The sequence below is a fragment of the Vanessa cardui genome, chromosome 23, assembly GCF_905220365.1.
Source record: "Vanessa cardui chromosome 23, ilVanCard2.1, whole genome shotgun sequence".
NCBI classification, from domain to species: domain Eukaryota; kingdom Metazoa; phylum Arthropoda; class Insecta; order Lepidoptera; family Nymphalidae; genus Vanessa; species Vanessa cardui.
The window spans coordinates 5,576,812-5,720,990 of NC_061145.1; the positions used below are offsets into that span (position 1 = coordinate 5,576,812).

Consider the following 144,179-nt stretch of genomic DNA (forward strand, 5'->3'; position numbering starts at 1 on the left):
AATATTATAAAGTAAATAAATATAATATTGCTGTAGATATTTTTACTTAAGTAGTCATCTCAAGTACACCAAGACATGTTGTACTAGTAAGTAGGAGCGTCACTAATACTAATGATCACCAAAAAATTATCGTAGATAGGCGCACCTTCATAAGTGATGTATATTCTATTAATTAAAATACATACACATATAATACAGAGAATATATAAAACAAAGGGTAATTAAGACTGCATAGAATCAAACCATCAAAAAACGAGAAATTGTATTTCTTTTTAATTAATGTTTTCCAAGATGATATTTAGGCTAACGAGAAATTTAATTCTTATCAGAACTTGACGTCGAATTAAAAACATGCTTTAAATTATTTAAGCCAGATTGCCGTAGAGTAAAGTATTTTAAATTTATAAAATCAATGTACCATGAAGTCGTAAAGCGGTTCTTTTCCATCGCATAGTATTGTTTCAGGAAAAATGAAGTTATTTAATTGCTATGGACTAACTTTTTGTACATTTTTATTCGGACAATCTTTCTTTGTTCTAGGTACGTCTTATTTTTTTAAGTTCACTCTAAACAAATGTTTTATTATAAAATATTTGTGTAGGTAATTTTTTTTATAGTATTTCCCACTGCTGGGCCTCCTCTCCCTTTGAGGAGAAAGTTTGAAACATATTCCACCACGCTGCTTTAATTCGGATTGGTAAATTCACATGTGGCAGAATTTTGTTGAAATAAGACACATGCAGGTTTCCTCACGATGTTTGCCTTTACCACCGAGCAAGAGATTAATTAAAAAGAAAAAGAGTCGATAAAAATTTAGTGGTGCTTGCTGGGTTTGAATCCGCAATCATCGGTTAAGATGGATGCCTACTAACCACTGTGCCAACTCGACTCATCTGTTTGGCAAATTTAGATATTAATGTTATTTTATGTGTTTGTATTTAGTTGTTAGATCAATTAGTGTAGCTACGACAGTACCAACGAAGATTAACAAAATTCTTCAAAGGGCAAACATAAGTGAAGTTAATTCATTTATAAATGAATCCAGAAGAATCTTAAATGGAAAAGAATCAGGAGATAATCGACCGTATATGGTAATTATTATAAAACGATATAATATCTATATACTCAGTGGCGGATTTACAAATTTGCCTCTAGTAGGCTAGTAGGCTATTCAATTTTTGCCGCCCCTGCTGACTTTTGAAATTCGATACGTTAGTTTAGTTCACAATCATATTAATTACATTTATTCTGAAATTGCAACTTTATGATTTGTGATCTATCGTCCTCATTACATCGGCTTTTTCCCGTTATTAGTATGATTATAATCTTGGTGATACGATATGATTTTATTTTATTTCTGTAAGATAATAACAAATTTGGGCTAAATTTGCCGAGACAATTTTCACTTGGCTTTGTGCAAGTCCGTCTGGGTAGATACCACCCACTCATCAGTTATTCTACCGCCAAATAACAGTACTCAGTATTGTTGTGTTCCGGTTTGAAGGGTGAGTCAGCCAATGTAACTACAGACACAAGGGACATAACATCTTAGTTCCCAAGGTTGGTGGCACATTGACGATGTAGGGAATAGTTAATATTTCTTACAGCGTCATTGTCTATGGGTGATGATGACCACTTACCATCAGGTGGCCTATATGCTCGTCCTCCAACCTACACCATAAAAAAAGTTCTAACACGAGCTCGAGAAAAAAATAATCCTAGTCTTAGAATTGCTCGTGTTTAATATGTAACAGGTGGACCGGTATGGTAGGGATGTCACTACTTATAATTATGTTATTATAGTCAATGTCATCAGAAATACATCCTGACATTTCTCGCTCGAAATCTGCGGTGAGCTTCGAATTTCTCGTTACAGAATAGCCCTATTTGTAGATATATATAACATCCCAACAAAAACAATTAATATATATTCTTAGGAATGTTGTATGCCTTTTTTAAATCAAGTAAATACTAATGATACTTTTTAGGTGTATTTAAAACTTCCATCGAGCAATAAAAAGTATCAAAATTATCAGCACTGGCTCTGCGGCGGCGTGATCATCCACGAATCGTATATTCTCACTTCGGCCGCCTGTATCGAAGATGCGAAACATTTCTACGTCGTATCTGGGACTTACAGGTACTAGTTAAAATAAAAAAGGGGGAAACATCAATAGAATCTAAAATATATGAACTATAAGACGAACTCCGTGGTTGAGTTGTGTGTACACCGGTCTTCACGGGTACATTCCCGGTCGCGTTGATGTAGATTACCATTACTTTTATATGTTTTCTTGGGTCTGGGTGTTTGTGGTACCGTCGTTACATCTGATTTTCCATAACACAAGTGCTTTAGCTACTTACATTGGGATCAGAGTAATGTCTGTGATGTTGTCTCATAATAAACGATTTCGCGTAAAATGTAAATGAAAACATGATAACTTCAGTTAGGTGTACGGTTACTCGGGTTAAATAAGTATATGTATAAAATGTTTATATAGTAATAGATACATAGAAATGTAATATGTGTAATGTAAATGGCTCCCTTTCAGCATGCTATTTTTCTGACAATTTTACGATTGTCTAAAGATCATATTATTGATAATTTGGGATAGTGTAAGTACTTATGTTGGCTGTGTCCGGTTTTACGAATTTTGCCGATGCTACATCTAAGTTGTGTTGTACTATACTTGTGTGTAGTGATATAATTTATTCGGGTAGTACTTTATTTGTACATGAACGGTTTTTGATGATTGTATTACGTTGGGCTTAACAAAGATCTAAGTCTTGTTACATTCTAATTTTATTTTTATTGAACAAAATTAAAATTTTATGTAGAAAATTCCGGTAAATTTTTGAAACAAGTATTTTGTTATAAAAGAATTAAACCTACCGAATCTATTTCAGACATAACCAAGAAGACGATCGTCTTACCAACGCTTGTATAAAAAACGGGGCGAAGAAGGCAGTTTGGAAATGTATTCCACGAAGTAAGCATCGTAGTATACTATTCAAGATATTGTAACCACTGTGGGTGATAAGTACTAGAATTTTTGGTACTTATCTTGTTACCTGCGCTGTGAAAACCTACTCTGTAAACATCTTGTAACCCAAAGTTATACCGCCATGGAGTTTGGATCAAATATCATACCTACCTACATTGTAAATTTCAATCAGCAATAATTAAATGCTCTGGCCGAATAGCTTCTTCTCTAACGATAGCAAAAAAAAAAAACAAATGAAATTAAACCTTACAGATTACGTATTCGATGGTCACGAGAATGACAACATCCGATGGATGAACAACGACATAGCTATCGTGAAGGTTGAGGACGAATTCGATTTCACGAGACGAATAAGAGGATGCGACTTTATACCAAAACCCATTTGTTATAATAACCAAAGCAAAACTTACGAAAACCCTGGCACCAGGGCCATAATCGCTGGATGGGGTTCGACTGAGAAGTATAATGATGTATAAATTTATTTATTTTAACACTAATTTTACACCCAGAACTCCTCTTGGCTTTTATTTAAATAGTCTTATAGTCATTTGTATTTTTTAGAAAACGATCCCATTTACACATAGGTTAAAGCCATTTTTTTTATGGAATGACATCTTTTTTTAGATTTTTAGTTATCACTGTTAATTAAATAATTTTAATTTTAAAACATTGCATATTATATAACGAAGTCACCCGCGTGGTATCATGTCATCATCTATGGTTATCACTAATAGATGTATCACGAGGAAGGTTTTCCTCAACGTTTTGTATAAATTGGGTGAAATATGACAAAAGTTGGTAAATATGTGGGATGCTTTATCCCGTGCCTCAAAAATATCCCGTACCAGAAATCTTTTCGGTCTTGTCAAATTTGACATCCCACTAATACTAATATAGGGTGCATGTATGTTTGCACACAGACATATGCACAGTATGTTCTGCGTTAGCTAGTCTCCTTTGAGATTGCACGTCGTGACTATAAAATCAGTCAGGACATCATTATTTGTATGATATGATCACATCCACTAAAGTTTTACTTAATTTCATCAGTGGGTCAATCGCCGTAGTGATTCAACAAATCAGCAACTCATGGAAACAAATGTGGCATTGATTTCAAAGGGTCGTTGCAAGCAACGTTGGGGGCCTCGCTACCATAATATTATCGACAATTATATGATATGTTCCAAAGACATTTATTCAAAACTAAGTGACGTTTGCAGTGTAAGAATATTTTGAATATTTTTATAACGATTGTTTTTTTTTAATTTAAAATAAATAGATTGGTAATGATTCCACAGAATGGTAAATGCTCACAGCCGCTAATAGATCAATATCTATGTATATGGCACTATAAAAATTACCCAAACGTTAAATTGCCGTTGCACAACCTTGGAACTTTAAACTAAAATAATATAATATAGTTAAATCAAAAGCGAAAATCAAAATATTCCTTATTCTTCTAATCATAAAAGACAAGAAACTCAGTAGTTACTCTTTTTTTATTATTCTAGTAACAGAAATTATATTTAAACAGCTCTATATAGAAAGTTCACCCTCTAAAGCCGTTTTAGGATAAATACGTCGAATGCACAGACATAATGTACTCGGAGGAAGAAGATGGAAGACGACGAGTGCTTGATCCTGAAAAATTAGTTCTACATTCAGCCTACCACAACGAATCTGGGAGTGGACGAAGATCTGGTGGCTTCTGTGAGGTTAGTATGATATAGCATTTAATATTATCTACTTAGAATCTAATTCTGTGGAGCATTATATTAGATCCGAGATCGCTTTCTTTACCAATGTACCTTCAACCTCGCAACTGAAATGTTATGCCTCTTGTGCCTGTAGTTACATTGACACCCACTCACTCCTCAAACCGAATCACAACAATAGAAAGTATTGTTATTGCTGGCTATATATTTGGCACACTAATTTGAAAGATTGGTTGAAAAATCGTTGCCTCTTTTACCAAACTCAAATTACATTATTCAACATAGAAGCATTACACTTTCTTATTGATGGTCAAATTAAACACTACCACCGGTTCGGATAAGGAACGCCCTGACCTGAGAAGAACCGGCGAAAGAAAGTCAGCTCAAATATCAAAACAATTATGTCAATAGTAGTAGTAGTAGTCTCATTCTGTAGTTTGTTCCTTTTTTTATTAATGCATTATTTTAAATTTAGAACGACCATGGAGGTCCGTTAATTTATGAAGACGGTTCAAACGCCCTTGTCATCGGGATTATATCAGCTTGTCTCGTTAAGGAGCGCACGAATAGGTGCTACGGGCCGTTCCTGTACACGAGTGTCTATAAGAACAGAGTCTTCATCAACTGTGCCATTTACAAAGATGTCGGGTATGATTTCATCATCAACATTTAATACATAAATTATTATCATTTCTACTTTGTAGGAAATAGGTATTAGTTTAGATTATTAAGTCGTTATGTTTCGTTTTGTAGTTATATTTACTTTCAGCGATAGCAGTGGAATTCGTTTTCATGCAATTGTATACGTAGCGCAAAGTTACGCAGAAAAGATTTATTAATGAGAAGTTATTTTCACAATCCTTAGCTGACGCAACTACTAAACCTATACACGTAAAACTTAAACCAGAAGTCAAATTCGTAACTGTTTATAAGTAGCTGCTTTTTGCTGTTCTCGGTTTAAAATTATCCAAGTTTAAGAGGAACTAGCGCGCACTGGTAACTTTTGTCACGGTGACTTTAAAGTGTTTGTCACTGTCACGTCACGTTTTCAAAGCGTAGTGCGCTCATTAATAGACACAGTGGCAACACATTTTCGAAATCGAAGTGTCATTTGCCACTATGGAGATCGAAGAGGCGGTGGTTGTCTGTGAACTCGTGAGACTCGGCAGAAAAAGGAAGCGAAGAGAATACTGGGTACTAATTTCTTCCCACGCTCTAATTTTCACGTGAATATCTGAATACGCTTTCAATTTTTTATCATAAAGAGCTGGTCTCTTTTCCACTTCTTCTATTAGAACATCATTATCAGTATTGTCTTCACGAATGTTTACGTTTTGAATAGATGGTGACGCCATTTCGCTCGCCAAAGTCGGCAGTCAAAGTGCAGATACCGAAAGACTGACGATGAGAGTGACAAATTTGTCACTAGTGCGCGCATTGCTATGATAGAACATAAAGACACTGACAGTTTCGTCACTTGCTTGTTCGCCGGTCGGCGGACACAAATGTCACCCAATTGTCGTGAGTGACGAAACAATCACCGTGACAAAAGTTACCAGTGAGCGCTAGTTCTTAATGTTGATCCTTGTAATAAAAATAATAATTACAGTAATTCAGCTAAAACATTTCGTTTATTTCAGGAACGATTGTTCTAAATTGTTTCGATCCGGTGATTCATACAGAGAAGTACATATGAACTGGTCAGATCATCCAGATGGGTACGTAGTTAATATTAAGATAACAAGGCTGATAGATTCATAGCTTTTACTTTCTCGATTAATAGTTATCACATTCCTGGAATCATTGATATTCTGATACATAGCTCACCAAGATGTGGATTTATGCCGTTGACTATGTCAACTGGACTGTACTGGTGGAAATACTTCGATCAGATCATGCAACATCTATGCCTACACCTACATTCACGGAGAAAAGTGTAACAAATCTGTTCAATAGAACGTCACATTCACACGGATGTATAAGTTACATTACAGATTGCAATTAAAATATAAAAGTGTATATTAACGTAAAAGATATAATCATCCATATAATATTTAAGATGTTTAATGAACCATTTTGATACAATTCAGTAATATTTTAGATGTCTTATTAACTTTTTTAAATTGCTAATTTCACATATTATATTATTTATATTATTTATTTAACTGTAAATGATAATATTGTGGATAACTTATTTAGACCAGCTTTACACGAGAAGGCCAAAATGAGAAGAATAGAAGAAAATTCAAGAACTGAAGTTGTAGACACAATGACACAAGGAAACAGAACTCTGCGAACATTTGTCGATCATGCGGAAATGAGATTAGACAATACAAATATAACTAAGAAATAAATTGACACAATCATTTATTTCCGTCTTTTTTCTTTCAAATGTAACCTACCTACCAATATTGATATAATGAAACCAAAGAATGCATAATATCAAACAAATTTAATATTTATTTTGAAACAAACTTTCTACCTTGACAATAAAAAACACTTTAAATTTATCCGTCTAAGAATAAGAAAATGTTATTTAGTAAATTGACCTGAAACAATATCACCATATATAGTAGAATCTGTTTCTTTGTACTTCTTGATAGTATAGTAATCTTGTCTATCAAAAGCTTTTTTAGGTTAATTACTAAATAACATTAAATTAGATATGTCATTTTCGGATTAAAAACAAGAAGCTTAAATAAATTTCAATTTACAATCAAAATTGTTACGCATAAATGTTTCATACTCATTACATAACTGATATAAAACCATGAAAGTAATACCCTAAAAGTATTTAATTTTTTGTATTACATGTCCCATTAAAGGCATAGTCAAGTAATCTGGTGAAATGCTGCCATACCCGTTGGGTACACAAGGCAGGATGGAAGGTGTGTATGAATCGTCCAATAGATGGATGGAAATATTCTTTCCCGTTGCCTCTCATCTCCTCAGATACAGCCTCAGTCCAGCACTGGGACGTTTACTAAATGTAAGAGAATATTAAGCAACAACGAAATAGGTCCGTCTAAATAAAAGAGCTCAGGTGACAAAGTAGCAGAGTGCTACACGTTGGGAATACTTGAAGGATAAAAAAAGTCTGAAACCGTCATTGAGCGGCCCAGAAGGGCTCTTGAAAATATTGTAGAGGAGGAGAGATCGCCAGAACACTGCTTGCATCTAGGCACTTCTAGTGCTTAAGAAAGAGGCTGGAACCACCCTTTGTTCCCTATACTATCTAGTCTACGATATCTATTTAACGGAGAGGTATTTAAGATAATTTAAAAATAACTGACGTCATCATATTTCATTTCTTCATTTCATTCATTAAAATTCTTGATACGATTACTTGAGCCAGTAAAATCATTGAAATTCAAATGCATAGCGTGTAATTGAAAATCAATTTCGTTTTCCTCTTCCACTGAATATTCTCGAAGAAAATGAAGGCTTTTTGCTTTATTCACTTTTTTATTTATATTATACTTTGTAAGTTTATATAATGTCCCGTACATGCCAATTGACTAAACATTATATGTTAGTGATTTTATCTTGAAAGATAATGTTATATTGAACAGTTATACAATTACTCAAGTTTCTTGAATCATTGGCAACCATAATACCATAACCATAAATCATGACTAATACTTTTTACAATCTAGTCCAATGGAAAATAGCTTTTTTTATATTACTTTTGTTACAGATGTTCACGCTATTGACATAGGAACTAATATACCGCAAGAAGTGAAAAAAGTTCTAAACGAAACTCGTAGAATTATAAACGGCCAAGAAGTTAGAGAAGGCAGATCTTACATGGTAAGACTAAATACAGAAACGTATAACGTATACAACAACTTTAATGGTATCTTCATTACATAGTATAAAATAAGGTCGTTAACCGCTGTCTGCTAATCCCTATGTATGATAAGATCTTTAAAATTACGCAACGGATTTTAATACGTTTTATTTTATAAATAGATTGATTCGAGCTTTTTGTATATAATACATGGACAATATAGTAAATAAACACTGATAATTTTAGAAAATTCTAATGTGATGTCGTAAATAAACAAATTCTGTAGGTATATTTAGTATTAGCATTGCACCCGTGCGAAGCCGGGTCGGGTCACTAATTAAATTATATATTAGAGAAGAAGCTTGTTCATTGGCTCATTGGAAATAATTATGTCCTCAGGTGTACCTCAAATTACCACGCAACGATAAGAAAACACCAAATTACCGTTCATGGTTATGTGGAGGAGTTATAGTCCACGAAGAGTACATACTAACATCAGCAGCTTGTATTGAAGATGCTGAACACTTCTATGTTGTGTCTGGAACGTATAAGTGAGTATTATGTGCACATTGTAGAATTCAAGATACTTTTACCACGTTACAAAATCTCAAGGATTAATGAAACTCTAATTAATGTTATATTTAGAAATAATTTATTTATTTATGTTATAAAAAACCTCACACAATATGTTAATATGTTATAAAAAGGCTCACAGCAACACTCGTCTTAAAAGACGACTAATTTATAAAACATTTGCCAATTTGAGCCAGCATGTAAAAACAGTAAAGCATGTAATAACATTTAAAGACACTGCAATAGACAATACGACTACTATTACGACTTCTACTACGAGATAACTATTAGAAAATGTAATAAAATGTTAGGTCAAAGTTATGTTTCGATATTCATTAATAAAAATGCTTCATAGGTACTCTGACGAAGACGATAGGTATAACAATCCATGCATCAAAAACGGTGCTAAGAAAGCGATATGGAAGTGTGTTCCGAAAAGTAAGTATTTTTGTACTGTTTTAAATATCTCTTACATATAACTGATTGATCAGAAAAGAATGTAATTTACATGACTTACAGATTACGTATTCGACGGTCATGAAAACGATAATATCAGGTGGATGAATAATGATATCGCTGTCGTTAAAATCGAAGACGGTTTCGACTTCAACCGACGGATTAGAGGATGCGACTTTGTTCCGAAACCAATTTCCTATAACAACCAAACTCAAACTTTAGAAAATCCCGGCAGTGTCGTCAGTATCGCTGGTTGGGGTACCACATCTAGATACAATGATGTAAGTTCCATAATGGTATATGTTTATGATTTTCATAATAACTATTTTCTACGACAGGACAAAAATGTCTTATCTTGATCAGTCCGATCCATCTAGATTTGTAGTAATGACTATTCCTTATAAATCTTAATAACTAACTGTGCAAGATTTCTATTCGATTGCCTATATAGTATAGCAGCTTTTGACCACAATGTCGTTCTCATATACAAAAACCTAAAACCCACGAAAGATCCATCACTAATCAAACCATGGTTAATTCCACCTCAGTTTTACCTTTCGTCTAAATCGATTCAGCGGTTAAAGCGTTAATAGATACATGTGTGCCGTGCACTCAATCTGGATCAATACAAATAAAATAAATGAGAAATATTATACTACTTACTAATAAATATTATAAATGTGAAAGTAACACTGTCTGTCTGTCTGTCTGTCTTTCGCTCTTTCACGACAAAACCGCTGAACCGAATTTGTAGAAATTTGGTGTGGAGCAAACTTGAACTCCATGAAAGGACATAGGTTACTATTTTGCCTGATACATGACAACCAACGCCCTAAAATGCGAACAAAGCTACGGTTAACTACTAGTGTTTAATATAAAAGTATATACATATGCTGTACGTTTTTGTGATAAATTGTTGTAGTGGGTGAGCAGGCGAAAAGAAAACCAGCAGAATCTTCTAGAAGCGAACGTGGAGATTATACCAAAGAGTAGATGCAAACGTCGCTGGGGCGCGAGATATCACAATATCATCGACAACTATATGATATGCACTAAGGACATAGGACAGACTATGTCTGAGATTTGTAACGTATGCTTAAAAATAATTAATGTTTATTATTTGTTATTCATTACTTGTTATTTGAATTATTAAATAACGAATTGATTTCAAGTATAACTCTTTTACTAAAACATAAAGCTATTAATGTACTTGTATACAATCAGTACCATTTCATTAATTGGTTTAAATAAAATTCTACTGATTAGTATCGAATTACAACATTATGGTTTCTTCGATTCTGTTACACAGTCATCTAAAATAATTTGTACCCTTTTAATCTCATAGATAAGACAGAGATGACATAATTTTAAGTGTTGCAGTTATAATTCACACTTAAAAAAATGGTAGGCCTTTGTAGTTTAAACAGTTTCATACCCGATGACTTATCTAATTACAGGAGAAATACGTTGATTGTCAAGATATTAGTTATTCTGATGAAGACGATGCGAGACGAGTAATCAAATCAGTAAAATCAGAAAAAGTACCGACTAATCTCGTTATGCATTCAGCCTATAATGAGTCCAGACGATACAATTCTCAAGCTGATGGAGGATTTTGTGAAGTATATTAAAAGATTATTGTATAAGATAAAATATTGTCAGTGAAAAGAAGGCTCTAGCTGACAGCGTCAAAATTTACGGTTTTCATAAATGGACTTTCCATTGACGATATAGTTTAAACAATTCTGATATTTAAACGACTTTTTTTAAAGTCATGAATTTATTTGTCACGTGGTAAACAAAACACGCATAAAACAAATAGAAATATTAAAGTTTATAAGCATTTTATATACGATTTTAAAATTTAAGACTTGCCAAGATATTTAATCAAAAAAGTACCCAAATACTTTTTAGCTACTATTTCATCTAATCTTCGCTTCTATACATATGGTCAATTTCAGTATCACATTTAAAATATTTATTTTCAGAATGATCACGGTGGCCCGCTCGTGTACGGTGACGGAATGAACACAATCATTATTGGTATCATATCCGCCTGTCTCGTTAAAGAACGCTCAAACAAATGTTATGGACCTTTCCTCTACACCAGCGTGTATAAAAACCGACAATTTATTTCGTGTGCTATTTATAAAGATGTGGAGTAAGTATGTGGCAGTATTTCGAATGGCCCATAAATGGAGGGTTATATTTTATATCATATTTAACTAAGTACTTATCTGATTGAAATAAGTATTTCGATCTATTTAACAAGAGCGGTCTCTGCCATAAGCTCTTAGACTAAATGAAAGTCTTTTATTCTTATTTGCCAGTTGATCCTCTCTAAAAATTTTTCTCAATAAAGTTTATTGTCGACTTAACAACCACCCAGAAATACTTACATATCCGTATATTGTCCATTTTTAAATTATTTTCAATTCGATGTATTCGATTGTGGGGCATTCGTGGTTCATAAAACCCGCACTTATATTTATTACTTCTTCCATTTTTAATAATTTGAAACAATTTTTCAGACCAAAATGCAGACGACAATTTAGATCAGGGATCACCCACGTGGAAAAAATATTGTCTTGGAAAAATCATCCTGACGGGTAAAATAATAATCTTTGTATTTTTTAATTGTTATATCATAATAAAGTTCAGCCGAATAAAAAAAATATATGGAAACGAAAATTCCAGCGGTATGGCCAAAATGCAGTTGTAATTGGTCAAATGTTAAACAATTTTCTTAATACATAAATATTGGTGCATTTTCAGTGGATATTATTTCCAAAATGTAATATTTTGATTATTCCAAAAATATAATATTCCTCATTTGTTTTGTATTGCTCAGAGTTACAATTTGAGATAATTTTGAACTAAGTAGAAACGAGAAACATGAAGAAGATATAGTACTTAATTCACGTTCATCAAACAAATATTTTTCAGACCAGCAAAAAATGAAATAGATGCAACATCACCAGCACAAGTTCTACAAAGAGCACATGAAGATACAAATGTTGACACAGACAAAGTATTTTCCGAAAGAGGTTACATTCAGCGAGCTGAAAAGAATTTGAAAAATAATCCAAACATCAGCGCAACTATAAAATTTGTATAAATGCTTATAATCTGTCAAATAAATACTTTTTAATGCTGTCGATTTTGTTTTTATTTTATAACGATAAGAAAAAATAATTGCAAACAATATAATAGTTCAAATGCTGGAACTAAGGCCTCCGATTGATTTGAAGAGTATGTGTCTTCCAAAAATCAAAGTGTAGCTTCTAACTTGCATCGATAACTAGCTATGCATTGTTAATAGATTGTGATTTGCTACTGCTACTTATATGGTAAAATTTGCATTAGGTTAGTAATTTCTGATATACTTTAACAATTAAAATGAATTCATGGAAAAAGAAAATACTTTATTATATACACAATGGAAGGTAGGAGAAAGGAAAAACAATAACAAATTTAAACTATACTTAATTTTAAAACATAGCTAAAAATGAAATGAATAATATGCATAATTGCAATAAAATCAATAACTCCATATCAATTCTATTTACAACCGGATGGTAATTTATTGAAATCAATGAAGCGAAAAGTCTTTTTTTATTAACCATTATATTTGCTCAGACTTAATTATAATTTTCTATTATAAACATTTTTGGGTTTGCTGAAATGACGACTGGACTTTTCTTTGTCACTATTTTTATAGTTTTAGGTAATCAAGGAAATGGTAAATCTTGATCATGATAAAAAAGATAAAAGTTAATCTATAACAACAATTTACTTTCAGGTATAGGTATTGCAACAAATCATACCCATGAATTGAAGCAAACATCTCCGAATCCTGAAAAGGTTAACAGAACTATCGAAGAAGAAACTGAAATCGCAGACGAAGGATGGGAGTACGAGAATCAGACCATCATTGACTCAAGAAGGATATTATACAGTAAAAGGGTTGGGATAGGGAGAAGACCTTACATGGTAAGATAAAAAAGAAGCTGCGGAATCATTAAGTCTTAAATTAACTTATAAATACAGATATTTGATATTGGTGAATTTTATTAGGTATATCTTCAATTAACAAAAGAATCCGCTAAAGCACACAAATATCGCGGTTGGCTTTGTGGTGGAGTCATACTTGATCCTTACTACGTCCTAACATCTGCCGCTTGTGTTGAAGATGCAGATAAGTTTTATATAGTATCCGGAACGACAAGATTCGTGGATAGTTTTGACTACAAATCTGACGACTGCGTTTGTAGACACAGACGTAAAGTTGTTTGGAAATGTATACCTAAAAGTAAGTACATGTTAACTAAAATGAAATTAAGATTTTAAGGATCATATGAAGAAACATAAGATTCATAAAATTATTTTACCAACTTCGATAATTACAAGTTTCTGTATACAAATGAATTATTATAAAATACTATAATTATTTTTTAGACTACAAATTTGACTTCCAAGACAGCATAAAATGGTCTTCCAACGACATAGCCATTGTTAAAGTAAACAAACCTTTCAAACTCGGCGTATTAGAAAAAGGATGCGAATTTGCTACCGATCTTGTTTGTTACAACAACGTTAGTAGAGATCTCGAAAAAGCTGGAACTAAAGGGTATATCGCTGGATGGGGAAGCGGCAGTAACTTTAGAGAGGTAACGAGACAAAATTGCAAAGTCGTTTTTTACCAAATAGAAATAACTATATACATTATTAAGTAGAAAATATAGGGTGAAACGAAATTTATATGTGTTATAAATTTACTTAATTAGGGTGTATATCGTCGCCAAAAAGTACACATACCGGAAAATGCTAAATGTCTACAAGAAGCGAAGGTTTGCATAATGGACAACGAGCAATGCGCTAAGAAGTGGGCTCAGCGATTCAGAAACATCATAACTACGTACATGATTTGCACCAAGGACGTGATGAAACGGCTTAGTGAAATATGTGATGTAAGAAGTATTTTTAAGGAATTTAAAGTACACATTCTTAATATTGCTGGAAGGAGGTAGCAATCTTTCTAATTATTTTTAATGTTATAGAAAAGATACGCCAATTGCACAGATGTGGAGAGTCGACGATTAGATCAGAAAAGTGATGATCAATCTCAGTTCCGTCTTGATTTAGGAAGGCACCTTCGCGATCCTGATGATTATACCGCGCGACGATCTACTAAGCAAGGCGGTTTTTGTGAGGTATATAATATGAGGATAAATTATTTTGATTCATATAAACGGATATTGATTTTAGCATGTTCTAGTGAACCACCCACTCGTCAGTTATTCTACCGCCAAACAACAGAGCTCAGTATAGTTGTGTGCCGGTTTGAAGGGTGAGTCAGTCATACAGGCACAAGGGACTTAACAACTTAGTTCCCAAGGTTGGTGGCGCATTGACGATGTAAGGAATAGTTAATATTTTTTACAGCGTCATTGTTTATGGGTGATAGTGACCACTTACCATCAGGTGGCCCATATGCTCGTCCGCCAACTTATACCATAAAAATTGTTCAAAACAAGAACAATTATTTACTAAAAGTGTACTTTTTAGAAAAAAAAACACTTGTACTTAGGCTCAAATTTCATCACAGTACATTCATAGATTGAGAGCCAGGGATCGGCAGACTTACTTTATAGTAGCAAGTTCCATATTACTGACTTATACCATACCACTTATAACTTATACCATAAAAAAAAAAAACTTTATTAACATGTGTAACCAAATACTAGTCATTCAACAACGTGATCAATTTTCGTATGTGTGTGAAAATAAAATTAAGCCTAGGAGAAGCACCATTTCGCTCAAACAAATGAAGAATGAAACAAAGAATGTTTATATATTTACATATTTGGTACAACACTTTTTCTAAGGTCTACCGCCAAACTGTAATTTGGAACAGTTATGAGGACATTGACGGAAATGACCTACCTACTTTTTTACTAATCATCTTGGTCGTCAATTTACTCGTCTTATTATTTCAAATTGAATTGATGTTATAGAACGATCATGGTGGTCCTCTTATAGTCAAGTATCAAGGAAAGGAGCGGGTTGTTGGGGTCATATCTGCGTGTAAAATTGATCCAAAGAGTCACAGCTGTCATGGACCATTCCTCTATACTAGCGTCTTTAAGAATCGACAGTTCATATCTTGTGCTATTAATAAGGACGTTGAGTGAGTTTTATCATATTTCTCAAGAAATTATAGCGGCTTTATCATTTTCACTTGATATTAACAAAATAATTAACAACATTAAATGCTTAAATATATATATGAACTAAAACTAGTTACTGTATAAATCTTGACCGCGTGGAATGGTGGCAAAAATGCTAGCAGCATTTCCCCTTTGAATCGCAATTCCGATCCTCTGAGCAAAAAACGAACCAGCCTTCCTGTCACCAGTGGAGGCAATGAGGCGAGGTGTTATACTTTTGATGAAGCTTTTTGCACCACTACTCCAACGGCCAAGCGTATTATATTATATAGTCCTTAATTTTCCAAAAATAAACTTAAATTGAATAACAGAGCACAATTTTGCCATTCCATCTCAATTTGTTGGTAACTTAATTCAAGTCTAAAGTCTAAAGTCTAACTAAAGTCCAAAAATATTAAAAGCAAATAGCACTTGGAACGTCAACAGGCCTTACCCATAATCACGGTAAATGTTACTAAAAAATATTTCCACATATTCAATATTACAGAATATGAAAAACATTTGGTGCATTTTATATAAATATTTTTGTTAAATTTCCATCACGTATATATAGTTTTTTTTTTTCATTTATAAACAGTTAAATCAAAATCATAATATATATCGTATGTATGATTTTATAATAAAGTACAAATATAAACTACACGTTTATTTTTACAGAGAAAACTGTCGAAGAGTGTTCCGTACTGGTATAACACACGAAGAATGGTCTGTGGAATGGAATAAAGAAGACGAGTAATATGTTGTTTTGTCATTGTTATGTTTACAGCCTAAAATAAATCCCTATGATTGCATATTTTGGTCGCATTTCCATTCATATTTTTCACTCATCCATTTGAGTGATTACAATTTACTTCTTCTTCTTCTGCCTGGCTATTTCTAATCCCAGCTATTGCTAAGTTCTGTCTTCCGATTAAGTCTACTTCACTTTGCACGGTCTTTAGTGATCACAATTCACTGTTATATTAGAACTAGCGCGCACTGGTAACTTTTGTCACGGTGACTTTAAAGTGTTTGTCACTGTCACGTCACGTTTTCAAAGCGGAGTGCGCTCATTAATAGACAGTGACAAAACATTTTCGAAATCGAAGTTTCATTTGCCACTATGGTTTTCGAAGGGACGGTGGTTCTCTGTGAACTCGTGAGACTCGACAGAAAAAGACTTTAATTTTTACGTGAATATCTGAATACTCTTTCAATTTTTTATCACAAAGAGCTGATATCTTTTCCACTTCTTCTATTAGAACATCATTATCAGTATCATCTTCACGAGTGTTTACGTTTTGAATAGATGGTGACGCCATTTGCGCGCGCCAAAGTCGGCAGTCAAAGTGCAGATAGCGCAAGACTGACGACGAGAGTGACAAATTTGTCGCTAGCGGACACAAATGTCACCCAATTGACACGTCGTAACGTGCGCGCACCTCCATACATATTCATGGACTCGACAAGAGTGACGAAACAGTCACCGTGACAAAAGCTACCAGTGCGCACTAGTTCATATATATATTAATTTGTCAGACAGATTTAATTTTTTTTTTTCAGTGACGTTAATGACCGGGATGATGACAGGTAATTTGTATTATATATTAATTTCATAAATCCTTTCTAAATTAAGATTTATATTGTATTATGACGATTATTTACTTGATAACTATTCACAGTGACGATGAACCTCAAGAGATTTTAAGAGCAGTGTAAGTGTATATTCATGAATAAGTAAGAAGCTTAACAACAACAACAACATCAGCCTGTAAATTCCCACTGCTGGGCTAAAGGCCTCCTCTCCCGTTGAAGAGAAGGTTTGGAACATATTCCACCACGCTGTTCCAATGCGGGTTGGTGGAATACACATGTGGCAGAATTTCTATGAAATTTGTCACATGCAGGTTTCCTCACGATGTTTTCCTTCACCGCTGAGCACGAGATGAATTATAAAGACAAATTAAGCACATGAGTCAGCGGTGCTTGCCTGGGTTTGAACCCGCAATCATCGGTTAAGATGCACGCGTTCTAACCACTGGGCCATCTCGACTCTCAGTAGAGTAAGAAGCTTAATATGTATAATTCAGTTTATAGAGAAGTAGTAAGAATTTTATTTTTAATAAAAATAATCAGGTCAATGAACTTGTTCTTAAAATAAATCAAGGGTACGATTTTTGTTTCCAATTGATTTATATAGGAAGAAAGATGAAGACAAACAAGATAGCTCGATCAGCGCCAGCAAAGAAGATGCTACCAATACAGGCAAAATACTTAAAGTGGAATATAAAGCAAAAACAAAAACTAAAAGGCATGTAAAAGATACTGATAAGAAAGACAAAAAACTATCCAAAAAACATGGCCTAAGAGTACGCGACGAAGTATTCTACGAATCCAGTCGTGATGAAAACGTCAATGAACCGGATGACGAATAAAATTACGCTGTAATAAATAATATTTCATCCTTGACAATTTTTATTTGAATACCATCATGAAAAATGCATTCATTCTATATGCCATTTTTGTAAAGTTGCGTTCTGATCAGAGCGTATAGCGTTGTTGTAATTACAAGCACAAGATGTATTATGACGTCTTAGGAAAATACACTAATAATAAATTATGAGGGTACTTTGCATATTTTTATTAGTTTTAGGTCTTTTTTGAAGAGGAAATGCTATTATGAAATTAGGTAATAACCCATATATATAACATTTAAGTATTTCCGGTAATTTTTGATAAGAAAAATGGTAACAAAGTACAAACTCAAATTAATCCTTTTCACGTATAATGCTACAAAGATGAGAAAACATGTTACCACAGCTTTTAAGGTGTTATTTATAACTGATCAGCTGTCAGTGTAGGTAAACAAAAATAGGAACACATAGCAGTTGAAAGTAACGATAGCCTTTTCTGACAGCCTTTCAAACAGTGTCCAAAGCCATCTAATTGCGAATCGATATTGGTGGGTGTAAATCCTAAGTCTGTGGTTAATAAAATAACATTCACATTTAGCTTTAGTACTTTAAAACTAGTAATGGATCAAATGTAGTTTGAACCAAAATGAAATTCAGCCGAATATCCGGCGAAGTTCAGCCGTACTTTTTAGAAAAAATCGCCTGGATTTAGGCGCAACATCAAGCGTTACATCACAGGACGCTAATTATTGTATAAAACAGCATTGTAAATATTTTTATTTGAATAGAGCAGTTGCTCTATTTATTATTTATAAATTCTTCTCGTTGGAGGCTGCTTTCCGAAACGGTGATGGTATTTAAATATGGACACTTCAAAAACATTTTATTTTGAAGTTTACTTGAATATTGATTTGAATTGATTTGACGTGGCGTCTTGTTCACACTCTTATTTCACTTATTACTAAATGTGTGACTGCAATTAATTTTATATTTACAACATGTCTCGATGTTTATTTGATTAAACAAAGATTTATATTTCAAATTGGTAAATTAAGAGGAACAGATTAATTTCGCCTTAACGCGTACAAGTTATTACATGTTGTTAATTAAAATAAATGACCATGAACAGATGAAAGACTTACTTCATTTTTATTACAGATTTGTTTAATGATTTTATTCAACATAATGCAATAAGATAGTGCATTCGGAATATAAATTTAATTTTGGCTGAAAGCGAAAATTTGGGCACCGCAGTTTGGTTTAATTGAATGTAAATATAATTTTGACACATTAGGTTTGACAAAAACAACAAGTTCCAAATCTTCTCCTCAAGTGGTGAGGTCTTAGCCCAGCAGGGAAATTTACAGGCTATTGTTGCTGTGTGATAAAAAACACGAAAATAGATCTATTTGTATATTTTATTTGGAACAATTATTTACACCGGTTCGATAATGAAATCGAGTTTAAGGCATGCGATAAAATCCTTGTCGTTTAAACAGTTGCCCCCTTCGGTTTTGAGTAAGTTCATCGTGACCTGATATCGGCCAGCCGTTGCACTGTTAATCGGTAAATCCTTCGTATTTGCCACAAAATCTTTTATGGCGAATTTATCCTGAAAGCATTAAATAACTACTTACATTAAAAAAAATGTCAATTTCTTTTATATCATTGTAAATTTTATACATTTTTTAGGAAGTGAATGTTTACGCTGTTCGGCTCTCAGCGTTATAATTTATTGAAATACACTTTTTGAATTTATATCGATTTAGATTACACAATATTTTACTTCGGACTTGAAGATTTATTTAAAGATATATATCTATTCTAAAGTTCAAAATTTCAAAAAGTGATACATTAAATTAACGGTAGTATTAATTTTAAAATTTAAAAGGTACATGCATCAAAACCATGTAGATAATTATAACTGTGAAAATGAATATAAAATGTGAAATATGAAGTGAGTAGGTTTTTACAGAACACAGCGCAATATAGGTTCATTACTTACCGGTGAAAATGGACATTGACCAGGGAACCCAAAGTATTTCAAATAATCGTCATAGGGACTGTCTTCATCTCCCAATTCTTTACACAAGTCGCATATTTCGTGCGAAGCAAACATTTCGAAACTACCTCCAATATCCTTTTCTATTAACACTTCTACCTGTAATATTAAAAAAATTACGATGAGAAGAAAATATAAAGCTAATTCTACCACGTTTCTCCAATCTAGATTGTTAGAAACTCATAGATTTTCATTCAAAATACACATGTGATTTGTGCGTTCACTGCCTAACAGGATTCAATTATTTTTGAATATGCTAATGTATTATTAAGAATAGAGCAGAGTCAGATGTTTGCAATAATAATTCTAATGCTTTTCGAAGCAATGGCTATCGGTTTGCCTGTCGAAGAGTTGAACGAAGATATAATATTATTTATAATTTTACGAATAATATATTCATCTCAAATTTAAGTAAAAAATTAGCAACAATAAAAAGAGACCCTACAGCTCGAGAGCGCAAGTCATTATTGGCAGTCAGCGGCTAAACCTATTTTGGGTTCACAACTTTCGAATATCCGTTAACCGACATCTCCCTAGGGTAGATAGATTTGGTTACATCCAGAATAAGAACTGTATAACAGTTCCTTTTCCAAAAATAATTTATCATGTTAATATGAGTTTCACATAACAAATGTTAATGTTATTAAGACATTAGTTATGTTTTGAAATATTATTCAAATGGTTAGGCCCTCCAAAAGTTGAGTTAGAACTAGCGCGCAGTGGTAACTTTTGTCACGGTGTCTGTTTCGTCACTCTTGTCGAGTCCATGAATATGTACGGAGGTGCGCCCACTTTACGACGTGACAATTGGGTGACATTTGTGTCTGCATCTGTACATATTAATCTCAAATTACGCGCACTGACTGAAGCGCACGTTACGTACTCTCAATGCGATAGCAGACAGAGTTGATTTGTTTTGTTGCAGTATGAGTGAACTCACAATAATTGCTGCTTGGAATATATCATATACAAATTAGATTATTATAACATGGATAGATGTATTAAATTTGTTTTTTAAAGTGCTGTAATATCGAATTGGGGCACAATCCTGTAATGATATGTATACAGTGTGGCATTAAATAAATAAATAAATATTCACAGACTTGACAAGAGCGACGAAACAGTCACCGTGACAAAAGTTACCAGTGGGCGCTAGTGCTTACTGATACATTTTCTGTTATTCGATGAATCTGGCTTCCAAGATTGCTTTCAATTCGAATACGAAACGAGATAAGACATATAACAGTGATATATATGACGGCGCCCGCCAAATGCGGCGCTATCTATTTGATTAATGTTGAATTAAATTGTAAAATTTGATTATTAGACGGGGGTGAGTTAAGCTTGCTCTGGTGAAACGTTTGACGTGCAGCGCCGCTATACTCCAGCCAAATTCGATGTGGAATGTTTAATAACAAAGCGTTGCTTAGCAACCAACGTCAGGCAGATGCTCAAAACATTTTTAGAAATATGTACAACATTTATTTTTGATGTTAATAAAAATGAAATTTGATGATTAATAATAAAATATTTAAGACAAAGGACTAAGCGCATTCTTGGTTATAATTATTATACTTATGATCATCTGGAATGTAGATCTCAAAAATAATACCTCCAATTTTAAAATGATATCAGAAATTACCTCGTAGTTATATAATTCGCTTTATTAACTTTATCTATCGCCTCCCAAACGACAGGAATCATTAAGATTAATTTGAAACAGTGATTTTAGTGCTATATTTATGCTAGCCAAAACAAGATGTCTTTTTTTTAATCTATGTGTAATGAAACGTTGTGTGTATTGTTAACATTCTTAACCTGTTGTGGTTATACTACCATTATAATACTAAAAATATACACCACCAATTACGAAGATGCTGTATCGCTATTATATACCTTCCTAAATCTGCCAATTGCTTAAAAACACTCCAAATGTTACAAACCTGCGATTTCTTTACGTCAGTATTAAAATATAGGGTTGTTAGTTTTGTAGTAATATTATAGTGGTAATTAAAAAATTTTAAACTTTTATTTTAAGCTAATTTTCATATAAATTATGTATTGATCGGCTAAATAAAATTTTTGGATTCTGTATTAAATTATTTTTTTTGTGTTTAAACAGGAAATTGTGTTATAATGAATATAGTTGTAATTATAATAACAATTATTTTTTATTAAGAGTGTATCAACCCTAATTATGATGACACATGGTTTGTTTACTAAAATTCCAGATCGAATGTGGCTGGAGTATAGATGGCTAATATTGCTAAGGCAACGAATAACGGCCGGAAAAAGCAGTAGGTATATGTTAAGAAACGGACCGCCGACGTCTATAATTGTAATCCCAGCTCATTATTTGATTTAACTGTTGGAAATAATTGTACGAACGCATGTAAAGCATTACAACATTGTAATCTAACGATACCAACTTTTTTTTTCTGGAATCCATAACAACATTCCCACGCCCTTATGATGAGTGATACAAATCCTATATTAAGAGACAAAGATGATAATAATGGTGCTCCAGTGCCGTTACATATAAAATTTATTAATGTTTACCATTCAATAATATCTTTACCATAGTTGCAGGTTCAATGCCCTTTATGAACTTTATAAACCCAGTCAAATAAGCTGTTGTTTCGTTGTATCGCTTCACTTCAGCTTCTGACGTGTCCACGAAGGCTTTGCTCTCTTCGTCTTGACAAACGTAAATCGGCGAATCAAAATTTAAAATGTAACCGTCGTCTGCAATCTATAAAGTAATATGTACTTATTATGTCCATCTATTTAAATACGAATATTGAAAACACAATATATGTCAATTTCAAATAATTAATAGTATATTAATTTGCGTTTAATTTAAATTAAATTATTACCTTAAATATAAAATCCATGTCTCTTAAAAATTGTGTGTATTAAAATTATGTTTGTTTAAGAAAACTTCTAAAGAAATTCAAAGGAGATGCAGTTACGTTTAACACGGGTGAAAATTAATAAATAACAATCTAGGCATGTTTATAGAAAATAATGATACAAATATTTCACTAATTAACATAATCAACTAATTAAAATTTTGAAAAACAGTAACTAATTACATTATTGTCGGTTCTTCTCGGAAGAATTTACATTGGTGGTAGTATAATCAAAATATACTTGAATAAAGTATATTTATTTATATACATGTACATATTTCCCAATGCGCTGCAGACTACCAAAAACCACATCTAAGTATTTCTCAATTTTATGTCATTATAGTAAATATACATACAACAAAACAACAACAACAGCCTGGAAATTCCCACTGCTGGGCTAAAAGCCGTCTCTCCCTTTGAGGAGAAGGTTTGGAACATATTCCACCACGCTGTTCCAATGCGGTTTGGTGGAATACACATGTGGCAGAATTTTTATGAGATATGTCAAATGCAGGTTTCCTCAAGATGTTTTCCTTCATCGCTGAGCACGAGATAAATTATAATGACAAATTAAGCACATGAATCAGCGGTGCTTGCCTGGGTTTGAACCCGCAATCATCGGTTAAGATGCACGCGTTCGAACCACTGTGCCATCTCGACTCTTACAGTATTTTAAATTATCTAATAACTTTTAATTTAATTGATATTTTTTTTAACTTGGTTTTATTGCATTTACCACATACTGTTAATAAATAAATGTCTACTAGAATTATGAAAGAGGTAGTTGAATTATGCGTGTAAACTAGGCTTAATCCTAAAACTATTCGTTCCCAGAAGCAGATTTAATATATGTTATATGTGTCGTTGTTACCCAGTTACGTCGTGTAAGCATTACATAAATAATATGCTCTAATTTTATTACATTTATATATTACCTCTGCACTTGTAAGTCCATATTTATACAGCCCTAATAACAACACTGAAGCGAATACCATCTTGAAATGGATAAATGAATCAGGATGAAAAACTATTCTATAATATAAGCAAAATATCGTGTTACATCTGATAGAAAAGCTATGTAATTACACTTAATAAGTGATAAGTATCAAAATTATTACGTTACACTACACATGTTAAATATAAATGAGCTTTAATGAATGGCGGTTTATCACGCAATCGAATTTTAAAATGCTATTTTTATAGTTCCGTAATAAAAAAATGTTGGTAACATTTACTGTTATTTGTTTCACCCAGGAAGAATGAGTTTTTTTTCATTCAATTAGTATAATACTAGACGGGGCAAGCGCAGTAGAGATAGAACTTATTTTTTAAATATACAACAAATGCTACCTATCAAGTGTTAAACTGGCCATTATTGGTTATAAAAATAAATTTATTGTTTACTAGCCGTGTTCGCGAATTCGTGCGCGTTCGAATGTAACAAACAAGTTATTGTTGTAGCCTAAGGCATTCCTTATTATATCCGCTATTTGCCAGTGAAAGACCCTTCAAAATTGTTCCAGACGTTCCAGAGTTGAGTAAAAAATGGTAATTTAATATTACAGACACCACAAATTGATTATATGTATAGAGAGTAAATAGTCAAACAGGCATATTGGCTACTTGATAGTAAGTGGTCACCACCAACCATAGACATTCTATGAACGCTGTTGTCTATGCAACGAAAACCATAGATGTCATGCACTAACTTTGGCTCATATAAACTATATAAGGGAGGAACTGATAAGGCGATGGTATCTCTCATAGAACAACCATACTTTGATTTCCTTATGTATTTATTAAATACTATATGAACATTCCTCGGAGGAACATATTGTGAGAAAAGCCTTGAGCATGGATGTGGACGGATATAGAGGTAGAGGACGACCAAGGAAACGATGGATGGATTGTGTGAAAGAGGATATGGTTAGAAAGAATGTTACTTGTGAGATTACGTCTGACAGAGAAGTATGGAAGGATCCCAAATAATATTGGGATAAGAGCAGGAGGATGATGGTAATGATGATAAACATTCCTCGTATTTTCTCCAACAACAAAGCAAACGGAGTAATCGCAATATCTATGAACGAAAACGTTACGGAATACTCAAATATTTTTTTGACAAAGACTTATAATGGCATCTCGCACATGACACGTGACGAAATAATCTGTGCCTACTCGACACAAACGAAAGCCCAAATATAAAAAAAAAAATTATTAACAACTTACCACTTAAGACTATTCTTATTTTAAGAAAGGTTAAAATAAACAGGAAAGGGCATAATCATAGACGTCATGGATATTATTTTTTTGTTTCGATAGTATATTTTAAAATTTTCTTTCTCTCCTTAATTCTTAAGATTTTAGGTTTTTTTTTAAAATATATATCTAAAAATAATACAAGATCACACATTCAGATAGGAATACAGTTGACACAATTTCAAATACAATCTAGCATACTTTAAGACGGTAAGAGACACTTCTATATTCTAAAACTTTGCCCAAACAAAGCATATATGTACTTATGATAGATTTATAAACACTATACACTTTAGACATACCAATAAAACACCGATTCTCTAGAAAAATAGAATATAATTTGACTTTCAACTATCTGTTTTACATCACAACATTCAGTTTCAAATATCAAGATTAATTAATATCTCTAACTTCAAAAAAGGTCAACGAAAAAAAAAAGAACAAAGTGTTAAATAAATTTATTAAAAAAAAAATACAAAACAAAAAAAAATCATGCTCGCTACTCAACGTTATAGAATTACAAAAAAAAAAGTTACACAGCAGTGTTAACAATAAGCCATAGATATTATGCTTAGTGACGACATAATTTGAAAACTTAATAAAGCAATGTGTGCGTTTTTCAAGGCGCCATTTAAAACAGATAACATATTGTTTCAAATATTTAAATAGAAAACAGTTCTAATAAATCAGCAGAGATATGTAAATATGTGTATTTGCATTTCATAAAATATTCTACGATAAAAACAAAACAAAAATACCAAGTTGACGGTCTACATCTAAATGAGAAAAATGCATTTTTGTTTTTCGTATACGAAGCTACGTACCTACTCTGTCAGAGTGTAACGAAAATTTTCGAAAAATACATCAATACAAATCCCAAATTCCTATACAAAATATGTATTTTTTTTTTCAATCTAAGAGACCACAGGACTTGCGAAGTTAATTTTCGCGTAAATAATTTAAATATATTATTATGACGTATATATTAACTCTGTGAGTCATAAATAACTCGATACCTAATACTGAAAAAAAGTAAAGTTTAGTTAAAAAAATATTTATACCAACCTTTCACATCGATATGTAAGTTACATCAATTCACATCACTAACATGTAAGAGAAATATGTATATATACATATATATACTTTAAACTCTATTAAAAATATCGCGTTTGCAAGTTGGCACAAATATACAAGACTAAAACGGGAGTCCGAACGCTTGAAGACTTTCAAAATAAATATTCTTAAAACTAATCAAATCCTTTTTAAACTAATTTAATAAAACACGTTCGGAGTCCCGTTTACGAAAGCACCTTAATATTTTCTTTAATAAAATCTTCAATGAAACTTCTCTATACTAAAATATAGCATCTTTTACAATTATGGAAGAATGCTTAAAGTATTTGCATTGAAAACGAGGAGTCGTAAACATATTTATATATAATCTAACATTAAGACTAGAGAAACAACTAAAACATTCATAAAGATATATTTTCGTATTCTTTGTAAATATAGCTCACTCTCTCTAACCAATGTGTCGTGCCACGCGAATGAGAAAAACAAAAAACATCGAAGCGCACGAACGTTGAGGTTTGATGAAGGATTCCGATACAACAATAAAAAAAATCATCTTTGATAACAATTAAATTCAATAGAAACTTCAACAAAACTTAACGGAAATAATGTAATTTAAAACCATGTCACAGTGAATTCACTGTTTAACTCTATGTATATATAACTATATATTTCAGTAGATGCTTGACAAATCTTGATATACTAAATATTTATATTAACTTAGCGAGAAATGGTCCTACATTACATACCCATTCATCCGGCTTCGCTTATAGCTACGCAAACGTCGCAGAGCGGCACGACACAAACAAAAATCACCCTTAAAGCTAAAACAATTAGTATCGGAATGCGACAGGAGCCCGTCCGATGTGCAAATAAAGCGAGCAACGTTCATATGCGTGTTTAGAAATTATTATAATGCTGGGACTCCGCGTCGATCGCTTCGGCTCGCAGGGATTAGTGCACCTGAAAATTTATTTGTTGCCATTAAATTATATACAAAAAGTATTTCCCATAGATCTACCTTCTAGTGTGGTTGGTATATCTATAATGCCGTTATCTAATCTATCTAAAGTAACTTCGATTACGAGCTATGAGCAAATTACGCGGCATGAAAGTAAAACGTATGTAATTTATCGACAGTTAGACCATAGAACTATTTTCGAAACTAATCCAGATATAAAAAACCAACATCACATACAATACTCTGATCCGAATGTAAGTAGCTACAGGACTAGAGTTATGAAAAACCAGAAGTAACGACAGTGCTACAAACACCCAGACCCAAGATGACATAGAAAACTAATTAACTTTTTCTACATCGATTAGACCGGGAATCGAACCCGGAACCAACGGAATGGTGAACCTTGAAAACCGGCGTTCACACTATCCGAACACGGACAAAGACATTTTTATTATTTATTCTTATTACAACAACAACAACAACAGCCAGTAAATTGCCCCACCCCTCCCTTTGAGGAGAAGATTTAGAACATATTCCACCACACCGTTCTAAAGTGAAATACCCATGTGGCTGAATTTCAATGAAATTAGACACATGCAAATTTCCTCATGACGTTTTCCTATGTGAGCGTGCACGTGCTTCGGGCGCGGGCTCGACGCAGAGCAGGCGCGGCTTGTCGTCGCGCGCGCCGTCCGACCCGCCCACCGACATATATTTGTTTATATTTATTCTTATTACAACAACAACAACAGCCAGTAAATTCCCCCACCCCTCCCTTTGAGGAGAAGATTTAGAACATAATCCACCACGCTGTTCCAAAGTGAAATACACATGTGTCTAAATTCAATGAAATTAGACACATGACGTTTTCCCATGTGAGCGTGCACGTGCCTCGGGCGCGGCGGGCGCGGGCGCGGCGCGCGGGGGGGCGGGCTCGACGCAGAGCAGGCGCGGCTTGTCGTCGCGCGGCTCGTCGGGCGCGCCGCCCGAGCCGCCCACCGACATCTGCGCCAGCGCGGCCAACACGCTCTCCATGCTCGCCGCCGGCACGCTGTCGCCCTCGCCCTGCGAACAACACACACACACACAACTGTCACACTAACGGAAACGCGATCAGCTGTACCAGCGACCTTTTTTTTAATGGTATAGGTTGGCGAACGAGCATATGGGCTACCTGATGGTAAGTGGTCACCATCGCCCATAGACATTAACGCTGAAAGAATTATTAACTATTCCATACATCGTCAATGTGCCACCAACCTTGGGAACTAAGATGTTATGTCCCTTGTGCCTGTAGTTACACAGGCTCATTCACCCTTCAGACCGGAACACAACAATACTGAGTACTGTTGTTTGGCGGTAGAATAACTGATGAGTGGGTGGTACCTACCCAGACGGGCTTGCACAAAGCCCTACCACCAAGACCTTGTACGAGTTTGAGTTTAACAAAATAAATTTTATAGATAATATGTTTTTAGTAAATAAAATAATAATTCGTAATTTTATAACGCATTTTATTCCATATATACATACGTTACATACGTTAATACGTAACATACGTTGCTAAGGAACTATATTCTATATTCTAAAGGATATGACAGTAGCCTAAGTTACTCGTTATTATATCAGTTATCTGCCGGTGAAAGTTCGTCAAAATCAGTCCAGCCGTTCCAGAGATTAGCCGGAACAAACAGACAGACAAAAATTGTAAAAAATGTTATTTTGATATATGTACCGTGTACACATACATATGCATTGCGTAAAAAAGGGTTATTTTAATGTTACAAACAGACACGCCAATTTTATTATATGTATAGATTATAATATTATTTATGAAGAAACATTGTACAGTCTTAAATACCTTTTGTGGTCCTGGCTTGAAGAAATGTAAATAACAGAATCCACGGAAGCCCTGTGAAAGAATTAAGTATTTTTATAACGGGTTTTTTTAATGTAATAAAGAGAAAAGGTAAAATTGTCACAAGAAAATAATTTACCTTCCAGATCATAACTTGTGGTTTCACGCCACGTTCGGACAACGCCTGCTTCAAATCGCGCACCCGAGTGTTGGGACTGATATTCGATATCTGAAAAAATAATACGTATCATAAGAAATAAGAAGAATAAACACAATATAAGTTAAAACTACAATGATACAATTCGGCTTATTTGTAAGTACGTGCTTGTTTATTATATGTATATACAGAGTCGAGATGGCCCAGTGGTTACGCGTGCATCTTAACCGATGATTGCGGGTTCAAACTCAGGCAAGCACCGCTGATACATGTGCTTAATTTGTCTTTATAATTCATCTCGTGCTCATCAGTGAAGGAAAACATCGTGAGGAAACCTGCATGTGACAAATTTCATAGAAATTCTGCCACATGTGTATTCCACCAACACGCATTTGAACAGCGTGGTGCAATATGTTCCAAACCTTCTCCTTAAAGGGAGAGGAGGCCTTTAGCCCAGCAGTGGGAATTTACAGGCTGTTGTTGTTGCTTGTTTATTGCACTCATACTCATCAATCAACTCAAAGCACTATTCCTGTATCTTCTGGAGGAAGTCATTTATTTCACATATCAATTACACAATGTAATAAGTTTATTGATCACATGAATATCAGATAAACTATCGGATTTGTCTCGTACCTTGACAGAGAAGTCGATCACGGGCTTCGGGCGCCTCGGACGCCTCGGTTTGTCCTCTTTACCCTCCTTGCCTTCCTTACCGTCCTTGCTGACCGACTTGTTGCTGTTGCGACGGCGTTGGGAGCGACGGGATTTGAACAACTTGCCTTCCTCGCCCTCCGTGGTATTGCCCTGGGAGCAAGGTTTAATTAAAATATAACTTTTATCCATTTTATATTATTAAGTAGAGGTTAAGGAACACAGTAAAAGTAAATATTTTTATTTCTAGTACATTTTTGCCGAAAAATCTTCATAATAAAAATTCCATATTTAAATAACGCGCGAAAACGCTGCTTGGACAATATGGCGCTGCAATGGTGACGGTGACGTCACTTTGCTGTATTTCAATCTGTGGTACATATAGTAGAAAAGCAAGGTCTACAAGAAAGTGACTGAATCTTAAGGCCAATCAGGAGCGTTTTGTGTCACGTGATAAACGTTTGAAAAAATGCATTTTTATTTATTGATTTTTGAATAAATTAAGTATTACTTTCAAGTTTCGTTAGTAAATAACCATTTTAAACTCATAATGCGCCTATAGTTACACTGACCCAGTCGACCTTCAAACGGGAACTCAACAAAACCAAGTAAACAACAATGTTTATGTAATACTAGCTTTTGCCCGCGACTTCGTTCGCGTGGACTTCAGGTTCGTCCCGTCTATTCTAGTAATCGCTTAAAATCGCTTCGTAAATAAGACATTATTTCTCGTACAAAGTAAACGATAAAAAATTGTTATTGTGGGTTATTCCTAAGAGATAAACATATACCATCACGGACTTTTTTGTAGACCTTTTTAAGTTGTACAATACTGTAGTACATCGTTTTGATCTATCTTGTAGGATTCAGTCAGCGTTTGCAATGTAAGCGCAAAAAATGTGTTTTTTTACGACCTCACATTAGAAACCTCAAAAATTGTAGCCTATGTGTTATTCTGATGTATAAGCTATATTGTGGTAAAGTTTCATTCAAATCCATTCAGTAGTTTTTACGTTAAAGAGTAACAAACATCCATACATACAAACTTTCGCCTTTATAATAGTAGTAGGATTTGTACCATACAAAATCACAGAGTATAATTGTTCAATGTATTAAATTATACAGCTCTTTGTTTCTACTATGGAGGCGGTTCGTACCTCCCCCTCGCGGAACTCAACAAAACCAAGTAAACAACAATGTTTATGTAATATTTGTACCATACAAAATCACAGAGCATCATTGTTCAACGTATTAAATTATACAGGTCTTTGTTTCTACTATGGAGGCGGTTCGTACCTCCCCCTCGCGGAACTCAACAAAACCAAGTAAACAACAATGTTAATGTAATATTTGTACCATACAAAATCACAGAGTATAATTGTTCAATGTATTTATTTATTTATTTATTTATTAAGATCCTCCAGGAGTAAATACATTAACACAATATTAGTAACAATAACAACATAAAGCTTAAAACTAAATGCATTACCTATAAAGGAGAATACCTCATGCAATGTGGATATGAAAGGAGCTTACACGATAAAAATATGTACATTTACAAGTTTAAAAATATTATGCTAATTGAAAAGTTACAAAAAAAAAATATACTTAACAAAAAGATTTGCAAAAAAAAAAGAGATTTTAAAAAAAAAATGATAACGAAACAATAACAATCAAATGGCTAATAATTCTAACATTTTCTTACGGAACTTAGATAAAGAGTCACCAAATGGATCAAGGGAGGCACTGTGCTCGTTTAAGATTTTACAAAAACGTGCCACAGGTGAGTTACTTCCTAAGACGGTTTTACGAAAAGGTCTTACTAATGGCGCTATCGGTTTTCGTGGGTATCTAGCAGGAACATTTAAATTTATTCTAGAAACTAGAAAAGAATTATCATATAAACTATTTAGAGATTTGTATAAAAACGTTAAATCTAGCATGTCACGCCGTTATAATTATTAAATTATATAGCTCTTTCTATTTTCGCGATTATTACACATTTAAATAAAACTAATTATAACGGATGAATCGCGTATATTAATTATTTTTAAACATCCCGACGTTTCGAGCACTTTGCAGTGTTCGTTCAGTCACAGAGTATAATTGTTCAATGTAATAAATTATACAGCTCATTGTTCTACTATGGAGTCGCTACGTACCTCCCCCTCGCTGTGGCTCTTGTGCGAGCGCGTGCGTCGGCGCGTGCGTCGTCGCGCCGCGCCCGCGCGCTCCTCAACGTCCGTGTCGTCCTCCTTCAGCGTGCACACGCGCCCCGCGCTGACACGACACATTAATATTACTACCGGACACATTGCTACTACGGGTACCACATTATCTTAGGTCGATACCGTAACGTCGGTAAGTTACTACCGGACACATTGCTACTACGGGTACCACATTATCTTAGGTCGATACCGTAACGTCGGTAAGTTACTACCGGACACATTGCTACTACGGGTACCACATTATCTTAGGTCGATACCGTAACGTCGGTAAGTTACTACCGGACACATTGCTACTACGGGTACCACATTATCTTAGGTCGATACCGTAACGTCGGTAAGTTACTACCGGACACATTGCTACTACGATTGCCTATTCTCTTAGGTCGATACCGTAAGATCAGTAAGTTACTCTCTATAGGCCTACAACATGGGTTTGCTTTTTTTCTATATAATTTAGTAATAGTTTAATTTCATTTATTCGAGCATTATTGCATCATTAACAAGATGTAAACTGTAAACTGCGATAGTATTTAATTTATTCAAGGTCATATTGCATCATTAACGAGATGTGAACGGCAAATTGCAATAGTGTAAAACTGTAGTGCATTTATGCAGTGTAACAAAGCGACATTGCTCTATTACTCAAACACATTTAAATTTCAAAAATTGGTAAATTACATAATAAAAAAAAATACAATAAAATTAAGAATTAACAGATTATAAACTAAAACATGACTAAAAAATAGTAATATCATCATATAAAAACAAACAAACGACACTCACAGCATTTCGATATCCCTCAGCTGTCCGAGCACGGGCATGAGTTGTATGCGGCGGTTCGACAGGAGATGCCACAGGATGCCCACTGGCCTCTGGCTCATGCGCTGAGTTTCAATCACCTGAAAATTTACAGTTGAATAATCAATTCCATGCCTGACCGATTTCAGCTAATAAAATAAACACATAGGGTATAGGAAACTTGTAAGAGTATAATAAATGTGTAAGTATATAAATCTAAATTGTATGTATGTATGTAGGTCTATGTGTGTGTGTGTGTGTGTGTGTGTGTGTGTGTGTGTGTGTGTGTGTGTGTGTGTGTGTGTGTGTGTGTGTGTGTGTGTGTGTGTGTGTGTGTGTGTGTGTGTGTGTGTGTTTGTTTGTGTGCGTGTGTTTGTTTGTGTGTGTGTGTTTGTTTGTGTGCGTGTGTGTGTTTGTTTGTTTGTGTGTTTGTTTGTGTGCGTATGTGTGTTTGTGTGCGTGTGTGTGTTTGTGTGTGTGTGTGTGTGTGTGTGTGTGTGTGTGTGTGTGTGTGTGTGTGTGTGTGTGCGCGTGTGTGCGTGTGCGTGTGCGTGTGCGTGTGTGTGTGCGTGCGTGTGTTTGTGTGTGTGTGTGTGTGTGTGTGTGTGTGTGTGTGTGTGTGTGTGTGTGTGTGTGTGTGTGCGCGTGCGCGCGTATAATAGTATTGTATAGTCTATTGGTTATTACCTGGGTTGGTGTGATGATAAGATCTATGGGGACATCATGAGGCCCGAACAATTCAGCTGGTAGAGTATCGAATACCTAAAAATAAATTAAGACACTATTTATAATTCTTATATTACGATTAAGATATTTAAAAATTAATTAATATATGGTTTTTTTTTTCGAATAGATTGGCGGACGAGCATATGGACCACCTGATGGTAGTGATCACCATCACCCATAGACAATGACGCTGTAAGAAATATTAACTATTCCTTACATCGTCAATGTGCCACCAACCTTGGGAACTAAGATGTTACGTCCCTTCTGCCTGTAGTTACACTGGCTCACTCACCCTTCAAACCGGAACACAACAATACTGAGTACTGTTATTTGGCGGTAGAATAACTGACGAGTGGGTGGTACCTACCCAGACGGGCTTGCACAAAGCCCTACCACCAAGTGATATTTAAAAAAATATTAATATGTGGTAAAATGTAAACACATATATATTAACTATCTTTATATTACAAACTAAAATTGAAATAAAAGCCAAAAGAAAATAGATAATAGTCTAATTTGTGTACCTGACAATCGTGTACGGTTGTCGCGACCAGCGTGTTCGGTTTGATTGCTTTCATGTGCATCATCAGTCCAAACTCCAAGTCGCCATAACCTGATTATATATAAAAAAATATATAACATATATATACAAAACACATATAAGATTTTCAGTCTCGTGAACAAGACATTCGTAGATAATTTCAATTAATAGATAAGTTTCTTGTGATGTTTTTCTTTTTGTGTAATATGTTTTTTTTTTTACTCACGGATAAGGGCGTTTTAGTTTTTTGTTCTTATAATTTCATTTATTTATTTTATCGTGTGCGCGCATGTGTTTATGTTTACCCAATAGTCAGGGGCCATCTGAAAATCAGTGCTGTGCATTGCACAGATTATACTGAGATTAACCCCTTGCTACCTACACTGTGTTCTATAAATTTAATTATTTTCTTGTGTATAATCTATGTAATGTATGTGTGTAGCAAAATAAATGGTCCTTTAAAAATTGTCTATCTCTTATAAAATGAAGCTCAAACCGAAAAAAAAAAGTAAGTAAGTGTACTACTAGAATCTAGTATCTCTAATCTATGACATTTTTAATGGATTACAAATTATTAGTAATAGTTTCTTACCTTTTCCTTTGCCGATACGATAACCCTCCTTCGATACCGCGACCGACCCCATCACTACAAGATCTAAAGAGACGGAGTCTTCGATACCTGTAAAATCACGATTTGATTTCCGTGTTAATTATGTACGTACCTAATTTATTTAAATATAAATACCCAAACTGGCAGGCTTATATAAGATGGATCGATCCATCGCCTCAATGAATATTTTGGGATACTTGAATAAGTAAGTTTTAATTGCGTATATTCAATTCTTCTATTGATACCTCCAAAAATATGCTTTTCTGTCAGTTTGATCAAAAATGCTTGTCTCGTATACTCGTCACTAATTTAATTTTATGAAACAATATAATAATTTAGGATGATTGCGGGTTCAAACCCAGGCAAGCACCATATATATATATATATTCATAAAATTAAATTAGTGAACATCGTGAGGAAAGCTGCATGAGTCTAACTTCATCGAATATGTTCCAAACCCTCTCCTTAATGGAAGAGGAGGCCTTATCCTAGCAGTGGGAAAATTACAGCAAGCAAGCAACAGTACTTTACTTTACTTTTATAGATCAAACATCCAAGCAATTTACAAAGTATTGTACTTAAGTCCTTTCTACAAGATAAAAAAAAAACAATCACCTAAACATGTAAGACATAACTCTTATTACTATTGAGTCAACTTACTCAATGGCTGTCCAAAAGTCTCCATGCCGTTACGAGACACCGCCTTTCTGATCGCCGCCGGCCTGGTCTCTCCTTCGGGCAACACCAAGCGGTTGAGGAAACCATTCTGCAAACGCGGCACCGGGACATACAAGGTCTTGTGTTTCTCTAGGCAAATGACCCTGAAACATAAGAGTACATAATTGTCAGAGAAATCCAGTAACGAGTTTTTACTTTAAAAATCCTTAACGAATTTATAGCCAGTATCACTCGGAATAGGCTATTTGACAATGCGAAAAATAAATTGTGAATTAATGTAATCAGTGTATATTATGAGTTTAAAAATGTTTATTTACTAACGAAAGTCGAAAATAATACTTAATTTATTAAAAAATCCATAAATAAAAATGCAGTTTCTCAAATGTTTGTCACGTGACACAAAACGCTCCTGATTGGCCGGGCTTATGATGAAGTCACTTTCTTGTAAACTTTGCTTTTCTACTATATGTACCACAGATTGAAATACAGGAAAGTGACGTCACCGACCCCATTGCAGCGCCATATTGTGCAAGTAGCGTTTTTGCGCGCTATTTAAATATGGAATTTTTAATATGATATTTTTCGGCAAATATGTACTAGAAATAAAAAACACAACTATTACTGGGTTCCTTAACTTCTACTTAATAATATAAAATTGATTTTAAAAAACAATCAAATAGCCTATACATCCAAATCGGCTAGGACATGAAAGGTGGATGGAAGCAATTCACATACATACATAAATTCAAGAACCTTAAAAATATTCCGTGTAAAAATTCCTCAGTATTGTATTGTGCCAGTCGATACACTGGTTTAAGTATTAGATTTATTTACAAAATCAATATAAATCACTAATTAATCATATCTTGAGAGGTTATTAAGATATAAGAAGATATTAATTAAAGTGAAACAAAATACGAATTAGACAATATTTACATACTAATTTTAGTGATGGCGTCAAATAAATGCAAACATACTTTTATCTATGTAACCAATTAACGTTGGACAGAAAATATAAAATAGACGTTCGTATCAATTAAATATATAACACGTGTCAGTTTTTACCTACTCGTCATTATAAAGTAACACTGATTGGTTTTTAATCTGCGAAGTGTAATTAATTACTCTCTAGCCGAGATGGCCCGGTTGTTAGAACATGTGAATCTTAATCGAACCACTGGGTAAACATGTGCTTAATTTGTGTTACAGTGTGTCTTACGAGCGAGGGAAAATTTCGTAAGGTAACCTGCATGTGTCATGTGGAATGTTTTTGAACCATGTCAGGACGACTAGGTAAACCCGTCTAGAGTCCTCTTAACTCTTTTCTAGCTTCCTAAAATACTTTACATATATACATTATATCTACCAGAGCGCAATTTTATTCATATTTACGATTGTGTAATCTAATACAAGATAAATATATTGTCAAAAATTTCATTAAAAAATATTTTTCTTTACCATTATACTCCAGTTTATGGTCTGCCTAGGGACCAATAATGGATAATCTAGCCATGTTCCTATTATTGTCCAGCAGTCGTACATATAAATACATTACTCTTTTAATTTATTTTAAAATTTTATATATTTTATTTAGGGCGTTTCAACAACGACTGATGTATTCTTCGTGTATTTGAACAACTAATATCAATTAAACAAGGAGCCACTTCTGAGTAAAGATAAGAAACTATAAATATATATATTTATTTATAATATATAGGACTAATGCAAAGATGACAAAAGTAATTTGAAAACTACTGTAAATGTGTGTTTTGTGTTGTTGTAGTAGAACCTCGAAATACGTAGCCTCCAAAGCGCTAAAGCAACAAAGCACATATATAAAATATGTTTCTGATGTCGCCGCGCCGAATATTCTGTACACTTCTGAACATTTACAAATCATGCAGATATTGTTTTTATATACCTACGACATAGCATAATCCGACTACATTGTCTACTTCAACGGAAATTACATAGCCCATGTAAGTCACGAAGCTATAAACTATTCCCATTAATATTCATTCCCATAAATAAAATCATATCAAGCGGACTAATAGTATTTACGTGCATGGGGAAAAATAAACAAAAGTTACCATTTTATAAACATTAATATCCGATTGGTCCAATCATCCTACGCAACTATAAGATATAACATCATTTTATTGTATTAAACAGAGTCGCTTACCGCTGTCAGTATCCTATGTACGCTTATACCTTACCTTGCTTAAAGAACGCAACGGATTTTTTACGCATTTTTTTTTATCAGACTAAGTGATTCAAAACGAAGGTTTCTGCATATAATACATGGACAATATAGTAAAAGAAACACAGATAATTTTACAACTTTCTTACGTGATGTCGTAAATAAATAAATTCCTCAGTTTATTTAGTATCAGTCTTGCACCAGTGCGAAGCTGAGGCGGGTCGTTTGTGTATTTATAAAATGATATAAGCAAGTATGATCGCAGTAAAGGGTGGGTGTTAGAGAACGCTAAATAAGTTTAAAAGGCCGAGCGAGAAAGTCGCATTAATTATAGCTTTTAAAAGACCTTGCCATTTTACATTTTAGGCGACATTTCGTAAACCGCCTGAACGATATTGTTTGGATAGGTGAATTTACTTTTGAACAATAGTCACTGTGTATAAATATGTATAGTTAAAGATCATTAAACACGATTAAACAAATATATATCATCGATGTATCGACGTAAGAATAGAAAATAAGTATTAAAATGACAATCATATTTAAGTAAGTGTATAAACTATTCTTCATAAAAAACACATATTTTTTTAATATACAACGGATATTTGCTATACATATATATTTTGTGTATTTTCGTCGATATCGTTAATGATTCTGAAGTGAGGATCATCACCAAAAAAATCGGATAGACAAGCACGCAATCGGATCAACAAAACAAACAATTAGGTAGTTTTTAATCTATAATAATATTATAAATTCGAAAGTAACCGTCTGATACGCTTTCTCGACTTTTCGACCACTGAACCGAAATAGATTAAATGTGGTATTTAGCAAGCCAGAACCCAAAGGAGCCTAATTTTTACATAACTAAAATGTAACACACCTCTCCTCTCCAGAACTAAACGCAACAAAAAGTAACATCAACCTCTCCATTTGAGGAGAAGGTTTGGAACATATTCAACCACGCTGTTCTTGTTCAAATGCGGGTTTGGTGGAACACACATGTGGTCGAATTTCTATGAAAATTAATTCATGCAGCTTTGCTCACGATGTTTTCCTTCACCGCCGAGCAAGGGATGAATTATAAACACAAATTAGGCACATATATATTCGATTAAGGTGCACGCGTTCTAATCACCGGGACATCTCGGCTCAAAAAGTAAATATCCTCAAAATTTATTTAATAGATATTTTACTAATAAAACAGCTACAAAGACATAAAAGCAGGTCACGCAGGGCAAAGGGATGACTATAACTGAATATATATGTTACTATAGCATCATATAAGATTCCAATGGCTCTATGACGAGCATAGTATTTGTCCTTACATTGTCTTCCTGCCTCGAGGTCGACAGCATTGTGTCAAAGCAAACATTTGTTATCTAATGTTTGGTGTTATATTAAATAATATGAACACGAGGTCTCCGGGTTATCTATTTGATTACTAGGTCATAATACATGCACCTTCAACAAAATCTGTTATTTACTTCATTATATATTTAAATATAGTCTCGACTTTATATACTTCAACATCACATACATTACTCTGATCTCAATGTTAGTAGCTAAAGCAATTGTGTTATGGATAATCAGAAGTAACGACGGCACCACAAACGCCAAGACCCAAGACAAGATAGAAAATTAATGGACTTATTCTACATCGACTCGGCCGGGAATCGAACCCGGGACTTCGTAATGGCGTACCCATGAAAACACACTACTCGACCACGGAGGTCGTTTTCTAATAATATGAATAAAATTATTCGAAACAAATATAAAATTAAATTGTTGAACGAAGGTGAAATTTATTGCATTTAAATAGAGGAAGTAAAGGAGAAACTCAAATACAAAACAGTTACATAATGAGTTTTATGTAAACAGACTTTTCCAGACCTTTCCTACCGGATGTATCCAACTCAATCATTAAGTAATTATCAAACTAAGCATTAAAAAGAGCATACTACATTATTAAAGAAAATCTAATGTAATTTAACATTTCATTTTTTTATTTACGTATTATGTATATTTATATTTTCTAGTAAAGAGTTCTTACATATGCTATTTTTTGCAATCTACTACCGCGACATACCCATAGTATTTTCAGTATCCACATACCTTACTAACATTTTCCTATGCACAAAAATTCAAATCAAGTTTTTATATGAATCTAATATAGATTAATATTATAAGTGTGAAAGTAACTGTCTGTCTGTTTGTCGCTCTTTCACGGCCATATCGCTGAACCGAATTTGATGAAATTTGATATGAAGCAAACTTGGTACTTGATGGTAGGGCTTTGTGCAAGCCCTTCTGGGTAGGTACCACCCACTCATCAGTTATTCTACCGCCAACTAACAGTATTGTTGTGTTCCGGTCTGAAGGATGAGTGAGTCAGTGTAACTACAGGCACAAGGGACATAACATCTTAGTTCCCAAGGTTGGTCGCACATTGACGATGTAAGGAATAGTTGATATTTCTTACAGCGTCATTGTCAATGGGCGATGGTGGCCACTTACCATCAGGTGGCCCATATGCTCGTCGGCCAACATATACCATAAAAAAAAAACTTGAACTCCAGGAAGGGACAGAGGCTACTTTTTGCCTAACACATGACAACAAACACTCTAAAACGCGAGCAAAGCCGCAGGCAACTAGTACTATATCATATTTAAAGTATAGATCGTGTAATAAATTCATATAGCATGTACATTGTACGTTTCGCGTTATATAAGTTAGGCAGTTATAAAAGGCAGGATATAAAATAAATTACCCAAGATATTGGTTGCGTTTTGCGTAACAGTCATTATAACTAACGCAAACCGTTACATTGACTGGATATAACGGTGTTTAATTATTTATACTTCTATTATTGATAAAATAAATCAAAGACTTTTTAATAATTAGTCAAGTCAACAAATACCTATATCATAAACGAAGTATATCATTTAATGTTATTACATATTTGAGAAAAATATACTTATATGAAAATTGGTTGTTTCGAACATTTTTTATTCCCTTCACTTGGTGGGAGGGCTATATGCAAACCGGCAGGGTAGCTAACACCCCACTCAACAAACATTCTATCACAAAAAAGCAAGAAGCAATCAACAACAGGATGTAAATTCCCGCTGCTGGGCTAAAGACCTCCTCTCCCTTTGAGGATAAGGGTTTTGGAACATATTCCACCACGCTGTTCCAATGCGGGTTGATGGAATACACAAGTGGCAGAATTTCTATGAAATTTGTCACATGCAGGTTTCCTCACGATGTTTTCCTTCACCGCTGAGCACGAGATGAATTATAAAGACAAATTAAGCACATGAATCATCGGTGCTTGCCTGGGTTTGAACCCGCAATCATCGGTTAAGTTACGCGCGTTCTTACCACTGGGCCATCTCGACTCTGTACTTTGTAATATTTTTTTCCGGTTTTGAAGGGTGTGCACTGTGCGTGTCAATGTAACTACTCACAGACATAACATCTTAGTTAAGTAAGAAATGGATACCACCATTAGGTAGCTCAGTTGAACTGAATCCTACCGATACCATAAAAATATCCAATATTTATACACCAACACTCAGCAATAGCTAACAAAATAAAAAAAAAGAAAATCGGTTGACAAACAGAAGAGGAAAGTTACTGGACTGTTTTGCCTTTGTCTATTTATACATAACGTTGTTTTGTTTTACCTATTTATATATAGATACCTACTTCATACTAAATTGAGAGTCGAACGACGCTTTAACTCTGGCTTCGACCAAGAATATGTATTTATTGTTTGGATACTATATGTGTATGTAGGTATTTTTAGTATTAATTTAATTAAATCCAAGCAAATTACTAATTACCGCCGTAATGGTTTTCGGTTTGACCCAAAGTTTGACTGGCAGATAATATCTTCAAGCATTAAGTCCGCCTTTTGTCCAATTTACTTGTTGGTGGTCGATAAAGTATTTAGATAAATAAATAAAATAAGAATGAATTGACATTAGACGGGTGACAAAACTTTTTCTAAAGCATTCGTATTTAAAATATATATATTACATTTTCCATCAAAAATAGATTAGTCAGTTCACTGTCTCGCTTCGAACATTCGCACCATAAAAAATCTGTAGACGAATAGATAGAGACATAGACCAAAATAGATGGAACGAACCAATCTAAACTAGACTAAGGGTTCGAATCACACATTTCAACGACTAGTCTATTATCTTTTAAAGTATATCTTATTTTCGATGTATATGTAATGTTACAGACAGTATACTGGCAACATACGTCTAATTTCGATTAAATTTAAGCTTTATAGCGTTTTTTTTTTTAAATAATACAATCAATTTCTTTTGAATCCGTAGGCGTTGGAAGAGTCATCGTTCCATTAATGGGAACAGCGCTTTAATGATGGAGGGAATTTAGTAGGAAAAGCATCCACATAGTCTAATGTTAATCGCTGCGTATAGACCCAAGTATAACGGGTACTGTAATTGTCATAAAATATTTATTATTTTATTTTTGTTTCAAATATATTCATTTTAAATGAAACTATTTTCATCATAGTAAATAGATCGACGCTAAACGATACACACCATCGAGACAGAAATAATCCGTCCAAATCCAGGGTCATCGTACTTTTTATCGTGACATACATAAGAAACACAGCTGACTAACCAAATTAACGAAAAATTTCTCACTAAACTATTAATACTCACATCACACTAAATTTCTTTCAATTATCTGTTATAGAAGACACTAAACTATTTAAAACACAACTATTTAATCGTAAAAGATAAATATATCTACACTGGTACTATAAGGGTTAAATACACAACTCTTTTAGATTGTAGAAAGATAGAAATAAATGGTTATTTTCGCCAGCTACGAAAGTTGAAATACGAGGCTTTTATCTGCTGTAATATGCATTAATTATACTTACAAAAACCTTCCCCATTCTGCATTAAATCCCATTAATCTCTTTCATAGTTTAAAAGACAGAGGGCGACTTTGGTTCGCGCTATTTAACTACATATTTATAAATAGTATATAACATATATAATATATGCAATTACAAAACGGTTAAGCACCTTTTCTCCTCTAGTCAACATCTTTTCTTTTTTTTTGTTTTCATTAAACGAATAGCAATAAAAGTTAAAGAAAATGTTAAAAACAAACAAATCCATATTAAATGTCTGTAGTTTTCAATAAACGTCGAATTAAAAATCAAATCGAACAATAATACGAGGCGTAAAATTTCTATTGAATGACATTAAACATACTTTCATAAACTCCAAAAAATATTATATATTCATATAATATATCATGAAAATGTGTATCTGACGGAAGGAGGGATATTAGTTTTTCTATAGTTTCCTTATTACGGTATGTACGGAAAATTTCATGTATCAAGTTTTCCGTACATACGACACAGTTATTGTATGTAACGAAAAATAAATTAGATTGTGTGAAACCAAATACAAAGTTCCATTTAACTACGATATTCGCCTTCTGTAATCATTATGCAATTGTACGTGGGACGAAATTAGTCACTTGTACTTAAAATGTGTCATTCATACGAACATATGTGTTTATACATACATACAAACACATATTTGAACACATACGTCCTTTTAAAACTGTGAAGAGTTGAAAAACCGGGAGTTCCAGCAATCAGACTCATTACAAAAGTATCTATAAGCAAAACTACAAGTTTAAAACTGACCTGACTGGCTCTTGGGGTTTATCAGGGTTGACCTTGATAATGTTCGCGTTTTTGAAAACATCAAGCTCGGCGAGCTTTGCTGCTGCCTCGGCGGCGCCTTTGAAATTCGGTATACGATTGTACACGGGCCGAGGGAACATCGCCAGGCCGTTGGTCTCCAAGTGACGCCATATCTTGAGCCGGAACGACTGCTTTGTGATTTCCTCTGGCAGCGTCGGCGCTGTAAATAGGAATATAATAGACGGATAATGATGATGTCCTTCAGACCGATGTCGGTCACGGTGGTCATTTTCAATAAGACTGCCTACTGCGCAGGTGGCATTATAGTGCGCCAACACAAGTGCCCACATAAACCAATGGTACAACATCATGAGCAAGACCAATAGTTTTAGCATTAAGCATCCAAATAAAGTGTAGTTACTGAAATAATCTTTACAACAAAACGAAGTACTCCTAAGACTCAGGATTTGTACTCTGAATCTCGGGATCCGCAGTCGTAGGATCTGGGTAGATCCTAGACGAACTAACGATACCGTTATATATAGATCCTAGACGAACTAACGATAACGTTATATATAGATAATAATAATAGTAACAATATAAGTTCAAATAGAAAATTGTTGTAATATAAACGAGTACTAAATTAGATTCAAACATTCATATTTAATATTGGAAAATGAAGGTAATTGACATAACAGAAAAACACTAAAAAAAAATAACAATTTTATAATCTATGAATAAATCAATCAATACTGGCAAGCAATTCTACATCATCAATCATAAATTCGTTGCAGATACGATTGTGAATTCTATTTAACCGAGAAGAAACTCTTAATTAACTCAAAAGCAAATCTTTTTTGAAAGCACAGATTACGTATATTTATTATTTACAATTAAACAATGCAATGCCCTATATGCCTTTTTTAAGAGATATAAAATAATAAATAAGACGCCTCATTTTATGTTTGTGATTGGCTAATACATGTATTTAAAAAATAAAGGTAAATAAAATTTTGAAAGTGCTTTGATTAAAATTAACTACTGTATTGTTTAAATTTTGTTTTTAAATTCAATACAATATTTACCTGCATAATAATTTCATTTGTGAAAAAATGTAGTAATAATAATTGATTTTAGTAAGGTAACCTATTTATTAGTTATATGATATTATTTGGTTATATGAGAAGTGTTGCATAGTTTCTATCAGATTATTTATTTAAGTTAGTAATTTGAATGAAGCATTTTTATAGCGATAAAGTGATAGCGCATAAAGTGGATGTCCAGAATATGTAACTTCCGATTAAGATAATAATTGTGACTGACTACAATTATAAAGTAATGATTGCGCAATTATAAAAATGATTATTAATACTTCATAAAATGATTCATATACTTTTTTATATTTTATTAGAAAAATTGTTACCCTGTAGTTAGAAATTCGTGTACTTGAGTTTAAGATCAAACTACTAACTTTTCACCTGCGTTATTTATGTTCGTAATTCATATCGTATTCGATAATTTATACTCCAGAACATTATTATAAGATAAGGACTAAATCAAGCAATGGTATACTAACATATTAAAAGGCATTTTATTCGATACAAGATTTTGTAGATGATAAAAAAGCGTCGAATTAATACCTGTTGACTTCTAGGCAGGATATATTAATTTAAATAATTGTATTAACTAACATGACTTTGTATTTTTTAAATGTTGAAAAAGAGTAACTACTAAAGTTTAAGTCGGTCGTTCTCGGTAGAATCTACTTTCCGAACCGGTGGTAGCTTCACTTAATTGTTAAATGACGATTCAAAAGTGCCTGTAAAAGCCCACTTGAATAAAGTTTATTTTGATTTTTGACAGACAGTTACTTTAAAGGAGTATTAATTACCTTTTGTATAGGTAAAGAAAAATTAGGAATAAATATATTTTTTAAAGCTAAACGTATATGGGTCGATTGTTTCAACTTCGCGCACCTAACCCAAGGACATAACATCACAGTGTAATTTTACACTTGTATACATAATTCTATTGTATAGAACTGGTATTCTCTGTATTTACATTATGTTTACGTACATTTGTTAATAATCATAAGTATTATTAACAATAGTTGTTTGAGGGTAGAATGAAATATTGGTCTCTCTAGAAACTTATAGTATCATCATTTCAATTTATTATTTTATTGAAATTATACTATTTAATTATGTTTCTATACTAACATATTTCTTTTACTCCAATATGTATTTTTACATCAGTATTACAAGTGATAATTCTTTGAATTTCTAGAACTTGGATAAACAAATTGGAAAAATAATATCTTTAAATCAGAAATATATCTTGATATTTCAGAAAAATCTTTAAAACAAGTATCAAGAGAAAATTTTAAAAACTTATACTAGGTGTTTAATATAATTGCTAACATAAAATAAAAGAAAAATAAGCATTTGCAGAATTAATATTTCCCATTTTTATCTTTTATTGTTTTATCTATAAAGATAATCATTTATAATTAATGATCATATTTTGACAAGTTTATCCAGATTACATTTTACCATTACTATAAAACATTAACTACTGCAAGTTCAGACTCGATCATTCCAGAATACTAAAACAAAAACTTTATTAAAGAAAATATATAAATAATACTAAATATTTGGTCATTGCATACAATAATATAACCAATATAATTCTTGAATTACAATAACAAAGATTGAATATGCATGAACGACAACATTCCACAATGTAAAGTTAAATTACTAATTAGTAATTACCTATTTCCCAATGCTTATATTTGAAAATGTAAATATACCCTACGTATGTGACAGTAATAATAGCTTACTTGTATTTTAAAAAGATAATTTACAATAATCAGTGAAAATTTTTCTTTTGAATCATGTTTATAAAAATAAAAAAGATAGTGATCGATTGATACATGTTTACTTATCAGTTATCTGAGTACCTTTTTTTGTTTATTAAATTTAATAATTGATTTATTATCTTTCAAGATCAATATGATATCCAACTATTTAAGTTGTGTGGTGGAGTAAGCCTGTTCCCCAAGAGGCCACTTTAACCCAGCGGTATAACATCATGATTCACCGAGTTCTACATAATTGTTATGGTTATTAATTTGCTTGTGGTGTTCATTCAAACGCTCTTGTTAGTTTTGATAAAATTATATTGTTATTAGATTATGAGTTTTAAAATAAGCTGTGGATTACTGAGATTCCAGGTTTAAGTCTGACTGCAGTGTACGGAGCAGGTTGTTACACAGAAATTATTGCTAGCTTTAAGAAATTTGCCGTATATATGTAAGCAGAATATAAGAAAACATTAAATGGAGAGCCTCATTGATTCCATCAATATTAGAGTAAGATAAAAAGAGTCTACATATGTTTTGTGCAATATAAAATGTCTATGAAAAATAATCTTTGTGATTAGCTATGGTAGCCAAAACTTGAGACATTACTAGTATTATGTCTAATTATGGCATTTTTATTGCTGAATGTATCTTTTTTTATGATATTATAAATTATATGGAACTTTGAAAAGTTTCTATAACATATTATTTTTTTTTAAATATTCAATAAGATCATGTTAGTTTTTTTTGAACTACCTTCATACAAATAACATTTTTGTACATCAAATTTAATTTGTGTTGTAATATGTTTTTATATACCATTTTGATATATGATTTTATTTTGAAATTAACTTAAACAATATCTCATAATACCATATCAATCATTTTATCTATCAGATTTTAAAAGCAAACCAATTAAACAAATATCATCAACAGGAGGTAGTTTCAAATATTTGTTTAATTAGTATCATAGATCATATTTTTTGTATATACAATTAAGTGAAAGAAATACAAGTTAGTCGAACATAAATTAACAGGTTAATAAATCAGAAACATTTTTACAATAGGTGGGCAGCACACAGGAATGTGAGTCATATTTCACACTCCAATTAAGCTACAAACAGTACCAATAATTATAAGCGAAGAAACCACCCAAATAGTGGTAAATCAAAGCACGAAACAAACGCAAGTGAAATTACAATTATACCGCGTAATTATAATTATAAAACTACAACAATTTTGATCTGCATATTGCACGCGATTTCAACAAAAAAAATATGTGGGTATTAACAAATACATGCGTGAAGTAGAAATCTATATGGTTTTACACATATTCTAGCAATTTACTAATCGTTTTTACATGTACCTAATGGAAAAATAAAATGATTCCTACTGTTGTTGTATTATTTACGACAACAAATAATAAACTCACCTGTTTCTGCGGCTGCCGGTGTTTCTTCTCCGTTCTGCATTTTAGTTAGTTTCGCAATCGGGAGGAAATTTTCAGATGACTCTCGATCTACACGAATATCATCAATTTTTTTGCAAAATAATATCCTTTTAACCCGACAGGACCGTCACACACAAAAATAGAACGCGAATAAAAAACAAATGCAACCAACTTCGTAACGCATAACGCAATGATGCAAACATTATAATAGTACATTGACATCGTTCCTTTATACGCTTATTGTACAAGTTGCAATGAAAATATTTTTTTAAAATAAAATGATATACATTTTTCTTTGTTATTAAAATTTATATGTACAATTTAAATTATCGTATAATATGTTATTTTTTCATAGATAGTATTGAGTCAATTGGAAAAAGTAATAATACTAATTTGCTTACGATTAAAGGCATTAAAAATTATTATTTTTCTACAACTCTATAGTCAAAATTAATTTAACCGTTATTTTTTACTGGAATACAAGATATTGTTTCTATTTTATTGAAACTGAATATGCCTTTTCATTAGATGAACGGAATGGAATCATATTTGCATTGACCGACAGTACAGTTAGCAAGAAAAATCTCAAGCATTTAGACAGTATTCATATAATTTTAATGACTGTAATGTAAAAAAATATGCAACAAAACTTCTTTGCTAAAAAGAAATTCAATGTTATTGTAATATATGCTGATTACAATTAGATCATTCTTCGTTGGCACATATACGCACCATATTAATATTATATTATCCTACAAAATTGTGTGTTAATAAAGACGCAATTAATGTATGAGTAAGAGCAAGATAAATTCACCACAAAATGTATATTATAACTTTCTTGTGCATTGTAGATGAACTCATCAAAATTAAAACAATATTTATTCTTGATAGTACTATATTGTAAGTATAGGATTAAGTGTGTGTGTGAAATTACTGAAACTGGGATTTGCAAATGCAAATCTCAGTTACAGTGAAATAAAAACAACGTTTTTTTTAGTATTAATAAAAGAAAGGATAAATAAAAATTAATACATTTAATTAATAATACTTTATAACTTAAGTAGATAACAAAACAAGTAAATCTCACCAATTTATATAAAGAATAACATAGTAAATAATTTATCGAATAGTTTGAGACATGTGTAAAGGAGTTAACATAAGTTCAAAAGCCGCGTCTTTTAAATTTGCTCCTCGTAAATTTGCTTCATGTAGATCACTACCCGACAGGTCACAACACTGAAAAATGGCAATGCGTAAGTATGTATTTATTAATTTTCTATGGGTTTACTTTATAAAATGAGGTCCTTTTCTCAAACAGAGAGGTCAAAACTGAAGCGTAAAATTTCAAAATGTAATTGAGAATGTAACACTTGTTTTTATAAACATTCATATTCACTTACTATTTAAGTGGCTTGAAGTTTATACAGTAAAACGATCAAAATACAAAATTTAGCACAGGTCATGCAAAATTATATGCTTCAGAATCTCTTTCGAAATTCTTATTTGTAACTTGAAAATGAGCCATTAATTATGTATACTAATTTACCTCTAAGTCTGCACCAGCTAATACAGCGGCTCTGAGATCACAGTTTTGGAGATTGGCATTTTTTAATGTTGCCACACGCAAATTAACACCCGCCATATTGCTCCCATCTAAATTTGCACCTTGATAAAGAATAATATGTATAAACATTATGGATTTCAAATAGTATATTTTAATAATTGAAAAATATTTATTCAAGGACACCTTTTAAATTAACTCCTTCCATCACTGCTCTTGATCCTACTGGATCTTCCATGTTACAACCTTTTAAAATAGCACCTGAAAATATATGCACTCATTAATTACATTTGAAAGCTATTTATAATATATATTTCAAATAATTCCTCCTGAAATTGTAGTTAACATTATTATATATGTATTTAAAATTGTACACCTCTTTAATTGAAGCTGGATCCATGTTGAATTTATTTATTTCTTTTATGTAGTGTACAACAAAGAATAAAGTAAGATTGTTCAGATTATAAAAAAAAGAAAAGGCAGATAGACAGCTCAGAACATTATAGGAAATCAAAATTTTCAGAATTATGGTGCAGTAATTAAAATAGTTAATCCATGAATAGTTCATAATTAAAGTGTCAGCACTTTTGATATATTAAAAAAAAACTGCATCATTTTATAATATACGGAATTTGTATTCACTTGATTTACTATTATTAATTTTGTTGTGTCACTATTATGTTATGCTTGGTCCACCTGCCTTTTTAGAATATGGAGTATGTCTTATTATTATAATATTTTTTTTTATATGTATTTTAGTTACTTAATTCTGAAAGTAATTTTTACCTTCCATATTTGCACACAATGCTTTTACACCAAGCAATTGAGCCCCCTCCAGATTTGCATGTGACAAATCAGCTCTTTCTAAACAGCAGTGGGATAGGTTTGCCCCACTTAAATTACATCTTGAAAGGCAGGCATACTGTAACGAAATGAATAATAATTAGGATTTTAGTGAGAGAAATTAGTATTATATTATATAGACAGCAACATCAGGAATAACAACCAAAATTTGAATTGAGGCAAATATAGGAATAGAAAGGACATTTTTTCTAGAGTTAAATATTTACAAAATTGGTGCAATGAGCTTCAAATAATATTGCTAATAATTATGTAAAGACATTATATATTAGATTAGTCAATAGAATTGACTAATAATAAAAAAATACTGTATATTTCCTTGGAGTAATAGTCCAAAAAACTTTCATTAAAAGTATAAAACTTCATGTTAAAGATCTTATATCTACACAATATGCTACTAGTTGTATTATCTGTTGTGCATTGTTGGTTACGTCAATTGTTTTTAAAAATAAAAAAAAAATAGTCTGTTCCACTTGTCAATGCAAATTTATTTTACTTAATGTTATTTCCTCCACAGGTGACAGAAGGTGTGGTAAATTTTGTGCCTAAAGGCCTAAAGCCTATTGAATTTCAATACCAATGAATTGAAATTCAATAGATAAATGCTGCTACCTTTTCACAGTCACAATTTGATTGGTAGCTAATTTTTATTTTTCATTCAAAATATACTTAATAATTGTTAATTAGATATATATATCAACAGTTTAATTTTATTAATAAGAATAGAAGGATACCTTAAAATTGATATGTCTCAAGTCTAATCTATTTAGATCTGCACCAGCTAGATTGACTCCTTGAAACCTGAGCTCTGATGTAGTCGGTGTCATAATTACAAGTCGGATCACATCCATTCTTGTGAGAGACTGGTTGTTGCCGGACTGACTCATGGATTCTTCAATCAAGTGGTTCAATTGTGGTATCATCGAATCAAGACCTGGAATTTTTGTTGCATCAACATTATTATCTATATAAATTCAGATCTTGTATTAGCTTAATATTTATAGTTATTATTTAATTTAAGAGTGCTTTAGTTATGTTTGTATTTGTCTCTGTTTAGTAATTAGATCAACCAAAGGTCAGGCCAACTATTAGAGTACAGCCTGTATATACATCACCATACTTCATAAAAATGTAGTTTCTTGTCATTAAGTGCTAAAATCATTTTTTATTTACAAAAACTGAAATGATAATTTAAGTTGGTTACATATGTATGTTAAGTATTCAAACTATTATAAGTATAACTTATTATTTACCATAAAACACAGCCTCTTCTAATACACCCTTGGGATTGACATTTTTATTTAATATAACTTCTCCATGTCTTAAATAGTTTAAAATAGGCTCGAAATACTCTGGACTTCTATCGATAAGGTATGCTCCAGTCTCATCAGTAGCGCTCGGATTCATTAAGTACATGTTATTATTGTCTGCGAACATTCGAGCTAGCATTGACAATGGTTCCTTTGCAAGAAGCGTAGCACGAGAAGTTACGAAGTGTTTTCCACCAACATTCAGCTTAATCCAGTCTGATACTTCTCTATCTTTATCATCCGATACAGAAATTTTCTCAATAGATTGATTAATTTTATCACAGTCTGTTAACGTTTTATCACACTCAGAAGATAAATACACTTTCTCATTGTCTCTTATAACCCTCACGTCGTTAATTTCACAACCATTTCCGGTGTAAAGCTTGAGGTTTTGCTCCGGTACAAGGAACTGTAAAGATATTTCTTTTTTAAAGTCTTTAATCGTGTTTTCCACGGCCATAAGTTTTCCATCTTCTTCGGATTTGTTTCTATAGACGTATGCACGTTTCATAATTATTTTCAAACTTTCTTAGAATCAAGGTGTTTTATGTGGTTTATTCGAATTTACAATAACATATACATTTATCGATACCTAAACAATCATCAAATACAAAGGTACACTGACAGTGAGTTAGAAGGAAAACGTCAATGTCAAATTACTGTCAGTTTGTACTTTGTGACTCACTGTACCAACCAACTATCAAATTTGTAATGGCTTACAACCAAAGAGAATGACGTAATAAATATATTAGCTTCAAACCTTAAATGTTTTTTTGCAATTCATACAAATTCTAACTCATTGTTTATTCCTTTTTAATTGGTTATGTAGTTATTTATTTATATTTTCTTCTAACTTCTAAAGTCACGAGATATTAAAGTACAACTTGAATTAAGGAATGCGTTATTCAATCTATACTTCTATACTATAATAATACATATTATGAATGCAAAAATAACTTTGTTTATCTTTCTGTTATTTTTCTTAGGCTAAACCAATGAATGAACTAACTTTAATTACATTTGGTACAAATAAAGTTCGAACCGCTATTTTTTTTAAATTATACTTCAAAGAGATAAAATTAATGGTAAAGTTTGAAATGAAAATAATAATTAATAATATAAAATTTAAAGTTCCTTATTTTTATACGTTCCGAGTAGGCATATGATTCCACTCCACCTGATAGTAAGTGGAAGTGGAGTCCAAACGCGATGACGATCAGTACAGTCATTAAGAATTTGCTGCACTAATTGCCCTCGCCATGCCGTCCCGCAAGACGCCTCTTCCCGTTTTCATTTGAACCCAAGTTATAACCCAGGTTATAAGAGAAGGGGAACACGTGTGCTGGTAAAGAGTTCCATTTTTTGGCGCTGCAACAAAGAAAAGAGTTATCTACCAAATTTGTTCGTGCGCTATGGGATCGAAGTCATGGTAAGGCAGTGACATCGCGAGCCAGCACACCTAGATTTGTGGAGGAAATCGAAAGCAGAAATTAGAGAGATTAATTCCTCTGAGCACTCACCGTGTTAGATCGATAGAAAAAGCTCAGTGCCGATATTTGTCAATAAAAGCGTAAAAGTTCTAGGATGTTTGTGACATTTACGTCGCCAAGGCTTCCATTAAGTACTTAGCGGAGCAATCCCAGAGGTGCGAGCAATAATCCTTTGTTAATTCAATGTTAATTTGAACTGCTATTTATAACCATTGCTTAAATAAATTAAAATAGTTAAATGTATCTGTAATGTTGAGTAGGGGCCGCTCTTTATATTATAAAAGCGAGGCCATCCACCATTAGCCTCTTATTGGTTGGTGGCGAGTACATCAGTTTGGAAATAAGCTTAAGCTTTAAAATAGTGCGATGGCAATGGATTTTTGTGACAAGCTGAATTCTACGAGGGTTCAGCCTCGGGTACCGCTAAGTAAATTGGATTATAATAAAATTAATTGAAACATTTCAAATCATTGCATATTACGAAAAAAATGCATGAATATGTAAAAAAAATTACATATTCATGCATTTTTTTCGTAATTTAAATAAACATAATATTGAAGTTCTATCGTCACACATAAATTGACGCTTTATATATCTCAATTTATTATGTATAAAAAAATATAAAGGCTTTGTGCAAGCCCAGCTAGCCTTCATATTATTTTGTCATTATCTGTTTACCTAGATGAGTAACCACCCCCACTCTTAGTATTGTCGTGTTTCAGTTTGAAGGTGAGTAAGCCAATGAAACTAGAGGTGTAAGGGAAATGACAATATCTTATTGTATAAGGTTGGTGGAGCATTTAATAGACTGATGATTGATATTCTTCTTCTTAATTCTTTGAAGTGCTGAATTAAAACAGCTGTTGAAATTCATTGCAATCAAAACTCCTTTATAGCCCTAAGGCACTGGCAAAAGGCACACGTAAATTGAAATGTTTGTAATGATGGGTAATAAACGCCATTAACCCACTTGAGTCCACCTAAATGTCTGTTAAGATAAATGTTCCTACATTTTAAAATACGATAACGAAGGAGAGACTTTTGAAATATTGATAACCTCAAACGACAGAGTATTATAGTACGACACAACTTAGATGTAGCATTGGCAAATTCAATAAAACCGATTACTGGCGATTCATACAACCAATAGAAATAGCCCATGCAAATCGACGAGTCAAATTGACGAATATATTCGGTCATATGATATTGCAAGTTGTTAAGTTTGTGTAATGATCATATTCGTCGGATGTGATCGGTTTTACGAATTATGCCGATGCTGCATCTAAGTTGTGTAGTACTTACATAAATTTGACATTAAATGTCAAAATTGAAAATGATTGCTCTTAGCACGTATTCACGTGCACAGTTGGCACAAATAAAAGCTATAAAAATGATAACACTATTCCGTTAAACAACACTATAGCCCATTCCAATCGAAGAACGAATGAAAATAAACAAACGCTAGATTTACGTATTCCATTCAATTTGCTAATTGCTTAGCCGTATTGTACACTAACAGGTCTCGATTAATATATCTTTATTTACAATACAACACTATTCCACTCAACTACTTACTGTGTATACTTGGCTCTGAAAAGATTTTCCTAAAATGACACTTGCTATCCTTTTATCACACTTACGTGAAACAGATAGCGTCTTACTGTATGTAATTCTAATATGTATATTACTTGGTGGTAGGGCTTTGGGGTGTGTAGGGTCTGGGTAGGTACCATTCATCAGTTATTACCTCCAAATAACAGTACTCAGTATTGTTGTGTTCCGGTTTGGAGGGTGAGTGAGCCAGTGTAACAACAGGCATAAGGGACATAACATCTTAGTTCTCAAGGTTGGTGACACATTGACGATGTAAGGAATAGTTAATATCTCTTACGTCATTGTCTATGAGTGATGGTGACCACTTACCATCAGGTGGCCCATATGCTCGTCCGCCTATACCATAAAAAAAAGAATTATCACATTTGGCAATAAGAAATAGGAGTAGACGTATTATTGCATCGTAAAGATGTTAATCTGCATTTAGATCGATAAATTACAGATGGCCGTCATAAAATCTGTCCCCTCTGATGTTTCTGTAAACGTTAGTTTACGTCGCTGACATAATTTAAATGGTCTTCTTGTTGTATGTATTAATGAAGGCAGAAACAAACTAAACGTTAATCGAATTTTGATATCAAAATATAAATCACTTTAAGCAGTTATAAACAATAAGTTAAAACCTTAATTATACTGTTTAAATAATGATAACGCCACTAGTAGAGGCAATGGGATGAGATATACCTAATAATTACAATAAAGGTTTTGATTTTGTAAGATATTATTCGAATTAGTCAGAGTAAAATCGAGGAGCTATTTACAAAAACAACTTATATGTAAAATTTAAATTAAGTTTATAGTTGTAGTCACTATTTCAGGTAGTATCTTCAATGATATTATTGTGTGAAATAAATCTGCCCTGTGATATTAGGCTGAGCAGCGATGGAATTCTGCCTTACAAATTTTATTTATTTAAAAAATAATTAATCGTCTTGCATTTTACATCTAATTGTTACAGCAGCTAGCCTAAAGTTACTACAGCATAATTCCTTTTTAAGAATATTACATAATATAAGATAAATACCCATGTTCATATCACAGACTTTAAGCTTAGTAACTAAATTATGTTAATCAAATCAAATTAAATCAATTTTATTAAAGTAAACTTCACAATGAAGTGTTTTTTAATCGTCAATAACTAAATACTACCACCGTTTCGGAAAGTACCTTCTAGCGAGAAGAAACGGCAAGAAATTCGCATAGTTGCTCTTTTAAAATAAACAGATTTACAGTGCTGTTATTTACCATAATTAGTGTCCTATGATGGAACCCGAGCCTAACTCCAGGCGTTTCTTTCAAAATGAATTGCACCAAATCTGATAATCGTCATGAATATTCACGATCCAATCCAAATTTAAAATTTCGTCTTAAAATATCTAAGGCTCTGGAATCTGAGAATAAAACAATTGTGGTTTAAATATTTATTTTATTTAATCATTAAGTACTAGTAAATAAAGTTAATTAATTTGAAGTTACTTTTAATATTTAATAAACAGGGTAAAGACAAGAATCTGTAGACCTATTCCGTCAGACTCGAAACTCAAAACTCACTACGACTATAAACAATTTAGGAGTGAAACATGTCAAACTGTGTTATGTGACACTGGACTACAATAATTATAAACTTCAAACATCATCAAAAAAACTTCCAGTGCTCAGCAAGTCAGGACGGTACTGTACGTCGGCCCGTCGCTAAAACTATACCTATAGAGATTTGTCCGTATTCAGCGCATAATGGTTCGAATTAACGACAATCAAGCCTTTTCAGATCTGTTTGTTCCATTTGATATCCAAAAAGATGTTGGAACTCTCTTTAGGTACCTCATGTTTCAGGAATTTCGAGAAATCACATTAATACGGCTGCTGATTTCAACTTTCGGCATAATAACAAGTTTTACCCGCATCACCTAGATGTTCGAAAATCCACTACCTCCAAGCCTCCTGCTTGATTGCCACCTATATCATTATAATAATAATAGTAATGGCACACAACTGTATATCAGTTGTTGACATTTCATGAGGGAGATGCTAATTCTTGCAGAGTAGTTTTTCTGTAGTACTATTCTGTAAAATCTGTTTAGTAATAATTGCTGTATAAGTAATAACTGTTTACTTTAAGTTTTGTTTAAAATAAAAAAAAGGATGATTTGACTTGTTTCAATAATAATACTTGGTGGTAGGGCTTTGTGCAAGCCCGTCTGGGTAGGTACCACCCACTCATCAGTTATTCTACCGCCAAATAACAGTACTCAGTATTGTTGTGGTCCGGTTTGAAGTGTGAGTGAGCCAGTGTAACTAAAGGCACGTAATAAGGCACAAAACATAATAAGGCACAAGGGACATAACATTTTAGTTCCCAAGGCTGGTGGCACATTGACGATGTAAGGTATAGTTAATATTTCTTACAGCTTCATTGTCTATGGGTGATGGTGACCACTTACCATCATGTGGCCTATATGCTCGTCCGCCAACCTATACCATAAAAAAAAGTATTTAGGTGATAGATAGCAAAAGTAAGAACTGTTTTGGTTTTAATCGTAATAGCATTTAATTATACAAAGCGAGATGATGACCCCTAATGGCAACACTTTTGTAATTTTTTTTATTTAAATTATTTTGAAAATAGAACACATAAATTTTAAAATCTCCAGGAAAAATAAGTGTTAAATTCAACTTACGACTAGTGTTATGTAGATTTAATAAAAGAAGGAAGTGAGATACATTTGTTATTCTCACACCTGACCTGGTTGCACGTAAACAATTGATTAAACTGCCAAATTTAAAAGCACCTAAGTGTTCCAAGAAAACAACTTTGCAGTAATATAAATTATGTTTAAATGTAAGTGCTTTTAATTTGCCACCATAGTCATATGAATAAAATTTAATCTAGTAATTTTATCTACTTGGTGGTAGGGCTTTGTGCAAGCCCGTCTGGGTAAGTACCACCCACTCATCAGTTATTCTACCGCCAAATAACAGTACGCAGTAGTGTTGTGTTCCCGTCTGAAGGGTGAGTGAGCCAGTGTAGTGTAGTGTAGTGTTATGTACTGTTATATCTAACATCGTAGTTCCCAAGGTGGTGGTGGTTGGTGGCATATTGACGATGTAAGGAATAGTTAATATTTCTTACAGCGTCATTGTGGGTGATGGTGACCACTTACCATCAGGTGGACCGTATGCTCGTTCGCCAACCTATACCATAAAAAAAAATAGTAACAAAAGAGTACCTATGTGTTTTTATACAATCTTCTTTTATTTGTAAGTTGACTGCCTCGTTGATCGTCGGAAGATCACGATCTTGAGTTCAATCAGGATTGGACCAATAAAAAGCAATTGGGTTTTTTTGTTAGGAAGTTTACAGTATCAGTTCGTAGTTTCGAAGTTGGCATTGCTTACATTCTCGAAGTGCACTTAAAGTTGATTTTCGTGCACTTGAACTTCTTCCAGTTGTGTCTCATCGAATTATGGAAGAGTCTTACTTTTATCACTGAGAAAAAGAATAATTTAAAACTGCCAGTATTTTATCTTTACCTTACAAAAAAGTTTTTTTTAAGTTATTGGCTTAAAAGGGTACTTGGAATTAAAGGTTCGTCTTTACTAACAAAATTAGTTCAATGTTCTATTAAAAAAATACATCCATAGTTTTCTTCCAACGATTCTTAGATTAACACTGTTATCTTACAGACTGCTCGTAGAGCTTGAACAATCTTTCATCAGATCTACAAATTTAAACGCAGTTTGCGCAATAAGCTTACACGTTTCAGAAATTCGAACATAATATGAAATTGAAAGTAAATATTTTTCGTTGATCTGATCTTACTTTAATATATTTCTGTTAGTTCTTATTATTAATGACATAAATTATGTTGTTTATTATAATTAAGTAATTGTTGTAAGTTGATAGTCCATTCGAAACTTTGTAAAGATCTGAAGTTCAATATCAACTTATAATTAAACTATAAATAAAAGTGGCAAATAATTGCAAATAGTGGCAAATCGCTGAACCAAATTCGATGAAATATATTATGATAAGATACATAGGCTACTTTTTTGCCTAACACATTACAAACCCCTAAAACGCGAACGAAGAAGATGGCGACAACTAATGTAAAAATAAGTCATTATTTAGTCCAGAGTTAATATGCCTTCTTCTTAAACATCATTTTCTTATTCTTAAATATATATCCCACCATAAGATAAAGACAAGGAGCTTTCAGGTCTTTAGCCTATATATAATTATATAGGTATCTGTTTTTAATAGACAATACTCTTAGTACTAACTAACTAGTATGAGTATCATTGTTAAATCCTTTTTTTCCAAATTTTCATATTGCTTTTTGTAATATTAATCTTAATAATTAATCATGATACTTTGAACCTATGAGTTCAGAGTATGAATATTTTTTGCTATGGCATAAAACCTCATTTCAGTAGCAATTTGATTCGAAATATCAAACACGTTGAATATGAAAGGTTGATAAACGTAACTATTCACATATCCCCTTACCTATATCCGAGAAAGAGTTGACTCATAGCATTATAAGCGCCACAGTTTGATACATTACCAGAATTTGTGGTATTTTGATGGGATGACGAAACTGAATACGAGAAATGTCCCCGAATGATCACACAGTCATCTCGGTATATTTTCACGGCCCAATTGCCTTTGAAATAAATATGAAAGAAGATATACGTCAAAGTATAATCAAGTGCACAAGTGCTTTAAATTAGTCGATGTAGAGTCAGCATAATAGTAATAAATATATATTTTTTATTTTTCATAATCTTATTGATCTCTATATTATTGATTTTTCGGTGATAATAGTTCTACTTGAAGCCCTTTCTTTCCACGTATAATAAATAATTGGAAAATGTAATTTGAATACATTTGCGGCTGTAAGTCATATATAAATTTTCCCCAGTTTTATTACATAACTAATATTAACATTTAGTTTTTTGATTTAATATAAAATTACCAAAACACAATTAAACTTAACTAAATTAACAAACCGAAATTACAAGTAAAGTGAAATTGCTTCTATTTAATTATATTATTAATACTAATTATCAATTTAAATTTTATGTTAAAATACATACTATTAATTTTCTTTGAGACTGTACGTGACGAAAATACATATAGCTTTTGGTTAGCGAATACGGACATACGCGGAAAAATCTTGATACCGAGAAGAGCTTTACTTATGTATATTTTCTCTTAATAATATGTTAATAAGTAATACTGAAACGTAACAGATAGATAGTTGATGACACACGGAAAGCTTGCTAAACCCGATTTTATTTATAATCACAGTGTCCAGCCACCTCGAGCACTCGCGGACGTCTACGGAGAACATATTTATATTCGCGTCTAACGTAAAAATATATATTGTTGTGATTGTGGAAACTGGAACGGTTGCAATTCAAGCGCCGGCGCCAAACGCTCATTGTCCCCAAACAGATACGTTTTATCTATCGAAAATGGATACTTTAGACGTGCCACCAAGTCGTCCGCCTCCACCACCCCCGAAAAAACTAGAAAAACCGAAGATAACCCTTCAAATACCGACACCAATTCAGACCCGAGGACCCACTACACCGTCATCAGTATATTGGGGTCCGACGAATACGAAATATATAGGAAAGATCCCCCCGACCCCCGCCTCACACATATCTGATCCGCATGGTCACCTCTATAACCCTTTCTTGCACATGTACTCAAATAAGGCTTCAGACTTTATGTTCAAACAGTTCGAAGGTTTTAAGGATTTTACGATGAACACAGCGAAGAGTGGGTTAAGTGCTGGTGAAAAAAGTGCCTTCTGGTTTTACAATAAGTTGAAATTGTGGTCTAAGAAATGGTTCACGCATTTCTTTTTGACTTTGTGTTTGGTGTTATACAGTATCATGGGTGCAGCTATCTTCATGGCGTTGGAAGGTAAGTCTGTGAAAGTTTTGAAGAATAAGATGTTAGGTAAATTTTAGGTAAAATATAATTTCATTACGAAATATCGACTTTAAGGAATTGGTGATTTGTTTTTCTTTTTTAGGTTTCTATATCGTGTTTATTATTTTCTTGGGTTTTCTGAAACAAATTTCTTCATCTAAATAAATCTTATTAAATAGTACGTATAATAAAGTTAATATATGATTTAAAATACAAAAAAAGCATCACACAAGCCAAATAATATACTAAACCCATTAATATTAATTTATTTCAGGACTTTTGTTTAAGAGAAACCATTAACGTGTCCCAATAAATATAATATTTTATTCAAATTATTAAAGTAATTGGCACAACGTTCAAACAATACAAATCGATCATAGATACTGGTTAATCTTGAAAGCTTTTCACGGTGACATTTTATCAACAGTAATGCATTATAAAACACTCAAACACGCCAATATTACGTACAATTTATGTAGATTTCAATCACGATGCCGATTTATGCATTAATCTTTACTTATATTTTTTCCGAAATAATATGACCTATGTAACAGTAGTAAAAAAGAGAAAATTGTTCAATACGTCTATTTGATATCTGGTGACCGCAGAGCTGGCAGTTTTTCCTCGGAATAATAAAGAGTTGCTCCATCTATAACGCCAGTCTTCGCAGTATGCCTCCAGCTGAATTATTGAAAGGAAGCTCGACGAAAAAAGTAAAATTAAAATCCTGTCATAGCCATAAACCGTTGTCTAAATTTGCAGTTAGTTTTACCCATTTCTGTGTTTAAGTTCATCCCATTACGCTGTTACAGTACATTGATGTATATACATGCAGGTTGTCTTGCGATGTTAGTATTTATTTAAAATTGTATTAGTTTGTTAATATTGTGAAATCAAACAGAAACTTTAAATAATACGCAACACATAAATGGTTTAAAATAAATCAAGTTCCGAACTTAAAGAATCGCAAAATACGTATTAAATCAAATCAAATGTGTTATTATATTCAAGTAAACTTTACAATGAAACATTTTTGAATCGTCAATATTTACCTTACCACCGTTTCGGAAAGTATCCACAGAGAAGGAAGGGCAAGAAATTCTCAAACAAAAGAAACTAAATTATAAAAAAAAAAACAAACGGTTTAAACAAATAAAATCTTAGGCAGAATATTATAACATTATTTTTTTTTAATTGTATAAGAAAGCCGCGTTTTCTTTTCTTTTGTCTTATTATTATTTTTGATTTCAATTATATTATTATTCAAATTTCGTAGGTCTGTCTTACAATTTTCATGATCGATCGATCTCATGATTCATTCGTTCTTTCCTCTTTCTCGAACTATTGAGATTAAGATTATAACATTTTTTACGTATCTGTGGTAGGTATTATAATCCTGCCTGTTTTTAATTTCCCCTCTAAAAAATTTATTTCCTGCCTTCGGATTTGACATTTAACTAGTTTTCGAGACTTAAAGATAAGATAAGTTGTTTAACTTCATTACATTTTATTAAATTAAATAATTTAAAAAAAATATTTGAGTTGTGGCGTCGTTTAAGAAATGTATAAATTTTGATATTTCTGCGTTTTAAAGTTTTATATGACGTTACTTATTTTAAGCTGAATTTTGATTTACATTAATTTATACTTATATTTTAAAGAGGTAAAACTGTTAGCTCTGAAACTAATGATGCTATCGGTAGAAAGCTTCATTACTCTTGATTGCTATGGGTATGAATTAAATTAATATTATATCATTTTCTGTGAAGTCGAGATGGCCCAGTGGTTAAAACGCGTGCATCTTAACCGATGGTTGCGGGTTCAAACCCAGCCAAGCACCGCTGATTCATGTGCTTAATTTGTCTTTATAATTCATCTCGTGCTCAGCGGTGAAGGAAAACATCGTGATGAAACCTGCATGTGACAAATTTCATAGAAATTCTGCCACACGTGTATTCCCGCATTGTAACAGCGTCGTGGAATATGTTCCAAACCTTCTCCTTAAAGGGAGAGGAGGCCTTTAGCCCAACAGTGGGAATTTACAGGCTGATGTTATTGTTGTTGTCATTTTCTGTATTTATAAATTGCATCAGTGCGAAGCCGGCTCACTAAGAGTAACCTATAACCAACGAGATAATAGAGAGAAATAATTCAACCAAAACATTGGTACTTAAAACGACTTCATTAATGGTATCTTTTATTTAGTTTATATTTTCGAATGGCTGGCTTTTTCAGAATATAATAAAATAGCTTTTTTATTATTGCCACAAACGACTATTCGACATAAATTAGGTGAGTCGATCTAAAATAGCTCTTATTTCGATATAGATAAGGTTTCAAAAGAGATATTATAGTTGGAACGGTATAAAATTTTAGAAGAGCCAGCGGAGGTTAAAGGAAACGGAATGAACGAGTAAACAGACACTTTTTTGATACGCCCCGGGATGACAATGGTGGTTTTACGTTTATGGGACCGTTTCGCTATCAACCGTCATTTGCGGAATTGTTGGACTTATATAAAAAGAGTAAATAAACGTCTGTGTTATTTACGTGAATCGTAAAGAGGCAATGAAACGTTTTAAATACTCGTGTTCTAAAAAAATCATAGTATCTTCAGAGTGATAACTTTTTTTTAAATTATATTCTAATTTGTAAAAACTCGATAATTCGAAATTATTTTGTGTATATTTATTTTATGTTAGTTGTTGGTTTTAATAGAGTCGAGATGGCCCAGTGGTCAGAACGCGTGCATCTTAACCGATGATTGCGGGTTTAAACCCAGGCAAGCACCGCTGATTCATGTGCTTAATTTGTCTTTATAATTCATCTCGTGCTCAGCGGTGAAGGAAAAAATCGTGAGGAAAACTGCATGTGACAAATTTCATAGAAATTCTGCCACATTTGTATTCCACCAACCCGCATTAGAACAGCGTGGTGGAATATGTTCCAAACCTTCTCCTCAATGGGAGAGGAGGCCTTTAGCCCAGCAGTGGGAATTTACAGGCTGTTGTTGTTGGTTTAGCTCGCGTTTTAAGGGTTTCTTTGTCATGTGTTAGGCAAAATAGTAGCCTATGTCCTTTTCCGGATTCAAGGTTGCTTCACACCAAATTTCATCAATTTCGATTCAGCGGATTGATAGGGATAGAGCGACAGAGTTACTTACACATTTATAATATTATGGTATAGAATAGAAGTATAGATTTCAAGTCAAAATCTCGTGTAACTAAATAATAATGGCTTATTTAAGGTATACCGATAAAAATGATTCAACATAACCAATTCAACTAACCAGATATTATTTTTAATCTGGTTAGTATAACGCCTACGCGTTTCCTACACAAGATGGTATATGGGACTTGCTGGTACCCAGGACGCCTAGTGCACTTTCGTAGTCTAAAAATCCAGCAGTAGTCTTTGTCTGGTCAGGGGCGTCATATCCAATCTATGACACCCGACATCCACCATTATTTTTGTTCTCCCTATATTTCCTACTAGATACTAGACTTTCCGTCCGCGATTGCCTTTTGTCTTTTTCTGTGCTCCTGTTAAGTTGCACAATTACATTATAATCAATTGAGCTAAGGCGTGAACGCGCCACAGATACACTTACACTTTGCATGGGAGAGGCAGCTGACGTGCTGCGAAAGCGATCCCGCAGCCTCTCCGTTTCCGTGCTGATGGCGGCCATGGAAGGGTTTTTAGTGAGTACAATCTCACATAACCCGACATCCCCCCTAGGAGTCGGGTATCTATGAAGGATTTCCCTGCGTTAAAAAAAAAAGATACACTTACACCTTTTTAATATTAGTGATGATTCCTTCCTAAGTTGTAAATCAATCAAGGGTCATCGATCGATATTGTTGATTTATAATAAACGTAAGGCACAAATGGAAATTGTTGACAGATTACATATATTATTTTGTTACTCATACTTGAATAACTGCCAAGTGTGAACTTTCTTAATGATTCATTGGAAAAATTAAGCGAAAAGCGATATTTAGAATCAACTCTTTCTAATGCTGTAAAAATATTACGTTCAGTAAAGATTACGATGGTAGGTAATGGCTTAAAAATAAATAAATTTTATTATTGTATGTTTTCAAACTCAAGCCATGTTCCTAAATTGGTAGGTAGCCAATTATCAAAGTCTGGGGTTGGACAGCGATCCTAAAGAGATTGCATTTTTATTATAATAATAATATTTCTTGAAACATAAAAAAATAACGAGCATTTTATCTTATTGTTTTTTAAAAAAATCTGAAGATCTAATTTTGATGGAAGGTTTTTTTTATATTTTATTCTGTAAAAAGTAGATGCGGCGTTGCAATATAGTTTTAGAAGAATTAAAAAATAGAACCGCCACAAGAATACTATTTAAAGACGGATCGTGAATAACAAAAGGTTATACTTCTTGAGCATAAATAAATAAAGGCCCATTAAGGTGAAGTGTGAAAGGCGTTTTATTTATGTAGTCATTACAAGGGTTTTTCGGCGAACGCCACTTTGTTGGTTTCACGTAAAATTTAATTTCTTTTTCGTGCAATGCGTAAAGAAAATACTAATTCGAAATTTGAAATTGTATCATTGCAATAATAAGGAACGTATAGTACGACAAAACGATAATGTCGCATCGGCAAAATTCGGAAAACCGATCACATCCGAATTAAGTACGTTCTCCCAAATTATCAATATTTATTTCTCATGTGAATATGATCTTTACACAAACGTAATAACTCGTAATATCATATGACATAATATATTCTTTAATTTGATACGTCGATTTACATGCACTTGCTTTCTCGGGTTGAACTAACGAGAATCTATAGCGACAAATAGCGTCGAATAGCGCGATAGGGAGCGATTTCTATTAGTTGTGAAAATCGGCAGTAATCGGTTTTATTGAATTTGCCGATTCTACATTTAAGTTGTGTCGTACTATGGTATAATTTAAAAGTAATAATCTATTATATATTATTTTATATGTTCTTCGTGAGGATTTGTAAGAGAATGAATTTTATATATAAGCGTGGTTTTTGTATTGTCGTTATTTAACCCTGCAGCGAAGCAATAAATTAAGGTAACTTTTTGCATTAAGATAATAATACAAAGCGACGAGAGACAGACTAACTTTTATCCCGGAAAACTCACCGTTCGTCTGAGTTACATCTGTTTCATGTAATAATATATAATATAAAGTACAGTCAGAATAAGAAAATCTTCGTCAGTTTTCAAATTCATTCCTTTATCAAGTCTTAAACTCTTAGTATCTTTTGAAATCAAATAATTGCGACGCAATATGTCATTCTCGATCGGTAAAGCAGACTACCGCTTATACTGAGCACACGAAAATAGACTTAAGGTGACGAACCTTTTCTTACCCCGACTGTACATATTATATTATAAGTGTAGATGAAATTGGAATACATTGCTTTGTACAGTAGGTAAGACACATAGGGATATACGGACAGAGAAAAGGACTTTGTTTTATACTATGTAATGATACTTATAAAATATATAAGTATTATCTATAGGTATAAAATTAACTATTATAAATATTATACTTGAAAAGTTTGACGAGGCTTAACAGTCGTAATATGCACAAATAAGATTTTCTACGACACTATGAATTTCTTATGAAAATAAAGTTGAATTTATTTAAGGAGCTCAAAGTTATAACCATAAACTATTATAGTAGTGTTAAGCCCTTAAGCTATTCCAACCACCTGGTAAATTAATTCATTTTCCAAAGGCTTTTACTACACTTTTGTCGCCAGTCGCTTTTGTATAACTTGTCTAGTTTTTAAATTAATTTATAAATAATATTTAAGAAGACGGTTTTCAAGACAGATTTTTTCCATTCGTTTTATTTATATTTGAGGCAATAATTTAAAGAGGTTACATTTGTGTGTTTGTATCTGGAAGGTAAACTACGAAACTAAAGATCCAATCGAAACAGAGCTATATTAGGCTATAATTTATATTTATATAAAAAAAAAAAGTAAAGTAACAGCCCGTAAAATTCCCACTGCGGGGCTAAGGCCTCCTCTCCTATTGAGGAAAGAGTTTGGAACATATTACAATTACACCACGCTGTTCCAATGCGGGTTAGTTGAATGCACATATGGCAGAATTTCGATTATACACATTTTTATTTTATATCAAATCAAAATATAATTAAATTATATTCTTAGATATCACCTGCTCAAAACGTATGTCCTTAATTCAACCGAGAAAAACAAGCAAGGAAATTCCTCAGCTATATTCCAATAGTCAGTTACAGAATGATATACTTTTTTTGTATAGATAGATTACTAATAAAAAATCAAGTTTAAAATAAGTACGATCGAAGGTATAGCGTAAATTAAAGTACTTCTTTTGAATGTTATAAAAAAAAAATTTTTGAGAAATAGGCAAACAAAAAAGTCTTAATACTTGAAAACACACGTATGAAATATAAAAGACCAAAAGCAATAGCTTTATAAATATTGTATAAATACGTGCTATTGAGCTGTATAATTGAGGTTTTATTTTATATTTCAAGTGGGCCTCTTACATACCATACCGGAGCTTTGTGCTTTAAACTCGTTTGATTCAATTAACAATCAATACTTTTGATTAAACTAAGATTATTTTTATAAATATTGGACACGAAATTGTTTCATTTAAAATTTTATGAAGTTCATTAGTAAAGGATAGATTTGAAAACTGACACATATTTAAGATTTACTACGAAGCGGTCTTATTGCAATATGAAAGTCCTCTTAATAGCTTTAAGAAATTCAAATGAGTTCAATTGAAATTAAGAATTACAATAATATAATTTTATTATAGTGTAAACTATTCAATGATCTGAGATGGCCCAGTGCTTAGAACGCGTGCATCTTAACCGATGATTGCGGGTTCGCGTGCTCGGCGGTGAAGGAAAACATCGTGACGAAACATGCATGTGTCTAATTTCATTGAAATTCTGCCACATGTGAATTCCACCAACCCGCATTGGAACAGCGTGGTGGAATATGTTCCAAGCCCTCTCCTTAATAGAAGAGGAGGCGAGGCAGTGTAAAATTTACAGGCTGTTATTTTACATTTATTCAACGATCACTAACTAAAACGTGATCACATACCATCAAAGCATAGATGTTGTCGCTCTATGATTCACATCATATTCGAAGAAGAAAATAATACATTAAATAAGATTTATTTCAACAAAATGAAAGATTTAATTTTATAACATTCACGGGTACGACGTAGCCAGAAATATTTTTTTATAGTTTCAATAACCAAAGCCGCCCAAAGGTTATGATTGTGTAACCATGTGACGTAAAGGATGTCGCCTCGCATGGGCGTTTTCACGTGAAATTCCAAAGTGCTTATATAAACACCTAATGTCGCGTGTACTTATTAAGATTAGAAGCGTTTAATTTAGGAGTTATATGTAATTACAGCTCCAATAACTATTTACTTGAGTATTTTGCACGAAGTTCTTATACGATTATAGTAATCGCCACGAAAGCGTCGCGTTAAAAGCGTTAAAACAGTAGAAACTTTTCTATCCCTTTCTCTTTCTTTCTGCCTCTTTCTATTATATACCTATACATATTTTTGGTTATTGTCGTAATTGACGCGGTATTTTTAGTATTATCATTTAATTATTTTCTCACTCTCTGCGGAGGAGTCCTCTTTAGTATTCATAGTTTTCATAGGATTCTGGATATTATTCAGTCAATTTTCCATGTTTTATGTGTCAAATCTATGCATCGCCATTTTTCTACGGAATCTCTACTTCTGCGAACGGTGTTAGGTTTTGTTTGAGTTGATTTTTTGTTAACAATGTCGCAGTAATGCCCGTATTTGTATGCCGACATTGATGAACGACTCGTGAACAAGACATTCGTAGATAATATCGAAATATCGAGCTCCACCGAACAAAAATAAAAAAAACATGGTAAATATCCCGAAATGAATAACTAATAACATTGATGATATCGAAATAATTAATAAAAATAAAGTAGAGTATGATACAGTGCCCGTGAGAAGTGTTTAGGAGTTTTAATCTAAAAAACATAAAAAATAAAACCGTATTGATGATGTCCTTATTTTTTAGGTGGTTATCAAAATACCTAACATTAACTCTACACATTTTTAGCATGAAGTCTTAGTTCTAGCGAGATTCCTAAAGCATCTTATAAAATGAGCAGGTCACCAAAAGAGATAGTTGTTAGACAATTTCACGATATTATTTTTTAAAATCAAAAATTGTGAAAAATAGATTTATTTATTTTAGGTCTTCACAATCTTCAAGTGTTAACATACCCTTAAAACAGTTATATAACGTTAAGACTCGAATACGCCAACTAGCAACTAGGAGGAGAGGAAATAGGAGGGAGGTATTTACATTTTCATCTTTCTTATAGTTCTTTCATAATCTATGATGTTATTTCCATTATGCCTGTTGTTAGTTACACTGGCTGACTTATCCTTCAAATCGGAACACAACAATACTAAACCGATGATTTAATGACGTGAAAAAAATTATGAGCTATTAATATTATACAGACGACAGATGTCAATGTCAGTTTGTCTGTAAAACTGAGTGCTATTTTTAAAACAACATTTTTTTTTATTTCTATAGTGTATTTCTGTTACGATTTCGACATTCTATCTTTTGGAATGTTGTCAAATTTTCCGAATTTGTTTCCGATAATCTATAAATAACGTTTAGGGTGTGAGGAATGACAGAAGGAGAGAAATTAAAGTTTATTTATATATTTATTTTTCATGAACATCAGAGCCTGAGAAGGAAACCAAAGGACCTAATTGGCGCTGTATGATTTTTTTAAATTTCATGTATAACCAGAACCAACCAACTCCAAGAACTGAGATCCTATGTCCATCATGCTTATAGTTACATTGAAATACCAACCAGTCATACCAGGACACAAAAATACTACACAAAAGTATTACTGCTGGTAGAATAACTGATGGGGGGTTCTTACCCAGATGGACTTGGTAAGAACCCCCCATCAGTTATTCTACCATATGACCAAAACCACCAAATAAAGTTTATGAATTGAACTATATGATATTATGAATTTACATTTGAGGGATCATATAATTTACATATGTACCTTTAAAGAAATAATTAGTGTAATGCGTCTAAGCCAATTCGGAAACCCGTACCGGATCTCTTGGCGCGTCAAACATACGGTCAGGCGCCAAGATATGTAGTATAGAATAAGAATATCTATTTCAAGGATCTGTATTCAATCATATGTTTTATTAATAGAAAATTTGACATGAAATCTTTTTTTTGGTCTCAAATTGTTTGTTGAAAAATATTGTCATCATAATTTTATTTAACTACAGTAATTTTGAGTAAAAGTTCAACAAAGTTAAAAGTAATTTTAAGGTACAATACAATATTACAATTGTAAGGCAGTTATAATAAATGTTAATATAGAAAAAAAATAATAAACTAGTGGTCACCCGCGGCTTCGTTTGCGTTTTAGGGTGTTGATTGTCAGGCATAAAAGTAGCCAAAGTCCTTTCTTGATGTTTAAGTTTGCATCATACCTAATTTCATCAAATTAAAAAAAAAGCGACAGACCGTCAGACAGACAGAGTTACTTTCACATTTATAATATTAATATAGATAGTATATGGGTTTTAGTTTACTTAACCGCCTACCATCTAGATGTATCTTAGTTTAAAGAACAGACCGAAAATGTAAACACTTAGACAGACTATAGTGCCTAAAACAAGCATCAAAAGATTGTTTTGACAGATTATAAAATATTTTTATAACCTCCAAAGATGCTGCTATAAATATATTCCTATACTTCAAATATTAAAATAATTCAGAGTGCATGATTCACCAGTTCAGAAATTTAAAAATAAGCATAACGTTATTTTTACATAAGATACAAAATATACGAGTTCATTAATTTAGCTGTCTTTTGCTTGGCGTGGGCTTAAATTACATTGAAAACAATATCAATTCTCAATAACTACATATTTATCGTAAAAACATCACTTAAATAATTTAAATTAAGAATAAAATGTTTCGTCTTTTTTTTTTTAATTCTGACTCGGCAAGCGATCATCTTGATAGTGATGCAATTTCCTTCGTCCTTGACTCGATAGTATGACGATAGTTCGGAAGTGACTTAATACTGGGCCGAGATGAATCGTCAGTGATTGGTTCGATCCAAACCAAGCGCCACTGAATATTTATGCGATAATTTTTTTTTTTTTGATAAAATCGATAGGCGGGCGGGCAAATGGACCTCCTGATGATAAGTCAGACCTTAATTGATTTGATCGCAATCACAACAATACTAATTTGTATGTATGTATATTGCTTGAAGGTAGAATAGGTGATGAATGGTCTTAGCTACCCAGACAGGCTCGCACAAAGCTCTACCACCGAGTTGACAGGCGGTGAAGTGAAACTATGCGAACGAAATGTCTAAAGAAAAATAGCATAAATTGCGGCTTGCTTTGATGGAATTAATTCTGAATCTAAAATCGTATACGTCGTTAAAGGTAACGATTTATACCATTTTAGATTCAGAATAGAACAAGAAATAGGCGCAAGTATTTAAAAGAAGTAAAGACTTTGTATCGGACACTGTAATGAAAGTGAGATCGTAGGATTAAAATGTGAACATCTAAATCCTAATATAATTTACGGTGACTTAAATTTTGTAATATATATAACCGTGATTATATACATAATACGTATATAAATTATATTTTATGTAATAATGTTTCATAACCTAATAAACGATTTACCAATATAATGCTAACTAATATACTAATTTGACAATCAAAATATGTATTTCATTAAAATATTAAAAGAAAATTTCCGAACTATTACATAGGTACATAATATTAATTGTATCATTATTACGAACGTCAAGAAACATTTGTTACACGTTAAAACTTATTCTTTGACAAATTATAAACAGTGTTAAAACCAAGAGCAAAGATTAATTCACGAAAGTTTTAAAACCTTTTCGTAGTTCGGAAGACGTAACGAAATGTCAACACGAGTTAAACGGGTGACTGGTTATTTTTGAATGTACCACATTTGTGGACGTCTCTATCGAAAATAGACAACGAATACCAAACATACCGTGTAGTTTCTGGCATATTTTCGTCATAAAAATTGTCACCGCAGCGATAGAGAAGCTATGTTATATACCGTTAATAGTACCTGTCGGCGCGAAACCTCGAATTTAAGAAAAACAGATGTCCAGAAATGATTATTTTAATAATTTAAAACTGTTTCATTGTTAAATTAATATTTTTTAGTGAATTGTGAAATGTTAAATTACTCTGAAATATTTTAGTCTTTGTAAACAGGCGTTATGTTGAGTGAATAAGTCTACCCACCTATTTATGTTATAAAAGATCAAGCGCCCGCCAGTATCGACAGGCTTCGAGTCGGAGCGATCGGACCGCCTCATATTGGAATATATCAGAGAAGAATATTCCCTGAGTTTAATTTCAAACTTTCGAGGATGGATAAAGATCGAAACCCTGACACTCGTGACGTCCGCTATGCTGACGTCATGTTTTTTAAAAACAAGCTCAGACATGCTGCTCCGTTATACCCGTATGAAGTCATTACATAGTATAATACAAAGTTGCTTACCGCTGTCTGTCCCTATGTATGCTTAGATCTTTGAAATTACGCAACGGATTTAGTTGTGGTTTTTTTAATAGATAGAGTGATTCGAGAGGAAGATTTCTGAATGTAATACATGCATAGTATAGTAAAGAAACAAGAAAAAATCTATAGAATATACAGTATCAGCATTGCACTCGGACCCGCGCAAGGCCGGGGCGGGTCGCTAGTATTCTTATAAATGTCAAAAGCTAAGAAGGTGGGATTAAATGGTGATGTTGAAAAAGTGGGAAATGGGTAATTTATTTCTGTTTGTAATTTTGTATTTAATGTTTGAACTTGTTTAGTCTATTTCTGTGGACACACATCGATGACAAGTCGGTGTTGAGAATTTGCAACATCCGGAATACTAAAGTAACTCATAAATATATCACTGAGTTCTTTAATGCCTCACTGCTTGAATTTGGGATAGCAGTCATGTCCGACTCCTGGTTTTGACAAGTTAATAATACATATATTTTTAACGATTGTATTCACAATGCAATTATTTATATTTGTATTTATCATTTACAAGATATGTTGTATTGAGCCAATGTTTGAACCAATTACTCACCAATGCTTAAAACGAAAGCAACTGTGTGTATAATTTCAATTTGGACGTTTTTTTTCTCCGATCGCGTTAGCATTATATACCTATGTTGTGTATGGTGACACAATAATACGAATTATTTCAGAATGAGCATCAAAAGAGTCTGGTTATGGATTATGTTATGTGATACATATATTAGTTATTTCACAGATAATGTTATGTGTGTCCTTAGTACATGAAACGCACTTGTACTGTGTCGTTTATTTTTATTATTGTTTTATAATTTGGCGTTTTTTTTAAAATAATACTATATACATCAATGAATAGAATTACATCTAAATGTCGGAGTATGAGATAATTAAATACTTTGATTGAAATCTTTTAGTTTAGAGATTTGGTTCTGGCCAGTGAGAATCATGGTAGAAAAACAAGAAATGTCAGCAGACAGAAAAAGAAGGATGACGGATGATGTCATGGCTTATAGAAAATATTGTAACAAACCAACATACGAATCCAGCTATAGTTTTGTTGTATAATTCTCTAAATGTGTATGTCGAAGATATACCCTTAACCAAACAATCTTGCCAGCGCTCTCCGTTATATATATCATCTATACATTTTAGGTCACGATTTATTGACAAATGTGATTATTATAAAGTTCCAGTGCACAACTGTGACCGTAATAAAAGCCCAGTATGTACCCTTCCCGGCTTCGTACTGATTTCTATACGTCAGGGCTTAAAAATAATACTTATATCCAAGGACAAACACATGAAAAAACACGTTTTTATTAAAGACACTTCGCGTGCGTATGTAGAACGAAATCACTTATCACAATCGTATGAATGGTTTAGAAATGCCTAGAGGACCAACATCATCATCATCATATTTCTTATTTACCAATCATCATCCTGAAACTAAGATACTTAGTTACGGCTGTTGTTAAAATACTAGTACTGAGTATGGAATGTAATTTTTCATATCATAGGGTAGCTGGCAAGTGGGTCACATGCTGTTTTTATTTAATTATTATTACCCATAGACTTTAGTACTATAGGAAATATTAATAACTATTCATATCACCAATGCTCCAACTGTTAAGAATTAAGATTTTAAGTTGTAGTTACACTGGCTCACTCACCTTCTAAGCCACAACACAACAATACTAAGTATTGATGTTTGGCGGTAAAATATGTGATGATTGGCCGGTACCTATCCATATGGGCTTGCAGAACTATCCATACGGGCTCGGCTTGCACAAAGCCCGCCGTGTAAATTCCAACTTTGAATAGCTTCAAAACAAGAGTACATATTTCTTCCATTAAGTCGTAAACCCATTACTCCCATTCCTTCTCACATGTTTTGATTTACATCTGACACACATTTATAATTTAAATACATCACAGCACAAGGAAAAATAACATCTCTTATTCATTTGATTACACGAAAGTTTAAGGTCAAATTCGCACGCAGAAAAAAAAGCGTTTCATTTTAAATTTTTTGTTTTACGAATATGTACAGTCGGGGTAAGATAAGGTGTGTCACCTTAAGATCTATTTTCGTGTGCTCAGTGTGAGTGATAATATGCTTTACCGATCGAGAATGACATATTGCGTCGCAATTATTTGATGTTTAGATTCAAAAGGTACTAAGAGTTTAAGACTTGATAAAGGAATGAATTTGAAAACTGACGAAGGTTTTCTTACTCTGACTGTACATAGATTTATAACGATTGTTCAAAATTTTGATTTTATTCTTTTCACGTTGAAGTTGAACTTTTGTTCAAAGGAGCGATTTGACTTCGAAAGTAACAGAATGTGTGTGTGTGTATCTAGAGTCAATTCGAATCGAAGTTAAAAAGATAAACAAACCTCAGACTTACGTGCTCCATGCGATTTTAAGGCAAGCACCGCTGATTCATGTGCTTAATTTGTCTTTATAATTCATCTCGTGCTCAGCGGTGAAGGAAAACATCGTGAAGAAACCTGCATGTGACAAATTTCATAGAAATTCTGCCACATGTGTATTCCACTAATCCGCATTGGAACAGCGTGGCGGAATATGTTCCAAACCTTCACCTCAAAGGGAGAGGAGGCCTTTAGCACAGCAGTGGGAACTTACAGGCTGTTGCTGTTTCTGTTGCAGCTGTATATGTCACCATAGCATTAAAAAATTCGTTAGATTATTATCTATCTTGTCGGATTATAAACTGTCGAAATATTGTGTGAACCGACAAATGTGATTGCAATTTAATGCATTATTTTTCGTTACATTGTACACTACAAACATATATTAATTGATATACGTTCTACTTTTACTTCCAATGTTCCGATAATAGCTTTTTCCACGTTCAAAACCCTATTTTTTAACAATCCATAATGATTATCACAGATTATGCCAGCTTCGACTAATGATATCATGTCAATCCGATGTCATGTTGTTTATTTGGCTTGTTCTCTTGTGATTGGGATAGAGTATAAACGATTGGCTTTTAAATTGATCATTAATGTCTAGAGCGTCTTAATAATTCACTTGTCATTGCATAGTAGGTATTAAACAAAGTCGCTTACCGCTGTCGGTCTGTATGCTTAAATCTTTAAAACCTTTTTAACAGATAAAGTGATTCGAGAGGAAGGTTTTAGTATATATTACATGGACAATATAGTAAGGAAACAAACAAATTATATAGTATATTCAGTATCGGTATTGCCTGTACGAAGCTGGGGCGGGCTAGTTTTATTTTAAAGAATACTAGCAATACTCCATATTAATTAAGAAATTACTAATATTCCTATTTACCCCATCTTTTAAGCTTATCACTTGTTTTAGGTTTTTTTTATGGTATAGGTTGGCGGACGAGCATATGGGCCACCTGATGGTAAGTGGTCGCCATCACCCATAGGCAATGACGCTGTAAGATATATTAACTGTTCCTTACATCGTCAATGTGCCACCAACCTTAGGAACTAAGATTTTATGTCCCTTGTGCCTATAGTTACACTGGCTCACTCACCCTTCAAACCGGAACACAACAATACTGAGTACTGTTAATTGGCGGTAGAATAACTGGTGAGTGGGTGGTACCTACCCATACGGGCTTGCACAAAGCCCTACCACTAAGTAAACTTAGAAGACAACGACGATAGTCCAAGGATTCAGGATTGATCCTATGACTTTTACATAGCTAGTCAGCCCGTGTACCATTGCATTACACGCCGGCTTGTATACTGATTACACAATACATTATATCGAATATATTCTCAAGATGTTTTGCAAATTTTGAATAAGTTTTAGACTGCTTTTCAAAATTGTATTACTTATTACAATATATAAATTTAATATACCTAGTTTTACTTGACAGGTTTTTGTGTAAGCCTGGTGTAGTCTGGGTCCTCTCAGTCATCAGATATTCTGTCACCAAACTGAAATATTTAGTATTGTGATTAGGCCTGTTAACTAAAGACAAAATTAACGTAACATTAATTAGAAGGTTTTTTTATGGTATAGGTTGGCGGACGAGCATATGAGCCACCAGATGGTAAATGGTTACCATCATCCACGGACAATGACGCTGTAAGAAATATTAACTATTCCTTACATCATCAATGCGCCATCAACCTTTGGAACTAAGATGTTATATCCCCTGTGCCTGTAGTTACACTGGCTCACTCACCCTTCAAACCGCAATACAACAATACTGACTACTGTTATTTGGCGGTAGAATAACTGATGAGGGTGGTACCTACCCAGACGGGCTTGCACAAAACCCTACCACCAAGAAAGGTTCATGGCACATTGAGGACGTAAGGAATGGTTCATATTTCTGACAGCGCCAGCACCTATGAGCATTGCCAATCATCCTAAGAATAACATTTAACAAAAAACTTGACATAATCACTACTATTCCAACAGCTATATTACACTTCCTCAAACATTTCGATTTTATTCCAGGAGCAGCAACATAAGTATATCATTAATTATATTTGAAATCATAATCTTGATATTATGAATATGATATTTAAAAATATATAGTGATGTTTGAATGAAGTGGTAAATAATATAATGTTAACTAATATCGTTTGACTAATAGTCTGAGTATGTGTCGCGTTATTTTCGTTGATGACGGTAAATTGTTTACGGAGAAACATTCGCTTTTGGAAGATCTGTAATAATGATATGCTCAGATAAAATTCGAAACGTTCGAAATTTAAAAATAAATTTGACATTTATTAATAAATTATATTGATGAAACATATCAGGGCTGTATTCGAATTTTAATTTTAAAATGATTTTCTTTTTTTTTTATAACTGGCCTGAATACTTGGAATTCGTCGTGTTATTTTTTTGTTTTTAATTAATATCGTGACAGACGTTAAAGGAAAACTGTGGGAATGCATATTTATCCATTGACACTGGGTGATATTATTGATACCAGAACCTTTCAATATCAAATTTGAATGACTCCAATCAACCAATCTCTTCAGTATAATTATTCGCAGAACATTTTCGCAATACGATGTTTCAACAGCAAATACATTGAATAGAAACTATAAATTTTCTCTACTAGTTGAATGGAGTCGTGACCAAAAAAAGTTTCACAGAAGTTGCTCATTGCATGCATGTGTGTGTAAAAAACAACCTCGTGCGCGTAACAGAACAGTTTCGACACGTACTCGTTTTATTTGAAAAAGCAATCCATTTAATTCTTTCAGTTTATTTAACTTTCAATGTAAGTTCGCTATTAATTAGTTTCGGTTGAATCGATGCGATGTTTTATATCTAATACACTGGTTATGCTAGTGTTGGTTTGTGATGTGATTTTGAAAATTATTCTTTTTTTTTTTTAATTATTTATTTTTATGTATGCAAACTTTTTGTATATACTAATGTTATAAATGCTAAATCTGTCTGCTAACTATTTACGATTAAATTTTGGAGATGGTTTAGTACCGATAAATGACACAGGCCACCTTTTATAATTCACTCCTTGAGATTTTGCGTCATAGGTAATTTTTTTAAATGTATTAAATATCCCTATAATTACAATTACCCGATACAAAAACGGGACGAGTCACTTGTTTCTTTACAAATTTTATTTTTTTCGTTTAGTTAGATAGATTTAGGTTTTTTATAAACTCTATAATTAAACAACGCTTTTCAAAGTGAATGGAGTTGAATTTAGAATTTCGTTTACTTGTTCATAACGATGAATCGTGAGTGTATCGCCGACCTTATGAAAAAAAAATTGAATTAATTGAATTGTCTATGGTATTAAATATACGAGATAAAGCGGGAAAGAGAATACAGGTAGGAAAATTGTGAAGATCTAGTAGATCCTCTGAGTAGCACCTGTTATACCTCAATAATCAATTGGGGATTAGAATATCGGCTAACATTATTACATAGTATAAAACAAAGTCGCTGACCGATGTCTGTCCCTATGTATACATCTTTAAGCATTAGGCAACGGATTTTGATGTGTTTTTTAACAGATTGTTTGTAGAATGTTTCGAGTGGAAGGTTTTTCATACAATACATGGACAATATAATAAAGAAATATTGATCATTTTAGAAGTTTGTAATGTGATGACGTAAATAAACAAATCTGATGTATATTTAGTATCAGTATGGCACCCGTGCGAAGTCGCTAGTTTATTATAATTCATTGATAGTACGCACTAAAATTAGATCGTGAGGCCTACATAGTATCACATCTCATGTGAAAAGTAAGTAACGAGTTTATTCGTCATATAGCGAAAACAAAATACAAGTCATTAATGATTTGCTTCAACTACACACCAGCTATTCCTGCTGATGAGTTATGAGATAACAAAAAAATAAGAATATATTAAATACGCCAGTAGAAAGTATAATATTTATTTATTGTTGGTTTTATTTTTATATTATTGCCCTGAAGTTTACAAATCGAATCTTTTACAATAATTTTTAAATGTCGTTCCATGCGCGACTTTCTCTTGTTTTTTTTTTATTCCGTTTTCGCGGGAAAACATCTTGTATTATTTTATACAGCCTTTAGAACTTCATTAGTATAATAATAATAATAATAATAAGTTTATTTCGCTTAATAAATATTCAATTTACATTAGGGTGCTGAGAACTCCTAGTAAGTATAATAATACCTGTATCAGGAGTTCACGCTCCTCCATAACAGTTATAGTGATTAATTGAAATAAACCATAGAAAAAAAAAAGAAATAAAAAGGTATTACAAAACTATAACTAGACTTTAATACTATACATTAGTGAATGGGTATGTGCTTGAGTGTGTGCGTGCGTGCGTACGTGCGCGCGCGTGTGTGTGTGTGTGTGTGTGTGTGTGTGCGTGTGTGTGTGTGTGTTTGTGTGTATGTGAGAATTCGATATTAAACTTTTAGAAGTCTTTCTGATTCTTCGTAGGTTAATTTACTTAACCACGTGCTTACGGTTTTTTTACAGTTGTATACGTTTAATTTATAAATTTTAAGAATTTTGTTGATTTGATTATATAAATGAGCGGATAGTTTAACATAGTGATGATTTGTAAAAGCTGTTTTCGTGATATAGGTGGTAGCGATAGCATAGTCTCTTCTTTTCCTAAATTGATTTTCGTCATAAGGTAATGTTTTGTGCATTTTTATTGTTGTCTGAAGAATGTATAATTTCTAAATGACGTTCTAAAATTGATTACACTTTTACGAAAACGGATACACATAAAAATATGAGTTTATTAAATATATCATTATAATAAGTCAATTAAATAAATAAATATAAATGTATTAGCATAAAGAATTATTTCTAACAAATATAAATTTGTTTTTTTTTTAACTATACACAAACATTGGAACCATTAGAGTAAATTGCTATTGTCGGTATGTCTACTTGATTCGAGATTACAATCTTGGAAATTACTACATTCTTAGTACACATATTTATTACAAAAAAAAAAACAAATGAAATACGAGAATGATATATTACTAATAGAATATACATATTTTAACAGCATTGTTGTCATTATAAAAGTGGTTTCCTGTTCAAAAAGTAACTGCCAGGCAGTTGTCGGCGAATTGACCGTGTGTAATAGTTAATAAGTCTTACCGCCGAGCTGGCCCAATGGCTAGAATATGTGATTTTATACTGAAAAATTTGCAAAAAGCTGGGTAACAGCTTTCAATTATCATGTCTATTTTTTTACAATTAATCTTATACTTGGCAATAAAGGAAAAAAATATGGAGAAACTGTTGTTTCGGATGAAAATCTACTACATTCATTGGTGGTAATTTACCACCAAATTAAAAGGAGCGAAGAGATATCTCAGCATTGTGACATTTACAGCCTATTCATCTTATAGAATGTTTATAGGTTGTAGTTACCACCGAGTCTAACTTCCTGTTCCAAAGTATATATAGTACGACACAACTTATATGTAGCATCGGCAAAATTCGTAAAACCGATCACATCCGAATTAAGTACGCTCTCCCAAATTATTAATATACATTTCTAATGTGAGTATGATCTTTACGCCAACGCATTAACTTGTAATATCATATGACCTAATATATTCGTCGATTTGCTCTCTCGGGTTGAACTGACGCGGGAGTCTATAGCGACGAATAGCGTCGAACGGCGCGAGAGGGACCTATTTCTATTGGTTGTATAAATCGGCAGTAATCGGTTTTATTGAATTATTCCGATGTTACATCTAAGTTGTGTCGTACTATAATAAAAAAAAGCGAAGTGAAACCTCTTTACTAATATTATATATATTAAAAAAAAATTTTAGACAACTGTCTAGAATTTGCTAAAAATATAAATCACTTTATCATCCGTCTTAACTGTCAAACTATTCCATTAACATGTATTTATATAATTTGTCCAAGAAATAAACGATAAATTAAAAAAAAAAAACGGAAAAATATGATATAACAAGATACATACGAGTATCCGATTGAAAAAAAAACTAAAAAAAATTAACAATGCCAAGTAAGTCCTTTATGTATTTTAGATCGATTTTGGTCGATTTGTTCTTAAGAGGAAATAGCCGAATATGTGGGACATCTAAACAGTGCACAAGTATGTGTCAGGTCTATTCCCCCACTTTCATAATCTGATGGGACGTCTGATATTAATGAAGAGTTCAGACACACGACTGACGGCTGTATATGGTTTCAGAGTAAGTTCTACCAATGTCTAGAATCCCTGCTGCCTTTGGAAGTCTCATTGGAATTTGATCCCAGAAGCTCATAATTAGCAGCCCACAATAAGTATAGTTTATAAAACGACGACCTCCGTGGTCGAGTAGTGTATACAGTGTAGACTGGTTTCCATGGGTACGCCGCTCCGAGGTCCCGGGTTCAATTCCCGGCCGAGTCGATGTAGATTATCATTAGTTTTCTACGTTATCTTGGGTCTGGGTGTGTGTGTCACAAGTGCTTTAGCTACTTACATTGGGATTAAAGTAATGTAGTCCAATATTTAAAAAAACCTGTCTAATTTACATGTATCTTAGACGCAACCCGTATTAAAATTTCATTATGATTGGTCCATCTTTGTTGGGATGGTTAGCAAAACGGATACATAAAGATAATTTATGAAGTAACCTCAACGCAAACTTTGCTAGATCATTAGCAACATATGAGGGTGATAATAATAAACAAAACTACGTTTTCTCAACACAAGAGTACAGGCACGGTAAGAAGTGTTTCATCACCGTAAGATTTATTTTCGTTTGCTCAGTATGAGCGATAATTTGCTTTACCGATCAATAATGACATATTGCAATGATTTGAGTTGATGTTTAGATTCAAAAGGTACTAAGAGTTTAAGACTTGATAAAGGAATAAATTTGAACACTGACGAAGGTTTTCTTTCTCTGACTGTACTTAAACAAAATATATTACAAGCTCATGACATACACACATACACAATTTCCGGTCTTTATATTAAAACGCCGTAAGTACTCTCAAATTATTTAATTTATATTCGCTTTTACAATTTGTTAAATTTTGTTGCTTCACATTAATGTTCGATGCGTTACATTTAAATTTTGTTTTTTAATCTGAGATTTCAAGTAATTCCGTGAATACATGACTCACTTGAAAGTAAAACTGTTTTGTATTAAAATTATATTTGAACGTTAGTCATTCATTCGAACGTCTTAAGTTTTAATATAAAAATAAATCACAAACTTTATTTTCATCTATTTTTATCGATGGGTCTATATCATGATTCAGTAAATAGAACGATAGTCCAAATCCCTCACACGCACTACTGATTTTCATTGATTTAATTTGGGTATCTTGTATTCCACGGTGAAGAATATGACAAATTTATGCACTTCCTACAGTGCGTAATTTGCAGTCGAGCATCATGTTGGAATAGGCACCCATAAGGCAGTAAAGGAAAGAGTAGCTACATATAAAAAAAAAATCCCGCTGAGTTTCTTTCGCCGGTTCTTCTCAGGTCTGAGGTATTATATTCCGAACCGGTGGTAGATTATCGACAATCAATAAGAAAGTGTAAACACTTATATTTTGAATAAAGGTTTTTGACTTTGACTTTGACTTTGACATGGAAAAAAAAATTAATAATTGGTTGCCGTAAAATTGAGTCATTCGTCCATTCACGTACTTTATAGAAATTTAAGATTTGTATGGTTTGGTTACTATTATGAGATCTAGACCTAATTGAAATGGGACTCAATGAAAAGCACTCGCTTTCAAAAAAAATCAAATCTTCAGAAGAATGTAGAACCTCCTCCTTTTTTTGAAGACAGTATAATTTTATCATATCTTTTACAACACATATTTTTTTTATTCCACGAATTAAAAAGTTCCCAGCAGGAAGCCAAGAAAAGTATGTCCGACTTATTTAACGTAATCCAATCCATCAACCCATTTCCGTCCACTGCTGGACATAGGCCTCTCCAATTGCACGCCACTGAGATCGTTCTTGGGCATCCAGCTCCTGCCAACCGTCTTGCATAAGTCGTCACTCCACCGTGCCCGAGGACGTCCTACACTACGTTTGCCGAGACGCGGTCTCCACTCTAGAACATGTTTCCCCCAACGGTTATCCCTTCTGCGACATCTCGACATTAATGTCAATAATATTCTCATATGATTTTTAAGATGATTCCAGCAAAATATACGTGTGTACACCAAAGTATATATGTATCTGTTGCAATGTTCATTTCAACTGGAATTGATCTTTCGATTTTTTTTTAAATCTGCGTTATGTTCACTTAGTTATTTCGATAATTTCCACATAAATTATTATCTTATAATAGCTAAAACACTTTCATAACTTAAAGACGAAAAACTTGGTTCATTAAACTGGCTATTAAAACATCTGAGAGTTAAATAATTATAAAAAATAACTCAATTATTAAAATTAGCAATAAAAAAATATTCTTTATAGACTCAAAATATAAAAAAAAAAACTATTACATACTTTAGCTGTATCTATTGAATGATTAAGGAAAAACATAATGAAGTATTATATATTTTATTCCAGAGTACGTGGAACAAGATCCATGTTCCGGGAAACGGGCGAAAAAAGTATTCTCGTATCGAGAAATGTTTGTCGTTGGAGCAACATATTTGTGTTACTGTGTGTTCCGTACTATACCTTTACTATGCTACCTTTGTCTGGGTCTTTCTTACATTGCTTGTCAAAGCATGTGCTGTTTTGTGTTCTGTTCTTGAATTTTATGAAGGTTTTCAGGTGAATAAAGTAATCCATATCACATCTGTTTTATTTATAATTTTGTATGGAGAATAAAATAATTTAATTTAATTTAGATGAATGCGGCTTCAAATCAGGCAAGCACAAGTGAATATTCATGTGCTTAATCTGTGTTTATAATTCATCTCGTGCTCGGCGGTGAGGAAAAATCGTAAGAAAACCTGTATGTATTTAATTTCATAGAAATTCTGCCACATGTATATTTCACCAACCCACATTGGAACAGCGTGGTGGAATATGTTCCCAAACTTCTCCTCAAAGGTAGAGGAGGCCTTAATCCAGTAGTGGGAAATATACAGGCTGTTTTTATTGCTGTATTTATTTTAATGAGCTTAGAGTATTTATATTTTATATTGGTTGGTTCCACAGATTTACAGTAGGTTAGTTCATCTTCATTAGATCGTATGAACACCGAACATATTTTTTTTATACCTTCGATGACGTCACCCCAAGCATACTTGAACATCATAATAAATGTAGTGTTTGATTTTGTGTAATGAGTCTGCGAATGATGCAGCGATACTAGATAAAATATCTCCTGCGAACACAGAATCGATCGTTGCAAAGAATTTATTCGGTTCATAAATCTCATGTTGGTTAAAATAACACATTCGAAGATCTAGTGCTTTGAATAATCTACATTCGGAAAACTTTAGATTTTATTAATTATTTTTTTCTTTTATAATGACAGTTCAAGTGCGCTAGTAAAACTTTCTTGGCTCAATAATATTTCGATTTGATTGACTTAAATTTTCAAAGCTAAGTTATTTTCTTTGACATGATTTTCAATAGGTTTTTAGAAAATCAAATCAGAAAAATGAATTCCAAATGAAAAATTATTTTGTCAATAAAGTCAAAATTATTTGATAGTGATAGTTGATGATAATGATAGCTTCATAATAAATTATTTTATTACAATATTTTTTTAGATCAGATCCGGTCAGATCCGTTTAAATTATGTACATTATTGTATTCAGCGCAATTCGACCAGAATTTAACGCTTTATGAATCTGTGGCGGAAAAACAAATGATCAACAAAATATTCATGATCGAAGTCTAGCATGAGACAGATGGCAAAATCTTCAGCATAATAAATTTGATTTCATTCAGTAGAAGTTTGAAGCGAATTGATAATGGTGATGTGATAGCGTTTAATGATTTTTATTATTTAGTTGTCTACTTTGTTGGTAGGCCGGCTTAAATACCGTATCAATACAAAATATTGATTATTTCTTTCTAAAAATTTACGTAGCAACCCGAAGTTCGAGATCTGTTTGGATAGTCTTGGGGCGGAATACATCGGATTGACTTAGATTCGTTATCACATCGAATAATGAAATTAGGTAATACATTGCATTCGTGTTTGTGCAAATAATTGTAGAGGAATAAATTCGCTGTGACGTTTATTTCAACCTTTAAGAACGGCTTCTGTGACTAAAATCGGTCAGAAGAACAACGTCATTATTAGTTATTTTGGGAAAAGGTTTTTAAGACTTCTTATTATTGAAAAAGAATACAATTCAAAATAGAGATTTATTAGCGCATATGATCGTGTTAATTGATTGTAATATTAAGCTGTTTATTTATGAATTGCAAGTATTAGTTTTATTGTTATTTCATTGACAATTTAATATCTCATTCAGTACAATTTACACACGTCTTAAAACCTACACACTATAACTCCAAGATTTAACTGTCGGTTAGTTATGACCACTAAAGTTAGCAACGTCGTAAAGCGCTCGTTAATACCTCATAAATTATTTATTGACACATAGTATGAAAAATTATACGCAAGCCGTTAAAATGGTATAGTAGATTGTATATTTATTGTTCACGGATATTCTAAATTTAATTTTGGTGCGGAAGCGTCTCGGTTTTTAAACTTCCTCCGTCCATTGTTATTTTCTTTTTTTAAATTTATGACGATAGAACGTCCATATTTATGAAGTAGTATAAAACAAAGTAATGTCTGTATTTTTGCTAACTTTCGGTAAATACTCTACGAATGATGCAGTTTTTACTAATAGTCAAAGTAAAAGTCAAATTTATTGTCAATTTCAGTATTATAAATCCATGTTCGAAAAAATATGTTGGTTCCGCGAGCATTTAAATAAGATTGAATTTGTCTTTTTCATTTTATAATTTGAAAGAATACTTTAAAAGATACCAACTGTTTTGAAAAAGCGAGCAACAAATAAAAATCTGTAATATTAAGATTAAGGAAAAATGTTTAATCGTAATGAAATAAATAATATTTTCTTGCTAAGCGCACTATTCGGTACAATTTATTGCATGTTAGATACACCGTGCGAAGCCGAGACGCCTCGCTAGTAAGAGATAAGCAAATAGTTTTCCTTTAAATGTTCAATGAAGTAGGAAAATTAACTGTAGTAACACACTTTTCCAGTATTGATTAATTCGTTATTCAAATTTCTATCGAAATGAAGATTATAAATACATGGCTTTGGAGGCGTGTTTACTCAATTTTAGATAAAATCGAAATTTGCATATTCATTTCATTTAAATGCTTACTGGGGAAAAATACGATTTCATTATTCATGGCCAGTTCATATTAAGGCGACTTACATACGCATTTGTTATTTTATATCGTCACAAAAAAAAAACAAAACTAAGGATAATGTTGCTATTAGTAATAAAGTTTCGACAAAATAATTACATTTTACATTTTCAGAGCTAGGCTGTACAAATGTTTTTTTTTTTATCTGTATTTAGAAATGTATAGTACCTTTTTCAAATAGATTCAAAATTGATTTGTGAATGTATTCGAATGAAATTAATGAATTTAAAATAAATTCGACGTAATATTTTTTTAGCAAAAGTTAACATCTATTATAACGATACTACGAGCGATATTTTTTTTATGATTTGCCGTTTTATTATTCCGATGAATCATTGGCTTTATGAAAAATTTAATAACGTAATCAAATGTTCGGATGTGTGTATTTTGACTGTCAACTGACTGTTTGAAATACAATTGCGGAGTTCATTCGAGGATCGTACAAATATTTATTCAGTCCCATATGTTTGATTGTGAAACGAATTGGTGGAGTGTTTGAATATTACCGTTATAATATTATTACATTTAAACATATTTCAAGCGGTATTGCCACTATTGAATATTTAAAATATGTGTTTAAATACATAGTAGTTGTTACCATTTGAATTTGTTACTACTGGCCTAAGGCATCTTTTCCCTTTGTGGTGAAGATTTGGAGGTTCAACGCCATTTGGCGAGAACACGTGTGGAAATATTTCGTTGAAATTTGACACATCCAGGTTTTCTCACGATATTATCTTTCTTAGTCAGATGATTTAAAGACATAAAACTAGCTGCACCCGTGAACTTGTACGCCTATTAACATAACAAAAAAAAATATAATTGTAGCCTAATTTACTCCCTATTATGTCAGTTATCTGCCAGTGAAAGTCCCGTCAAAATCGGTCCAGGCATTCTAGAGATTAGCCGGAACAAACAGAGAGACAGATACAAATTGTAAAGAATGTTATTTTGGTATATGTACCGATAATACATATGCATTGAGTAAAAAAGGGCTATTTTAATATTAACAACAGACGTTCCAATTTTATTAAATGAATAGATTAAGCGCAAGTTAAGTTAGTGGATGGATTGATTTGAACCCGTAGTCATCGGTTAAAATGCAAGCGTTCTCGATCCACTGGGCCATTATATGTAGTAGTATTGAGTACGATATAAATGTGCCATTGAATAATAATAAAATTTATTTACAATATTTTTTAACTACTATAACATTGGACCTACTTTCAATGTTAATTTTTAATTAAATGTAATTACGATCAAAGTAAAGTATACTTTATTTAATAAAAATAATCATCAAAACCAAATTAAAAACGAAAAAAATATCACTTAGCGACCTAATAAACACACAATAATTATCGGATTTCAAAACAGTTTCTTTTTTTAATTCGATCAAAAACATACGTCAAAACAGTCCCATAACATTTTTTTTATCGTTATTATTGTGCCTCGGGTGCATTTTAATCTTTAACTTGTATCTTTTTTTTTTTCTGTGCCTGAATATTTTCATTACCCTGTGGCATAACAATATAAGTTTGACGATTATTTTTTTCATCAACACATGGTATTCATAAGCAATATAAATGTTTCTCCAAGAAGTCAAAGATTCAAATGAATGAATGAATGAAAGAATGAGTCCCTGGACCTCGGACGCGTTGTTATTTGTTTTCTTGAGATTCTGGTTATTTGGTCTATTCTGGACTATGTTATATAGGTATACATATATATAGGTTATAAATATATGAATAAATAAATATTGGACAACATCATATACATTACTCTGATCCCAATTGAAGTAGCTAAAGCACTTGTGTTACGTATAATTAGAAGTAACGATGGTACCACAAACAACCAGACCCAAGGCGAAATTGGCAACAAACAAATTTTCTACATCGACTCGGCCGGGAATCGAACCCGGGACCTCGGAGTACCCATGAAAACCGGTGTACTATTCGACCACGGAGGTCGTCAAATTATATCACATAAATTAATGTTATATTTATTTTGCAAGTTCTGTCGGTAGCTCCTCTACTCGAATCATTTCACTTATGATTTTTTCCTTTAAAGATACTTACCGGCTCTTGATAAAGTAATTCGCTTTATTAATATTAAAATATATATTAATAACGATAAATTAAACATTTTTTTGATACAGCAAAAAAATATTTGCCTTCATTAAAATACTTGTTAACTCAATACACTTTGAAGCTTTAATTAGGTTAATATAATTAGGCAGTCTGTAAAGACCACGGGTCAAAGCAAAGATAAAAGATAAAAGAAAATAAATCAAAGTAAATGAAAAAAGATCCAAGGTTAAAATGATTTTAAGAAGTGATGATTAAAATGTTTGGCTTTTTAAGTTAATTACCATTTAACTGGGATTAAACATTTTAAACCTTATTTTTTTATTAATTCTATTTTGATTTATCTGTTTGATAAAGTAAATATTAATATAAACAATACACTATTATAAAACTTATGATTTTTTTACTAAAGAAATAACAATTACAACAACAGCCTGTAAATTTTCAACTGCTGGGCTAAGGCTCACTTCGAGAAAATATGTTTGGAACATATTCCACCATGCTGTTCCAATGGATTGGTGGAATACACATGTGGTAGAATTAAAACTAAAGAAATAATTTAAGGTCAATTTCATACACTAAAATTAAAGTAAACCAACTACTGGAACAGTATCTAGCCAGTAATAACTTATAAATGTCTAAGGGTTAAAGCCTTCTTTGTCTTTAAGGGAAGGTTTCGGTTAGATACGGTATAGGTACATTTAACCTCCATTTAAATGTATTCTAATTATATAGTATAAACTTAAATAGAGGTTACATGATCTATTATATAGCGTTTGGGTAGAAAGCGATAGAACCGCAAATTTCCAGTTCGACTGCACGGTCATAGTATTTAAACATACTATATTTAAACAGTGTATATGTGTACATATGGTAGAAGTGAAACTTAATAATTAAATTTATTTTTATTTGTTCCTTTTTTGGGACGCATTTTCATTTCATTGAGTTTTATATCAGAACGGTTCTAAAGAAGTTTCCATTCAAAAACAACACATATACGTACACATATTCAATATGACATATCGATTCTGAAACCTTGTGAAACCTGAAAACTTCTTATAATAGTCTTATAATAGTATAGTTCATAAACAAAAACGAATTGTTAACGGTAACCTCTTCACAATATATAAGACAAAGGCAACACAGCTAAATATATTTTTCTTTACAAACGATTTGATTTTGTTTTTATAACAGTAACAGTCTGTAAATTTCCCACTACTGGGCTAAGGCCTCCTCTCTCACTATGGAGAGGGGTTGGAACATATTCCCCTACGCCGTTCCAAAGCTGGTTGGTGGAATGCATATATGGCAGAATTTCGATGAAATTAGACACATGCAGGTTTTCTCACGATCTTTTCCTTCAAAATTTTCATTCATCATCGTTTAAGATGCAAGCGTTCTAACAACTGAGCCATCACAGCTCTTGTTGGTATATATTAGTTTTATTACAGAAACCTATCGAAATACGTTTAGATTATAGGTTAGACATAGATTGTGTTTTTCAAAATGTACTAGTATGATTACTATCGAATTTAGAACACTGATTAATACACTGAAAATAATAATAAGATTAATTTTGTATTAATTTTACAAGTATGACAAAAGAGGAACACGTTAATAGCTTTGAATAGCTATTAAAATGTATATTTCGCTAAAGTTAGCAGTCTTATAATAGATCTCGAACGTATAATATTTACAGAGAATTTTGACGTTAAACTGACTGTTCTCATCTTATTTATTGTCTGATTATTTTTGGCTTCTGAAACCGATAAGATATTTTTTATAGGTAAACAATTTGCTTGTGTAGTAAGATTTTTTTTTAATCAAATATTAGCATATGGTGCGTTTTTAAGAAGACGATGTTTCCGGATTTATTAACTCTCTTTAATGTTCTCAAAATTGTGTTGGGAATTAACTAGTGGTCGATTAAGAAAAATCTTTATTGTTATAGGAAAATGAAGGAAATACACGACCTTGTAAATCTAATAATATACTTGAACTCAGCGGATTAACCTACATATTTCAACTATCATACATGCATGAAACAATAAAAATCCTAATTACCTTAAGTAAGTCAAGTTACCAAATTAAACTGGTACAAACTTTTCAGTATGTTGACTAAGATAATTAGGTAACTCCAAAATAAATTTCAAGTTACTTACTTGGCCATTGTATGGGTAATATAATTACTATTATTATATTAGTAGGCCAACAGGGACTTTTGCCACCTGATGGTGAGCGGTTACCATCGTCGATAGACAATATATGCTTAAGAAATATTAATCATTCCTTACATCGCTAAAGCACCACAAACCTTGGTAATTATGTTATGTCCCTTGTGCCTGTATTTAAACTTGCTCACTCACCATTTAAAGTGGAACACAGCAATATTTAGTACTGTTTTTGGTGGTAGAATATTATATGAGCAGTGGGTGGTACCTACCCAGACGGGCTTGCACAAAGTCCTACCACCAAATAAAGGTAGATAGATATGCCGATTAAAAATAGGAAGATATTAAAAGAAATATTCAATGTCACACAACTTACTCACAGTTTTATTATTAATATCGTATATATAGTATATAAGTTTTCTTTAACTTACTTGTTGTTTTAGAAAAGGCTTAAGTGAGATGTAAAAAGTTTTGATTTATGAGTCTTGAGCCCTTTGTTAACTTTGGGTTTATTGGAAAACGTCACTCCGAATAATTTATGTTATTAATTTACAGTACGCCAAATCTTGTTTTGATTTGTTTTCACAAAGTTTATGAGTTAAATCAGTACAGTCGTCGATCATTTTATTTATAGATGAATTATATTTGGCCGAAAAGTCAAATAATTTTACTTGGTAGGGCTTTGTGCAAGGTCGTCTAGGTAGGTACGACCCACTCATCAGTTAGTCTACCGCCAAATAACAGTACGCAGTATTGTTGTGTTCCGGTTTGAAGGGTGATTGAGCCAGTTACTACAGGCACAAGGGAAATTGACGATGTAAGGAATAGTTAATGTTTCTTACAGCGTCATTGCCTATGGGTGATGATGACCACTTACCATGAGGTGCCCATATGCTCTTCCACCAACCTATACCATAAAAAATTTCATACTATATAATCGTCATCGTTACATAGTATAAATCGCAGTCGCTTACCGTTGTCTATCCGTATGAATGCTTTATCTTTAAAATTAATTGCATCGTGCGAAAATGGGGCGGGTCGCTTGTTATATTATAAATGCGAAAGTAACTCTGAACCGTTTGTCTGTCTGATGCTGTTTTTCGGCCAAACATATGAACCGAATTTTATGAAATATGGTATGATTATATCAGATTTTTTGTGCCAACACCTTAAAACCGAGGCGAAGGGTGATGAGACGCGAGCGACGGTTAGTACTCGATGTAATAAATGTCTGTTTATACTTTAAAACTTCTTTTGAATGTATATGATTAAAATAGTTCGTTAAAAGACGAAATAGAGACATATATAACACCAACATTATTGAGTTACACAAATAATCACACGCTTACAATACTATGTTCATAAAATTTATTGTTTATCTATGTTAATAATTAATAAAAGTATATATATTAATATTATAAAATTTTAACTTTGCCGTTTAGTAAATTCAAATCGTTTGTAAAAAATACAATGGTAGAAAAAGCATTTTATTCGATACAAGAATTCATAGATGATAAAAAAGCGAGGAGTTAATAACTGTTGACTTTCAAGCAGGATATATTAATTTCAATAATTGTATTTAACTAACATGACTTTGTATTTTTTAAATGTTAAAAAGTAACTTACTGAGTAACTACTGTGTTTCTTGCCGGTTCTTCTCGTTAGAATCTACTTTCCGAATCGGTGGTAGCTTCAATTAATTGTAAAATGACGATTAAAAAGTGTTTGTACAAGTCTACTTGAATAAAGTTTATTTTGATTTGATTTCATTTGATTTGATTTGAAAGTAGCTCTGTCTGTCTGTCGCTCATTCACGACCAAACCGCTGAACCGTATAATCGAATTTGATGAAATTTGGTATGAAGTAAAGTTGAGCTCCAAAAAAGGACATAGGCTAAGATATTGGGCTTTTTTGCATAACACATGGCAACCGACACCTTAAAACGCGAGCGTAACGACGGGCGACTAGTATATTATAAATAAACAAATAAAATTGATTACACCACATTATAATAATAAACATTTCTACGCATAACCAGTCTGTAAATGTAAAATTAGTAGTTTTTTTTATTTTTATAGACTTTAGGCACATACGTTGTGTTAATTTATTTCAACGACATTGTTTTTAAGAACTGTCAAAAATACTAGACACAATTTATGAAATCACTTAACAAACAATTCCACCGTTCCAAATTTAAATTTAAAATTTAACAAATGTATAACGCAGCTGCAAAATGTAACATATAATTTAAACGAATTAAGATTTATTATCGCTGAACTTTTAAATTTCGAACAATTTACCCGTCAAACTTTTGTCAGCTGTCGACGTTTCGTCCGTCAATAAATTCTTGCTCTGTCAGTCGTAAAATTAAGTTAATCGAATCGTTGGAACGGCTGCTCAAATTATAAGGACGGCATCAATTGTCATGATGGTATTTTAAGTTCCAAATTCAAATAAAATTGACAATTCCCTTATGTAAATAAAAATTTATTTTCCTGAAATTAAATGCTTCCATTATGGTCGTTGACAATTATTTCGCGTGACATAAATAAGTCATACACTGCCAAACAACAATACTTAGTATTTATTTCCGGTTGGAAGTGTGAGTGAGCCAGTCTGACTAAAACATGACATCTAGGTTCCCAAGTATGTAGTGCATTGGCGATGTAAGGAATGGTTAAAATATATTACAATAATCTGTATTAGCAATGTTGATAAAGATATTTTTTTAATGGTATAGGTCGGCGGCCGAGCATTCGGGCCACCTGATGGTAAGTGGTCACCATTACCTATAGACAATGATGCTGTAAGAAATATTAACTATTCCTTAAATCGTGAATGCGCCACTAACCTTGAGAACTAAGATATTATGTCCCTTGTGCCTGTAGTTACTCTACAGGAACACAACAGTCCTGCGTACTGTTGTTTGACGGTAGAATAACTGATGAGTGGGTGGTACCTACCCAGACGGGATTGCACAAAGCCCTACCACCAAATATAGATATATAGTGCATATTTAATGTTTCTTCGAGTATGTTTTTTATAATAAGTTTTTTTTTTTCAGTTTTCTAATCGTTTCTAGTTTAACTTTAATGATGTAGAACGAATTAATATAATGTTCGTTAAAATATAATCTATGATAATGAACAATGTTACCTACAAGTATACCGATGTTATTTTCTATTTGTTATAACGTATTGTGGAATTCATACATACATATATGTTAAAAAAAACTAAAGTAACAGCCTGTAAATTTCCCACTGCTGGGCTCGGGCCTCCTCTTCCATTAAGGAGAGAATTTGGAACATATTCCACCATGCTGTTCCAATGCGGGTTGGTGGAATGCATATGTGGCAGAATTTCGATGAAATTGACACATGCAGGTTTTCTCACGATGTTTTCTTTCACCGATGAGCACGAGATGAATTATAAACACAATTAAGCACATGTATGTAGTGGTGCTTGCCTGGGTCTGAACCCGAAGTTGAAGACGCAAGCATTCTTACCACTGGGTACATGTCTGTATGTATTAATAAATTAAATCATGCATTTAGGCTTTAAATACTTTCGTTTTACTATCTTATGAATAACTACTACTTTTTTAAATAGGTTTCCAGCAAGGAATTTTCATAACGTTCAGTTCAATAGTTTAGCCGTGAAAGCGTTGTAGACAGACAGACAAATATATATACTTTAGAATTTATTATATTAGTATAGATTATAAATACACGTAATGCAACGACTGGCGCTTGGCAATGAGTCAATTATATATCTCTATTAATCTTAAATTCTTCAATGTCAGTGCATAAAACTCATTTAAATTGGGAATTACATTAATGACATTCATTATTCCGCCAACAGATGTCATAACCAAAAGCAGTGTTAATTGTTACGACGTTATTAGCTCAGAGAGAGAGAGAGAGAGAGATCTTGTATTTGGTATTTACGTATATCATATAATAGAATTTATTATTCAATTATTATTATTCAATGGCACATCTATCCCGTACTAAATACTGCTATGTATTAGAGCCCAGAAGAGCGAGAACGCATGCATCTTAACCAATGACTACGGGTACAAATCAATCCAACCACTGAATTTTCTTGCGCTTAATATATACATATAATAAAATTGGAGTGTCTGTTTGTAATATTAAAATAGCCCTTTTTTACTCAATGCATATGTATGTATACACGGTACATATATCAAAATAACATTTTTTACAATTTTTGTCCGTCTGTCTGTTCCGGCTAATCTCTGGAACGGCTAGATTTTCACTAGCAGATAATATGATATAATAAGGATTAACTTAGGCTACAACATTTTTTGTTAAATTCAAACGCGTACAAGGTCGTTAACACAGCTTGTTTCGTATATAAATACTAGGTCAGTTTTTACTTACGATCTCTTTAGCTGTAAAAATCAGCTTAGTATATATATTTAGTTGATATGATTTGATCCATTGGAATTATTAATCAATACTTACTCTGTTACTCAACTGCGTCGAATCAGTTACTCTGTAGTGGGAAAGAAAGTGGGAATACAGAATAGCTAGCCTACTGAATAGTAGTTTTTTTTTTCAGTCTTAGTTAAAGACTTTGTCAGACATTGTTTTCAGATTTTGTTAAATCACCAATTTTTATCAGTCTTTTTATAATAATAAATATTGGACAAAATAAACATACATCACTCTGATCCCATTGTAAGTAGCTAAAGCTCTTGTGTTACGGATAATCGGAAGTAACGACGGTACCCCAAACCACCCAGACATGAGACAACATAGATAACTAATGAAGTTTTTCTACATCTACATCTACTTGGTGGTAGAGCTTTGTGCAAGTCCAACTGGGTAGGTACCAACCACTCATCAGATATTGTACCGCTAAACAACAGTACGCAGTATTGTTGTGTTCCGATTTGAAGGGTGAGAGAGCCAGTGTAACTACAGGCACAAGGGACATAGCATCTTAGTTCCCAAGGTTGGTGGCGCATTGACGATGTAAGGAATAGTTAATATTTCTTACAGCGTCATTGTCTATGGGTGATGGTGACCTCTTACCATCAGGTGGCTCATATGCTCGTCCGCCAACCTATTCCATAAAAAAACATCGACTCGGTCGGGAATCGGACGCGGGACCTCGGAGTGACGTACCACCACGTTCGACCACGGAGGTCGTTTTTTTTTGCAACAAAATATCTAATTACTGAGTTTCTTGCTGGCTTTTTTCGGTAGAATGTACATTCCGAATCGATGGTAGCTTTTCTTAATATAGTTATGTAAAGTGATGATTCAAGAGTGATCGTAAAAGCCTACTTGAATAAAGTACAATTCATCAGTAACATTCTTTCAATTTTCTTCGTATAGCACGATATGTCATTTCATGCCCGTTTTGATTATTGGTGCCCTAGTCTCTCTGATATATTTGTACATTGATGGAATAAATCTTTGTTCGCATTTTCTCCTAACCATTCTTGTCCACTTGATAAATCGTGACGGCTATGTTGGATCTTCTTTGATAGATTACAAGCCATAATGTAATGACTTTTATCGACACTGTTGATATTACTGTGAGAGAATTTTTCGTTCATTCGAGTGTTGCCATCAATGAAATTATAATTATATTTCTTTGTTTTTGTCAAAGGTAGACGAAAAACAGGAACAAAATAAATAATCACAGAAAAAATAGACTGTATAAAATATTATCTTGATATTAAAAATATACATAATAATAAATAATTACTTTAATGGAACGAAGTCTGTAACGAAGATTTTCATTAAAAATATTTTAAATAACTTTTTTCTGACAAAATCCAATATGCTGTTATAATTACGTTATATACGCCTATGACGTAAACGGACTTTAAATTTTATATTAATATTTTTAGAGACACGGATGTAGTCTTATTTTGTGACAACATAAAAACATACAAAATGAAAATGAAAATTTATTATAAGATTTTATATAAATAGATATAAAAATACTGCCACAAATTGTCAATTTTCTTTATAAGCAGATATTTCTTTTGCTTAACATTATATTATAAACATATAAAACATTTTTATTTATATAGAAGAAATATGTCATTGGAAGTCATCACATCACATCATCAGCCCGTTTTTGTCCACTGCTGGACAAAAACGGGCCTAGGCATAGGCCTCTCCAAGTGTACGCCACTGTGGTCTTTCTCTGGCTACTCGCATCCAGCTCCTGCCTGTCGCCTTGCGTAGATCGTCACTCCGCCGTACCTGAGGACGTCCTACACTACGTTTACCGAGACGCGGTCTCCACTCTAGAACACATTTTCCCAACGGTCATTGGAAGTCATACTTAACATAAAATTTGACAGTATCGGACATTGACTATATTAACTCAAGCAAGTTATTACGATTTACACAATGACAGACGAAAATGTAGTTGTTTATTGAAAATAGATGAATAGAGTGCAGCTTTTTAATCTATACTGATATTATTAATGTAAAAGTCACTCTGCCTGAACCGAATTTTCATGTTTTTTTTTATAAAGCAAACTTGAACTCCAAAGGAGGACAGAGGCTACTTTTTTGTCTAACACGTAACAACCAACCTCTAAAACGTGAGATAAGTCGCGGGCCACACTGATAGATTGACGATCGGGCAAATGATCCATCTTATGTATCTTAGCCACACAGACATTGATGCTATACAACAACAGCCTGTAAATTCCCACTGCTGGGCTAAAGGCCTCCTCTCTCTTGTGAGGAGAAGGTATGGAACATATTCCAATACGCTGTTCCAATGCGGGTTGGTGGAATACACATGTGGCAGAATTTCTATGAAATTTGTCAAATGCAGGTTTCCTCACGATGTTTTCCTTCACCGCTGAGCACGAGATGAATTATAAAGACAAATTAAGCACATGAATCAGTGGTGCTTGCCTGGGTTTGAACCCGTAATCATCGGTTAAGATGCACGCGTTCTAACCACTGGGCCATCTCGACTCTCGACGATGCTATAAGACATTTTAATCTCTATATCTATCTTTCTCTAGCTCAATATGCCGCCTTAGTTACTTTATGTTATTACGTCTCTTGTATCTATAGTTACACTGGCTCACTTACCTTTTAAAACACAACACTGTTTTTTGGATTTTGGATTTGGCTGTAAAATATCGAGTTTTGGTGATACCAAGTCAGATGGTCTTTCACAAAACCTATAAACTTGAATTAATTAAATAAATGTAATACAAAATCTATATTTATCACAGTGTGAAGTAACCTTAATCTCAAAATAAATAAATGGTTCATTGAACATTTACCTACTTTTAAAAATATAACAACACATTAAACACATACTATGGGCAAGCATTTAATGTAACTAACATCATTCGAAAGAGATTGATTTATATTCAAACAGATTTGAAACTAAAATAGTTTCTAATTATCCACACTCTGTAAGCGAAATCTTTTTATAATTACAAACAATTGCCTTATAAACAAAATCTATAAATAAGCTTCCGAGAAAAACTAACGTATACATTTGAACAAGATTTCTATATAAAGACTTTAATTAAAGTTTACATTAAATTATATAGAAATGGCTAAGAATTGGATTGAATTTTTTTATGAAAATTATGTTTTAGTTGAATTTTTTTTAATTAATGACGACATTACGGAAAACAATTACCATAAACGCCTCAGCAATAATAGGATATCAATCACTTTTTATATATACTGTTAGCAATTACTAATGACGACACAACTACCCTCCGTAACTGCATATCAAAAAGAGCAGATAGACCGCTGGGCGCTCAGAGAGATCCGAGCATTCGTCGTGTACACATCGCTTAATATTTCTTGATTACGTTGTTGTTAGACGGTTCTGTTCGTCTAAATTTTGTTTTTTTTTTTTAAATAATTTCTACTTCTGGTTTCTAAAATACTGTTTTGAATATTTGAAATTATAATTTTTGGGCTAAGGCCGCTTCCAATTTTTTGTTTTACACATGACAGATTTTTATCTGGTTTCCTAGAGAACCTCAGACGGCATAATAGATTGGGGCGCCTCGGGAGTAAGAAAGACTTATATGCCGTGATAGCAAATGGTATGACAATCTCGTATGCTGTCTTGACCACGCTCAATCCTCAAGGGGGTAAATTAGGGTCTGCGGTGTGACATAGATAATATTTCATAAATAAATTACGTACAGGAAAAGCCGTAGATTCAGCTAGTATACAATAATATAGTGAATGATCTATATTATAGTACACAAATGATTTAAATAAAAAGAAAAATACACATACGTCACATCATCAGCCCGTTTTTGTCCTCTGCTGGACATTGGCCTCTCCAAGTGCACGCCACTGTGGTCTCTCTCCGGCTACTCGCATCCAGCTCCTGCCTGCCGCCTTGTATAAATCATCACTCCACCGTGCTGAGGACGTCCTACACTACGCTTGCCGAGACGCGATCTCCGCTCTAGACCACGTTTTGAGGGATGTAAGGTGGCGCAAACCAAACCTTAGTGCCCCAAGCTAACCTCACCTGCCCGTGGTGCATCCTGCCGATCAGCAAACGAGGCTCTGGCGACCGACAGATGGCGGTATAATCATCAACAAAATAGCCGTAGCTAAATACCACAGGCCGATGACAGGCAGCAGCGTCACCGGTGCGAGAAACTACGTCCTACGATCGCCAACCCACCTGCCCAGCGTGGCGATTGCAGGCCATGCGCGACACACGCAAGAAAAATACAACATACATAAATATTTGTAATTAACATCTTATCTATAATACAACATTTGCTTAATTACCTAAAGAATTAACTTCGGTTTTAGTTAATAGAATAAAACTATATTTTATTAAATAAACAATGCAAACAGATATTCAAAAATAACTACAAATTATTTATAAGTATTTATATTCAATAAATAGTTCAGTAAGTTTGTGTCTCCTTTTCACATCTGTCAAATGTATTTTGACAGAAAGTGATAAAAAATGTTATACAAAACAAAGTTCGTAAGCAAGGCCGTGTATATATCATGTACTGTTTATTTAAATGCCAGTCTGGCCATAGGCTGAGTGTGTAGACCATTCATTTATTTTTACATGTGGCGGTCTGTTCGTTTACGTTCTTGAACAAAATAAACGTTGCTTATACTATAAAACAGTAAACTGAATATGTTTGGCTGAAATAACATATGTTCAACTGAACTATTTGATTGGAACATCAATCTTGGATACGTTATGTAACATTACAATATTGATAAATATTATGCAACAATTTGTATATCTATAAACGGACGAGATTGTTGAGCAGATATAACGCTTGGATTTTTGTAAAAGGTCGTGGATTCAATATTTACCAGATTACGTTCTAAATCAAAATATCCTTTTATTCAAGTAGGCTTTTACACTTTTGAATCGTCATTTAATTAACTATATTAATTAAAGCTAACACCGGAATGATTCTACCGAGAATACCCAGCAATACATTCAGTAGTTACTCTTTTTCAACATTTCAAAATAATAAAAATATGTAGATTATATTAATAAATATCGAGAAAAGGCTCCTTTCATATCATTTAAAGGATGTTAATTTTACTTTACGTTAAACATGTGTTACATGAACACAATTATGTTGGCTTGTTTTACGCTCATAAATCTCACCAATTAACTTAAGTTAAGGAAAATATCTCGAAGACGAAATTTCAGGTGAAACTAGTATCCATATATATATATTGGACCAGTGTTCTGAAATAAATAATAACCCCCTAAAAGAAGGTCTCACAAAGGCCTATAAAGAAACAGAAAAAAATGATATCATTGTGTTCTGAATTACCCAGTGTAACTAAGAGTACAAGGGAAATTTCATCTTACTTCTCAAGGTTGGTGAAGCAAGGGTGATGTAAATAATGATAAATATTTCTTATAGTATTTATGGCCTGTCATTATCCAATCAATCAATCAATAAAAATAAACCTTAATCAAGTAGGCTTTTACAAGCACTTTTGAATCGTCGTTTTACCGGTTCAGAAAATAGATTCTACTGAGAAGAATCGGCAAGAAACTCAGTAGCTACTCTTTTTCAAGATTTTAAATATACAGTCATATTAGTTAAATACAATTATATATGTATGTAATATATCTAGCCTGGAAGTCAACAGGTATTACTCCACGCTTTTTTATCATCTATAAAATCTTGTATGCGGAGTCGGAATCTTGGCGTTATAAGAATATCCTTACTTCTTGTACATACCAAGAACCGCTTTATTACATTCTATATGAACTTACCTTCTTAAAAAAGATGGTAATACTCTTTACTTCCTCTCTTATTCAGATCAATGTCAAAAGCAGACACAGATATCCAGTTATATTCATCAGAGGTACAGCTTTGTTTCACACCCGTCTTCGTCATCCAACTTCGTGTAATGAAGCTTGCAATCCCATCATATACGCTTCTAGTATGACGCGTGTTTATGTTAACATGTTAATTATATTTTACATCTATGCGTGACTTCATAACACGATGACACAGATTAGAATAACGAGTATAATGACTCATTAATTTATTGATAGATAAATTAATGAGTCCAATGAGTGAGAACATCAAATATGACAATAGTGGTGAGGGTGTTTGTATATATGCGAAATTTGATGCATGTTCGTTGTTTCATACCAGAGCGGCTGAACTGATCAGTATGTAAATTGAATATTTTTTATGGTATAGGTTGGCGGATGAGCATATGGGCCACCTGATGGTAAGTGGTCACCATTACCCATATAGGTACAATGACGCTGTAAGAAATATTAACGATTCCTTAAATCGTCAATGCGCCACTAACCTTGGGAACATTATTATGTCCCTTGTGCCTGTAGTTAGACTGGCTCACTCACCCTTCAACCCGGAACTCAACAATACTGAGTACTGTTGTTTGACGGTAGAATAACTGATAATTGGGTGGTACCTACCCACACGGGCTTGCACAAAGCCCTACCACCAAGTTTAAATGATAGATAATAGTCTGGAATAGTACATAGTTTACTTTAAACAAAACAGTTCTAAAGCACTTAATATTAGACGATGCAGTGCACTTAAAAATTCTATATATTTCGAATAGTGCTGTAAGCTCTAGTTTAACTTAATCATTTAAAAGTATCCTTATTATAAAATAAAACTTGTATTAATTTGTAAGTACTTAATTATTATTATGTCTTCATTATTTAAATAAAGATGCTTGTTTTATCATATGGACATCGAATTAAATTCTTTAACGTCAAAAAGTTTTGAGATGTGAACATATAAAACCTTTTTATAAAAAACTTTTTTTTCATTGTGTTTAATTTTATAAACATAACGCTTTTCTTTTTGTAAATAAACATGATTCTGCGAATTCAAAAAGGTATTACGCGTTAAACAATCTTCATATAAAAATAATGCAATAAGTCTTTTTAAAACTACAATATACTATATTTTTTAAAGGTATACGTGTGTTAGCAATTGAAGCGTGTGTGCTCGACGTAAGTGCTCCGACAGGTGTCAATTACAGCGGGAATTGCTATCCTGGACAAGCAATTGGTTCATTGGCTGGAATATTTCACTTGAATAAATGAAACTTCATTTTTATGCTGTTGTATTTTTGTTATTTATATTTTACATGAACACTCAAAAGTTATTATTTTAATATAACTTAATATTATTCTATGTATCCACTTATTGGCCATTCCGTCCGAAACCTTGTCTAAGAGTAGACGTGTGTCAAATTTAATTTATAATACTCATCATTGCGTATGCAACTATAACACTTAAATAGATATCTCGATTGCTTATAATCATATCCACTTCTCGCGGGTGATAAAGCTGTTTCATCGGTAAACTAGTGCCGTAAGCGTAAAGATCCTGCTCCGCACCCACCGTCTTCACCTCCGCGGAAGCAGCACAGTGGTCATAATTGCCATCTCGTTCTGCCCAAGCAATACCATCCGGGCGACGCGGCGTCTCAAGCGCGGCTACCACCCTTCGTTCATCCTCGACCTACTGCTGTGAGTACTACGGTTCATTTTACTTTGTTCGACCGTTCACGAGACCATTGCCTACCCACACAGTATGCCTCGCGTACAACGCTCACCGCCATCAAATTCTTCTACTACCAACATTACTCAAACATCGTCTGACTCGGATATTCCTACACTTATAACGAACAGTCCTTACGAAGATGTAAACATTACAATGCGTCACAAGCGTCCCCGCACATGTTGCTCTCCAGGCTCCGAATACCAGGATCTCAAAAAGGAAATACAACAAATGCTGCATAACTGGAAAACAGACCAGGAAGCCTATTTCACGAAATTTTGTAATGATCAAACTTCTACTCTAAATAAATTGGTTGCTGAAATGACCGAGGTTAAATCGCAAATCCATTGCATTCAAAAGTCAAATGACGAGATAGAAAAAACCGTTGTATTCATTAACAAGCAGTATGATGATATATTTAAGCAATTAGAGATACTTCAAAAAGAAAAACTTTCTTATAGAGAAAGTATACTGAATCTGGAATCTAAGATCCAGGATCTCCAGCGTCTATCTCGCCCCTCCAGTGTTGAAATTCGTAACGTACCCGCTGTCGAGAACGAGTCTGTGTCGGATCTCGCGGATATTATAACCAAAGTCAGCTCAGCCGTTGATATTCCGCTTAATAGTGCCAACTTGCGTGATGTTTACCGTCTACCGGGTAAATCGGGCTCTGTCAGACCAATTGTCGCTGAATTTACTAGCGTCCAGACAAAAAACCAATTGCTCACGGCGACCCGCAACTTCAATAAGAAACACAGTAATGACCGCCTCAGTTCCCTTAGCATTGGCCTGCCCGGTGAACGGCGGCCGATTTATATATCCGAACATCTTCCAGCCAGCTCCAGAAAACTTTTCTTTACAACTAAAGATTTTGCAAAAGTAAACAAATTCGAATTCTGTTGGACCATAAATGGCAATATATTTTTGAGGAAAACAACGGGAGCTAAGCAAATACTGGTGAAGTCTGAGCAGACTCTGCGGGAACTGGAACGTTTAACAGAACAATGACTATCCTATCAGTCTAAGTTTGCATGCCTTATTAATATCTATTTACTTTTAAGGATAAATAAAACCATATTATTTGTTAACGCCCACCATACATCTTTAGATAAGTTTTTACATATAGTTAAGTATGTCAACTACACCAACCAACAAGAAAAACACCTTTTACTTCGAACTAACATTACACACTACACCAATATAACCTACACTGCAGCCAAATATACCTACCTATCATCAATTCGCCCACTCAGATTCATACACTTTCATACACCTATTTTACACTTTTTACCACTTTCTCCCTTTTGGTTATATGGTAAAAAACCCGTAATGATAATAAGCTACACCATTACAAATTACTCATCATACTCATACAAATATCCCCGACAAGTTATAATGCCTAGTGATAGATGCAGAAAAATAAAACTTTACCAATGGCTACCATAAACGAAATAAATAATGACTTAGATGATGTATCTGTCTCCCTTTCGTATCAATGCTCACCTGATAACTGTTCTAATTATGTTAATGGCCAATCACTTAACATCCTCCACATAAACATTAGAAGTATTAACAAAAACTTTCATGATTTCAACTGCCTCCTAGTAGCGATTAAAATCGAATGTGACGTTTTGATCTTGACAGAATGCTGGCTCAATAATCTTACTTCAATACCTACTCTGGCTGGCTATACAGTACACCATACTAAAAATTTACTTAATAAGAATGACGGAATAGTTATTTACATAAGAGAACATTTGAGTTTTACCATCACGGAGCCGCCATTCATTGACTCTAGCTGCATTATTTGTACTATCGAAAATAAAGTAGCAATAATTGCACTTTATAGATCGCCGTCAATCAAAACCATTGATAACTTTCTCGATGGTTTACATAACGTTTTGGTAAAGTTCAAAAATTTTAACACCATCGCATTGATTGGAGACGTCAATATAAATATTTGTCCCAGCGGCACTGATGCTCGGTCTCATCAGTATCTTAACTTAGCAGCTTCTCACGGTCTTTTACCAGCACACCAACCTCCAACTCGCCTAAACAACTGTTTGGATCACGTTTTATTGAAAACAAACAAATTAGCGATAACTTTAGTTCTTGATACCTCAGTCACCGATCATTCAGGCGTTCTATTAAGCCTTAACAGTTGTAAACCAATCAATAAACCCCGTAAATTTAACCTATCTCGCCTCAATCTCTCAAATGCTATCAAAGACATCGAAAATTGCGATTTTTCAAAAATTATGGCAATGAAGGATCCGAATTTAGCAACTGACGAATTGATAGGTATTTTGTCTTCCATCACAGTTAAAAACACAATCTATAGATCCATTCCCAGCAAAGCCAGAATTTTAAAGCCCTGGATCACCCCGGGATTATTGAGATGTATTCGAAATCGAGACCAGATGCACAAAAAAATAAGCAAAGATCCTAAAAACCATATCCTTAAAATCACATACCTTCGCTATCGTAATTTCTGCAACAGCTTACTTAAAAAATTAAAAATTGCGTATGAAAAACAAGAGTTTGTGAAAGCTAAGAATAATCCCAAAAAAATGTGGGTAACTATTAAAAACATTACTCATACTAAGCACAACTCACCTTCACCAACTGAACTCCTAACACTTAGTCAATCGCCCCAAAAATCTGTAGATTCTGTAAATTCATATTTTACACAGGTAGGCAAAAATCTCGCTACCAAAATTATTCTTCCTCAGAACTGCTCCCAATCTTTCTTTAGGAAAACAACAACACCCCCTAACTCATTGGTATTACTGGAGACGGATGAAAAAGAGGTTGAGCGAATGGTTATGGAACTCCGTACCGATAGTTCCGCGGGCTGGGACGGAATCTCGTGCAAGCTATTGCAATCCGCTAGCAACATACTTCTTCCATCAATTACACACATTTGCAATCTCTCTCTGTCTGCAGGAATTTTCCCAAGAGCCCTAAAAAAGGCCCTAGTTCATCCTATATACAAATCAGGTGACAGAGGCAGCGTCATAAACTATCGCCCTATCTCGGTACTTCCAGCTCTTTCCAAAATCCTGGAAAAAATACTATACAAAAACCTTAACAACTATGTAAACAAATACAAACTTATATCACGAAACCAATATGGGTTTCGAAAGGGGTTTTCCACCGAAGATGCGGTTTCCAACCTACTTAACTGTGTCGTAAACAATATTGACAAAAAAAGGAAGTGCCTAGGCATTTTCCTAGATCTCTCGAAGGCCTTCGACACGATCTCTGTTCCTATCCTCCTATCGAAGTTAGAATCCATTGGGGTACGTGGAATTGCTCTCGATATATTTAAGAGCTTCCTCTCCGACCGATCACAGTGTGTCAAAATAGGAGACTACATTAGTGCTGATGAGTTGATTGAGTTCGGCGTGCCCCAAGGAAGTCTGATCAGTCCCCTACTCTTCTCTATCTACGTAAATGAGCTCTGTGAGCTCTCCCATCCATCGGCGCACGTAGTGGTCTACGCCGATGACACGGCAATTGTGACACACGGCCATGATTGGCAGGCGGCAATAGACGTTGCGGAAGCAGTTCTAAGGCAAATAACTTTCTGGCTATCCAAGAACAGTCTTACCTTAAACGTCGACAAAACTAAATTCATAACGTTTACCTCTCGACCCTCTGTGCAACCAGCAGAACACACAATCACAGTCAAAGCACACCAATGTGACACACAAGGCATTAATTGTACATGCCCTGCCTTGACCAGAGTGAAAGTGATAAGATATCTCGGACTGCAACTCGACGCTTGCCTATCGTGGAAAACACACCTTCAAGCCCTTTCATCACGCATACGAAAACTTATATTTGTGTTCAAAAAACTTCGACTATCGGCTCACATTGACACCTTAAATGTAGTTTTTAATGCACTTTGTGGATCAATTGTAGGGTATTGTATTACGGTCTGGGGAGGGACTGCAAAGACAGCAATTCTCAAGGTGGAGCGCGCCCAACGTGCTGTCATCAAGGTTCTCATGGGAAAGCCGTTCCGTTATCCGACTCGTCAATTGTATATGGAGTATAAAACCTTAACAGTGAGGCAGCTTTACATCCTCCGCACTATCATGCGTAAACACGCTGCGCTGTTGCCCCCTGAAATTAGCAGCTCCGCTCCAAGGAGAAGACCAATTCCTGCTTGCGAGAAACTCCACGTTAATACAGCCTTCGCACGACGTCATTTTCCATTCTTGAGCTCTCTACTGTACAACAAGTTACACACAAAACTTAACTTACATAAATTAAACAAGCACCAATGCAAAAACAACACCAAAGAATATCTAATGTCGCTAGACTATCACGAAACAGAAAACCTTATTAAACCAGCATATAAAGGACAACTGGAGTAAAAAACAAAAACTATCAATTTCGCAATTATTCCCAGTCACACACATATTAATTACCTTATTACCATAGCTATCAGGTACAAATACCACACTCAACAATTCAATAAATACACAACACCCCACGAACCCACCCACACAACCTCACCCACACACACATCTCTCCACAACCACTCTCATACATACCTTATCACGCACGAATAGACATACTTCTTACTTCCTACTTTTTACATAATTACCATATTTTACACTTTTTAACAAAATCTTACCGTTGGTCGGGACACAAAAAAAAAAATAAAAATAATAATAAATAAAAAAAAAAAAAATAAAAATAAACAAGTATATATATATTATCTGCTATTATAATATGAAACGTGTATTCTACTTTGAAAACATAGTCGATTTAATTAGTTGTAGTGGACGGATGAATGTTCCCCATAACACAGGATTTTCCTAGCATGGGGTCATTAATCTCTTATATTGTGAAATGTTTTTCTAAGTACTCTGTATGTGTCATTTATTTTCTGTACTTCTATTATTGCCAAATAAATATTATTATATTATTATTATTATTATTATTATTAAAATCGTTATAAGTAATGTAGAGCTTCAGAGTATTATTAGAAGTATTTACAGGCATATAGAGAAAGCATTTGGGCAATATATAAGTTTGGTGATTTTGTAAAGAATGAGTAATTCTTGAGCTGCAGCATAAAAATTTAAATTATATATTACATATTTCCTAGTTTTGGCAAAAAAAATGTATTTGTACGATAATATTTTTTGAAAATCGGAGATAGCCTTTATATTTACTACTTTTAAAAAGAAAATAACATATTAGAATGCAGTTACTGGGACTTACCCATGCCTATGCTGGATAGAATCTGCATTCCGAACCGGTGGTGTTAACTTCACTTAATATAGGTAGTCTCTTAAATGATGATTCAAAAGTGCTTGTGAAATCCTATATATGTGATTAAAGTATATTTTGATTTTGATATCTTAACAATTAATGAAATCCTGAAAATAAAGATTATACAACTGCTTTTATGATACTACTCAATTAAGTATACTTTTAATTTGTACAGTAAACATTGCTGATCAACTATTTAAGAAAATAATTTCAACCAGACAAGTTTAATGGTCATCTTCTTCAAAACAAGAAAGGGAAAGAGGGCTCTATGAAAAACATCATCGTTATAACTATTCATTTAAGTAATATATTTTAATTTTATAATTTATTATTATTTTAACTATCTTTTCTACTCTGTGACTGATTCATCTCTAAGCATTTATACCGCTGGCTTTGTATCCGGCAACGGGAAGTCAGCGGATCCAACCTCAGCTTCTAGGCTCTGTATAGTATCTATATGAACATGCATATTTTATTCGCATTAAACATTTTATTCAAATCTGCAACGATTATTATACGATGATGATTAATCGTCATTACATAGCATAAAAAAAGTCGCTTACTGCGTCCTTATGTATGCTTAGATCTTAAAAGATTAATAGATAGGGTGAAATACATGGACAATGAATTAAATAAATATTGATAAATTTAGAATTTTCTAATATGATAAATTAACAAAATATATAGTGTAGATACATTTAGTATCAGTATTGCTGCTGTGCAAGCCGGGCGGGTCGTTAGTTAATGATTAATAATTCAAAGGGGAAATTTAAATATTGGAACAATCAGACAGACACACAAAAATTGAAAAAAAATGCCAAGTTTTTCTAAATGCATATATAGCATTTCGCGAAAAACTTGGTTGTTTTGATATTATAAACATACAGTCCAATTATAATATATGTATAGATACGCCTGGATTTGAATTCTTAAATCTTTGAAATTTTCAAATCTTTGAAAATCTTTGAAAAAATTTTCATTAAAATCCGTTGCGTAATTATAATGATCTAAGCATACATAGGGACAGACAGCGGTAAGCGACTTAGTTTTATACTATATGATGATTATTTGGAAACGAGGCTACTGGAACACACACTGGTTTCCTTATTTGTGTTTATTTATTTATTTATTTATTTATATACTCTTTATTGCACACCAATATAGACAAAAATAATAGGAACAATTTTACAAAAACAAAGAATAGAAAAATGTACAATAGGCGGCCTTATCGCTAAAACAGCGATCTCTTCCAGGCAACCTTTGGTAGAGGAGAGAGATAGGATGGTAGGGGTGTACAAATTATTTAATACATAAAAAAAATAGATACAATATATATATGTATATATACGATACATAAATAAAAATTCCATAAATATATAATTATATAATAATATAATATACATACACGCCAACCCACCTGCCCAGCGTGGCGATTGCAGGCCATGCGCGACACACGCAAGAAAAATACAACATACATAAATATTTGTAATTAACATCTTATCTATAATACAACATTTGCTTAATTACCTAAAGAATTAACTTCGGTTTTAGTTAATAGAATAAAACTATATTTTATTAAATAAACAATGCAAACAGATATTCAAAAATAACTACAAATTATTTATAAGTATTTATATTCAATAAATAGTTCAGTAAGTTTGTGTCTCCTTTTCACATCTGTCAAATGTATTTTGACAGAAAGTGATAAAAAATGTTATACAAAACAAAGTTCGTAAGCAAGGCCGTGTATATATCATGTACTGTTTATTTAAATGCCAGTCTGGCCATAGGCTGAGTGTGTAGACCATTCATTTATTTTTACATGTGGCGGTCTGTTCGTTTACGTTCTTGAACAAAATAAACGTTGCTTATACTATAAAACAGTAAACTGAATATGTTTGGCTGAAATAACATATGTTCAACTGAACTATTTGATTGGAACATCAATCTTGGATACGTTATGTAACATTACAATATTGATAAATATTATGCAACAATTTGTATATCTATAAACGGACGAGATTGTTGAGCAGATATAACGCTTGGATTTTTGTAAAAGGTCGTGGATTCAATATTTACCAGATTACGTTCTAAATCAAAATATCCTTTTATTCAAGTAGGCTTTTACACTTTTGAATCGTCATTTAATTAACTATATTAATTAAAGCTAACACCGGAATGATTCTACCGAGAATACCCAGCAATACATTCAGTAGTTACTCTTTTTCAACATTTCAAAATAATAAAAATATGTAGATTATATTAATAAATATCGAGAAAAGGCTCCTTTCATATCATTTAAAGGATGTTAATTTTACTTTACGTTAAACATGTGTTACATGAACACAATTATGTTGGCTTGTTTTACGCTCATAAATCTCACCAATTAACTTAAGTTAAGGAAAATATCTCGAAGACGAAATTTCAGGTGAAACTAGTATCCATATATATATATTGGACCAGTGTTCTGAAATAAATAATAACCCCCTAAAAGAAGGTCTCACAAAGGCCTATAAAGAAACAGAAAAAAATGATATCATTGTGTTCTGAATTACCCAGTGTAACTAAGAGTACAAGGGAAATTTCATCTTACTTCTCAAGGTTGGTGAAGCAAGGGTGATGTAAATAATGATAAATATTTCTTATAGTATTTATGGCCTGTCATTATCCAATCAATCAATCAATAAAAATAAACCTTAATCAAGTAGGCTTTTACAAGCACTTTTGAATCGTCGTTTTACCGGTTCAGAAAATAGATTCTACTGAGAAGAATCGGCAAGAAACTCAGTAGCTACTCTTTTTCAAGATTTTAAATATACAGTCATATTAGTTAAATACAATTATATATGTATGTAATATATCTAGCCTGGAAGTCAACAGGTATTACTCCACGCTTTTTTATCATCTATAAAATCTTGTATGCGGAGTCGGAATCTTGGCGTTATAAGAATATCCTTACTTCTTGTACATACCAAGAACCGCTTTATTACATTCTATATAAACTTACCTTCTTAAAAAAGATGGTAATACTCTTTACTTCCTCTCTTATTCAGATCAATGTCAAAAGCAGACACAGATATCCAGTTATATTCATCAGAGGTACAGCTTTGTTTCACACCCGTCTTCGTCATCCAACTTCGTGTAATGAAGCTTGCAATCCCATCATATACGCTTCTAGTATGACGCGTGTTTATGTTAACATGTTAATTATATTTTACATCTATGCGTGACTTCATAACACGATGACACAGATTAGAATAACGAGTATAATGACTCATTAATTTATTGATAGATAAATTAATGAGTCCAATGAGTGAGAACATCAAATATGACAATAGTGGTGAGGGTGTTTGTATATATGCGAAATTTGATGCATGTTCGTTGTTTCATACCAGAGCGGCTGAACTGATCAGTATGTAAATTGAATATTTTTTATGGTATAGGTTGGCGGATGAGCATATGGGCCACCTGATGGTAAGTGGTCACCATTACCCATATAGGTACAATGACGCTGTAAGAAATATAAACGATTCCTTAAATCGTCAATGCGCCACTAACCTTGGGAACATTATTATGTCCCTTGTGCCTGTAGTTAGACTGGCTCACTCACCCTTCAACCCGGAACTCAACAATACTGAGTACTGTTGTTTGACGGTAGAATAACTGATAATTGGGTGGTACCTACCCACACGGGCTTGCACAAAGCCCTACCACCAAGTTTAAATGATAGATAATAGTCTGGAATAGTACATAGTTTACTTTAAACAAAACAGTTCTAAAGCACTTAATATTAGACGATGCAGTGCACTTAAAAATTCTATATATTTCGAATAGTGCTGTAAGCTCTAGTTTAACTTAATCATTTAAAAGTATCCTTATTATAAAATAAAACTTGTATTAATTTGTAAGTACTTAATTATTATTATGTCTTCATTATTTAAATAAAGATGCTTGTTTTATCATATGGACATCGAATTAAATTCTTTAACGTCAAAAAGTTTTGAGATGTGAACATATAAAACCTTTTTATAAAAAACTTTTTTTTCATTGTGTTTAATTTTATAAACATAACGCTTTTCTTTTTGTAAATAAACATGATTCTGCGAATTCAAAAAGGTATTACGCGTTAAACAATCTTCATATAAAAATAATGCAATAAGTCTTTTTAAAACTACAATATACTATATTTTTTAAAGGTATACGTGTGTTAGCAATTGAAGCGTGTGTGCTCGACGTAAGTGCTCCGACAGGTGTCAATTACAGCGGGAATTGCTATCCTGGACAAGCAATTGGTTCATTGGCTGGAATATTTCACTTGAATAAATGAAACTTCATTTTTATGCTGTTGTATTTTTGTTATTTATATTTTACATGAACACTCAAAAGTTATTATTTTAATATAACTTAATATTATTCTATGTATCCACTTATTGGCCATGGTATTAAAATCGTTATAAGTAATGTAGAGCTTCAGAGTATTATTAGAAGTATTTACAGGCATATAGAGAAAGCATTTGGGCAATATATAAGTTTGGTGATTTTGTAAAGAATGAGTAATTCTTGAGCTGCAGCATAAAAATTTAAATTATATATTACATATTTCCTAGTTTTGGCAAAAAAAATGTATTTGTACGATAATATTTTTTGAAAATCGGAGATAGCCTTTATATTTACTACTTTTAAAAAGAAAATAACATATTAGAATGCAGTTACTGGGACTTACCCATGCCTATGCTGGATAGAATCTGCATTCCGAACCGGTGGTGTTAACTTCACTTAATATAGGTAGTCTCTTAAATGATGATTCAAAAGTGCTTGTGAAATCCTATATATGTGATTAAAGTATATTTTGATTTTGATATCTTAACAATTAATGAAATCCTGAAAATAAAGATTATACAACTGCTTTTATGATACTACTCAATTAAGTATACTTTTAATTTGTACAGTAAACATTGCTGATCAACTATTTAAGAAAATAATTTCAACCAGACAAGTTTAATGGTCATCTTCTTCAAAACAAGAAAGGGAAAGAGGGCTCTATGAAAAACATCATCGTTATAACTATTCATTTAAGTAATATATTTTAATTTTATAATTTATTATTATTTTAACTATCTTTTCTACTCTGTGACTGATTCATCTCTAAGCATTTATACCGCTGGCTTTGTATCCGGCAACGGGAAGTCAGCGGATCCAACCTCAGCTTCTAGGCTCTGTATAGTATCTATATGAACATGCATATTTTATTCGCATTAAACATTTTATTCAAATCTGCAACGATTATTATACGATGATGATTAATCGTCATTACATAGCATAAAAAAAGTCGCTTACTGCGTCCTTATGTATGCTTAGATCTTAAAAGATTAATAGATAGGGTGAAATACATGGACAATGAATTAAATAAATATTGATAAATTTAGAATTTTCTAATATGATAAATTAACAAAATATATAGTGTAGATACATTTAGTATCAGTATTGCTGCTGTGCAAGCCGGGCGGGTCGTTAGTTAATGATTAATAATTCAAAGGGGAAATTTAAATATTGGAACAATCAGACAGACACACAAAAATTGAAAAAAAATGCCAAGTTTTTCTAAATGCATATATAGCATTTCGCGAAAAACTTGGTTGTTTTGATATTATAAACATACAGTCCAATTATAATATATGTATAGATACGCCTGGATTTGAATTCTTAAATCTTTGAAATTTTCAAATCTTTGAAAATCTTTGAAAAAATTTTCATTAAAATCCGTTGCGTAATTATAATGATCTAAGCATACATAGGGACAGACAGCGGTAAGCGACTTAGTTTTATACTATATGATGATTATTTGGAAACGAGGCTACTGGAACACACACTGGTTTCCTTATTTGTGTTTATTTATTTATTTATTTATTTATATACTCTTTATTGCACACCAATATAGACAAAAATAATAGGAACAATTTTACAAAAACAAAGAATAGAAAAATGTACAATAGGCGGCCTTATCGCTAAAACAGCGATCTCTTCCAGGCAACCTTTGGTAGAGGAGAGAGATAGGATGGTAGGGGTGTACAAATTATTTAATACATAAAAAAAATAGATACAATATATATATATGTATATATACGATACATAAATAAAAATTCCATAAATATATAATTATATAATAATATAATATACATACACATTATAAATATATACATTTACATACTATAGATACTTACATAATAAATAAAATATTTAATGTTTATGTATTTATTGTGTTTTGACTATATTTATGTGTTCATGTATATTATAATTGCAAATCACTAATTTTTGTTTTTGGAATGCATAAAAGAAATAGTGATCAAATAGAACGAATGATTAATTTCGTTCATATAATGATAGGTATGCACATACTATAAATTTTCTAGCAATCTCATATTTCATTCAAGTCATTAATACCGCTCGGAACGAATGAATTTAACGTAATCAATCTTTGTTGTTGTTGCGTGGGTGAAAAATGTTCCTTTTTAAACAATGTATAATGAACGGGATGAAAAGTTATTTATAGTAACTCAATACTGATTGGAGCTGTCTGTGTAAGTGTATGTTTGTGTGATTTTATGCATAATATAAATATAAGAAAAAAATTATATATGTTTTTTCTAACAGCTGAGATACCTCAGTGAATAGACTACATAAATCTTAATCGAACATTGCAGGCTCAAATCCAGTCAAAGTTGTCGATTATATTCATTAAACGTTTATCTTTCTGGAGATTTACAGTCCCAATTAAAATAACTGACAATTTCAACTCCGTGGAATAATTCCATCGTGCCAAATTTTTGTCTGCAAAATGAACATGATTACGATATGTATATCGAAAATGTGTGCATTTATTTATTTGCAAGAATTAAAGACTTTTTTTTTCAACCATCACGAGGCTGACAGAGATCTCGTGAAAAATACATTCAAATACTTGTAGTAATAAAAATAACCATGTTCATTTAAAATTTAATAAAGAAATAGTAGTCACCCCCGGCTTCGCTCATTTTAGGGTGTCGGTTGTCATGTGTCATACAAAATGTCCTTTCTTAGAGTTCAAGTTAGCTTCATACCAAATTTCATCTAATTTAATTCAGCGGCTTGGTCGTGAAAGTGCGACAGATAGACATACAGAGTTATTTTCACATTTATAACATTAATATAGATTAAAGACGTTTCTTTTTGTTAACTGTCGGTAGGAACGTGTTATTTAAAGTTTAGTGAAATTCTATTATTATATTGAGAGTAAGTACACAAAAGAACATAACATGTTAAGAGCCGGTGCCGCTGCGGAAAAAGCTGAAGCAAAAAAAAAAGAACTAAATATTCGTGTATTATATCTAATTACTTTTTTGTTCCATTTGCTGTCGCTTGGCCCTTGGAGTAGTGGTGCAAAGAGCTTCATCAAAAGTATAACACCTCGCCTCATTGCCTCCACTGGTGACAGGAGGGCTGGTTCGTTTTTTGCCCAGAGGATCGGAATTGGGATTCGACGGGAAAATGCTGCTAGCATTCTTAACTATGCTATAACTAGTTTTATTTCATATTTGTTTTTTGAGCATTTAATGTTATTAATTCTTATGTTAATAAATTAAAATACTTACTTGTAAGCCATGATTACAAAAAAAAGGACATAAAGTTATATTTAATATCGTATAACTCAACTTACTTATTTGTAAAATTATATAAAAAAGTTATACAAATCGAGTTAAATATTTCTGAGGTTTAAACAGGTTCTAGCGGGCTTATTGTGATTTTTCAAAGAGAGTACATCTGACGTGAGACGGATGACGGCGTAAGGAATGTGTGTTTCCATTGTTAATAATATAATTGAAACGAACCTTTCTAAAAAAAAACATACCACTTATTTTCGTCATATAAGAACTTTTCATTTAGATTATCCTATGCACATTATATATTCGTAATTAATATTATTGAGCCGTGATGGCTCAGTGGTTAGCACTCGTGTATTTTAACCGATGATTTCGAGTTCAAACCCTGCTGAATATTTATGTGCTTAATTGTTGTTTATAATTCATCTCAAGCTCAGCGGTGAAGGAAAACATCGTGAGGAAGCCCGCATGTGTCTAATTTCATATAAATTCTGCCACATCTGTATTCTACCAACCTGCATTGGAACAGCCTAGTGGAATATGTCCCGAACCTTCTCCTCAAAGGTAGAGGAGGCCTTAACCCAGCAAAGGGAAATTTACAGACTGTTAATGTATTATTATTAAAATATTTGCGTCTAATTCCAAATTCTACATTTGCGTGGATTGCCATTACAATACTAGGATAATGGAGTACTGAAGCAGTAAAGACGTTTCTAAATCATACTATAACACCCTGTTTTATTATCTCTACCCGTATAATACCCGAAAAATGAACCAGCATACCTTAGCCGGTTCATTTTTCGTCCAGATAATCGGAATAGGCATTCAATATGGAATTACTAGCATTCTTGTCACAATTCCATAAGGTCAGCCTTTGTATAGTTCTCTTTTTTTTCTAATAATAAGTTCTTCTATCTACTAATAAGTGAAAAAAGACAGTTTGTTTGTTGCTTTATACTTATTTCATGCAGTAACAATTATGTGAAAACGTTACACATATAATCATATTATGCGATTGCATTAAGAAACAACTCATACAAATGGTGTTAAAAATGTTTCGAAAATGATTACGATATTTGCTTGAAAGGTTTTCAACCACTGTCGACTAGAATGTATGTGCAATTATATTTAAGTAATCTATACAATATGCACACACATAGAACAGAACTGTACGACTATATTTCTTACGGTTTTGTAATATATGAAATAAATATATAAGTACGACAAGTATGATCTAATATATAGTATAACATCAAATTCTTGGCAGGTTACATCGTGGTATAAATTTATCAAATAATTAATTGATTGAGTAATTATATAAGATTTTTTAATACAAATAAGAAAGCTGTTTAGTTTAATGATTACAATTTCAGAGTTTGTAAACATTTTTTTTACCTTACCCAGCATAATTCAATCAGAGTCGTCTGTTTGACGGGAGTTCGTGGAACCTAACGTGCTTTGCATTTTAAGATAAATAACAATATCTTATTTAAGGCAGCATCTTGCGTAAACTTGCGTAACGTGGCGGAATATTTTGCATAATCATTTAAGCCGGTGGAAAATTGTTTAGAATATTTTGTAAGAAGTCGATGTGATATACAAATACCAGTAGCTATTCTGTAACAGCCTCAAAATTCGCCGGAGAAAGTCGCGAAATGCGTGAATTTGATACTATATTGTCTTTGATAATGATTATAGCATATAAGAGATATATAGGGTCATATCAAAGTATCAAAGTAAGTCAGTTTTTCAAAATTTTATGAGTCGAGATGGCCCAGTGGTTAGAACGCGTGCATCTTAACGGATGATTGCGAGCTCAAACCTAGGCAAGCACCAATATATATACATATATGTATCAGCTTAATTTGTGTTCATAATTAATCTCGTGCTCAGCGGTGAAGGAAAACATCGTGAGGAAACCTGCATGTGTCTAATTTCATTGAAATTTTGGCACATGTGCATTCCACCAACCCGCATTGGAACAGCGTGGTGGAATATGTTCCAAAAACCTTTTCCTCAAAGGGAGAGGAGGTCTTTAGCCCAGCAGTGGGATTTTACAGGCTGTTGTTGTTTTGTATGAGTGTGATATGAAGTGAGTTATTATACAATATCACTTCTTTTAAAGTGATTGAATAATATTTATATGTTTAATTTAGAGGTTTTTTTATGATATTGGTGGTAAATAAGCAGGAATCTCATCTGATGAAAAGTTACTACCACCGTCCATGGATATCTGCAACGCTGACGGTTAAATCCAATAATAGTAATATAACCAATAACTTTAGCACATTAGTTTAAAAAGAAACGACAAAAATTATTGTTAATTTATAGGAAATTATCAATATTATTCATTTAAATCAAGTTTTTTGTCATTTTAGCAGAAAATTAACTGTTAATATAAAAATAATAAAATGGAATTGTAATCCAGACTTTGTAAAATTTGCCCGGACATGTACCGAAAGTTATGTCCGGTTTTATCCGGATGTGAAATCCTCAGTTACGCTGAAGAATGTTACGACTTCTTTGTTTAATTTTCGAAGCAAGACTTCTTTGTTCGAGATAAAAGATAAATTTTAAGGTGTTAAATTATGAGTGCCACCTTACTTTATCTGAGTTAGATTAAAAAGTTTCGAACAAGAAAGTTACTCCCTATCCAGTGCTAATTTCTACGAACTTATTTCAAAATTTTTAAACAATATAATGTTTCATGCATTTTTGAAATCTTATTGCTATAGGTGAAACGTAAAGGTAAACCAGGTACCTTAGGTTTTTTATATAGTCCATAGAAAAAAGTTATCGAATATAAGTTCCAACTGGTCAAAAATAGTGAAAGGAAATAGTATGGAAACAGCTGGAACAATTCCAATTAATGTCGTTTACCATCTGATGGTAGGTTACCACCGTAAATAAACATTGGTACTTTAAGATATTCTAACCATGCCTTAGCTCATCAGGAGCTAAGATTTTATGTAGCTTGTGTGCAGTAGAATATCTGTTGAGTGAGTAGCCTACCCATATATGTATTAGAACTCCAAGCTTGTTCATCAACTAGACAAATATATAATAAGTATAGGCAAACATATTTTGTGTATGTTAGATACTTTTAATAGTAATAAAAAATGGTGTAACTTGGGTTGAATTATAGTGAACTCCAAAACAAATATAAACTATTCTCACAAATAATTTTGGATAGATTTTTTTTGTATATAACATCTTATAAGTATATTATTATGTATTTTAAAGTAAGCTAAGCTTAAATGATCTGCATTATATTTCAATATAACGTTCATTACTTTGAATTAAACTTATTTTATTTTTGAAAAGCGTAAAGTTTGAGGTAAAAAAGTAATCGGATACAAACGAATGCATATCATATTCGACGATATCGAATATCGATGTATCAGAAAAATCAAAATATCGACATCAGCCCCATCCCTAATTGTGCAAGCTTGTATTACAGCTGCATATTCTGATGTCCCAAGTATATATATTTGCTGGATCGAGTTGTTGTTGGTATTTGGAAACCTAGCTGTAATACGAACGCAGTCCACCAGCATTAGATAAAAAGGGGGAAGTAAAACGGAATTTGAAAACAGAATAGGCTTTGGCAATCTACGGTAAATTCGCTTATTACGCGCTCATCAATTACACATATCGATATGTTATACAAAAAGAAAAATAAAAACATATTAATTATATGTAGGTACGTAAGGTAAGTCGGAAGTAAATGTACCTCTATTTCATGCCGATGATGTAAATGCGAAAGTAACTCGTCGTAGTAAGTTACACAGCCCGTCTGGGTAGGTACCACCCACTTATCAGTTATTCTACCGCCAAACAACAATACTCAGTATTGTTGTTTTCCGGGTTACAGGCACAAGGGACATAACATCTTAGTTCCCAAGGTTGGTGGCACATTAACGATGTAAGGAATAGTTAATATTTCTTACAGCGTCATTGTCTATGGGTGATGATGTCCACGTACCATCAGGTGGCCGAAAAAAACTGAAATTGATTAAATTTATATCATACTTAGCTACTCCTTGAAATTTACTGCGATTAGACTAAATTGCATTATAATATCATGGGCTTGAGGCATTCGTGTAACGGACAAAGCGATACAACGTGAATCATGAATAAATTATTTATTAAAACGTATCATGATAATATCTAGAATACGATTGTGGTAAGTTGGAAATAAGGAAAATGAATTGAACTATTCTTTTATTATGTAGGTATTATATTTTATTACGTAGGTACCTATGTAGGTGCGCCCGCGACCGAATGCGCGTTTATATTCAACAAAAAAGTTATTGTTCAATTTGCAGATTTTACTATAACTTATTCAAATCAAGAAATAAATTCAGGCCAGAATTCAGTAGTTACTCTTTTTCAACATTTGTATTTAATTTTGTATTTGGCAGCAATATATTATTATTTTATGTATAATTCTAAAATAAAAGCTAAGTTACTCCTTATCATTATAGTTATTAAAATTAGCTATCTCCAGGTCCAGCCGTTCCAGAACAGATCCAGAGATTAGCCGGATCAAAAAGACGGTCAAAAATTGTAAAGAAAATATTATTTTGATATATGTACCCGTGCATGCCTTAAAACAAATATTCTACCCGTGGTCCACAGCTTTGCTCGCGTTTTAAAGGTTAGACGTCAAAATGTTGGAGTTCAAGCGTACTAAACATAATCAAAATCGGTTCAATAATTTTACGGTGGACGATTAACAAGCAGAGTTACTTTCACATTTATATTATTAGTATATATATAAAGATTAATTAATAAATATTAATAATATATTTAAAAAACAAATAAAATATCTTGACTTAGCTCACGAGGTTGTCGACATGTGGGATGTGGATACAGCAGTTATTGTGCCGATAGTTGTTTCAGCGAATGTCCTAATGGCCAAGAGCCTCCACCAACACCTTAAGAGGCTCTCGTTGGGTAGCTGGGTCAAGGGCCTGATGCAGAAGGCAGTACTCCTCGGCACGGCTCGTATTGTGAGGAAGTTCCTCTCTCTGGAGCCCTGACCACCGGTGGCTTGGACCCTGTTCCCGCCACTGGTTGGCCTCTGTATTTTATATTTTTAAATATATTTTATATGTTTGTATTTTTTATTTAAAAATGTAATATTATATGAGTGAAAATAAATAAAAAAATTAATAATATTTAAATAATATGATAGATCTCCCGTCACAAAAAACATCACCAAACTTCAAATCGAACAAACTCTTAACTCTTGTTTAAGCTGTAGTTTTGTATTATTGGTTAATGTCTAGTATTAACCTCCAAAATATATTACATTTATAAAACTAAAATTCATTGTTGCTTCTGTTGATTGAAAACATTTTTAAAGAAAATTCGTTGCACTTTTCAGGCTCGATAAAATGTATTAGATAACTTCGTTTTAGTCTACAATTTCCACTTAGCGTTCACAATTGACAAGCAAACGAAGGAAACAGCGTCACACTAATCGATTTCAAGTAAAGATATATAGATAAAGAAAAAAAATTTAATATATTGTATTTAGCGTTTACATAGAATATTAACTATATTAATGTTACTGTTGCTCTTTCACGACCAAATACATGAATAAAATTTGATGAAATTTGGTATGAAACAAATTTGAACCTCAACCAACCCTCTAAAAGGCGAGTGTAGCCGCGGATGACAACTAGTATTTAGTATATCTTAAATAAATGTGTTTAAAATCTAGTTGCCAGCATTGAAACGAAAGATTGTAAATTAAAAAAAAAGCTTGACGAAAATTATACTAGGCCTGTTTCTTCTTATGTTTCAACTTATATTGTTTAAATTTTAACTTTTACTAGCGATCTGCTCCGGTTTCGCACGGCTGCAATACCTATACTAAATATGCTGCTGAATGTCTTATAATGTTCGTAGTTTTCAACCGACTTCAGAAAGGAGGAGGTTATCAATTCGTCTGTATTTTTTTTTCTTTTTTTTTATGTTTGTTACCTCATAACTTTTTACTGGGTGGACCGATTTTGATGATTTTTTTTTGTTTGAATGGTAGGGCTTCCCGTGGTGTCCCATTTTAATTTTATTTTTTTTCGATGATGGTATCCGTATGAAAACGACATAAGTCTTAAATTTACATAATGTATATGCGCGACAAATAGGTGAATAACTGAAAATCACGTAAACCAATTTTGATGATTCTTTTTTTATTATACAGGATATACTCCAAGGGTAGTTTGGTGAAAGTTTGGTAAGGTTCTGAGCATAGGATCTATGACAAATTAAGGGAACGGGAGGGAACGGAACAATTCTGAGGAGCACGTTAGCAATACTCGGTCGAATCTTTTATTTATGGGTTACTTGGATATTTGAATCACCTTCCGGAACGTGGTTATGTTCATGTAAATCAAATATTATAATCAATTAGCGACCCGCCCCGACTTCTCACGTGTGCAATACTGATACTAAATATACTAAAGAATTTGTTTATTTACGACATCACATTGCAAACTTCTAAAATTGTCAGTGTTTCTTTACTATATTGTTCATGTATTATATACACAATCCTTCCCCTTGAATTACACTATCTATTAAAAAAACCGCATCAAAATCCGTTGCGTAGTTTTAAAGATATAGGGACAGAGAATGCGACTTTGTTTTATACTACATATGTATTGACGGAACTCCTAAACGGCTTACAGTTAGGGTGCGATTTGGGGCAGAATTTCTTACTGTCTTTAATCAAATTTTGTGTATATGATGTGATGTCATATGATGTACGGCATATAATAGCTCTTTTGCAAAGTTTTTTACTGAGGTCGATTACAGCTCTTTCGAGGGTGGTACCTTGTAGTTTATGCCGCATGACGTATTAAAGCCGCATTTTTGAGTCTATTTTTGCTTTATTCGAAAGTTTCTTTTGAAATTGTCCCCGAAGTAGTTTCTGATTTATATAAACGACACGCTTAATCTACCCATATTAAGAAAAAAATGTTAGTCTGCATCAGCTTCACTTAAAATCAAAAAATAAATAATATTTTAACAAAAAGAAACCCGACTTCATACAAAACACTATTTTAAAACTAATAAAAATGCACTAAAAAGTAATAATTGCATATTTAACATATTTTTGAGAGTCCTCCTAGGTAAAATGAAATGAAAAATATTAGATTACTTAAAAGTTGGCGGACGAGCTTATCACACATAGACAGCTGACGCTGTAAGAAATATTAACTATTCCTTACATCGTCAACGTGCCACCAACCTTGGGAACTAAGATGTTATGTCCCTTGTGCCTGTAGTTACACTTACTCACTCACCCTTCAAACCGGAACACAACAATACAGAGTACTGTTATTTGGCGGTAGAATAACTAATGAGTGGTTGGTACCTACCCAGACGGGCTTGCACAAAGCCCTACCACCAAGTGAACTATTGATAAGGTGTAATTTTTCTAAAATCATTTGAACATTATTTATGAACTATATCAAATTAATATATGACGGCGGAGGGCCATCACCACAGTTATAGTTCATGGTTTCCTTTGTGGGCGTCTATCGGTGGGTGACGTAGGATCAAGAAAACACACTTGTACAATCAACCACAGTATAATCACTCAGTAACACAGTTTAACAGTTTAAGGTAACCGGAATGCGCGATGGTTCTGTGACCGCACGCGCCGAACGCTCGGAGAGTAGTGATGTCCGACGTTCCCCTCTGGCGCATGCTTACACAAACTCCATCGAGTGCCGCTACGTGGCGCTGGCGTTCCGGAAACGATTCCATAACGTAGTCTCGTGGTAGTGGTATACGTTCCACTAGATGGCGTTGAAATTGAAATAATTAACCCGGTTGCGACACGGCCATCCTGCTTGCACACGCCCACGTGTGATTGTTAACCTGCCGACAAAACATACCACCGAAAACCTTGTTCTGCTCGGCCACTTCTGATATTACATACACATCGGATAAATAAAGAAACTCTTAGACCACTACAGTTTAATTTCTATTAACAATGCAACTTCAACTCTACTTTAAAACAATATCGAACAATAGGAATTCAAAATAATCAAAATTACAATTACAGTCAAGATCACCACGCCAGGCCAGATACCACAGTCATTTTATTCCACATTAACACTATACTGCTAAATTATCTTTAAAGTTAACAAAACTCTACGAGTAAAAACCTCTAGCGCCACGGCTCTCTAGCCGACTGGCAATCACATTGCCCTGCCGCATCCACCGCGTGGATCGAAACCTTGCATGTGCCCATGTGTATCACCCCGTGACTACACACCATTGTGGTCTCTCTTAGACCCCGACCTCCGCCTGAGTTAAACGCGCACCGCGCACCCACGGTCTACTTGAGTTGCCTCAAGAGATGCCGACTTCTACCGGGCTACGACTACGTAATAACTACAGGTACGGTCGAACACAATACGGCCGCTAGCATCCCTTACTCGTCTACACACATTAAGCTTACTCGTCAACACCGTTACAGCTATCATCAACATCAACATCGACTGGTAAATGACCTGCTGGCATCTTTCTTAACCTATCGTGTGCATATTTGTATGTACGCTTTGAATTTAAAGCCTTTAACATGTAACGATCACCATCCAAAACCTTAATCACCTTAAACGGACCTTTATACTTCGGGTCTAACTTTGTTTGGTTCCGTTCTTCGTTTTCTAACAATACAAAGTCACCTACTGCAAAATTCTTAATTTTAGCCTTTGTTTTATCAAATCGAGCCTTATCATATTCCGCACCTTTTGTTATATTCTCAGCCGCGCGATCGCGAATTTCGTTCAAATCAACATCGGTCTCTATTTCGCTACACATCAATGACAACGGTCTTGCAACTTTCCCGATTAAAAGTTCAAGTGGAGAAGCTTTTGTAACTCTATTCATCGTACAATTTATTGCTAGTTGAACCTCGCCTATAGTATCCTGCCACGATTTATCACCGCTTGTTTCTACTGCAGTTAACATTGATTTAAGAACACTCATAACTCTCTCTACTTGCCCGTTGGCACGAGATGAACCGGTCGCTATCAGATGTAAGTCAATATTTTTACTAACACAAAAATCACGAAATTCCTTACTCGAAAAACAACGTCCTTGGTCAGCTATTATGCGACTTGGAGCACCAAATAGAGCTGTACTTTTAGTTACGGCGTGAATGCTACTTTTAGAGTCAATGTTTGTCGAATGAAAGAGCAATACATACTTAGTAAACGCATCTATTAACACGAAAATGTATTCTTTTTTATCGTTTTTGCCGCTAAGTTTACCCGTCGCGTCTATGTGAACCGTATGCCATGGCGTCGTTACTTTAGGTATTGAATGCAATTCGGCTTGAACTTTACCAGAATGCGATTTCGCTACTTTACATGTAACGCAATTATCAATGAATTTTCTAACATACTGAGACATTCCCGGAAACCAATAATAATGAAATAGTTTTTCAGTAGTCTTTTCGGCACCAAGATGAACAATAGCGTCGTGAAAGTTATTAACTACGGACCATCTGAGAGCACGAGGTAAATATGGTAAGCTCTTAGTTCTACCGTTGCGCTGTATTTTTCGGTGTAAGATACCCGACTGTATCACATAAGTTTTCGCTAATTGTTCATCTAAACGATTTTCTTCTAAGTCAGTAATTATTTTTAAAATCTCAGTATCGCGCTGTTGTTCCGCTTGGAGCCAGTTAGGGGAAAGCTCTGTTACGTCAACGCGTTTTGGACTAACACGATCTACTGCTTTTGAATCAAGTGACAAAGGATTTCGCGAGAAAAAGTCTACATGCGACATACGTTTTCCCTCTCGGTATACGACATCAAAATCAAATGATTGTAGAAAGGACCACCATCTATGCGCCCGAGGAGTGAGTTCCTTTTTCGTTTGAGAAGATTTTAACGAATTACAATCAGTAAAGACGGTAAACTTTTTGCCATGAAGATATTGTCTAAAATGCTTGATCGAATTTACAACAGCGAGAGTTTCGAGATCGTACGAGTGATACTGACTTTCTGCTGGAGATGTTCTTTTACTGTAATAAGCTACTACACTACGTTTATTATCTTTGACTTGAAATAAGATTGCTCCATAGCCTAAACTACTCGCGTCTGTATGTAACTCTACTGGAAGCTCGGGGTCAAAGATCGATAATATAGGGTCACTCGTTAGAACAGAAATTACTTTTTGACGAATGACTTCATGTTCAGGTTTCCAATATAATTCGCCTTTCAATGAAGTTAATCGGTGCAAGGGAGCCATTATTTTAGAGAAATCTTTAATAAACTGTCGAAAATAAGACGCTAGACCTATAAACTGTCGTAGTTGAGTCACCGTTTCAGGGGGCGGTAAAGCAGTTAAGGCCTCTACCTTTCTACGATTGGGTTTAATCTGACCGGACTCTACTTCGAATCCCAAGAACTCTACCTTCGTCTTGAGGAAGGAGCACTTCTTGAGGTTCAAAGAGAAACCAGCTTTAGTCAAAACTTCCAATACAGTGTGAAGTCTCTGTAAACCTAACTCTACGTCGGGTGAAACTATCAAAATGTCATCGACATAAACAATCACGTAATCATGAGCTAGATCACCTAAAGCGTTCATAATAGCCCGTTGGAATACTGAGATAGCGTTCTTTAAGCCAAAAGGCATGGTTAAAAACTCGTATTGTCCGTCATTTGTTATAAAAGCAGTCATTTCTATGGAATGTTCACTAACCGGAATTAAATGAAAACCACTGGCGCAATCTAATTTAGAAAAATAATTGGCACCGTGAAGTCGCGCAATTTGGTCAGAAATAAGAGGGAGCGGGTAACGATCGGAGACGGTGTTACTATTAAGCTCGCGGTAGTCTATACACATACGATCGGAGCCGTCATGTTTCTTTACTAGCAGTGCCGGACTCGCGAATGGAGAACAACTAGGCCTAATGATATTAGCTTCTAATAACTCTTTTACACGTTCGCGTACAATACTACGTTCTTCTGTTGACATTCTATACGGTCGCCGCTGCACCGTTCGATTCGAATCAATTAATTTTATCTTAAGCTTGCCTGTGTTTACACGCGTTGTAGGTAAACCGGTAATAAAATACTCAGAAAACTGATTAAGCACGTCCAATAGTTTAGATTTGTTTTCACCGGACACACCTGTCGTAATTAAATCTAATCGTAATGTATTATCACTATTTTGACTGATCGAATTTACACAACAAACCTTAGTGAACGAAAGCTCGGTAGCTGTCATATTTACCGCGAAACCACGATTTAAAATCTCACGGCCTAACATAACGTTACTTTGCAGATAGCTATCCGGTAAAACATGTAATAAGATTTCTAGAGGGTGACCGTTAATCACAATACAACATAAAATCTGCTCTGTACTGAATGCTTGTGTTTTACCAATACCAGTCATAGCAACAACATTATAGTGGCGCTTGCCACTGAACTTTGATGAAAAACTTTCTTTAACTAACGAGCATTCAGCACCAGAATCATATGTAAACTGAATTAATTCACCTTTGTGTATTAATGTCCCGGACGGTGGCTGCACCGTGCAGACGTCGACGCGTCGCTCGCCGCCGTGTGCGCCGCCGATGGCGGGCCCGCTACCACCGTGGCTGCTGCTGTTGCACCGCGCGGCGTTGTGACCCGGCTTGCCACATTTAAAGCAAACCAAGGTCTTGGCTGCCGGCTGCTGCGATGCTTGACTCGACGTTGTTGTAGGTGTAGGCCGTCCTCTCGTGTCAATCGTTTTACTTCTACATTCAATTCGCTTATGACCACTTTTGCCACAATTATAACACTGAACTTGGGTCATCCTCGCTCGCTTCATGTCAGTTGTATTTGACGGCTCACTGGTGGTGTTTATTTTGCGCTTGAGATGTGAAAAAGCACTCAGTTCTTGTTGTAATTTCTCTCTTGATGTAATGTTCGTAGTAAATGCCATGCGCTGAAGTCGCGGCTCGAACTGTGACAAGTGAGCGAGTACTGTTGCTACGGCGATTTCTTCTTTGTTTACGTCTTTCCATCGGTTGGTCAGCGACGAAATTAATCGACTTGCAAATGCGGGTAGTGTTTCTTTTTCACTTGGTTTCTCAGCACTCATCTTAATGAGGGTACCCGCCAATGTTTCGGTCGAAATAAATCGTGTTGCGAAGAGAGCTTTGAATTCAACCCACGTGATACCCTCATAGGCTATTTGAGATAACCAAGTTGATGCTTCACCTTTTAGCGCCTTGCTGACCGCCAAAACAAGTCGACCGCCGCTTGGAGGATTTTCGGCGAAACACAAGTCAGCCGTCGAGCACCAGGATCTTGCATCAGCATCCTTTTTGTCAGGATCGAATGCTGGTAGTTCTTCATGGTGGGCCGGCTTAGATGATTGCAGGGCCTCAATCAATGCTCGCATGTTCTGGTTTTGTTGCTCGAACATTGCACGCCAGATGTTCTCATTGTTTTGATCCAACGCTGATCCCGCTTCTGATGACGGCGGAGGGCCATCACCACAGTTATAGTTCATGGTTTCCTTTGTGGGCGTCTATCGGTGGGTGACGTAGGATCAAGAAAACACACTTGTACAATCAACCACAGTATAATCACTCAGTAACACAGTTTAACAGTTTAAGGTAACCGGAATGCGCGATGGTTCTGTGACCGCACGCGCCGAACGCTCGGAGAGTAGTGATGTCCGACGTTCCCCTCTGGCGCATGCTTACACAAACTCCATCGAGTGCCGCTACGTGGCGCTGGCGTTCCGGAAACGATTCCATAACGTAGTCTCGTGGTAGTGGTATACGTTCCACTAGATGGCGTTGAAATTGAAATAATTAACCCGGTTGCGACATATATAAAAAAAAACCTCTTAGCAAATTTATTAATCATTTTATCACTTTGTCTACGTAAGTTTCGCCGTTTGCCAGTAAAAATATTTCAAAAGATCGTAAATGAAAGTAATAAAAGTTACTAAAGTTATATTAAAGCTAGCTAAGTAGTAGCTACTAAGTGTGTCTTAAGGGCGATTTTCGCTTGAACGCAAATGGATAATTCTTGTAGCATTGTAAAGGGTTTTATGAATAACTCTTTTTGCAATGTGAATTAAACTTTGAATCCAATGATTGATAAGGATCAGCTATATTTGACAGAGTATTAAAAATAAGTAAAAATTCATTCATTTTATTTTGCTCGGTACAAATTATAACTCTGGAATCGATTGCTGCTTAAACTTTCACAAACGGAAACACAGAAACAGTTTAATCAAAATCGGTCCAGCCGTTCAATTTTAGTATGAGAAAAATTTTGAGATTAGTTAAAGAAAAACAAGCAGAGATATGGCAATAAACATTGTTAAGTTTTCATATGCACTTTTCATATACTATGACATGGTGAGGAAACCTTCATATGTAAAATAAAAAAAGTAAAGTAACAGTGTGTAAATCACCCACTGCTGGGCTAAGGCCTCCTCTTCCATTAAGGAGAGGGCTTGGAACATATTCCACCACGCTGTTCCAATGCGGGTTGGTGGAATGCAAATGTGGCAGAATTGCCATGAAATTAGACACATGCAGGTTTCCTCACGATGTTTTCCTTCACCGCCGAGCTCGAGATGAATTATAAACACAAATTAAGCACATATATATATTTATATATATATATATATAGTGGTGCTTGCCTGGGTTTGAACCCGCAATCATCGGTTAAGATGCACGCGTTCTAACAACTGGGCCATCTCGGCTAATCTCATGTCTCGTGTATAGCTACATATATGCATAATATAATAGAAGTTTAATTTACAAATAAAAAAAATGTTAAACGGAAATTTTACAAAAAAAAAAACAATTTCTATTTATTTAAAACTTTAAAGATTTTATGTAGGTACATATCCTAAATTGAAAGCGCAAATAGCATTGCATAGCTTTTATCGTTATTGGAGCATCGCCTTTATTATATCCTTTAAGCGAACTTAGATTGTCAGAAGAAAATTGAATCCGGTTCAATAGATTCTTTATTCTTTTATTACGAAAAATTATATTGATTTCAATTTCTCTTTTTGTATTGAGCTTATTGAAATCCACTTTTCATTTGTTTTACTTGGTACTAACGTTTTTATAATATAATATATGTTGTTAACCGCGATTTGGCTTGCGTGTTAGTTGATAGTTAGATGTAATATAAAAAATCATATTTTCTTAATCGGAGTTCAATCTTACTTCATATCAAATTTCATCAAAATCGGTTCAGTAGTTTGGCCCTGAAAGAGCAACATACAAACAGACAGACATAGTTACTTTCGCGATTATAAATAAATAGATATTGGACAATATCACACGCATTACTCTGACCCCAACGTAAGTAGCTAAAGCACTTGTGTTATGGAAAATCAGAAAAACGACGACACCACAAATACCCAGACCCAAGACAACAAAGAAAACTAATAAACTTTTTCTACATCGACACGGCCGGGAATCGAACCCAGGATCTCGGAGTAGGGGACCCGTGAAAACCGGTGTACCAACTACTCGACTACGGAGGTCGTCAAATTATAATATTAGTAAAGATGTTTTTAAAGATTTTGATGCATTAGTAAGATGACAAAAATATCTAACGTTAAATTTTAATTTTACCGTTTACACTTTGGTCGAATTTGGTACCTTATACAAACTGAATAAAAAAAGGTTTTTTTTTTATCAATTATAGTTTTCATACAAGTATATTTGCGTCATTAATTTCTATTCCATCAAGTAATATAAGAAGTTACGATATACACATTTCCCAGTACTGAAAACCTTTGTAACAGAGTACTGGAAATACACTTCGACCCATTGACCCAAATACCTTCGTCGAAGTTCAGACATGACAGCTATTTTTATTAATATTTACGTACTTTAATGTAAAATACTTTTAACAAGGCTATTTTATAATCTGTTGCAATTATTTTTAGGTATACTGTTACTTACTACTCTTGTATTTTTTTAATATTTTGCACTTCAAGCTGGGCTGGAAGGGATTCGGTATGTGAATAAGAATGCTTGTTTTATATATACATAATGTTATAATTTTATTTAGTTGATTTCCTGTATAACCATTTATGTGCAATGAAGAAACTTACAATAGCAAAAAATAGCATTAAAATCTATGTATCTTTATCAGTATTAAAAAAAATTGCCAATCAACGAATTTATTGTTAAATTAAAATAAATAATGTTTTTGTGACTTTACAGGCTAATATGATTTTAAGTATTATAGGAATAGATTAGGCAATAGGCCACCTAAAGGTAAGTGTTCACCTATAGATTACGGCACTGTTACGAATCCATTCCTTATAGTACCTATCTACGGTTCCTGTATCAGCTTTAAACTATCTTGCTCAAGATTCAAATCAAATCAAAAATAGCAATACCAAATCTGTAATACATAGTTCTAAAACGTCATATTTCTAATATGACAGAAATCATTCCTTTTTTGATACCACTATTTTTCAGTGCTTTTTTTACATCAGAAACGGAAAAGGACAATTCAAGGACAAATTGTTCTCAAAATCAGCGCTTAAATATTAATGTAATAAGGAGAGAATGCTTTGTTCAATGCATATTAATGACAAAATGTCTTAAATGCATGGAACATTTAAATTTAAATTTGGAACCAATATTTCAAATGACTTATAATATCAGCCAATTTTAAAAATTGCAAAATGTGATTGAAAAATGCCGTTATTTACGACTGGCAATCTATTGAACAAATCGATTAAATTTAGCTTGAAGTCGAATCGTTATATTTTACCGCGTCCAATTACTATCGCCAAAACTACATTCATAATAAGAATAATGTTGATTTTCGATTATTGAATCTTAGTAGTTTTACGTTCTGCAAAATGGCGAGTTTTAAAAATTGCTTGTAAAAGTCTACTTAAATAAATTGTACTTATTTCATTTAATGTTTTTTGCTTTAAAAAGAAATAAGTACTAGCGATTTATGTTGACATTATCTTTATTAAGACAAAACTACATGACCAAAGAAATTGACTCTTGCCCCAAAATCATTATAAAAAAAAAAACATTTCGTGAAATGTCAAAGTATTTCCAACAGTATTATCTATAATATACGTAACAGATAATGTATGTACCTTAATTACGATGGCTCACTCAAAATTCACAACACTACCATAGCATTATTTTCTTAATAATGAAAATACACTTGGTTCAATAAGGCTCTCGCTGTAAATATATATGTAGATATTTAATAAAACTCATTAATATCAACGATCGTGTTTTCTTAGAAATTTTTTTTATTTTCATATGTACTTTTAGTATAAATTATGGGTTGCCAGTACAAAAATAGTATCCATAAGTTCAAAGTTCACGAGGATATAGTGGAAGGCACTTCTCGTGATCTATGTTGCAGCGAAACCATTTAGCGATAATCTATTACTTGATAAAATAGACTTTATATACAGAGACAATATTCGACGTTAAGTGAGGAAAGTACAAATAACCAAGATGTAAGAATCGATCCATGTCCATGATTCTCAGAAATATGAATCCTAACCAAACTGAAAATGCTGATAATTGGTCGGTTCTTTCGCTCACAATATTTTTATTAATAAACTAGACGTTTCTATTTTATTTTCTAACTAAAAAATGTAAAATTATACAAAATACTTTTACCAGAATTTGCTTAATGACAGATGTTTTTTTATGGAAAAAAAATATATGTTCTTTTAATAATGCTGATCTTCGGAATTACGTCATTATAATTATAATATATAGAAACATATTGATACAATTACTAAATGTTGATTTATAACTACAAAATAATTTGAATAGGACTTGGCTTCTATGAGATCTTAAAACTTTTTACGATGGAAAGACTGCATCGAGAGTCTTGGCATTTTTTTACATTTAATGTTTTTGCTAGGATAACTTGTTTTGTGAACCATATAATATATAGTAAAACTAGTAGTCGCTCGCGTTTTAAAAGTATCCTACGTCCTTTCTTTGAATTCAAATGTCCTTCGTACCAAATTTCATTAAATTCGATTCTGCGGTTTTTGTCGTGAAAGAGCGACAGACAAACAGGCAGACAGGCAAACAGAGTTACATTCACATTTATATTATTATAATATAGATTTTGCACGTTAGTTTTCTATTACAATATAAAATATTCCGTGTGTTTATTGTGACCGTAAGGACATGATAAAACCTTTTGAAAGTCAGAAGTTGTAGAAATGACGTATTTTTTTCCATTGGAATTGATAGCGTCACTTTTTTCATATCATGGTGTATGGATCTATGCGTCATTTTTCTATAAACTCTTTTCGAATTCGAAAATAAAAAAATACAGAATTTTTTATATAGAAAAATACTGTATTTTTTTTTATTTAGCTTTATTATTTTTATTGTGACGAACCAAACACAGCTAAAAGCGGTTTTTTTTTAAATCGACATTATATTCTCTGATCGTAATCATTTATTATTTAACACTTTTTTTAACATACGGATCTAACAGATAAATAGAATATGAATGTCAAAATAATACTAAATTCACTGCATGCAAATTTTATACCACAATAGATAGATAAAATTAATTCTGATCAAATTGTTGTTCCAGGTCCATACGAAGACAAATATGACAAGAACATCACACAAGTGCGAACAGAAGTTGCAACAAAAATACAAAACAAATTGATAGAAAACCAAACTCTTATAAAGGTAACTATTTAATTACGTTAATTGTAAAACAAGGAGGCGAGAACATACTTCATGGTAGAAAGGTCACGTTTGTGGATAGACTTAGTAATGGCATTCCACGTATAGTACCACACAAATTAGATGCATAGCATCGGCAAAATTCGTAAAACCGATCACAGCCGACTTAAGTATGCCATCCCAAATTATCAATATTAATTTATTATGTGAATATGATCTTTACACAAACGTAATAACGTGTAATATTATATGACCTAATATATTCGTCAATTTGACACGGCGATTTGCTTTCTCGGGTTGAACTGACGCGAGAATCTATAGCAACGAATAGCGTCGAATGGCGCGATAGGGAGCTATTTCTATTGGTTGTGTAAATCGCCAATATTTTGCCGATGCTACATCTAAGTTGTGTCGTACTATATGGTTATAAGAGAATGTTTTGATTTTGTGTTGACATAATGTTGACAAAAAATTCTGAAAAAAGCATTCTGAAGCACAGATTATATAGTTTACTTGTGTTGATAAACTATCTGAAAGCTGAGATATCATGCAATATACCACTGGTATACACTTAAAATTAAACATGGCATATGTTTACATAATAATTAATTTGTATTATATTAAACAAGTGTACCTACTGTTTTAATGACCACAAATTGTCTAAAAGGATTGTTTATTTGATTATGTATGAAATGAAACTTTGAATTTAATTACAAATGAATTGAAATAGAAAATGCATTCTCTTTTTAATACGACAAAAATTCTTCTTTGGTAATAACTGGAATAGTACTTACTGAAGTTTTTTCAAATAACACTAATTCAAAATTTCAAAAGAGATTTAGAGACCTATTGAAATAATAAACTTAATCGGAACTTAAGTAGATTATAGAATAAGTGTTAATGTGATTTTATAATTTGTATCCAATCATGTACAGAGCAACGCCCACTTCCTCGCCTTCATTGAAGAGAACCTTGTCGACTACGAGGAGAGTTTCAAAGAATACATGAAACACGTCAACAGCAATGACACTAAAAAGAAAACGTGGACTTTCTGGAATTCGATGTTCTACGCCGGCACCATTTATACAACAATAGGTACCTACCGTTTATATATAACCGCTTTGATAGAAATCAAAGTAATTATATTCTAACTTTTTGAATCGTAATATCTCAGATAGATCTCAGATAGATAGAGGCTCGTGAGATCATCTTATGATCTACAGTTTTTGTTTGACGTATTTTATGATAAAATTACCGTTTTGCTGAAAACCGCGAAAAAAGGTACGCACTCGAACCACAGCAAACGCGCGGTTTCCCGAGCCTTTTCAAATAATTTTACCTCAGCGCATTTTTTGATCTTAAGTAAGAACTATCGACACTCCCTTGTAAGAAAACATAAGAGCTGATCGATCCCCTTCCCCTCTCAATTGTCGTATGTAATAAATGGACAGCTCCGAACACACGATGACCGAACCCTGATGAACGCTAATCTGATATACGGGCAAAAACTACACTTCATGTTATTTTATACTAGTAAGGGAAATTCTATCTAAATTATACATTCCTCTGTTTAGTTTAAATAACTCTAACAGACACGGCGTTTGCGCGGTTGTCGGGTTGCTTCGTTTTGTTTATAATGTTATCAACGTTTCTGTCTTTACCTACGTCTTGTTAATAAATATTTTATTTGTCACAGTTCGGTCTTCTTTGAGTGAAGTAATTAAAAACAAACAAAAGACCAAGAGTTTAAGTGTCCCCCCCCCCTGGCACTAAGCATAAAAGTTTATCTTTGTAATAAAAACTACGAAGTCTGTTTATGTAATTACAAGCAATTTATATTTTTTAAGCAAATAAGATGATTTATAGTTATTGAAAATAATGGAATATGTTTCAGAGGTAACTAAAATCATATCGTAAACTAAAAGTAATTTTAATTTGAATAATAAACTATCGTTAATGTCAATTATCCAACTTATTTTTTGAATTTTACTGAGAAAGGGAAATTTTCAATCTTATTATTATTTTAATTGCATTTTGTGAGTAAAGCGCCTGTAAAAGTATAAAGCAATTTCACTAAATGGTTAATTGCATTCATAATCATTGCAGGCGCTATAAAAAAAATCAGTATTTCGTTTTTAGCTATTGTCTTGTAATTGCCCCATCATATTACATTTTGTTTTATCTGCACTTACTGAAAATACTCAAACGAAATTAAGTGATTTTGTTTCTTCTTGTTTTAAAGTAAATAACTACGACAAAATCCTTTATTGTTCAGCGCAGGCTTTCAAAGCCTGGACAACATTAGATGAAGTATTTACTTTTGTCATTGTCTTAATAAAACTAAAATCAAAACATGTTTAAGGTTTAAATTAAGATACAAAATAAGTAATAATAGACCGAATCATACCACAGACCGGTATATAATACACCTATAAAATAGAAAAGCACTTTAGAAATAATTCTTGTGTTAACATTTTTCATAAAAACGTGTGACTTTATTTAAACAGTTCAAGCTTTATTGGCCTAACGAATTTATATTTTTAACTCACACAAACATAGCAAACGTAGTTGTAGTTGTTTTAAATTTGGAACGCTGCCCGGTAAGCTTGGCACACTTGAGCTCAGTCTTCACGCGTTCCAAACGTTTATTCAGAAAACAAAAGTTTTTACATATTAATTACATTATTATTATTTATTATATCCTTAAATTACTTATTTAATTGCACGATTTCTTTTGGAGAATACAAGTTGTCTGTCTTAAGTCAATGTTTGTTTACATTTTGGTTGACGTGAAACCAAAAATAGAATCTTTAAATAAGCCGGCGATGACCCCGATGCTTAAAAAGCTGCTCAAAATGGTAAGTCAAATTTTAACTAATATCAATCTCTGCTCTCAGCCTTATATGTCATCACTAAATTTATTGGCAGGAGATACTTAAATCATTGCCAAATTTAAAATCTATGACATAGATATAGCATAGTACTAACACCATTTGAAATATTATTTTGTTCAGTTTGTAATTAGATTCTTTATAAATTTGTTTTTTTCATTTATTTTCAGGGCACGTTTATTGTATTTTTCGGAAATGAGTGATAATGAAAGTGATATTGACATTGCCGTATCAATTCAGGTTCCCGTAATAAAATCTGATTCTGAATCACAAACAAGTGGTCGAATTATTTCAAGATCAAGAACACCCGTTAGGACAAAAGAAGATACAATGGAGATAGAACCACAGTCCCAAACTATGTCTATTAGAAAGAGAAGAAATTTATCCAAAAATAGAGGTTCAGCAACGAGACAAAGAGAAAAAACTCCGGAACCAGGGAGAGTATCTGTTCCTCATGAAGACACAACATCCGAAGATGAGGAAATACATCCACATCGTACTTCACGTGAAATTGAGGCTGATAATACTTATGAAGAAATGAAACGGTTAGTTCAAGAACAAGCGAAAGCAAAAGACCCAGTGTATGATATTAATACAGACGAAATACTCGAAGCCAGAGTAGTGGCGGCAAATGAAAGAAGAAGAAGAAGTATTTCCCCTTTTGCTTTACCAGACAAAGAGGAAATCACAAAATTAGAGCGTAAAGGTAGTTTTATTGATCCTAGCAATAAATTGCTCAGTACTAATTATACTTTGAGTCCCAAAGATGAAGGTTCTAGTCGTAGAGGATCAATGACGATGGATTTTCAAGAAAAGAAAGATACAAAACCTACGTTGTCAACACCTCCACTGTCACCAAAAGACAAAGAGCTTCCACAATCTTTTCCTACGCCACCTAAAAAGTTAGAGGAAATTATTTATCCTGATGAAGTCACCAAGGAACCCATAGATACAAGTAAAGTGATCAAAACTCCTGTTAAAAAAGAGGACATTACTCCCGAAGAAAAGGAAATTAAACAAAGTCAAAAATCTAGGACAGTTAAAGATGTTTCAACACCGGGTGAACTGGTAACCAAAGTAATTGAAGTAGAAAGAACGCCTAGTAAAAAACTGACACAGGATCAAAAACCCGTGGTAGAAATAAGAGAAAGAGTTGTAAGAACACCAAGTAAAAAATTACCCACTGATGTGAAGCCAATCATAGCAAAACCTACTAAACAACCAAATGAGCCACAAAGCAAAGTGCCACCTGTAAAACCAGCTAGAAGTAAATCTGCATCCAGATTCGTGGTCAGTTCCTATTTATATATATTTCTTATATTAATATTTATTGGTTTGTTGATACTATTGTATTTTCTATTGATTTAATAAAGATATATATACGAATATATCAAAAACGTGTATTATACTAAGTATATAGTACTAGAATATGAAGAAACACTAATAAGTAATTCGTAATAATATTTGCAGAGTAAAACTAGTGAAAGTGAAATGAGTGAAGATCAAACCTATCAACAAAGTATTAACACTAATGGAACAAGACGAAAGGTAATACCGACACCTCGTCGATTTTTGAAAAACAGATCTCCAAGAGCTAAGCGCTCTCAATCAGTCAATAGAGCTGATGATACAAGATGTTTTGATCTAACAGCAACGGGGATGAGTCAAACTAGTCAAGAAATAATAGAATTAATGCAAAAAGCAAGGGCTCGAAGTTTATCATTACCTAAAGATGATCAAAGGCTGCCATCAGAATATAAACGATATAGTAAAATCTTACAGACTCCAAACAAAACTCCTGTGACGCTAAGACAAACCAGAGGTATTTCTTGCCCAAAAACTATCCAAATTATAAGTGATAGGGAAATTCTCTCAGGGTTAACGTCAAAGCCTAAAGTTAAACGCGATACAGAAAAGCAAAACAAACGAGACTTTGTTGATGTAAGTCAATCAGAGTACACGTCGAGTTGTTATTCTAGTTCACCCAGTGAAAATGAATATGAGTTTGATTTACTAGAACGATCAGCTGAACTAACGCGTAAACTTAAACTCTTAAGTCATGAAAATGATACAAAGGAATTTCAAAGTAATATCGTTAGTCAACATAACTTAGAAAAATATGAAGATATTATACCAAAGTCTACGTTAAGAAAACGATCAATAGCCGATAAAGGTAAAGCGAAGAAAATCGAAAAAGAAGAAATAGATAAAAAGAAACTTAAAGCTGAAAAAGTTAACGAAACCAAAGCAGTTGACCTATCACCGTGGAAATTTATCGCCAACTGGCGCCAGTTTAAAAACGAACATATCGACGATTATAATAAAATAAGATTACTCAGAAACAGATGTATTTGTGATTTATTATTACTAATTATTATGTGTGGATTAGGTGGAATGCTATTTAAAACATTAGAAGGATCTTTTGAAAACGCTTATAAATGTGGTACTAGAAGTGTAAAAAGAGATTTTATTGAAACTCTTTGGCGTGAAAGTTATCGTCTCAGAGAAGAAGAATGGAAATCGTTAGCTCGAAGGAAACTTCATGAATTTGAAGACCAATTGCATACAGCTCATGAAGCTGGCGTGACATCCTATAGTGGACAGAGATCTTGGAACTTTATGAACTCATTTGTCTATTGTTTGACATTAGTAACAACTATCGGTAAGATAATGTTTCTTAAAAGTTCAGACACTAATAATCGATCATATATTAAAACAAATGAAACAAAAAATATCCTTTTTATTTTTCTATACACCTATTCATACTATATTTTAACTTAATCATATTGTAATGTTAACAGTTTTGATTAATCACCTTCAATTTTATGTTAATGTTTCAGGTTACGGTCACATAGCTCCAAAAACAACTTATGGACGAGTGGCTACCATCGTGTATGCTATTATTGGCATCCCTCTCTTCTTGATTGTACTTGCTGACTTTGGAAAATTATTTACCAGAATTATTAAATTCTTTTGGGCTTTTATACGTAGATTTTACTATACGAGAAGTTGTAAAAGAGTCAGAAGAACAGAAACTATGCAGGTAACATTTATTTTATATTATTAATTAATTAATTTAGTTTGTGAGATGCTATCAGCTGATAATATGTCCCAGTGAATACATCTGAGTATCGATCTTTTGCAAGTTCCCACTCGAACAAACTGAAGTGTAATGTGCTTCATGTGTGTATGTAATTGATCTCCTGCTCGTTGGTAAAGGAAAACATCGTGAGGAAACTTTGCACCATCATCATAATCCTCTTACCCTTATAACATTTTTATTTGGCAGCATATCTTTTTCTTCTATATTTCTCTGTCTCACGTCATTTCACAAGTAATATAATTTGCATGTGTATAATTAATATCTGCCATGTACATATGTATCCATCAATTTACCTACTACTACCGTGTCGGAAATAGTTCCTAACCTTCAGCACAGAAGGAGAAGAGTGGGATATCTGCAAACTCTTAGTTAATTATCTGTCCATTATTTTCCTTTTAACAGATTCAAGATTGTAATTTTACACCCGAACAATTAGCATTTGTTATTTTTTAATTTTTCGTGAATGGTATAGATACTTATATACTTCATATACTTATCATATTATATTCTTTATTCCTCTTGTACAAATGGCACATTTTGTCATTTAATGAGTATAAATGAAATGGTGTCGCATCGACTTATTGACTAATTAATAATTTTAATAGTTCTGCCATGCCTTTTTGTGTGCTTGTAGTAATATGAAATAATTTTAATTTCAGGAAGTCATGAAAGGACTGAATATAGTTTACGACGTGGTGCGTCGTCCTTCTCAAATATTTAACGAAGAAGACGTAGAAGGTTCAATGCATGAGGGCGCACCACCACCGGTGGTAAGAAAACCAAGTGACGTCCCACCTCCTCTACCACCGAAACCTGGCACTTTAAGAGAAATTGATATCGACACAGAACCAGATACACCCGCGCCATCAGTTTTCGAAATAGACGATGAGTTCAATCTACCTATATCCGTAGCTATATTTATTTTGGTTGTTTACATTATTATTGGTGCAGTTGGCTACAATTTTTGGGAGACTTGGAACTTCTTCGAATCCTTCTATTTTGTTTTCATATCTATGTCCACCATTGGTCTTGGAGATTTAGTTCCCGATCATCCTATGTTCATGATGGCGTCTATATTATATCTTGTATTTGGTCTAGCGCTTACATCTATGTGTATAAATGTCGTTCAAGTAAAATTATCTGATACATTCAAGCAAGCAAGTGCAAAACTTGGTGCAACTATTGGCCTTAAAGTGGCTGAAGAAGATGGTAGTTTGGTACCAATTACTCCACCTCCAATAGAAGTGCCTGCGGTTCACAAATCGAAATCAGAAATAGAAGACATTAAAAGTAAAGAAGATTGTGATGCTAAGACAAGATAGGTAGTCGTGAAATCGGTTGTTATATGCGTAGACGTGTGAACATTATAACATACGTATAAGTGATACTGTTAGTTATTTATTATTATTATTTATGATTTTTTTTTTATATGATTTTATACAAAACTTTATATTGATGTTTGTTGCTGTGTGTAAATAAAGATTTTTACAGTTACTTGTGTCGAATTTCAAAATATTTATATAACAGTCTTTTTCCTTTTGTCACTTAAAAGAAAAACAAAACTGTTTTCATTTAAAGTGTATCAATCTTGTCAAAAAAGACAGACGAACGAAGATAAGTTCAAATCTGTATTTAGTTTTCTTTTGTGCGAAAGAATTTTTCAATTTCGATCACAGCTTGCAGTGAAACACTAAACAAAGTCTACACGACTTAATGGAAATAGCATGACATTATTTTTCCAACACAATGTTATAGTTAGTGAAAGTGACGTATAACGGCCACCTCAAAAGCTTTCCGAGGAATTTAATTATCTCTCTGTAATCTAGCCGGAGTTTCACCAACATTTACTGGATAATAGATTGTTTCTTTTACATAAGGATTTTACAGATGAGCGATTTTAAAGCGCTGATTATTTTATTCATAGTGATAATGATATAAGTAAAAGTAAGAAATTTAGTGCTTTGTTTGGATATTAAATAAGATAAATTGACCTCATTAGTAAAATCACTCACGTGGTTTAAATTTTAACGACTATAGTTTTTGAATTGGCATATTTAAAAACGCTGTGTGCATATAGAGCCTAAGCATTGGACTTTTTTCTTGTGTTTTTTTTTTGTTTGTGATCACAACGTGCTTCGACGCCTCCGTAGAGTATTATGCATTAATTAATTTGCTAAAACACATTTTCAAATACAAATTTCCCTTAAACGTGCATTTTTATAAAATTGTCAACATACGTTATTACTTCATTTTGTATTAAAAGGGTAAATAGCACATAATAATTAATTCATATTGAAGGTACATTTTTTCGAATTTCATATTTTTTTTTACTCTTATGATTAGTTTTTCAGTTTTTCATAAAGATATTTACACAACAAATCACAAACAATTTATGAGAGCACTAAAAATATATCCTCTTTACACTAATTAACGCAAGAGACAGCATTCTTTATTTCTTTATTTATTGCGATCTTTATTTGCGAGCGTCACCAATGCGATTTTGTAATGTACGTCGTATCCAACTCTTGAAATTTTGACAATCGACTTCCGCCATTACTATTAGAAGAGTGATACGCTATTTTGATTCGTGTACCATATAAATTATTCAAGCATAATGTTCAATATCACATATTACATTTTGACAATACAACATTTTACGTTCTGCGGTGAGTTTTGTGTATCTTCTTACAGATGACTTTTCTCGATAGATTCCTCTGCATTATACACATTATTATAAATAAATACAATCATTTAATTTTATTTTTTTAAATATATTTGACGGCGCATGGTATACATATATACATGGTATAGATGGTATGCATACTGGCTGGAAAAGAGTGTCAATGGAAGTCGAACGGCGGTCTAGTGATGCGTCGCGGCGAGGGTAGCGAGGCAGCCATCTTGAATTCAGTTACATTCAAGATTTCCCGCGCACCACGTATGCGACGAATCGGTAATTTCCAACAATCTGTATTTTTAAATAGATTCAGTGTTTATGTGTGTTTGTGATATTTTAACTATTGTGACATTATCTGTTAAAATGTCTATATATTCATCTTATTTAATAAACTGACATTTTTTAATAGACATGTATTGTTTTAACAGATTTAATATGTTATCTGTGTACATTAAATAAACAGAGGAACATTTTAATCAAAAACATTACACGAACGTAAGATACACCGTATGTGAGTACATACAGTCGCTGAGAGATCGTAAAAGGGCGTTTTAGTGCTTTCTGGAATTAAGGAGTTTCGTTAAACCTGGAATGTGTGTTAAAATAAATTGGTAGTTCTCGACTTGGGTCTAAAATTTGTCATTTTTATTTATTGTACGCCTCATCTTGAGCTTATGCCATTTATGGTCTGTAGGTAGAAAATTGTTACAATATTTTTGTTATACCTAAAAATTTTTACTTGGTGGTAGGGCTTTGTGCAAGCCCGTCTGGGTAGGTACCACCCACTCATCAGTTATTCTACCGCCAAATAACAGTACTCAGTATTGTTGTGTTCCGGTTTGAAGGGTGAGTGAGCCAGTGTAACTACCGGCACAAGGGACATAACATCTTAGTTCCCAAGGTTGGTGGCACATGACGATGTAAGAATAGTTAATATTTCTTACAGCGTAATTGTCTATGGGTGATGGTGACCACTTACCATCAGGTGGCCCATATGCTCGTCCGCCAACCTATTCCATAAAAAAACATACTATTCCATAAACGGATTTCTGCAATATACACTGCTCTAACTTCAACTTTATTAAAAATAAACTTGTGTATTGTAACTTTCGAGAATATTTGGTATAATACCAGACCTACCCACCTGTTCATATGAGCATTTCAAAAAGATCTGCCATCGTATTTTTTTTTTTTTGAGTAGGTACGAGTGGTACGACCCACTCATCAGATATCCTTCTAGTAAACAGCATATTGTTGTGTTCAAGCTTGGAAGGTTAGTGAGCCAGTTTTACTTACTCAAAAGACACGAAAACTTAGCTCCCAAGGTTAGTAATGAATCGGTGTGACGTAAGGAATAGTTAATATTACTTCCATCACCAATATCTATGGGCAGTTGATGATCATTTAGTCGTTGCATTTCAATGACATTAAAAGCAAATACATATTTTCTCAAAAATTATATTGTATAAATACAGAATAAAAATACTTTTATGAAATACAAACTTCGTTGGAAACAATATCTTCTTAATAATTCGTATGTAGGACGTTGCGCTTGAAGCAATAAAAACGTAACTCCACTAATAAGATAAGAGCTTTCCGTAATCACAAAAGAAAGTAAATCTGTTTAGGTATTCCATTATTATTCCGAATATGTTCGTTTATGGCATGCGATCTTCTTTGACTTACAATAATATACATTGCTTAATATTTGATTTACCTACACGAGACCTATATAACTGGTATATTGTAGTTTTATTTTCTTATTATGTTAGGTACATAGACTAGCAAGTAGATCACCATCACCAATAAAGATAGGCATAGTAAAACTCAAACTCAAATAACTTTATTCAATATAGAAGCATTACACTTTCTTATTGATGGTCAATTGAAACACTACCACCGGTTCGGAAAGAAAATACCCTGACCTGAGAAGAACCGGCGAAAGAAACTCAGCGGGATTTTTTTTTGTTTGTCTTATGTATTATATAAATAAACAATTTAATGAGATGAAATAGCCAGGAGGCGATCGTTTCATTCCCAAGGTGTGCTATCGATCATAAACACATTAATTGTATAAATAACCTTTTGCACACAAGCGTTCTTTAATAATTTTTTTTAATTTGTAAGTAAGAAATATCAACAATCTCTGAGAGACATGGGACAATATGGGCATTATGTCATATTGTACTAGCGATCCGCACCGGCTTCGCACGTCTTTATCACTATTAAGTTATAATGTTAGCTGATAATTAAATAAGTTATTATTATTAGGTACAGAATTCTTCGGCAGACCTCACTTTTAACTACTGGCGGAACGAGACTTCACACA

General features: G+C 33.1%; 7 protein-coding genes across 8 annotated transcripts; 4 read left to right on the forward strand and 3 right to left on the reverse strand.

Annotated features, from left to right (window-relative positions):
• Positions 1–926: 926 nt before the first annotated feature.
• Positions 927–7,075, forward strand: LOC124539627. The gene is made up of 9 exons (XM_047116925.1): positions 927–1,091; positions 1,989–2,140; positions 2,908–2,990; positions 3,258–3,475; positions 4,056–4,226; positions 4,577–4,720; positions 5,196–5,368; positions 6,361–6,438; positions 6,920–7,075. The coding sequence occupies exons 1-9, from the start codon at positions 927–929 to the stop codon at positions 7,071–7,073; spliced, it is 1,338 nt and encodes a 445-aa protein (XP_046972881.1). The 3' UTR covers positions 7,074–7,075.
• Positions 7,076–8,060: 985 nt separating this feature from the next.
• On the forward strand, positions 8,061–12,696 carry LOC124539839. The gene is made up of 10 exons (XM_047117197.1): positions 8,061–8,203; positions 8,418–8,530; positions 8,910–9,061; positions 9,439–9,521; positions 9,603–9,820; positions 10,462–10,629; positions 10,997–11,161; positions 11,528–11,700; positions 12,071–12,148; positions 12,486–12,696. Exons 1-10 carry the CDS (start codon positions 8,158–8,160, stop codon positions 12,655–12,657), a joined length of 1,368 nt encoding a protein of 455 aa, XP_046973153.1. The 5' UTR covers positions 8,061–8,157; the 3' UTR covers positions 12,658–12,696.
• A 429-nt stretch (positions 12,697–13,125) lies between these two features.
• Positions 13,126–18,217, forward strand: LOC124539828. The gene is made up of 11 exons (XM_047117187.1): positions 13,126–13,266; positions 13,342–13,532; positions 13,617–13,851; positions 13,998–14,209; positions 14,327–14,509; positions 14,600–14,752; positions 15,557–15,729; positions 16,427–16,501; positions 17,312–17,338; positions 17,431–17,463; positions 17,949–18,217. Exons 1-11 carry the CDS (start codon positions 13,224–13,226, stop codon positions 18,181–18,183), a joined length of 1,560 nt encoding a protein of 519 aa, XP_046973143.1. The 5' UTR covers positions 13,126–13,223; the 3' UTR covers positions 18,184–18,217.
• Positions 18,218–19,596: 1,379 nt separating this feature from the next.
• Positions 19,597–23,118, reverse strand: LOC124539628. The gene is made up of 4 exons (XM_047116926.1): positions 23,101–23,118; positions 22,803–22,976; positions 20,168–20,323; positions 19,597–19,774 (listed from the first exon to the last, which is right to left on the reverse strand). The coding sequence occupies exons 1-4, from the start codon at positions 23,116–23,118 to the stop codon at positions 19,598–19,600; spliced, it is 525 nt and encodes a 174-aa protein (XP_046972882.1). The 3' UTR covers position 19,597.
• A 2,720-nt stretch (positions 23,119–25,838) lies between these two features.
• On the reverse strand, positions 25,839–48,084 carry LOC124539685 (methenyltetrahydrofolate synthase domain-containing protein). Its single transcript, XM_047117010.1, has 13 exons — positions 47,884–48,084; positions 43,592–43,811; positions 35,660–35,820; positions 34,982–35,068; positions 34,373–34,461; positions 33,810–33,884; positions 33,108–33,223; positions 32,259–32,376; positions 30,079–30,249; positions 29,425–29,514; positions 29,289–29,339; positions 28,319–28,492; positions 25,839–27,429 (listed from the first exon to the last, which is right to left on the reverse strand). The coding sequence occupies exons 1-13, from the start codon at positions 47,921–47,923 to the stop codon at positions 27,421–27,423; spliced, it is 1,401 nt and encodes a 466-aa protein (XP_046972966.1). The 5' UTR covers positions 47,924–48,084; the 3' UTR covers positions 25,839–27,420.
• Positions 48,085–48,920: 836 nt separating this feature from the next.
• Positions 48,921–52,277, reverse strand: LOC124539869 (BTB/POZ domain-containing protein KCTD9). Its single transcript, XM_047117229.1, has 6 exons — positions 51,577–52,277; positions 51,058–51,257; positions 50,249–50,384; positions 49,649–49,723; positions 49,448–49,566; positions 48,921–49,137 (listed from the first exon to the last, which is right to left on the reverse strand). The coding sequence occupies exons 1-6, from the start codon at positions 52,142–52,144 to the stop codon at positions 49,021–49,023; spliced, it is 1,215 nt and encodes a 404-aa protein (XP_046973185.1). The 5' UTR covers positions 52,145–52,277; the 3' UTR covers positions 48,921–49,020.
• An 83,508-nt stretch (positions 52,278–135,785) lies between these two features.
• Positions 135,786–140,667, forward strand: LOC124539743. 2 transcript variants are annotated; one of them, XM_047117088.1, is made up of 5 exons: positions 135,786–136,037; positions 136,241–137,360; positions 137,541–138,732; positions 138,911–139,113; positions 139,833–140,667. In XM_047117088.1, exons 2-5 carry the CDS (start codon positions 136,266–136,268, stop codon positions 140,493–140,495), a joined length of 3,153 nt encoding a protein of 1,050 aa, XP_046973044.1. In that variant the 5' UTR covers positions 135,786–136,037; positions 136,241–136,265; the 3' UTR covers positions 140,496–140,667. The 2 variants fall into 2 exon arrangements, with proteins under 2 accessions (XP_046973044.1, XP_046973045.1); XM_047117089.1 differs by lacking the exon at positions 135,786–136,037 and having other exon boundaries at positions 136,180–137,360.
• Positions 140,668–144,179: the final 3,512 nt, after the last annotated feature.

Coding starts and splice junctions, on each gene's coding strand:
- LOC124539627 (XM_047116925.1), top strand. CDS start 927: ATGTGTTTGTATTTAGTTGTTAGATCAATTAGTGTAGCTACGACAGTA. Junction 3,476..4,055: donor CGACTGAGAAGTATAATGAT/GTATAAATTTAT, acceptor TAATTTCATCAG/TGGGTCAATCGCCGTAGTGA. Junction 6,439..6,919: donor TGGTCAGATCATCCAGATGG/GTACGTAGTTAA, acceptor TAACTTATTTAG/ACCAGCTTTACACGAGAAGG.
- LOC124539839 (XM_047117197.1), top strand. CDS start 8,158: ATGAAGGCTTTTTGCTTTATTCACTTTTTTATTTATATTATACTTT. Junction 9,821..10,461: donor CCACATCTAGATACAATGAT/GTAAGTTCCATA, acceptor AAATTGTTGTAG/TGGGTGAGCAGGCGAAAAGA. Junction 11,162..11,527: donor CTGATGGAGGATTTTGTGAA/GTATATTAAAAG, acceptor ATTTATTTTCAG/AATGATCACGGTGGCCCGCT.
- LOC124539828 (XM_047117187.1), top strand. CDS start 13,224: ATGACGACTGGACTTTTCTTTGTCACTATTTTTATAGTTTTAG. Junction 13,533..13,616: donor TAGGGAGAAGACCTTACATG/GTAAGATAAAAA, acceptor GAATTTTATTAG/GTATATCTTCAATTAACAAA. Junction 15,730..16,426: donor GCTATTAATAAGGACGTTGA/GTGAGTTTTATC, acceptor TTATTTTTACAG/AGAAAACTGTCGAAGAGTGT.
- LOC124539628 (XM_047116926.1), bottom strand. Junction 20,324..22,802: donor GCATTGAACCTGCAACTATG/GTAAAGATATTA, acceptor TTAATATTACAG/GTAGAAGTGTTAATAGAAAA. Junction 19,775..20,167: donor GTCAATGTCCATTTTCACCG/GTAAGTAATGAA, acceptor TAATGCTTTCAG/GATAAATTCGCCATAAAAGA.
- LOC124539685 (XM_047117010.1), bottom strand. CDS start 47,923: ATGCAGAACGGAGAAGAAACACCGGCAGCCGCAGAAACAG. Junction 35,821..43,591: donor AAACCCCAAGAGCCAGTCAG/GTCAGTTTTAAA, acceptor CTTATGTTTCAG/GGTCATTTGCCTAGAGAAAC. Junction 30,250..32,258: donor AGAGCCACAGCGAGGGGGAG/GTACGTAGCGAC, acceptor CCTTGCTCCCAG/GGCAATACCACGGAGGGCGA.
- LOC124539869 (XM_047117229.1), bottom strand. CDS start 52,144: ATGAAACGTGCATACGTCTATAGAAACAAATCCGAAGAAGATGGAAAA. Junction 51,258..51,576: donor AGAAGAGGCTGTGTTTTATG/GTAAATAATAAG, acceptor CAAAAATTCCAG/GTCTTGATTCGATGATACCA. Junction 50,385..51,057: donor TGAGACATATCAATTTTAAG/GTATCCTTCTAT, acceptor ATTTCGTTACAG/TATGCCTGCCTTTCAAGATG.
- LOC124539743 (XM_047117088.1), top strand. CDS start 136,266: ATGAGTGATAATGAAAGTGATATTGACATTGCCGTATCAATTCAGGTT. Junction 137,361..137,540: donor AATCTGCATCCAGATTCGTG/GTCAGTTCCTAT, acceptor TAATATTTGCAG/AGTAAAACTAGTGAAAGTGA. Junction 139,114..139,832: donor GAAGAACAGAAACTATGCAG/GTAACATTTATT, acceptor TTTTAATTTCAG/GAAGTCATGAAAGGACTGAA.